Source organism: Xenopus tropicalis, chromosome 2, assembly GCF_000004195.4.
Source record: "Xenopus tropicalis strain Nigerian chromosome 2, UCB_Xtro_10.0, whole genome shotgun sequence".
NCBI classification, from domain to species: Eukaryota; Metazoa; Chordata; class Amphibia; order Anura; family Pipidae; genus Xenopus; species Xenopus tropicalis.
The window spans coordinates 21,752,272-21,896,450 of NC_030678.2; the positions used below are offsets into that span (position 1 = coordinate 21,752,272).

General features: G+C 40.3%; 6 protein-coding genes across 8 annotated transcripts; 2 read left to right on the top strand and 4 right to left on the bottom strand.

Moving 5' to 3' along the window:
• Window positions 1-2,533: 2,533 nt before the first annotated feature.
• Window positions 2,534-32,640, bottom strand: nsun3 (NOP2/Sun RNA methyltransferase family member 3). Its single transcript, XM_004912074.4, has 6 exons — window positions 32,543-32,640; window positions 27,023-27,196; window positions 24,577-24,914; window positions 19,750-19,904; window positions 18,256-18,377; window positions 2,534-5,759 (listed from the first exon to the last, which is right to left on the bottom strand). Exons 2-6 carry the CDS (start codon window positions 27,115-27,117, stop codon window positions 5,501-5,503), a joined length of 969 nt encoding a protein of 322 aa, XP_004912131.2. The 5' UTR covers window positions 27,118-27,196; window positions 32,543-32,640; the 3' UTR covers window positions 2,534-5,500.
• An 8,462-nt stretch (window positions 32,641-41,102) lies between these two features.
• arl13b (ADP ribosylation factor like GTPase 13B) lies at window positions 41,103-72,990 on the bottom strand. 2 transcript variants are annotated; one of them, NM_001197155.1, is given in 11 exon segments: window positions 41,103-42,956; window positions 44,146-44,214; window positions 45,487-45,603; window positions 48,520-48,760; window positions 50,317-50,428; window positions 52,318-52,520; window positions 52,953-53,058; window positions 68,144-68,393; window positions 68,995-69,065; window positions 70,135-70,323; window positions 72,869-72,986. In NM_001197155.1, coding segments are annotated over 10 exon segments (1,305 nt in total). In that variant the 5' UTR covers window positions 70,194-70,323; window positions 72,869-72,986; the 3' UTR covers window positions 41,103-42,879.
• stx19 (syntaxin 19) lies at window positions 57,967-64,360 on the top strand. The gene is made up of 2 exons (NM_001016670.2): window positions 57,967-58,148; window positions 62,833-64,360. Exon 2 carries the CDS (start codon window positions 62,874-62,876, stop codon window positions 63,750-63,752), a length of 879 nt encoding a protein of 292 aa, NP_001016670.1. The 5' UTR covers window positions 57,967-58,148; window positions 62,833-62,873; the 3' UTR covers window positions 63,753-64,360.
• Window positions 72,991-82,113: 9,123 nt separating the features above from the next.
• Window positions 82,114-116,405, top strand: pros1 (protein S). Its single transcript, NM_001126067.1, is given in 15 exon segments — window positions 82,114-82,270; window positions 85,382-85,539; window positions 88,189-88,213; window positions 90,244-90,333; window positions 91,493-91,615; window positions 91,906-92,037; window positions 94,091-94,216; window positions 97,099-97,220; window positions 106,283-106,401; window positions 107,694-107,883; window positions 108,775-108,939; window positions 110,515-110,683; window positions 111,461-111,606; window positions 112,498-112,729; window positions 113,955-116,405. Coding segments are annotated over 15 exon segments (2,022 nt in total). The 5' UTR covers window positions 82,114-82,191; the 3' UTR covers window positions 114,101-116,405.
• Window positions 116,406-133,918: 17,513 nt separating this feature from the next.
• On the bottom strand, window positions 133,919-137,917 carry LOC116408757 (protein spinster homolog 1-like). Of its 2 annotated transcripts, XR_004221211.1 has the most exons (6): window positions 137,501-137,917; window positions 136,765-136,954; window positions 136,588-136,653; window positions 135,268-135,366; window positions 134,660-135,096; window positions 133,919-134,538 (listed from the first exon to the last, which is right to left on the bottom strand). XR_004221211.1 is itself a non-coding variant. In XM_031896585.1 (5 exons), exons 1-5 carry the CDS (start codon window positions 137,716-137,718, stop codon window positions 134,911-134,913), a joined length of 759 nt encoding a protein of 252 aa, XP_031752445.1. In that variant the 5' UTR covers window positions 137,719-137,917; the 3' UTR covers window positions 133,919-134,910. The 2 variants fall into 2 exon arrangements, 1 of the variants encoding a protein (XP_031752445.1); XM_031896585.1 differs by having other exon boundaries at window positions 133,919-135,096.
• Window positions 137,918-138,160: 243 nt separating this feature from the next.
• Window positions 138,161-141,232, bottom strand: LOC116408758 (protein spinster homolog 1-like). The gene is made up of 6 exons (XM_031896586.1): window positions 140,509-141,232; window positions 140,210-140,275; window positions 139,585-139,721; window positions 139,279-139,436; window positions 139,041-139,110; window positions 138,161-138,645 (listed from the first exon to the last, which is right to left on the bottom strand). Exons 1-6 carry the CDS (start codon window positions 140,723-140,725, stop codon window positions 138,499-138,501), a joined length of 795 nt encoding a protein of 264 aa, XP_031752446.1. The 5' UTR covers window positions 140,726-141,232; the 3' UTR covers window positions 138,161-138,498.
• Window positions 141,233-144,179: the final 2,947 nt, after the last annotated feature.

Below are 144,179 nucleotides of genomic sequence, written 5' to 3' on the forward strand. Positions count from 1 at the left end.
TGAGCCACAACATATTGGGGAGACTGGAAATGGAGCTGTGCCTGTTTCACCACAAATGCATACCATGTAAAAAAGTTCTCCCCATCTTTTAATAGGATATTTAAACATTTTACAGTTACCTTGTTCCCTAAATCAGGGCACGCCCATATTTTGTGGCCAAAGAGAGCCCCCCTGAAGCCCACCAGCACTGTCCCGCTCCCACCTGAGCCACTCAGCCCTCCGCCTGTGCCACCCACCTCTCCGCCTCTGTTTAGCCGCAACTACCAAAATCGGGGAGGGGGAAATTCTGGTGGGACCATGCCCCTCCCCAGTTCCGACACCTATGCTCTAAACCAAGGGTCCCCAACCTCACTTACTCCTGAGCCACAGTCAAATGTAAAAAGACTTGGAGAGCAACACAAGCACCATAAAAGTTCATGGAGGTGCCAAATAAGGGCTGTGATTGGCTATAAGGCAGCCTCTATGCACCCTATCAGCTTACAGGGGCTTTATTTGGTAGGAAATCTTGTTTTTATTCAACCAAAACTTGCCCCCAAGTCAGGAATTCATAAATAACTCCCTGGTTTGGGGGCACTGAGAGCAACATCCAAGGGGTTGGGGGGCAACATGTTGCCCCTGAGCCACTGGTTGGGGATCACTGCTCTAACCCATATGAACTGATTTAAGACAAAAACAAGCACTTCTTATTTTTAATTAAATTGCTTGATTTTTTTTTTTAAATAGCTTATTGTTATTAAATAAATATTTTTAGATGTGGAATCATTTGGCTACATTGCTTGTCAGAACTGAGACACAGCCCATGCGTTGCCTTTTTTCTAAAAATACACAATTATTAGAGGCTGCAATTAGGGATTTCACTGCCGGAATATATTTTCATTATTGCCATTTTGTACATTGCCAATAACATGACACCTATGGTTTGAACAGGTGCTGTACATTTCCTGAGCCGCACCACCTGACAGTCAGCGCGGCGGGTTCAATCACCAATGCCAACTCGGTGCCATCTGTATAATTATTATCTCCGGGCTGCAGTTTATCCAACTGGAAACGAGAAACAATAACTTTGTTCCTGATCATTATAAATTCACTATGGAGACAAAATAATATCTACATGTGAGATGCAACATATTGCCCAGCATGGCGTCCCATTGATGGGATCTGAGCAGAATAGGGCTATGGAACATATAGGGAAAGTATGGGGACACCTAGCAGGAAGCAGTTATATATCTAGATATGAAATATAGCAATGTGCTGTTCAAATGAAGCTGTCGTGGGACAAATAAAATCAGTTGCTATAAAGCAACAATGTTATTCCCGTTATTAAGCTCCTTACAAGGAAAATCCCAGTGCCCCAGAGATATGGCCTGTCCTCACTTCTCACTGAATATAATGGGAAATGCTCTGCCTGACAACGGCAGTGATGGCTGGACAGTAAGTACAAATGCTTGCGCTGGCGTCTGTCACTATAAGTCTTTCCATTACGTTTCTATGGAAAGTAGTGACTGGACATTGAAGGGCATTTGGAACAGTTTGCCCTGAAAGCAGAGGATGCCGAAAACTCCATCCCCCATATGTAATAAAAAGCTTTAAATTTGCTCTGGTGCAGCTACCCATAGCAACCAATAAGATGTCTGTTTTTAAACAAGTGGCATTAAATGTTTTATGCTGATTGGTTGCCTCGGTTTACTGGCTGGGCAAACTTAATGGGGCTCATTTATCAACACTGGGCAAATTTGCCCTTGGGCAGTATCCTATAGCAACTAAGCAGTGATTGACTTTTAGCCAACTGCAGTTAGAACAATGAATGCGATTGGTTGCCATATATTACTGCCCATGGGCAAATTTGATTAATGTTGATTAATGACCCCTTGTTTTTCTTTTGTTACATCCCCCCATATGTGCAATAGCCCTTAAATGTATTGAATGTACATTATGCAACATGTTGATCACCAACCCCTTGAATGTTGCTCCCAGTGGTCTCAAAGTAGGTGCCCATTTTTGAATTTCTGGTTAGGAGGCAAGTTTTGGTTACATACAAAGCCAGTGTAAAGCCAAACCAAGTCTTGTATAGGCTATTAGTCCACATAGGGGCTACCAAATAGCCAATTATAGCTCTTATTTGCACCCCCATGAACTTTTTTCATGCTTGTGTTTCTCCCCAAGTCTTCTTCCATTTGAATGTGGCTCATGTGGTATAAAAGGTTGGGGATCCCTGGACTAGGGAAACAAAAGAGGTTCATGCCTAGCCCCTCTCCACTGTTGTGCACTAGGCCCATTCCTCTTCTGCCTACCCATAGTTCCGATCCTGATGTTTGCCTTTCCACATATAAATCCACTCCATGCAGATCACATAGTAAAGTACAAGGCATTATTTTTATCTGTCAAACGCAAATGAGAAAAATCGTTGTTTCAATGTTTCTGGCCCTTTAAGTAGTGCGACGCCCAAACATTCAATCATTTCAAATGTCAAAATTGTACTCCCGAACAACACGGCACATTCTGAGGGTAAGGTAAAATGGAGTTTACAAAGAAGTACAGAAACTGCGTGCAGAATTTATTTTTCTTTTAAGTTACAGAAACGGCAATAACTGCAACAAAGGGAGTCTCACAAAAGCGCTTGCCATGGTCGATGGGTTTTATATGCGAGTAACGAGGAAAGCAAAGCAATTATTGCTACTAATCATCTTTGGTAATTCAATTTAAATGCTGCTACCAAACTACTACAGCAAGCGCAGGAAACTTAAAGCTGCTTTCTGCCGACATAGTTTAACCTTTCAATTCCTATTTAGTTAATGTGGAAAAGATGAAAGGCAATGTCAATAGAGTCCCTGACCTTTGCAGTAAACACGAGTCTCTCGTTACCAGTAAACAACTTAGCAAATAAGGCTCTTTATGCTTTCCTATGCCAGATCCTGAATATAAATCATCTCTTCTAAAAAAAAAAAAAATCTTTATGCATTTAAAATGAATGGACGGTTAATGTCCGTGCTTGAGTTATGCGGAGGAGTTTGCATTTGAAGCATAGATAAAACTGACATCAATTTGAGAAGGAAAATCAAGGTTTTACAGAGTATGGGGTAGTTGGTTTGAAGAAAATATTTGAAAGTAGACATTTATGATTCCAGATCTTTTGGATGTGTGATGTTAAATGGGGGTTTAACTTAAATTGTCCTTTAAAGAAAAGGTGATGTCTCCGTACTGTAACATTATTGCTTTGAGAGTATAAAGAATAAATGAAATGGGTTCCAGTGGTTCTTAACCATAAACAAAGGCAATAAATCCAGCAATGTAGTAGTATAAACTACACACCCAGCCAGGTTGCAGAAGGATAGTATGGGAGTGTAATCTCATTAACAGGGTGGACAGCACAATGAAATGTGTCTCCTGTGTTCTAATAGATACCTCTCAGGTATAAATATAGCCGGATTCCCTATGTACCCTACGTTAAGGCAGTTGTCACAGGAGGAATACTAATCCAACAAGTTCTCCTTGATGGAGGTCAGGTCTGCTCTTGCTCACTACTATTTGCTAAGTCTCTTAAACTGGATCCCTCTTCAACTCTACTTTTTGTACAGAAGCCCTTCTTGACCTCAGTCTCTCAAGCTGAGTCACCCCCTGCTATGATGGAATCCAGGAAGACAGAAAGAGCCATATTCTCCCTTCCATTATGTAAACCAAGGCAAGAACTGGTCACAAGATCCCTAGGCCAGAAGGGCAATCACCTTTGCACAGGACATAGGTAACAGATCCAAGTTGGTCCAAGAGGTTCATGCCTAGCCCCCCTACACTGTTGTGCCCTAGGCACACAGAGGCCACAAAGACCCGGGGTGGCACAATGCTGCCCAGCCACACCTAACCTTTGCTCACATATGAAGCACTAGGAACAGGACATGCAGAAAACTTTAGAGCTTCCTATCCACACATTTATAGTCTATAGGCCCTCCCCTTATTTGTATACCATTAACTATTTTGTCTGTTTTAAAGGTTTCACTGGTTATTGTTTTCTAATTCTATAGTGTTCTATACTAATATTCTATACAATCATTCTACGTTCTACACACTATTAAACACTACCAAATTCAGGTTCAAATGTTACATGGCACCTAGGCACAAGCTCATAAGTCTATTAGGATAAAGTGGGAATATAGGATATTTCATAGATCATCTACAGGTATTGGTAAAACTAGCACTCTTTTCTCTAGGACCAAGGACTGACCCCTGCGGTACTCTATTAACAACACTGGCCCAAGTAGAAATTGTTCCGTTTACTACCTCTCTCAGTAATCTATCCTTCATCCAGTTCTCTATACAGGTACAAATATTATGTTCCAGGCCAATATAGTTCAATTTTATAATTTACTTTCTGTGTGATACTGTATAAAATGCTTTAGCAAAGTCCAAGCAAATGACATCCACTGCAATCCCAGAGTTGAGGTCCCTGCTCACCCCTATTTAAATTCACAGCCCATCATTTTCAGCACATGCAATAGACTCCAGCTCTCCTATTTCCCTGACTAGCTCCGTGCATTTGCTAGCATGCAGAGGAGGTTACTCATTTTCCGGACTGGCCCACCAGGCTACCAAGAGAACTCCCAGTGGGCCCAGGTGTCAGTGGGCTCTCCTGCTCACCCATTCATTTTCCTTGTATGCCTTTACCACAGTCATTCTACTTCTATATGGGAAAAAAGAAAATAAATAGAAAGAAGATAAATAATACAAGTGAAGAGAGAAGGAAAATTGCTTGGAGACTGGGCCCACAGTCTAAGGTTCTCTGGTAGGCCCCTGGCACCCCAGACACTGGCTTTTAGGAAAAATTGAGGAGGACATTAAATACCAATTTATATGAAAAAAAAAATGTAATTCTCACTTTGTATTTTTCTGTTCGAAATATCAAGAACCAATGCCTATGAAGGTACTTCAAGCTCAGGTTGCATTTTTGTTTTTGTTTTCATGCCATCTGACCATAACTATCTGACGATAAATCTCTTTTTAATGTGCCAGAAACATTATATTTTTTGAATTATGAACTAGCTAAACATAGCCAGGCAACACAAATATGGATGTTCCACTTAAATGACTTTCCATGCAAATGGCCCTATCGTCATAAGTAAAATCATCTGCACAATAATTTAATATTATGAATCTCAGTATCAAACTGATTGTCTGGTCATGAAGGCAGTGCATGTTGGTTGCCAAATGAGTAATGAGTTCCTCACCCCAACAGGATTTTTAAACCTGCCCTATTGCCATTTAGGCAATTTTCAGCCAGATATTGGGCAGGTGGATAAGGGGTTGAGCCCCATACACAGGCCAATAAGCTGCTGATGCTGTCTGTCAGCAGCGTTTATTGGGCCATGTAACCTAACACACTAACCAACGACATTCTTTGTATCATTGCCATTGGTGCTGGCTCGATTGTCATGAAAAAGAGTGGGGAAAGGTTGTACACAGCTATCAAAGAATTTATGATACTTTTTTTATCTGAAATTTACTGTTTAACCTACACTTTTAATAACTTAGCTACAAACATGGGGCCCCATGATTTTCCGTTGTCCGGTAGCACCAAGAGCCCATGAGGTATACCTGGGGCAAAAGTGAACTCATGGGATAAGGCACTAGCCATAGAACTCAGGTCCATAGGTACAACATTGCTGCAAGAATTTAAGATATTTGTAATGACATCAGTGTTCTCTGCCCTTGACAGGGTGCAGGTAGAATACACCAGCGATCCTCCGGGACGTAACGCTTCCACCGCAGACCTGTTGTTAAACAGAAACAAAATAAAATAAAGAAGAACAAAAGATGTATAAAAGAACCGGTGTGCATGCAAGGTTGTGGAATTTATGCAGACGTGAAATAGGTTCTTTAGCTAATTCCAATACATTAGTATTCTAAAATGGAAGCGTGCAATTCAGACCTTGACCTTGCCTTCGTTTCTAAGCCCCATCTACAGTAGACTAATCTTCGCTTTGAGCTTAATAGCTCCGAGTCATTAAGGCTTGACCTTGCTTTTGCTTCTAAGCCTGATCTACGGTCGAACACTCTTTTTAGATGTGAGTTGTGATTTCAAAGCCCGGCTGAATGTTATACACAATGAGCCACGGTCAATGCCTTATAAATGTCTTGCGGTTCCTGATTGGGCACACAGAAACAGACATCGGGATTTCATAGTGGGAATGACATTTGAATGCAGCCTTTCTGCATCATAGACCTGCCAAATGTTTTACTATATATATGAAACACTTTGCAGATCAATGTTTCTATTGAAAGGCATGAATGAGACACAAATTGGTAGTGGTTTTCTGTGCTTTTTGAATTTAGTTTTTTGCTCAGAAGCTCTCCAGTTTGGAATTTCAGCAGGATATCTGGTTGCTAGGGTTCAAATTACCCTAGAAACCAGGCAGTGGTTTAAATAAGAACCTAGGAGGAGAGGGGCTAAATAGAAAGTAATAAAAAGTAGCAATAACAATAAAATGTTAGCCTCGCTAAGCAATAGTTTTTGGCTGTTGGGGTCAGTGTATCTGCCACTACAATTGCCCCCCCCCCCCAACAATAGTCAAGGTTTTCTAATCTGAAATTAAATCAAAATTTTTGACAGCAGGACTCCATCTACTGAGTGTCAGTGGCAACTTAGGTTGAAATAAGACATGTCTATCAAGTTGAACCTTTTATGTGTATATGATACCTGCCTAACTGCTAGTTGATCCAGAGCAAGGCAAAAACCCAACTGAAGCTTCTATAATTTGCTTCAAAGGGGGAAAAAATTCCTTCATTACTCCAAGATGGCAATTGGACCAGTCCCGGCGCCTGAGGTGGGCAAGTGATGCCGCTCCCCTGCGCATAACTTTTTTTGTGTCAGAGGGGGTAGAGGGGGACCACATTGCTATTGCAGAAAGCGCTACAGTGCTCACTGTACTAGAAGAGCAAAAAATCCGCTGCCATCTGAGGCAAGTGTCCCAACTGGCCCCCTGGCTATCTCCCATAACCCTGTATTCCTTCACTTGCTAAAAAGCCATCCAACCCCTTCATGAAGCAGCACAGAGCATGTGCAGTAAATGAGAAGGAAAGGGCATATAAAGAGACACAGATATTTAAGCTAAACGCATGTTGTGGCTTTGGACTGCCCAAAAACATGGCACAACTAGCCTAAATTTTTGTTGAGGTTAAGTTCCCCTTTAAATATGAACAGCATTCTCTTCACTAAAATAGGTGAATAACTGCAAGAATAAAAACCCTGCCACCATTATACAGTAAATGACTGCCTCTATATTTTCATTCTTCTCATCACTATCATAATTACAGTGCTGTTTATTGCATTTAATTAACTTAATCTGTGTATAAACAATTACAAACCAATGACAAATAATTAACCATCAGGGTAACTGTTTTATTCTTTTTTTAAATACTAAATGCTCGCTTTCCATTTGAATTAATAATGCTGTAGAATCAGCCTGCCATCGCCTGTTAAATTACAGGGTGGAACAAATCACTTGCAGTTCTAAGCTGGTACATTACAGGGCCATAAATACAAAATGCAACCGTTAAATCTGTGCTAGGTGTGTCGGAACCCAGATCATGTGATGGGTGCTCTATATATATATATATATATTTATTCCAGAGGGGCTGCTGTAAGATGCCATAGAAGATCCCCACACAACACCGAACCCCCTAATATACCTGTGACTGTAATCTGTAATTTTATATGCTGAAATCTAGCTGCAAAATAGTTCTGCATCATTTCAAATGCTGGCAGGGGAGGAGGGACTAAAACACTGATGTTACAAATTGTAACAACTTCGCCACAGCTTACAGACAGCAGGCAGGAACTGCATAACCCACAATGCATTGCGCTGTGATGTTCCTTTCTTTACTAACGTCACATGTTCAGGGAATTGTGGGACTGGGAGGGTAGCGGCTGAAGGCAGACTGAGGACAGTCGACTACTGTTAAATTTTGAGTCTCAAAGTAGTCAGTCAGATCAGCAGGGGAACCGGGGGCGGGGCTTAGGGAACTGTTCCAAACCACATTATTACATTAAACATTGTAAAAAGGCTGCATATTTTTCAACTGGTGTATATTGCAAAGTTGCTTGAAATTATGTTTAAAAAGCTTCAGTTGTGTTTGGGTGGAGTTCCCCTTAAAGCTCTCTATGGGGCAAGATAATTAAAAGTTTCCAGCATTCAATGTGATACTAAGAATCTGAAAGGAAAAGTGTTATTTTGGATAGGGAAAGACCATTTAAGATTAAAATCAATGCATACCAGTGTATGTGTCATTTATCTCTATAATCCATTTACGGAGCATTAATATTTGATATATTCAGCTTTGACTTTCACCATCCAGTATCCAGTCAAGGTGATAATCTCAGTGTTTATAAATAGCTGCTAATATGGTTTCTATACAATTTAGTCCACATTATGCACACAATTGCTCTTTAGGTCTTTAAGACCCACAAAATACAATGGCTGGACAATATCTGATGTTTAGAATGAACCTGGAGCTTTTATTGTTAGTTTGGGTTTCACCAGGTATGAGGACATGGAGTTCGGTGACTAGCTGATTGTGATTCACATCCAAACCACCAATCGCTTTGAGGCTGGCTGTAACCCCCAACAATCCCTCTTCCCATGAAGTGAAAGTGAACAGGATTTAAAATGATAATCCTGTTGTTTTTCGCTTAATCAGTAGAACTTGTTGTCACTGCCACCAAAGATGTCCATGTAGATCTGCTTATGAGACATGGAGGAACTTTTACTTTTATCTCCCTCATATGTAACTATTACAGTGCCAGAGCATAACAATACACATAACTGGCCTATCCACTGCCTTAATAATAAGCAATGTGTAAGCAAAATTATCTTTTCACAATTTTTGGACAGCCAGGGGTCCTAAAGATTTCTGATGTCGGCCCCCGGAATTCCTATTTCACTACATTAATTACTGGATAAATTATTATTGATAAAAGCCCAAACTTAGCCCAGTAGCAGAGAAAGCAAAGCCATATAGACACAAGTGACTTTTATTATAGGGCAAATCTGAGAATACTTCTTTCTTCCTAATTCTACACAGGTAGGGTCCAATTATTGGTTGTTTTGACATGGGGTTGGGTTCTTCTTGGGGTGCAAAAACCTGACTGAAACTGGTTGTGGGGCAGGCCACCCCTGCATCCACCCTCAAGCCTTAAGGTGGCCATACACTGTAAGATCCGCTTGTTAGGGGAGGTCGTCACTTATATGCTAACCTAAAGTGGGCGACATCAGAGTTAACCCTCTAATCAAACCACTGAATTATAATGTTGAGGAAACGACCTGTTGGACCTGGCCCTGATCCGACGGGAAAAAAACAAACCTACCCAATAGATATCTGGCCAACTGTAGGCAAGATATCAATTGGGTAAGCCTGTCAGGGGTCCCCATACACAAGCAGATAAGCTGCTGAATTGGTCTAAAGCAGGGACCCTCAAACTACGGCCCGCGGGCTGTATCCATCCCCCCAGGTTAATTTACCCCCCCCCCCCCACTGTGTCCTCACCCCTGGTAGTGGAGAGAGAGGACTCAGCTGGGAGCAGGACAGGGGAGCTGAGAGGGAGGAAGGACGGCGCTGGCAGAGAGAGGACTCAGCATTGAGTGGGAGGGGGGGAGCTGGGAAGACAGACGGAGCAGGGGGGCTGGAAGACGGAGAACTCAGCGGGCAGCGAGATAGAGGAGGGACGGACAGAGTGCAGGAGCGAGAGCAACGGGAGTGGGGGGTGGAAGAGAAAGGACGCAGGAGTGGGTCATGATTTGACGGGGGGTGGTGGTGGTCCGGCCCCCCCAAGAGTCTGAGGGACCACGAACTGGCCCCTTACTTAAGAAGTTTGAGGACCCCTGGTCTAAAGGAGTTTAAATCTGGCCTTAGGGGCATACAGAACAGTAATCTGCACCACTAATTACCAATACTCTATGGGACATTCCCACAGGAATGCATTCCTTAACATTAGCAATTCTTTTCTTTTGTGTATTCACTGCCGAACACAGGTTCAGTGCAGTGGGCCATGTCACTATAGGATACAATGGAGTCTATTAAGTACTGTATATACTCGAGTATAAGCCGAGTTTTTCAGCACCAAAAATGTGCTGAAAAAGTAACCCTCGGCTTATACTCGAGTATATGATTCTCACAGATGCAATGCGCTTGTGTCGACGCGCGCGTTTCATTGAATGTGTGCCCCATTGTGGCGCGCCGAGGCATGATGCGTGGCCCATTGGTTCGATAAAAGCACTAACAGAGCGTGTACGTACCTACGGCCCTTCAGCATCATGTGCGCTAACAGAAGCTCTAACAGAGCTTATATGTCCCTGCGTCCCTTCGGCATCATGCGCGCAAACAGAAGCACTAACAGCGCGTACGTCCCTCAATGGTGCAGCGCGCGTCGCGCATCATGCCGTACACATGCGTGCTGCACCATTGAGGGACGTACGCGCTGTTAGTGCTTCTGTTTGCGCGCATGATGCCGAAGGGACGCAGGGACATATAAGCTCTGTTAGAGCTTCTTAAGCCATTAAGTTCAGTTCAACGGTATCACTTTTGACAAGGTATGACTCCGTGTATATGTGTGGCTTGCAGATTACAGCAGGTTTCAGTTTAGTTCTGTCCAGCTTTTGCATTTTTGCTACTGTATCTCTTTTGCTTAATGTTGATTTTACCTTTAAATACTAGGAGCAAATACTAATACCTGGAAACAGTTTTAGGTTACAGAGAATAAGAACTTCTACTATATTTTGTTTCCATATATGTGTGCAAAGCAAATAATTCAACCCCCAAGGTTTAAGTGTTTGCTGTGAGTCCTAGTAACCTCTTGCAATGCCACTGGGAGGCACCTTCCCCATGTGCCACCCTTAGAGCATTCATACCTTTTTGCTTTTTTGTTAGTTGCTAGTAGAATTTACAAACACATTATTAGTAGGTAAGAGAAATATTTACAATATATATCATAACATACTTTCAATAAGAATCTGCCCTTGCCCCCCACCTCAAAACACATTTGACAATTGTGCCCATTTATCCCAAGTGAGTTGGAAGAATATATATAACAGAGAGAGAAACAGAGAGAAAACAGCAGGATGGCAAGTACTTGATAATTAGTATGGCAGCTTCCTTAGCCTTCCCAAACTTGCTTTTGTCTGCTGCTGTAGCATTTTTCTTTCTCTAAAGTAATCTATTATTTATTTATCTGTTATTTGATTATTGAAACTTAGCAGTAGCGGCTGCATTTCCCACCCTAGGCTTATACTCGAGGCAATGAGTTTTTCCAGTTTTCTTAGGTAAAATTAGGTACCTCGGCTTATATTCGGATCGGCTTATACTCGAGTATATACGGTAATGTGTTTCTGTGCAGTGGAAAGCATAAGAAAGCCACTGAATGGGGATCAATAGAGACCCATCTAATCTAGAATTTAACCTGCAAAATACTTAGGACTTGGCACCTATTCAACAATAAGTGAAATACATGCTGCACAATGCAACGGTTTCCTTGCAGCCCTGCACTGTATATCTTAATTAAATGCTAATTAGAATTCCCCACACCGAATTGTTACTTGTTGAGGTATAAATGAGCAAATAGGCATATCTAGTGGTGTCTGAGACTTCCACAGTCTGCAAGCTGCATTCTGACCTCAACTTGCTTTTTGCAGGACATAGAAAAAAAATCAGTCGACCATTTATATGCAGGGAGGGCATAAATGATGAATAATTTTATTATATAGTGAAACAAGTAAATGTGATATAAATATGGAGGTGGGAGGGGGAGCTTGGGCTGTTTTAAAATCATATATTTTCCTTATGCCACATCTGGTAGTTTTAACTATACAGTATTTTTTTTTTAAAACGCTGGGAGAGATCTCTACTATTCTGAGAGGGGTCAGATTTAATGATACCGTAATTTAAACGTTTTCAATGTTAAAAGAAAGTTGAAACTAGTCGCTCTAACTTAATACGAAGTCGCGTTACTTGGTGGCAGTTCATGAAGCAACACTGCCCCCTTTTGGCTCCTGAAGCTCAGGTTCCGCAGTTAATCACAGAACAGACAATCTGACTTGCCAGCATTTACACATGCACTACTAACCCTATACCCGCAGCTACAGCACAACATGGCATTGTGTTATTTAACCAGTTTCACTTAGGGACAATTATTCGCTAGCTAATGATTACAATTCTGTAGTACTCATTATAACTGGTCTTCAGTGCAACAATGGCAGATCAATAGCAGATGTTGAAAACAAATGCAAGGATTATTTTTTTTTAAAAAAAAGAATGGAGGAAAAAATTAATGTTTTATTCTTAATAGTATTAGGCAGGAGAGCCAAACATGATTTAATATCAACTATAGGAGTAACTGCAGGAATAATGTCAATAAGGACATTAACACCTTATCTAAAGGGAAACTAAAGTGGGGCTTAAGTACCAGCCCAAGGCACCCACAGCCCTTTAGCAGGGAAGATCTGTGGCTCCAAAGATGCCCCCAGTAGCTCCCCATCTTGTTTTCTACTGGGTATCCTGAGTTGGTCCTCAAGCACAGGTTACAGTTCTGTAACATCAGCTTCTATAACCAGGGCCGTTTTACTAAATGGACAAAAGAGGCATTCGCCACAACAGGGGGCCACAATCAGACCTTTCATCTGCATAACCTTTAATTGAAGCATCCCCCTGAAATGGCAGCCTCTATAAAAGAAATTTTGGAAAAATTGTTTACCCAATCCCTTGGCTGTTAGTTCAAGGCGGTGCATGTGGAGCTCAATTCTGCTTTAGTAAACCATCTCTTTATTGCCCACCTTATCATATCCTAGTTCCTAGTTCGCCTGATTATCATAAGTGTACTGGGATGGCCATAGAGGGCCCACCAATGAGATCTTTTCCCTACACCCACTGGCACCTTAAATCAGACCTGTCTATCTGACATGTCCCCTAAGCCCAGAGCACACTGACCTAATAAGAACAATTATGTAAAGTTATCTGAACAACACTGAAGGCCTAGATCAGTGCTGTCCAACTGGCGGCCCGCGACCCCCCTCTGTGTGGCCCCCCACCTGTCTGGCTGCTTTGATGGCTTACTCTTGTGTAAGCTCTAAGTGGTATCAGTACTGTGATTAACTGCCCCCCCTGCATGGTTCTCACCTCAGATTCAGGCTGTAATCAGGCTGTATTGTTTAAATATGTAATCCCCTGTGTTGTTCACACCTTTTAATGTCTGCATTGTTCACCCCCTGCAGTGTTCACACCTCAGGCTCAGGTTGTAATCAACCCCATTGTTCCCCTGTTCACACCTCAGGAGCAGTAGAAACCCACAAATAATCCCTACATAAAGAACATATACTGAGGTGGTACTTCAATTAAAAAGTTTTTTAATATATAGTTATTGTGCAGACTGTAGGAGCAGTGCCAGCATTGTGTCACTGTAGGCTGCCTGTGTGTGCCATACACACACATCATAGGGCAAGCAGAGTATGGCACACACAGGCAGGGTAGGGAAGGCAGAGTATGGCACACACAGGCAGGGTAGGGAAGGCAGAGTATGGCACACACAGGCCAAGTATGGCACAAACCAGCCAAGAATGGCACACACAGTGAAAGTATGGCACACAGGCAGGGTAGGGAAGGCAGAGTATGGCACACACAGGCAGGGTAGGGAAGGCAGAGTATGGCACACACAGACAGGGTAGGGCAGGCAGAGTATGGCACACACAGGCAGGGTAGTGAAGGCAGAGTATGGCACACACAGACAGGGTAGGGCAGGCAGAGTATGGCACACACAGGCAGGGTAGGGCAGGCAGAGTATGGCACACACAGGCAGGGTAGGGCAGGCAGAGTATGGCACACACAGGCAGGGTAGGGCAGGCAGAGTATGGCACACACAGGCAGGGTAGGGCAGGCAGAGTATGGCAGGTTTTTGCTGTACTACAACCATTAATATGGGTATGGTTTCAAGTGGGTGCGGTTTCAAAAAGGGGAGTGGTCAAAACTGGCTTTCATTATCGGCCCTCCACCACGTACGTCGGAAAAATTCCGGCCCTCGGTACAACAGAAGTTGGACAGCACTGGCCTAGATCATTACTGATATAAAGTTGCTGAATCTCTGAGCTGGTCCAGTAAGTTCTATATATAGTATAAAAAAGACCAGCAACTCCGGGATTTCTTGTGAAAAATCAAAACATATATTCAAAGTAGCATAAACAGGCGGTTCTTTTAAATTTTTATGTACCTTGGGCAAAGTATATATAACTGGTACCACTGGATGCATATATATATATATATGGTTTTTAAACAATGAGTTTTCAATAAAAAATTTTTATATATATATATATATATATATATATATATCTCTTCTAACTGAGCCGCACTCCAAACTTGTAAAACATAGCTTTTATTCAAGCATTTTCTTAAAAAAACGAATACAATAATCGTTCAAGGTAGTATAACAGCTATACTTATCAGTCCATTATGCCACATCCGCGCGTCGTTTCGGGGGCATCTCACCCCCTTTCTCAAGCGCACCTCGTGGCTAAGCACAGTCATATATATATAGGTATAGGACCCATTATCCAGAATGCTTGGGACCAAGGGTATTCCGGATAAGGGGTCTTTCCGTAATGTGGATCTCCGTACCTTAAGTCTACTAACAAATTAATAAAACATTAATTAAACCCAATAGGATTGTTTTGCATCCAATAAGGATTATTTATATCTTAGTTGGGAGAACCATAGTACAGATAATTCTTGCACGTATTCTAGATGTGAATAAACTTGAAAACTCATCTTCACACGGGGTGCTGGGAACTGTAGTTTGGGAGCAGCCTAGGGGCCACAAGCCAAGACACTAACAAAACAGCAACCCATCTCATTCTCTATTACTTAATGACATGAGGTGACCATTCCCCAGCAATGTATAACCTGGCTATTTCAGTGCATGATTGTTACTCAGTGGTCTTTGTCCATGCTTTTAAATAATTAGGCCCTTAGTAGCTATCTCACCCCCTTAAAAAAGGACTGCATGCATTCTGTATGGTTGCATCGAGACCACTGCTGCAGTCTGCAGCATCCATATAAATGTAAACGTGCATATTACGATTGTATAACAAAACAAGTTATTATAAAACGAAACTAGCGTTTCATATTATATATACTGTATATATATATATATATATATATATATATACTGTATATATATATATATATATGTATATATATACACACACACACATTTCTATGGTATGATATGGTGCTTATAGGCCATAACCAAAGCGCTTGGAAAGTCACTGATGGGGAACCACTGTACAAGAAACAATAAACGAAGAGTGACATCCCATTATTGGCTCCCCATCAAGCTTGCAATCATTTCTACCTTAACCAATCACTACTACCTACCCACAACGGACTCAAACACACTTTCTGCTCAGCTACCAGGAATCGGTGAGGCTACAGTTTCTTAAAATGGGCAACAACTAATACAGAAAATAGTCAGTTGCATCATTACCACCACTAAAGAATTGTAAATTTCAAACTAAAGCTGAGGGGGGTGGGGTTATATTTTCAATATTTATATTAAATAAATACATAGGAAAGATAAGAAGTGAAGATATAGCAGCACTCTGGTACCAATATACGCACCGTATGGCTCCTTAGGATAACTTTATGCTGTACGAGCCGCAGTGACACTAGAACAGCACAACATGTTCTCCAGCAATCTCGGGGATGGAAAAGTAACAATGATGTATGCCTTTGTTTTCCCCTGAGCTTCAGAAATGTGATTTTTCACATGAAATACCAAATAAAAGCATTATAAAAGGGGCGGCCGAAATTGTGATTGATCGGTCCGTAAGAGGTGGGTGGCATGATGCATTGCTTCAATAAGATACTCTACTATTTCTGTGATAAATCAGAATGTTCTTTCTGAACAATATTTTTCTATTTTACGGCAATAAAAAGAAAAAAAGATAAAATGATTTTTTCGCGGTGCCAGGAGTTTCGATGTTGTCGCCCAAAGTGCTGCAAATCAAACACTGCCATACCCGGCATCGATTATGCAGAAAAAAACAAGAGGTTAATTGGTCAGCACCCATTAAGGGCTCGGGAATGCAATCATCTGCAAAACATTTTGTGGCTTATTCGGTTTAAATGGAAAAATAGATTTTTGTGCACTAAATAGCTGAAAATCAGCACGAAGGACATTTTCCCGTTAATTACATTTTATTTGTCTAAGCAGCATACTAAGTATTCTTGAAAGCAATTTTTTTTAACGATTGGCAAATCATAACTAGGAAATGAAGATGAAGGTAGAATAAGCAAATAAAATACCAACCTTCTCAGACTGGTGAGACATAGGAGCCCATTTACTAAAGGCTGCGTCTTTTTTCCCTACTATTTATTTTTTGTACAAAAATATGTTTTTTTGGCAGAAATAGCATGATTTTTGACATTTATTATGCATCAAAGCTGTGACAAAAATACACCATCTAAAAGCTGTTGAGGTCATTTAGAAGTCAATGGCAGCTGTCCTTTTGAAACTGGCTAATCTTTTTATTTGCTTCATGGTTTTAGTGGTTTTCAGGTTTTTTTTCACTCTTTCATATCTGCTACAAATGAACAATTTGCGTTTTTCGCACATTTTTTTCATTCTTGCTTTTTTTTATTTTTTGAAGCAGCGTAGGTGGTTTTTCCCAGTGAGAACAGTGAGGTTGGGGAATGCCCTTCCTAGTGATGCTGGGATGAGTTCTTGAACAAGCATAGTATCAAAGGGTATAGGGATACTAAAATGTACTATTATATATAGCTTATGTATGTGAGTGTATAGATAGGTTGGTATAAGTCTATACATGTGCACTGGGGTTCGCTTGGAAGGGTTTAACTTGATGAACTTTGGTCTTATTTGTGGTTTCAAAAATCTCTTAAACCACGGAAATGAAAATGTTGATAAATGGGCCTCTAAGTGTACCTAAAGTAAATCTAAAATGCTACAGAAATATATGTATAAAAAGTAGCTGCCATATTGCTTGCCTTTGAGGTACTCCAGGTAGGTCAGTGTACTATGAAGAATACCACAGTTTCTCTGGTGGCCCAGGTCACCAAAGCAGTAGATATTTCCCTGATTTGGCCACAAATGCAGATGATCAAATTGGGACAATCCAACAATTGAATCACCTACAGCATTGATGCTAATAAGCTGATGGGCCGTCATATTGGCTCTGCCGTTCTGAGCCATCTTTTATCAGTTGTCTGAACAAAGCTTCTAGTTGCCAATATTGGTCCCTTAGACCGACTCGGCAGCTTATCGGCCCGTGTATTGGCACTAACAATGGGCCCGCCCGACTGATATCTGGCCTGAAATCGGGCAGATATAGATCGGGCAGGTTTAAAAATGTAGTCAGATCAGGGACCGCATCGGCTCGTTGAGGAGGTCCCCGGACCGACTGCGCCTATATCCGTCGTTCTAATTCGATTGTTTGGCATAAGGGCCAAACAACCGAATTAGCCCGATATCGCAAGCAGTTTTATTTCCTGGTTTTACTGGATCTTCAAATCCCAAACTGGAGAGCCACAGATGATTTTAAAGAACATTGACCCTATTTCTATAATTAGAGAGAGTCTGTAAGAGAGCATCAGGCTATACAGGACCACAGTCCCTGTCTGTGCATAAAAAGGCCTTTAATAAAATATCCTTTTATAAGAAGGGACAACATAGCGATTTTTGGCATTTGTCAAATGGAAATATACAAAGGTTAATGGATAATTAGTTACAGTATTCCTGCTTTTTTTATCCAAAGCTTCTATGAACACATACTCTCAAACTGCAGTAATAGTCTTGAATTAGCTTCCATTGTTGGCAAGGGTGTTGGTGAGGGTGTTTTGAAAAAAAAATCCTCATACTTGTCATTGTCTCCCTATAACGTTATTGCCCTCTTGCTCGAAGCATAAAAAATGCATGAGCAGACATGGCGTGTTTGAAATGTGTTGTGTTGTAGTGGGATCCCTAACTTACTTTGTGGCCTATGTCTCATTGGCTGCCTGAGGGACATCCCTTTCTATGATACATATAAGAAGCAAGAGATACTTGAAGTGTGTTTGCTCTAAACAGGCATAAAAAGGCACAGTGGAAAATATTTATATGTTTTGTTTTTCCTATTTCATAGGTGCATTTATGTGCACTGAGGTAGCATACCAAAAAATGGAAGCCACCCGTTTGTATGTTCTGTGTATGTATGTTCTGTGTATATGTACAATCACCTGAGCAGCTCTGTTTGAAGCACTGGAAGGCTCTTCCTCTGGGATATTCGTGCTGCAGCCTGCTGAACATCTGATGAAAACAGCCAACTTCTGTCATTGGAACAAGGGGCATCCACTAGTACCTAGGGCCATAAACACGTGATAAAGGTCATTAATCAAAAACAACTACAATTTAGACCTATTCAGCAGGAACTACAGTAGCATTACACTCACTGACTATGGAGCACTGGAGTTTGTGCTGCTTATTACTTTCTAGAGATGATTACAGTTTTTATTGTATTTTGACCATTGCAGGGAATGGTTGTTCAGCACCCCCTGAAAACTTGCTGAGATTTGTAACTCAGCTGCTATTGAACAACAGGTTGGGCAACAGTGATATAAAGTGCTGCTCTAACCATCTTACCCTGCTATACTTGCAGATTTAGTCCTGTCACAGAGACTATTAACCCCACCACTAACATAGGCACCATCTCTACCTACTATACCTGCTATCCCACAGCCCCAGTCCCTTCCCAGAGGTTATTATCCCCCCACTGCTAATATAGGCACCATCTCTCCCTACTATACCTGCTATCCCACAGCCACAGTCCCTTCCCAGAGACTATTATCCCCCCACTGCTACTATAGGCACCATCTCTCCCTACTATACCTGCTATCCCACAGCCTCAGTCCCTTCCCAGAGGCTATTATCCCCCCACTGCTACTATAGGCACCATCTCTCCCTACTATACCTGCTATCCCACAGCCACAGTCCCTTCTCAGAGGCTATTATCCCACTGCTACTATAGGCACCATCTCTCCCTACTATACCTGCTATCCCACAGCCACAGTCCCTTCCCAGAGGCTATTATCCCCACTGTTACTATAGGCACCATCTCTCCCTACTATACCTGCTATCCCACAGCCCCAGTCCCTTCCCAGAGGCTATTATCCCACTGCTACTATAGGCACCATCTCTACCTACTATACCTGCTATCCCACAGCCACAGTCCCTTCCCAGAGGCTATTATACCCCCACTGCTACTATAGGCACCATCTCTCCCTACTATACCTGCTATCCCACAGCCCCAGTCCCTTCCCAGAGGCTATTATCCCACTGCTACTATAGGCACCAACTCTCCCTACTATACCTGCTATCCCACAGCCCCTGTCCCTTCCCAGAGGCTATTATACCCCCACTGCTAATATAGGCACCATCTCTCCCTACTATACCTGCTATCCCACAGCCCCAGTCCCTTCCCAGAGGCTATTATCCCACTGCTACTATAGGCACCATCTCTCCCTACTATACCTGTTATCCCACAGCCCCAGTCCCTTCCCAGAGGCTATTATCCCCCCACTGCTACTATAGGCACCATCTCTCCCTACTATACCTGCTATCCCACAGCTACAGAGGCTATTATTGTACTATTTTAATAGGCACCTTCTCACCCTACTATGAGGATATGCTACACACTGTTAGAATGTGATTACTGGAATGAGTGAGGTACAAACTTTGTCATAAAATCCCGAGTGGAACTTCCCCAGAAGCCTTCCATCAAGTTCTGAGAAAAAGATGTGGTTCCTATCTGTCTCTGGTACAAATGACTCCAGGGTCTGCTTCAGCCACCGTGATCGGGGAAGATCTGGTTCATTACAATGAAGGCGACCTGTTGGAAACAATTAAACAAATATGAACAGAAGCACAAACCTTTAAGCAATAAGCCATTATGTCTTAATGCTACATCCTAATATTTTGGTTATTAGTTTCAGTAGATAGCCTGTCTGCATTGTTCTATGTTAAATACCCCTCTGCACAGTCTGTACCTTGCAGAGGTTGGTAATTCTATCTAGGTCCTCTTTTAAGTGGATTATACACTACAGAAGGGAAAAACTGTGTGACAACTTTGACAGCGTAGGCAACACTGTAACTTTAAAGAAGCTAGAAAAAAACAAGATTCGGGACAAATTATCTCTTAATACAGGTATGGGATCCAGAATGGTCAGGCCTGGGGTTTTCTGGATAAGGGGTTTTTCAGTAATTTGAATCTCCATACAAGTCTAGTATGAAATAATTTAAATATTAATTGAACCTTCAATTCATTATATCATAGTTAGGATCAAGTACAAAGTACTTTTTTTATTATTTATCATTTTTAAATATTTGAATTACTTAATGGACTTTACGGGAGATGGCCCTACCGTATTTCAATGCTTTTTGGATAACGGGTTTCTGGATAACAGATCCCATACCTGAATTTCCATTAGAGAAATAAAAAAAGAGAAGGGTAAGCCCTTAAGGGCTCTGGCACACGGGGAGATTAGTCGCCTGCAAACAGGGAGATTTGTCGCGGACAACTAACCTCCCCGTGTGCCAGAGCCCTAAAACTAGGCTAACAATACTAGGGTAAGCGCATTAGAGGTTTTTATATAATAGTAGTCTATGAATAAAATTCTAGGAAAGCCAGAGATATCATTATATATAAAATGCTGTGTATGGCCAATAAGTTCTGAATGTAAAGCAATATAAAGCGTTTATTAGTTTTTTTTTTTTAACATTTCCAATCTTCCCTGATGCCCATGTTTCCTCGCTGACACTCTCAAAGGCTCTGTCAACAGCTGTAACTTGCTTGAAAGGAAACAAAGGACAGAACACGGGGTTAATCTGTACAACATGAGATCTGTCAGCTGCATGTGATAAATGAGCTGAAGTAAATAGATTAGTTAGAGAGCAAGAGGCCTTTCTGCTGGTGATATACACCATGCCAATCACCAGGCACCACAGTGAAATACTCAAGCAGCTATCTTGGTGAGTACTTCACAGGTTTGGTTGGTTGCCAAAAGTGTTATTTTACAGACAACTGCCCATAATTATGTATTTGTTTGCTATAGGCAATGGCATTTGCTAGTTTTGGGATGTTTCTGGATAGCTTAGGTAGACTGCTGGGAGTTCAGCACAGCAAGGGGAATGCTGGGAGGACATGACAACAAGGTCTACAGATAACAAATTGCATGCTTGAACATTTAGGGCAAAGACACACAGTGCTACTTGTAGACAGCTATTTGTCATGGCTACTAAACGCCAGAAAATACCCTGCCATAGACAATACTGAGAATTGCCTCTGCTAAAACACACATAGAGACAGTTATCAGTAAATGATCAGCATTGCCTAATTTAGTAGTGGTGACAAGTAGCTGCTACTAGTAGCTCTGTTTGTCTTCACCCTAAAGCTGGCCATACATGCACCGATAATATCGTACAAAACCTCGTTTTGTACGATATTCGGTGCATGTATGGCAAGTTGGCGAGTCGACCGATATCGCAGGAAGCTGCTGATATCGGTCGACTCGCCGATCGGGCCAGTTAAAAGATTTTGATCAGGTGCCATAGAAGGCACCTGACCAAAATCTGCCTTCAGCGCTGAATCGGCAGAAGGAGGTAGAAATCCTATTGTTTCTACCTCCTTATCTGCCTGTTTTAGCAGATCGCCACGTGTGTGGCCACCTTTAGGGCAGTGGCAGACAGGGAGATTAGTCGCCCAGCGACAAATCTTTGTCACCGTGGGTGACTTATCTCCCCTGAATGCCATTCCAACGGCAACAATGCCATCCCACGCTGGTGGGATGACATATGCGTCGCTAAGATTTACCAAAGTTGCCCGAAGTTACCTTGAGTGGAAACTTTGGGCGACTTTGGCAAATCGCTGCGCCGCATATACCATTCTGCCGGCGATTTACATTCTAGCCTGTGGGATGGCATATCGTTGCCTGTGACAAGGGAGATTTGTCGCGCAGCAACTAATCTCCCCGTCTGTCACAGCCTTCAGGGCAGTGGCAGACGGGGAGATTTGCCGCGACAAATCTCCCCGCAATGCCATCCCACCGGCAAGAATGTAAATTGCCGGTGGGATGACATGCACATTGCTATGATTTGCCGAAGTCGCCCAAACTTTCCACTCAAGGTAACTTCGGGCGACTTTGGTAAATCTTAGCGACGCATATGCCATCCCACCGGCGATTTACATACTTTCCGGTGGAAAGGCATTCCGGGGAGATAAAGATTTGTCGGGTGACTAAACTCCCCTTCTGCCACTGCCCTTACAGTTCCATATTGCATACCATGTTCACAAGTCAGAAAGCCTCGCTCCAATAGCTTTAAAATAAGCCTAAGGGTGAAGACACACAGAGCTACTAGTAGCAGCTACTGTCTCAGTACTGTCTATGGCAGGGTATTTACTGGCATTTAGCAGCCATGAAAAAGAAGCTGCTACTAGTAGCTCAGTGTGTCTTCACCCTAACACTATACTGTAAGTCAGGGATCCCCAACCTTTTATACCTGTGAGCCACATTCAGATGTAAAAAGGGTTGGGGAGCAACGCAAGCAGGCCCTGATTGGCTATTTGGTAGCCCCTATGTGGACTGGCAGCCTAAATGAGGCTCTGTTTGGCAGTACATTTGGTTTTATGCAACCAAAACTTGCCCAAAAGCCAAGAATTGAAAAATAAGCACCTGCTTTGAGGCCACTGGGAGCAACATCCAAGGGGTTAGTGAGCAACAAGTTGCTCCTGAGCCACTGGTTGGGGATTACCGCTATATGTGAATTGTAACAGAGGTGGAGGACTATGAGAGACTGCAGGTAGAAAAGAACCACATGCATAGCACCTACTGCAAAAGAAAGCAAAATATCAATCTCACATTCAATTTCACATTCACCTAAAAATAGTGTAAGTCCTTAAAAGGTTACCTGGGACTAATTCCACCTCCTAATACTAAACCCACTGCCTCCACCCATGTCTGGTTATGAGCCAGTGACACTGCTGCTCCCAGGAGTCTTAGAAATAATATCAGGGGGCAAGAATGGATAGGCTGGGGGCATGAACAATGCTTCAGTCTATCAGGTCTCTGCCCCAAGTCCAAAATCTCTGACAAACACAGGCAGGGAACAGAGGCCAGAGGTGAGGCAGGTGGGTTAGGTTAGGAATATAACTTGTTTGCAGGGTAGCTTTTTATTGCTATTCTATTTAAAAAGCTTTTTATTCCCATACGAAAAATATGTCATTATTGCTTAAATAATACCTCTGTTACCATTTACAGTATCACTACAGTGTCATCATACCTTTGTTTTCCCTTGGTAATAAAAAAGGATTATTAAAAGTATGGTATGAGTAATGGAGGTTAGTTTACACCTTTACATTTTTCAGGAGATGCTGTAAGTTGCAGTTTAGCAACCACGGGATATACACAGGCTGAAGAAGCTTGGTTTATAATGTGAAAGAGTGACTGCATGAAATACCAGATAAGAAAATTTACTGGCCCCCCACTTTATACCAAAGTCCCTTGATGAGTTGCCATAAAAATAAAGTGTTGATCCAGATGCTCCAGAGAGCTCCCGTGTCCCCTTCCATCTTGTTCTCCTGTAATAACTTGCTAAGCAGTTTCGCTCCGACACTCTGGCGCATTAATCACTGCTATAAAGATGCACTTCACATGCGGATAATAGAAGGCTGTTTGAGCGCAGAGAAATGGTTCTGACAAGTGCCTGGAGTTTGGCAGCCTGATAAGCACCACTGTTTGTGCTTGTGCTACCACTCGCTGAGAAATGTCATTTATAGGGCTGTGATATGTCTATGGAACCATAGGAAGTACAAATGCTGGAGAATATACTGCTCACTTCCTAAGAACACTATTGGGCTAGTTTCACCTTTTTTCATGAAAAATAATATTCTCACAGTTTTCAATCTGATTGTAAGCTCTTGGGCAGGGCCTTCTTTACCTCTTGTATTGGTTGTTTTGTATGAAATTTTGTATGACCAATGTATAAAGGTCCAACATATTCCACAGCGCTGTACAATAAGTGGGTTTATACCCACTTATTGTACAGCACTGTGGAATATGTTGGACCTTTATAAATACATTAATAATAATATCTGATTCAGTGGGGTCTGTTTCTACTGGCAGACCCTTGGAAAAAGGTAATTACATTCCAAAGTTCAGTGCCAAATCAGACTTTGGTAATGTTCTACTGTAACTGGTTACCTATCTGGTAAAAAAAGAGGTTCTGCAGCTCAATGGCTTAAGCTACATTATATGGACAAAAGTATCCAGACACACTGCCAAGTTCCAAACTGCTTTATCCCCATCATAAATGCCCAACCTCATTAAAGCTCAGTTCCACCAACAATGTTCCAACATCTGGTGTTAAAGCCTTCCCAGAAGAGCAGAGGGAGGAGCAACTTCACATAAATATCCTTAGTTGGGAATTAATGAAAGTATGAAAGCAGATACTTTGGTGATTTAATGTATTTAGTAATATATGCTACTACTAGCTTGCTATACCATTACCTGGGGTGGCACACTGCAGGAACGCTATGGATTTGCCCCCTGGAGCAGCACACATATCCAGCCATTTCTCTCCATCCCTCACGTCGAGGGCCAGGACTGGCAGAAGCGAAGAGGCATTTAGCACGTAATACTCTTTCAGTTTTCCAGTTCGATGCCGCTGAGAAGGAAATTTGCCGGGGTTTCCATTAATGAAACACTGTAGTGTTTGCGGACAGAAGATTTCTTGAAACAGCAGGCGATAGCCTTTCAAGTGCAGTTGCTTCTCCAGCGCCCAAGGGGATGTGAAATTATTCAGCAGGACGGCATATTGCCAGCATTCAGGGGACGTAAGCACTTCCCTATAGATAACATATAAAAGACTTATTGAGGGAAAATAAGTTATTTTTTCAGGTTCTCTGTCTATGTAACAACCTTTTTGGCCTTTAGGCACTTTAGGCAGCGTTGAGGAGAATTCTGTCCAGTTCAACAACAGAAACATAAAACATGCCTTGTTAAAAGAGCAATATTTATTCATTTAATGGACACCACTTTACATGTCAGCAAGGACAGATAGAAAATTTATTGTGTACATTTATTTCCCCTCTATTGTGCATTATGGGGGGAGGGGGGGTCTTACTGCACCTTTTTCAGAAAGTGATAAATCAGGGACTACATATTTATACACTATGGGGCATATTTATTATAGTGTGTAAGACAACATCACTGGTGATGTTTCCCATAGCAACCAATCAACAATTAGCTTTAAACAGTCACCTACTATCACTGGTGATATTAGCTTACACACTATAATAAATATGCCCCAAAATAGGCAAAAGAATAGCTATCCTGCTTCTAATTTTTGGAACTGGCTATTTGTGTCACTACATCATATAATGCAAATCTCATGCCTCCTACTTTGTGGCAAGAAAGGAGCACAATTATACAGATATGGGACCTAATGTATGGAATTTTCAGGACTTGGAGTTTTACAGATAAGGGAACTTTCAGTAATTTGGATCTCCATATGCTATAATCTACTTAAAGGAGAAGGAAAGTCATCCTGGCATTTTGCTGCCAATAGATTAGTCACATTAGTGCCACCTAGAACACTATATTTATTCTGTAGAAACCATTACCACACCTGAGAAAAGAATCCCTTTGTTCGTTGCTGCCATTTTAGTGTGGTTTCCGTAGCTTCCTGCTGCAGCTCTAGCTGTTGGTAGCTCAGATCACACATTATTTTGGGAGGGGGAGGGAGATCTTATGCATTCTTGTAGGAGGGGGAAGCAGGAGAGGGAAGAGAGAAGAGAGCTGCACAGACTCCGGCCCTGGGAATGAAGGATTTTTCTGAGAGAGGAAGTCTGATACCGATACAATATGGATAACAGAAATCGGGCGAACCCCTGAATCCATGTTAAGGGATTCGGTCGTATACTGAACTGAATTTGAATTCTAATTAGCATATGCTAATTAGGATTCAGTTCAGGCCAGGACCGTGGAGTCGGCCGAATCCGAACCCTGCCAAAAAAGGCTGAATCCTGGTCGAATACCTAACGGAATCCTGGATTCGGTGCATCCCTAATGGATAATGTTTTTTTGGATAAGGGATCCAATGCCCATACTTGTATATGTATTGAGTCCTCTGTTAGTATGGAAGGTGCACAGATAGGTGCCAGGCAGTGCAGCTGACTAGTGGCTCTTTCTCAGTTGGTGACCATGGAACTCACGGTAGACAGAAAGCAATGGACCAGAGATAGCTGGACCTATGTGTAGAGAGGAGTTCATGCAGCTACAAGTTAGGATGTATATGTCTACTCTGCATGGGTCAGTGCCCAGTAGCCCAGTGAAGTATTGCAAAAATGCCTAAAAAATATTTTTGCCGACCAATTGTGTTCTTCAAAAAACACAATTTTTTGTATCTTATTATTAAAAGACAAGAAAAAGGCTAAATCACTGGGGGTGCCAAATGTCCCCGCTTACACCCCATGGCCAGTGCTCCTGTTAGAAGAAAACTGCACTGGCCCGGGGTATATGTGAGCAAGCATTCCTCTACCTCCTGTCTTCTTTTCAGAATCCGGGGACTGTCACATGCGCAGTTGAGCAAAAAAAAGCCTTTCTTTAACATTTTTTTTGTTAAAGTCGACTTCTCACTCTACTGCGCATGTGCAAAAATCGAAGAGGGAACTCTTGCACACATACACATACGCCGGTTTCTCCTAACAGGAGCACCGGCAGGGGGTTTCAGGTTAAAGTCACTGGGGGGTGCCTAAAATTTTGGTACCCCCAGTGATGTTGCTTTTCCTTCTCCTTTAAATATTTGCCCATGTTGGTTATGAACTTTTTTAGAAATAGCCATCTGCTCACTCGGAAAGGGAAAATGCATGCTGGAGAAGGACATTTGTTGCTCAGGTCTGCCAAGGAAAGAGTACAGCAATTACAGATTTATTGCACCAAATGTGAAACTCACCTGACTGTGCTCCAGGCGTTCCCCAGTTCTTTAGTGTATGTTCTATCAAAGTAATCCAGCACAAACTGGCACACCTGCTTCTGGAATCTCCCCATCTAGGACACCATGCTGGCACTTTATTCTGCTTCTAATGGCACAGATGGGAATATTCCAGGTTTTATATTAAATATAGAACTGGAATGAAAAACAAACAATGTAAATGACAAGCTGTTGACACACAGATATAACAATCACATCACATTATGTACCATAAGGCTGGCTCCCTAACTAACCAAATTTGATACAGCATACTGTGGTGAGGAGTTAAGATCCGCTTGTTTGTCAATATTGCTGATTAAGCAGATTTTACCCTGATATGGCCACCTAAGGGGGGCAATATCAGGATGATCCAATCATTTGGCCCTAAGGGCCACACAATGACGTACCGTTAGGACGAGGACCGCATAAATGAGCCTATGCAGTCCTCAATTTCACAGGAAAATCAAACCTGCCCAGGTGAGATCTTTGCAGTTTTTCTAGGCCAGTGGTTCCCAAATCAGGGCCTGGCCCCCTGAAGAGGCCTGAAGCAGCAAAAGGTTAGCCTGAAGGTTTGTTTGGGTGAGATATGGGGAGAATGTCTATTTGTTTACTTAAGGACACCAGAAAACCAGCTTGGAGGTCAATAATGGGGATATTTGGGGGTGAAAATTTATCTGGTGTACAGGTATGAAACTCGTTATCCAGAGTGCTCAGGACCTGGGGTTTTCCAGATAAGGAAATAATTCGGATCTCCTACAATAAGTCTGCTAATTAAATGATTTAAATAGTAATTAAACCCAATAGGATTGCTTTGGCTCCAATAAGGATTAATTATATCTTAGTTGGGATCAAGTACAGGTACTGTTTTATTATTACAGAGAAAAGGGAATCATTTAACCATTAAATAAACCCAATAGGGCTGTTCTGCCCCCAATAAGGGGTAATTATATCTTAGTTGGGATCAAGTACAGGTACTGTTTTATTATTACAGAGAAAAGGGATTCATTTAACCATTAAATAAACCCAATAGGGCTGTTCTGCCCCCAATAAGGGGTAATTATATCTTAGTTGGGATCAAGTACAGGTACTGTTTTATTATTACAGAGAAAAGGGAATCATTTAACCATTAAATAAACCCAATAGGGCTGTTTTGCCCCAATAAGGGGTAATTATATCTTAGTTGGGATCAAGTACAGGTACGGCTTTATTATTACAGAGAAAAGGGAATAATTTAACCATTAAATAAACCCAATAGGACTGTTCTGCCACCAATAAGGGGTAATTATATCTTAGTTGGGATCAAGTACAGGTACTGTTTTATTATTACAGAGAAAAGGGAATCATTTAACCATTAAATAAACCCAATAGGGCTGTTTTGCCCCAATAAGGGTAATTATATCTTAGTTGGGATCAAGTACAGGTACGGCTTTATTATTACAGAGAAAAGGGAATAATTTAACCATTAAATAAACCCAATAGGACTGTTCTGCCACCAATAAGGGGTAATTATATCTTAGTTGGGATCAAGTACAGGTACTGTTTTATTATTACAGAGAAAAGGGAATCATTTAACCATTAAATAAACCCAATAGGGCTGTTCTGCCCCAATAAGGGGTAATTATATCTTAGTTGGGATCAAGTACAGGTACTGTTTTATTATTACAGAGAAAAGGGAATCACTTAACCATTAAATAAACCCAATAGGGCTGTTCTGCCCCAATAAGGGGTAATTATATCTTAGTTGGGATCAAGTACAGGTACGGCTTTATTATTACAGAGAAAAGGGAATAATTTAACCATTAAATAAACCCAATAGGACTGTTCTGCCACCAATAAGGGGTAATTATATCTTAGTTGGGATCAAGTACAGGTACTGTTTTATTATTACAGAGAAAAGGGAATAATTTAACCATTAAATAAACCCAATAGGGCTGTTTTGCCCCAATAAGGGGTAATTATATCTTAGTTGGGATCAAGTACAGGTACGGCTTTATTATTACAGAGAAAAGGGAATAATTTAACCATTAAATAAACCCAATAGGACTGTTCTGCCACCAATAACGGGTAATTATATCTTAGTTGGGATCAAGTACAGGTACTGTTTTATTATTACAGAGAAAAAGGAAATAATTTTTAAAAATGTGAATTGATTAAAATGGAGACTATGGAAGATGGCCTTTCTGTAATTCGGAATTTTCTGGATAATGGGTTTCCGGATAAGGGGTCCGATACCTGTACTAGATATTATTGAGGATTGACCAGTACAATATATACAATACAATACTATTTTTTTTGGTATGTAAACCGTGCTGCTATGACTTTAGGCTCAGGGGGTTCATTGCACCCCCGCCTAATGGTTTACAATTTAGTGGTTGAGCACAACTTTCCCTTTTTCTTGTGTTATTGTTTATACAGGAGCAGTGGCCAGCTCCATGTTGTAGCCCCCACTATTCCCAGCTACAGTCAGGTCATCCCAATGGAGCCAATAAAAGGGCAACCATATGGGAGTTTTAACCTTATAAGCAAGCATGTTGCAGGTAAAACTTAGTCCCTTTGCTCAGTACTAATCTTAAATTACTTATATAGGTCAGTCAGTGTAGGACTGGCCAGAAGGGATGACTTTGACGAGGTTGGCCAGCTTGAAGTATATTGCAATGTACGGACAAACAATCCCTCTTTTTGGGGTGGGGAGGGAAGGCATTTCTTAGTAGCTGAATGCACAGAAATGTCCTAACGTCCTATTTCTACGTATTGATAATGGGTGAGTCCAGAGGGTTTTTTGCGGTTGTTTATATGTATTTTGTGGTCACAGCCTCATTGCACCCCCGCCTAATGGTTTACAATTTAGTGGTTGAGCACAACTTTCCCTTTTTCAGGGGGTTCCAGACCAAAGATTAAAAGGAGAAGGAAAGGTAGAAACTAAGTAAGCTTTATCAGAAAGGTCTATGTAAATACAGCCATAAGCACTCACAGAAACGCTGCACTGAATTCTCTGTCAAAAGCAACAGGATTTCTTGTTTCTTTGTTTTCCTGTGCCTGAGACACACAGCTCTCTCCTCTCTCCTGCTTCCCCCCCTTAGGAATGTGGATTTGAGCCAATCAGCAGGAAGCTTCCTCATAGTCTTACAAACTGGGCATGTACACCCGTCTTGGTGCAGGAGCGAGGCATTATGGGAACTTTCTTTACACAGCTCAGCATTTTTATATTCCTATGAGGCTTCTGATCATCTGAACAGGTGAAATATGGGGAGGACTTAAGGGCACAATTGAGACAACTGAAAGTATGCCTGCAGCTTGAGATTAACTCTTTATTAGCCTTTCCTTCTCATTTAAACATGCAAATGGGCTTTGCATGAAAAAGTCCAACAGCAACTTATCTAGGCTGACCTTTACAGAATGTGTCTGCAATGGCAAGCATTGAGTACAATGTTTGTACCCAGCACCCTGAGGCAGATCCAGGCCACTGCGTGGGGTGGGTGCCTCTTTTTAATCAAAATAATAAAAAAAAAAAAAGTAGTAGTAGTAATAAAACAGTACTTTGCTCCTGATGGTAATTAAAGAAGCATAAATTAATATTGGTGGAAAACTCCTGTTGTTTTTTTACCATTAAGCTGTAGTTATTAAAATTATGTAATCACCCCTTAATTTTGAATTCTAGGTCCCAAGCAGTCCTTATAATACTCCCCATACCTGTATTAGTAAAGCATGGCATTTAAAAGGATTATTGAAGGCAGATTCAGCATACAGTAAAATACCCACAGGTTACAATAGATGTGTTTGTGCGATTGGCAATAGGGTGCTTGGAATAGAGAATACACAGGCAGCAGGAGTGCAAGGGTGCAGCTGAAAGTACATAACAATCTGTGTTATTAAGCTGTATGCAAATAGTCTGCAGCTCAGGAAATCAGTTCTGGGGAATAAGGCCATTCCAGAACAATAAAGCAGATTTGATTCCTTTTATTAGGCTGCTTTAGATAACGCATACGGAAATAGTGACATTATTTAGTGATACAGAAAGAACACTGAATATTTAAAGGAGAAGGTACAAACACTGGGGGGTGGGGGGGTTGATTCCCAAGACAGGTGCTCCTGTTCTCTAAAAACCGTACAGTTATGGGACCTGTTATCCAAAATGCTTAGGACCTGGGGTTTTCCAGGTAAGGGGTCTTGCCGTAATTCGGACCCCCACCTTAAGTCTGTTAATAAAATTATTTAAACAGTAATTAAACCCAATAGGATTCTTTTGCCCCCAATAAGGGGTAATTATATCTTAGTTGGGATCAAGTACAGGTACTGTTTTATTATTACAGAGAAAAGGGAATCATTTAACCATTAAATAAACCCAATAGGGCTGTTCTGCCCCCAATAAGGGGTAATTATATCTTAGTTGGGATCAATTACAGGTACTGTTTTATTATTACAGAGAAAAGGGAATCATTTAACCATTAAATAAACCCAATAGGGCTGTTCTGCCCCCAATAAGGGGTAATTATATCTTAGTTGGGATCAAGTACAGGTACTGTTTTATTATTACAGAGAAAAGGGAATCATTTAACCATTAAATAAACCCAATAGGGCTGTTCTGCCCCCAATAAGGGGTAATTATATCTTAGTTGGGATCAATTACAAGATACAGTTTTATTATTACAGAGAAAAAGGAAATCATTTTTAAAAATGTGAATTATTTGATTAAAATGGAGTCTATGGCAGATGGCTTTTCCGTAATTCGGAACTTGTCCCCATACTGTTTCTGGGCAGGAACATACGCAGTGCTAGTCACGGCATGGGGAAAAATGGAAGAACTGAATTGCTGCAAATAAGTTTTTACAGAAACACCCTGGGCTGGGGCAGTTTATAGCAAATAGTATATCCCAAATAATAAGGATGACCAGATCACTTGAAAATTCAGGGATATGTCTAATAAATGCATGGTGCAGGGCTGCACTGATTTACATTCAATTGCAATCTGTGCAGCCCTTCTAGCTGGATACACATATCCCTGAATTTTTAAGCGATCTGGTCCCTACCGAATATTTTTTTTTTTAAAAAAGACTGGTGTCACATTTTTATCAACTTTAAAAATTCTATTTCTGGTATATTTGTAATACCGGCCCCAGCAGGTGATTTACAGAGCCCTAGCCAATAGATAAGCCCAGGGTATAATAAACACCTCCTTATTGTAAAATCTACCACAGACTGTAGCAGGGAAAAGGGAGACGATTGTTTAGACAGAGTTATGTAACGTTAGTATAAGTAAAGACCACACAATCACAAGTTAGTGCTTTAAAATACAAGAAAAAAATTGAAATATTTTTTTTTAAATTTAAATAACAGGCAAAAGACATTTTTAACCCCATGTCCTCCCGGTGAGTAGAAAGTATATAGGTATATATTGCTCTAGTTTGCGTCCCACTACACTACAACTCCCAGCAACCTCTACTGCAGCTAAATCGGTAACATTCACAGCCCACATGGGGCAGACAAACCATGACAACTACTTACAAATGGCGCCGTCTCATGACGCCAGCCAATCACTGCCACACTCTCTCTCCAGGCATTCCCCGGTAACCACGCCCACGCCGCTGCCGATGACACCAGCCAATCAGCGCCACACTCTCTCTCCTGGCATTCCCCAGTAACCACGCCCACGCCGCTGCGATGCCAGGAAACATCTTGCGAGATCTCAATTAATGAAGCAGATCACGCGAGATTAGAAAATGTAGGCGGTGCCGGGAGATGGAATCTAGGGATAGGAAGGGACGCTAGCCAATATAAAATTCGGATACTGATACCGCTATATAAGATATCTTTGCAGCTTGTACCTGTACTGGGGGAGTCAGTTTAATATCCAAAGTAATTACAAGTGGATTTAGAACTGCGATCCTGTCAGAGGGGTGTAGTTTTTAATATTGCCCATAGCAACCAATCAGACATTAGATTCAAACGGCTACCTACGTACAAGTTATAAAATAAAAGCAATGATTAGATTGGTTGCTATGGGCAACATCAATGGTGATATTTGTCTCCAATGCTGATAAATAAGTTCATTTAAAATGCAGGGTAACATTTTCCTGGTAGTAACCTTTGCAACCAGGGAAATTATACCTTTTATTATTTACCTGCCTGCAGGTGGCTGGTTGCTATGGGTTACACCCAGGCAAAAGTTTGCCAAGTGTTCAATGAGCTGCAGTATACACACTTGTGGGGTGCAATTATCATGGCTGGCTTAAAATAACTATAAAACCTTGAGTATATAAAGTTTGGAACAAAATAAAAAGTTGGTGAAAGAAGGTAAATTCTAAATGTGTATTTATTGGAATTGATCTGGTAACTGTAGAGCTTATAGTTTAGTGAATGGTTATCTAAATTTGCAAACTCACGGGAAGAAAGCATGAGGTGCAAACCAGTCAGTTTCACTGGGGATTGATTGCATACCTTGCATACATTTTGAAAACGGAAAGAGGGACAAAAATAAATGTCGCACGCAGCGTGGTGAAATTTTTGACCGTTCCTGTTTTTGCAACCACGCCCCCTAAATACCACTCTAATTTGACTAAATTTGGCAGGTTATTTAATGTTTGAACACATTTCTGGGGGTTTTGGGTTTTATGTGTTATTACAGTTTTGCTGAAAAAAGGTGAAATTGGCCTTTAAGCTGTGAGTTTCAGTTCCCCCAAGAGACCTGTTTAGCTTATTAGTTACAATTGTATCTCAGTGCAGGGGGGGGCTTTTTACCTTTCTGGGCTCTCTGCCAAAACCCACTTATTTAATTAAATGTGAGAAACAATGTATCTATGTGCGACTGACGCTCGTTAAGGCTGATGCCACACGTGGCGTTTTTACGTTTCGTATTTTCTAATTCTCTCAGCGGCTGAAAAACGCCCGATATCATCATCCATAGAAATAACTTGAAAAGACTGGAAGCAAACCACACAATGTGGAAATACGCTAGAAAACGCCTTACCACGGATTTTTCAAGCGTTGGCTGAAATACGCCAGTATTTGCACAGCAAGCTATTCCTATGTATACACAAAGGCAGCTGCCAGACCTAGCTGAAATACGCAGCGTTTTTTACTATTTTGCACTATTAGTACCATGGAAACGGGATTTGCTACATCACCAGTACTAGGCTGAAAAACGCCATAGTCAGGGGCTGTGTGGCTTGTGCGGCGTTTTGAGGCTGAGAAAAACCGTCGCGTAAAAACGCCACGTGTGGCATCAGCCTTAAGCTGTGAGTTTCAGTTCCCCCAAGAGACCTGTTTAGCTTATTAGTTACAATTGTATCTCAGTGCAAGGGGGGGCTTTTTTTTTTTTTTTTAAGATTTCTGGACTCTCTGCCAAAAGCTATTTTTAATTAAATTTATCTTTTTTTAGTTTCAGTGCAGGAGATCAAAGGGAAATGAGGGACTTTTCAGTAAGAATCCGGGACTGCGGAAAAAGAGGGACTGTCCCACGAAAATTGGGACAGTTGGGAGGCATGTGATTATCATCCATTTCTATGAGTTTAAACAAATAGTTACCATGCAGCAAAACATGGCATAATGCATGGTATATCGTAGTACAATCAATTACTGCCCAGATATCTATCAGCTAGGAGTTTGTATATTTCCCCCTATATCTCGTAGGTTTCCTCCAGGTGCTCCAAAAGCCTATGGGCTCTGTGTAATGAATTTGCCCATGGTGAATCTGATAGGGATCTTATTAGCGTTTTATCCAAGTTCAAAATGGTGTTTTTCTTTTTTTTTTTTTCTTGATTTGTAGAAAAATGCACCGCTTTGGTCACAGTAATCTTTTGCACATGGCTAGCTTAAATCCATGTTGCAAAACTGATATTTTATTATTAAGTGCCTCTTTAAATGCGCAGGGGTAATGTGGATACTCAGGCTGAAAGTTTCCTGCCTTGGCTGGGCATTAATATTTAATATAATGCAGCATTTCTGGCTTATGCAAATGCTATATTAGCATCTAATGAAATGCAAAGCTCAAGGGCTCACTAGTCCTGAATGTAAAGGAATGCCAGCCATACCTGTAACCACTGCATTTTAAAAGCGTAGGCTGCCATGACAAGGAATATGAAATACACTTTATTATCTACAAATTAGTAACAGGTTCTGCATTCTCAGCACTGCTAGGCACAGGCTATGTAAGGGAGATTTTATAATCATAGCATAAAAACAGAAGGATATCCCTCAGTTAATACATTTTGTGATTTGTTTTAAGAAATAGGGAATTTTGAAGGTATTAAATTGATACAGGCAGGTCCATGCTTCAGAGCCAGGCCAAGCAGTACCCCCACCAGTCTAGCTTGCACTCTTAAAAAACCTGCACTTTCTTTTAAAAATCCTTGTTTGTTGTCTACCTACCATACCTGCACCAGTGTAATTACAGGTATCGGGCCCCTTATCCAAGAAACCCATTATCCAGAAAGTTCTGCATTACAGAAGGGTCATCACCCATAGACTCCATTTTAATCAAATAATTCACATTTTTAAAAATGTTTTTCTTTTGCTCTGTAATAATAGCGCAGTACCTTGTACTTGATGCCAACTAAGATATAAAACAATCCTATTGGGTTTAATTACGGTTTAAATAATGTTAAGGTGGGAGATTTGAATTACAGAAAGACCCCTTATCCAGAAAACCCCAGGTCCCGAGCATTCTGCATAATGGGTCCCATACCTGTACCAGGATCAATCAGATCCTAATAACCAGTTATTAAATGCAAGGCAAGGTCCGACTGGTTACTACTAGGAAATACACTTAAGCTTATTTACCAAAATATGTGCTAAACTTCTTAAGTAAGTCATACGTAAGTAGTATATGCCCATAATGGAAATAAGAAAGGGACCGATTTTTTTTTTTTTCTTTCCAGGCTATTTCTCTGGCTATTTTAACCCTCACCGGGGGTTGCAAGAATTGTTAGGCTGGAGCATGTTGTACTTAGTCTCTCCATCAAACTGGGTTTTTTCCTAGAGCCTGCAACCATATGTATGTCAAGACCAAATGCATGGTTAAGACCTTGAGCATGCTGTGTTTAAAGATTTAAAGATGAAATCACTACAATACAAGGTGGTGGTTTCCCTTGTGTGATGGTGATAGATATGTGCCAGGTAAGTGAGATGCACTGCTCCATAGCAGGCACCTTGAGCAAAGTGATATGGCATGGGCAGTTAAATCCATGAGCAAAAAAAAAAAATACTCTTCAATTGCTAGAACTACACAAGGGGATGCACTGAAGACCCAAATGCATTACATTTATCAAGCATGATAAAATGTGCATTCTAAAGGCAAATTGCGGTATCTGGCAGCTCAGTAGGTGCTTTTCAAACAGAATCTTTTATATAAATCACATGCGCGGGGTGGTATTTTTAATTAAATGCAACCATAATAACATAAAAAGCACGTGACAATGCAAATAGTGAATGCATTTATTGAAGGTACCACTTCATATAATGTTAAAAATAGAGAACTGCCAGGTCAGTTCTACCAGCTTCTGACATCCCTAATGTCTGTATCTATATAGGTCAGTGTGGGTCTGTATGTGAGTGGATAGATAGGTCAGTGTGGGTCTGTATGTGAGTGGATAGATAGGTCAGTGTGGGTCTGTATGTGAGTGGATAGATAGGTCAGGGTGGGTCTGTATGTGAGTGGATAGATAGGTCAGGGTGGGTCTGTATGTGAGTGTATAAATAGGTCAGGGTGGGTCTGTATGTGAGTGGATAAATAGGTCAGTGTGGGTCTGTATGTGAGTGGATAGATAGGTCAGTGTGGGTCTGTATGTGAGTAGATAGATAGGTCAGTATGGGTCTGTATGTGAGTGTATAGATAGGTCAGTGTGGGTCTGTATGTGAGTGGATAAATAGGTCAGTATGGGTCTGTATGTGAGTGGATAGATAGGTCAGTGTGGGTCTGTATGTGAGTAGATAGATAGGTCAGTATGGGTCTGTATGTGAGTGTATAGATAGGTCAGTGTGGGTCTGTATGTGAGTGGATAAATAGGTCAGTGTGGGTCTGTTTGTGAGTGGATAGATAGGTCAGTGTGGGTCTGTTTGTGAGTGGATAGATAGGTCAGTGTGGGTCTGTTTGTGAGTGGATAGATAGGTCAGTATGGGTCTGTTTGTGAGTATATAGATAGGTCAGTATGGGTCTGTATGTGAGTGGATAGATAGGTCAGTATGGGTCTGTTTGTGAGTATATAGATAGGTCAGTATGGGTCTGTTTGTGAGTGGATAGATAGGTCAGTGTGGGTCTGTTGTGAGTGGATAGATAGGTCAGTGTGGGTCTGTTTGTGAGTGGATAGATAGGTCAGTATGGGTCTGTTTGTGAGTATATAGATAGGTCAGTATGGGTCTGTTTGTGAGTATATAGATAGGTCAGTATGGGTCTGTATGTGAGTGGATAGATAGGTCAGTATGGGTCTGTTTGTGAGTATATAGATAGGTCAGTATGGGTCTGTTTGTGAGTGGATAGATAGGTCAGTATAGGTTTGTGTGTGCTGGGTTTACTTGGAAGAGTTGAACTTGATTGACTTGACTCTAGTCATTTTTCAACTCTACCTATGAGACCCTGCCCTGATTAACAGCTTGCATCCCACTGTAAATATTGCACAAAGCATACAAGACTTTTGTTTTTTTATTTAAACTTTACAAGAAAATATTAACATAACTCAGATCAACGTGGATCTATATGGGTGAAATATAGTTCTAGAATGCATCCATCTCTATACAGTTTAGTTTGTACAAAACAATTTGTATGTGCGCACTGAGTGCTTATGGGTACCTGGACTGCTGTGTGGCACTAAAAGAAGATCATTTAGTCAGGCAGAGCTGGTGTGGGATAGTAAACAAATACCAAAATTTTTACATTAACCTTTCCCAGATTTCTCTGATCAAGCTGGAATGAGACGCTGAATCAATGTCAAACTAAAATATTGATATAAACAGAATAAGATGGTCAAGCACACCATAAAAGTCACGTCTGTACAGTGTTTAATGCTTTACAGATGGGCTTTATAAAATGACTAATAAAACTGTACAAATACTGATTTCCTGTCAAACCATCTGTAAGCAAAAATCTAATAGAAATAGTCAAAGGGGAAATATACACCTACAGTATATAGGTAGCAATTAATATTACTTCACACAGTTTACAAATGAATATATATCTCGAAATGGAAATTTTCTTTACAATAGCAGTTGCATCGCAAACCTGATTATCCACTTCAATGAATACTGTTTAAACGAGAACTAAAGCTTAACTAAAGAATTAGGCTATAAATGTTGTACAATATGTTTTGGGCTTATGTAACAGCCCAAGGCAACCACAGCCCTTTAGCAGGGAAGATCTGTGCCCCCAAAGATGCCCCAGTAGCCCCCCATCTTCTTTTCTGCCGATTCCCTGGACATGCTCTGTGCTGCTGTCACTTACCTGAGCTTAGGGACCCACTCACAAAATACTGTGTGTGTGTGTGTGTGTGTGTGTGTATATATATATATGTGTATATATATACAGTGGTGTGAAAAACTATTTGCCCCCTTCCTGATTTCTTATTCTTTTGCATGTTTGTCACACTTAAATGTTTCTGCTCATCAAAAACCGTTAACTATTAGTCAAAGATAACATAATTGAACACAAAATGCAGTTTTTAAATGAAGGTTTACGTTATTAAGGGAGAAAAAAAACTCCAAATCTACATGGCCCTGTGTGAAAAAGTGATTGCCCCCCTTGTTAAAAAATAACTTAACTGTGGTTTATCAATTTAAATTTTCAATTTCAATATCAATTTCTGTAGTCACCCCCAGGCCTGATTACTGCCACACCTGTTTCAATCAAGAAATCACTTAAATAGGAGCTACCTGACACAGAGAAGTAGACCAAAAGCACCTCAAAAGCTAGACATCATGCCAAGATCCAAAGAAATTCAGGAACAAATGAGAACAAAAGTAATTGAGATCTATCAGTCTGGTAAAGGTTATAAAGCCATTTCTAAAGCTTTGGGACTCCAGCGAACCACAGTGAGAGCCATTATCCACAAATGGCAAAAACATGGAACAGTGGTGAACCTTCCCAGGAGTGGCCAGCCGACCAAAATTACCCCAAGAGCGCAGAGACAACTCATCCGAGAGGCCACAAAAGACCCCAGGACAACATCTAAAGAACTGCAGGCCTCACTTGCCTCAATTAAGGTTAGTGTTCACGACTCCACCATAAGAAAGAGACTGGGCAAAAACGGCCTGCATGGCAGATTTCCAAGGCGCAAACCACTTTTAAGCAAAAAGAACATTATGGCTCGTCTCAATTTTGCTAAAAACATCTCAATGATTGCCAAGACTTTTGGGAAAATACCTTGTGGACCGACGAGACAAAAGTTGAACTTTTTGGAAGGTGCGTGTCCCGTTACATCTGGCGTAAAAGTAACACAGCATTTCAGAAAAAGAACATCATACCAACAGTAAAATATGGTGGTGGTAGTGTGATGGTCTGGGGTTGTTTTGCTGCTTCAGGACCTGGAAGGCTTGCTGTGATAGATGGAACCATGAATTCTACTGTCTACCAAAAAATCCTGAAGGAGAATGTCCGGCCATCTGTTCGTCAACTCAAGCTGAAGCGATCTTGGGTGCTGCAGCAGGACAATGACCCAAAACACACCAGCAAATCCACCTCTGAATGGCTGAAGAAAAACAAAATGAAGACTTTGGAGTGGCCTAGTCAAAGTCCTGACCTGAATCCTATTGAGATGTTGTGGCATGACCTTAAAAAGGCGGTTCATGCTAGAAAACCCTCAAATAAAGCTGAATTACAACAATTCTGCAAAGATGAGTGGGCCAAAATTCCTCCAGAGCGCTGTAAAAGACTCGTTGCAAGTTATCGCAAACGCTTGATTGCAGTTATTGCTGCTAAGGGTGGCCCAACCAGTTATTAGGTTCAGGGGGCAATTACTTTTTCACACAGGGCCATGTAGGTTTGGATTTTTTTTCTCCCTAAATAATAAAAACCCTCATTTAAAAACTGCATTTTGTGTTTACTTGTGTTATCTTTGACTAATAGTTAAATGTGTTTGATGATCAGAAACATTTTGTGTGACAAACATGCAAAAGAATAAGAAATCAGGAAGGGGGCAAATAGTTTTTCACACTACTGTATATGTGTATATATATATATATATATATATATATATATATATATATATCTTCTTAACAGCTGCTCAGAGCACACTGAGCATGTGCAGTGTCACTGACACTTAACAGAGCCCCCCCCCCCCCCCTTTCCCAGACAACTTTGAAGTACTGGATCATTACTACTATAGAGATGCTGAACCTTTAGGCTGGTTTTATAAGTTCAGTATATAAAAAATTGAATTTCTAGCCATATTCATTATTAGGGTTTAGTTCTCCTTTAAGTCAAAACCAAAACTGGAAGTGCTTGAAGTACAACAAAATCTTCTGCAGCTAAATCCAAGAAGCAGAAAAAAAAAATCCAGCACAAACCACTGGGCTTGCAGGTGCAAAGAAACTCTGTACTTAAAGGGATTCTGTCATGATTTCTATGGTGTCGTTTTTATTACTAAATTACATTGTTTACATAGCAAATAATTCACTCTGCCATTTAGAGTTTTATTCTTGAACCAATAAATGGTTTTTAAGCTGTAATATTGGTGTGTAGGCACCATCTTAGTGCATTATACAACAGATCAGCTCCATAGGCTACAAACAAATAAGAAAAAAACAACCATCTGTGTATTAAAAACAAATTCTTGAGTGTTTTACTATTGAGTGCTATTCTCATACCTACAACTAGGTGGGGCATGGGAGCATTTTTACCAATGGAGGTGTCAGGGAGTTGTCTGGTTACCTTCTCATTGTTCTTTTAATTGGCTGCTGGGAGGAGGTGATATCACTCCAACTTGCAGCACAGCCATAAAGAGACGCTGAAATGTATCAAAACAGTCACATGGCTGGGGGCACCTGGAAGACTAAGAATATGTCTAGCCCATGTCAAATTTAAAAATAAATATTAACAAAGATCTGTTGGTTTTTTTTTTTTTTTTTAAAGAAAACTAATTTCAAAGCAGGACTCTACTGTTAATTGATGCATTTTGGAAAAAAAACAAACAAAACATCTTTTCCCATGACAGAATTCCTGGTCACAGTGCAAATTGCAATAAACAAGACACTTTTCCCCCTACTGAGTAAATATTAAAGATATGTATATAAGAGAGGCAGAGAAATTTATTCACAATATGCCGAGAGCCGCTAACTGCATTCTTGGTGCACTCACCAGTTCAATTCATGTGAATGTCGAGTGATGTCCTACTGCCGAGTGCTATACTCCCTTCTGTAAATCTGCAGAAAAATCTCTGTCTCTTAAAGGGGTGGTTTTAAAGTTAACTTTTAGTATGTTATAGAATGGACAATTCTTAGAAACTTTTGAATTAGTCCTCATTTTTATAGTTTTTGAACTATTAGCTTTCCTCTTCCAACTTTTTTCCAGCTTTCTCATGGGGGTCACTGACCCTGGCAGCCAAAAACAATTAGTGTTTACCTTCTCCTTTAAAGAGCAAGTAAACTTTATCAGAAAGGTCTATGTAAATACAGCCATAAGCACTCACAGAAACGCTGCACTGAGTCCTCTATCAAAAGAAACACAGGATTTCTTGTCTTCTTTTATGTAAATATTTTCTTCAGTATCAGACTTCCACTCCTTCAGGTTTGGGGCAAGTCTGTGCAGCTCTCTCCTCTTCCCCTTCCATAAGAATGTGTGATCTGAGCTACCAATGGCTAGAGCTGCAGCAGGAAGCTATGGAGACCAAGCTAAAATGGCAGCTGCTATCTTAAAACAAACGGAGGGAGCTTCTGGGGCTGATCTCAGTCAGGTATGGTAAAGGTTTCTGCAGAATAAATATAGTGTTCTAAATTGCACTAATGTGGCAAATATATTGGCAGTAAAATGCCTTTCCTTCTCCTTTAAGACAATTTTATAGTTACTTTTTATTACTTGGCTTTCTATTCAGGTCCTCTATTCATATTCTAGTTTCTCATTTAAACCACTGCCTAGTTGCTAGGGTAATTTGGACCCCAACAACCAGAGCTGCCAAAATTTAAACTGGAAAGCTGCTAAACATAAAAGCTAAATAATTTAAAAACCATATGTAAAAAATGAAGACCAATTGCAATTTGCCTCAGAATAGCACTTTTTACAAAATACTAAAAGTTAATTTAAGAAGTGGCAGTAATTTCTCCAGTGAATGGAAGAAAGTACAGCACTGTGCAGTCGATTCCTCAATAAACTGTAAATGCTAAGGATGGGGGCTCACTGTAAAAAAAAAAAAAAAAAAAAAGTGTACATGCCATGCGTAATTAGCCACACTATATAAAATATATTATATATGCATAGAAATGTATGTGTATAAACATTTTCAAACACACTATGTATATTTTAAAACAGTATGAAGTAATACATTTGTTTCAACTTAGTGTTCCGATCAGATACCCCCTAGGTGCATACGTGCCTACAGTACCTGTCCCAATCAGGAATACCAGAACATAGAACTTTGATACAAAACTGAACATTGGTTTGTCTTCAAGGCTGTCACTGGTCAGCCTGTACCAGAACCATTTTCAGTCCGTCCTCTTCTTTTAAATTCTGACCTATAGCAATGTGCTTCATCCAACAGCTGAGGTGTCAACCATGAAACGTTTAAGGCAGAAGATCCAGCCACAGAGGCTGGGACACTTGGAATAGAAAACGGTTCCACAGTTGAGTGTTTCCTTTATATGGAAGGAATAAAATACTGCTGTGTAACCCCCATCAGTGTATTGCAGTCCTCAAGGTTACCGCTTTAAGAAATGACGTCATGGGCGTCGCTGTTGGGTCTTTGCCGTAATGTTAGTGGAGGTAGTGGCTTTCCGTAAAAATCTAGTTCAGGAATAAACAGCAAGAAGATGGTTGCATTAGCAGTAACTTGGTCTATATGGAGGTACAATAGCGATATGTGGATGAGATTTAATAATGATTCATTATAACGGATCCTTTTGCTATTGGTGTACAATAGTGAGTAGTAGTCTTGGATGCCATCACCCTAGTTAGACATTACGTGTAGAATGCAGAATGATAGTCACTGCGTACATAAGGCTGCGGATGGGAAATCAGAATGACAGAGTAAAAGCTAAAAGTGTAAGCATGGCAGAATGGAAGTACTGATTAGTGGATGTTCAGCGACACAAGTAAGTAAAAGTTCAGGCCTGGACTGGCAATGTCTGGATTCTGGCAAATACCAGAGGGGCTGCTGTAAGATGCTATGGATAGTCACTATTAAGTGGGCTGGTGGGGGCCATTTGGGCCTCTGTGTACTTGGACTGCCAGGGCCTATTTTGACTCCAAGTCCAGACCTGTAAAGGATAGAACACAATTGTAAATGGTAAGAGCAGGATGCTAAATGAAAGAACACAGGCAATAGCCAAGGCCACAAACCACTTACCGGTACATTACAGTCCTTCACGTCACGCATAAAAGCTGCTAAATGTTCTGACTTCCACCAACCTATTATAGCCAAGGTGAGTTCTCTACTTGACAGAAAAAGTTCTAAGGGCAGCACCACTGGCACACAGCCTGTCTCAGGGAAGCGGCATATACTAGGCCTTTATGGCTGCATACCCCCACAAAACAGTCACAGGGATTTTTACGCGATTAAACCTTTAACACAAAACACTTGCCTGGCCATGTCAGTATACAAACCTGGAACATACCAGTATCACTTCATGGACTGAACTGACATTCTTGGATGGCTCAATGTACCTGTACAGTACTGCAGTGCAGTTTATTGCTTGTGTAGCCCTATGCACTCCTTTGGTCACAGGCTCTCTATGCCATTTAAATACTCAGGATGAAGGGTTATTAAGAAAGGAAGCTACACAATAGACAAGATGGTCATTATGAAATGATACTGTAGAAAAACAAATGTAATGGCAGGGCATTAAGGCAATCACCCAGAGTGTCAGTGAAAAGCTTTAAAGTGCTGATGGTTAATGAGGATCAGTTAATAGCATGCAGAGTAGAAAGTGAGAGGCATGCGAAGAAACAGACAATAAAGGTATTTTAGAGTTACCATTATGATGTGTTTCTCCAAGTGGTTCAAGTTTTGGAAGTCTAGTAACTTTTGGGGTTCCCCAGCCAACTATAAAAGGGGAGAGAAATCAAAAGTTTGTTAAAAAAAAAAAAAAAATACAGTTCACACTATAAATCAGTGCAGTCATTGTGTAACCGCAATCTGAAACAATGTCAAATAAATGTAATAATAAAACAACCACATTTTCTCTATTGCATTGTTCAGATCAGTGCTTACTGTTTGTGACCACATGAGCAGTCGATATGTACAATCAAAAAGGCCCTGCATGGACCTTCTGATCTCCACCCCCCAACCCCGACTCGACTAAGAGTATAGTGCCCCCCTCCATAATGACATTCAGTTGTACAACATGCACACTGGAAACCATCAGCATATATGGCACTGCTTTGAGTTGCCAACACCAGGAGAGCAGAAAAATTATGTAAAACTTTAATAGATCATATTAAAATGTTAAATGTAAAGGAAACAGGGTAAATTGGGGAGATAAAAACACATTTCCATTAGAATTAGAGATACACTGAATTTAGTATTTCAACATGTACAGATGGGGGAGACATAGCCAGTTACCTTAGGTTTGATCAAGCTGGTTAGTTTAACTAGAGGTAAAATAAAGTAATCACAGCTCTTGGGCCCTCTGCCAACATACAATCATATTCTAATGTACCATATAGATTTTTGTCAAAACAGAATTTTAAAGAGAATGATTTGCCCCAGGCCTAAAAGTAGGAAAATGTGCCTATGTTTGCCAATATAGCAGCCCGTAAGAGTAATTACTGTAAGCGTAAAACTGCAGATATAGAATTAACTATGTTTTGTCAAAACTCAGTTTTACTGAAGTATTCAAACTCCTCCTCACTGACGAACCAAATCCTGGATTTTGGTGTCTGTCTAATTTTGTGTGCAATAAAGCAAAGCAGTGACATACTTATATAAAAATACTTACATTTAATACAAATACAAGAGACTGTTTAATTTTAGATTCAATACCACAGCTTATAGTACTGCCCATTTTAAAAAAATCACTAGAGTCTTTTATTAAAGGTACATGAAAAAGTCTGAAACATGACAAGAGCAGCAGTTACTGATAACTCAAGCTTATCATTTATCCACACTTTTGTCAAGTTCTGCATCACAAAATCTCTTGCATAACTAAAAAGAAAAGTAAAGAGTTCCATACAACCCAGAGATATGGTGATAGAAAGAATTAGATGGCCCAGCTTGTAGTGAAATGAAGAGTCTGTGCGGTTAAGGTGCAATATGGCAGCTCCCGTGCAAAATTCCTCTCCCAGACAGTGTGGGCTCTAGATTTCCATTACTCACCAGGTAACTGAGGGGGTGGTGGAGATGGGGTCTTTGGGTTGGATTCCTCAATACTAACAGGTTCAACTTTGTGATTTCTTTTTAATTTCAGCTTTTTGGTCTTCTTCTTGCTTTGTGCTAAAAAACAAAACATTGTGAATTCAAAGTGGTTCCCATTTGGATTAAATCATATCTCATATCAAAATGCAGTCAGTAAGAAAAAGGATTGTGTGCCATCAGTTTAAAAGCAGCAATTGTAGCCAAATAGGGGTCCGGACAGAAAGATACGCAGTGATAAAGAAGCCTCAAACTGAGAGATTGTCTTTATGGGGTCATTAAACGATGCTCAATACATGTCATGTTTAATATTCAGGTCCTCTACTATTCATATACCAGTCTCTCATTGAAACCACTCCCTGCTTGCATAGGTAATTTGTACCCTAGCAACCAGATAACTGAAACTCCAAACTGGAGAACTGGTAAGTGAAATAATTGAAAAAAAAAAAAAAGAAAATAATAAACAATGAAGACCAATTGCAAATTGTCTCAGAATACTGCGCTCTACATTACAATAAAACTAAACTCAAAGCATAATATATAACACTAAAGGATAACCCAGAGAATCATTTAATCAAAACAAAAAAGAATAGCAACTGGACCCCACAACCAGGACAAAACCAGAAACTGGACCAATACATTGTTTCAGAAAAAGAGTTATATTAGTATCCAGGAGAAAAATGCTATACAGACAGGGGTTGCTGTGGTAATAAAGGACACCACCAATTACATAAAAGGGCCAATAGACAACTGTCTAACACCACATGTTACAAAAGGCTGGAAGAGGATCCAACTCATACATATACAAAGGAACTTAAACAAGTCATTAGTGGCCTCTCCCGCTTGCAGACTCACTTAATGGATATGCCAGTGAACCCCAGAATTGGTACCTTTTGCATGTTACTCAAAATACAGAAGGAAGAGAACCCAGGACGACCCAACATCTCTGGTACTGGAACATTAACCGAGGGCATATCTGACTGGGTATACAAACATTCCAAAGCCAATTGTCAGAAAAACACCCAGCTTCATACAGGACACTACTGACCACTTAAACAAACTGCCACCATAGTTCCACCAGAGGGCACCATCCTAGCTACCATGGATCTCTTTATACCAACATCCCACATGAAGATGGTATTGCAACCTGCTAATATTTCCTTGAAAATGTCATTTGCCCACAGTGCCAACTCTACAACTAATCAGATTTACACTAACACACAACTGCTTCACATTGGGAGATACCATAAACCTCCAACTGGTGGAAAGTGCTATGGGAAGCAAAATAGCACCTCAGTATGCTAATTGGTTAATGGCCCAGTTAGAGGACAATGTCCTGGCTTCCTGCAACACCAAGCTTTTGACCTATTTACAGTACATAGATGCCATACTTATATACTCATATGGACAGAATCAGAAAATAAACTATTGACATTCCACCAGAGATTTAACAAATTTCATCCCACAATCAACCTTACCCATAACCATTCCTATTCACACATTCATTTCCTGGATACCACCATCTACATCAAAAATGGAATAATACAAACATCCCTATACCAAAAATTAACAGGCCATCCTGCATATCTTAGGTGGGACAGTTTCCATCCACATCACATGAAAAAATCAATTGTTTTTAGCCAGGCTAACCAGATTTGTTTAAACCTTAATGACAGAAATAAACATCTCCATTCCTTACGGAAAACTTTTGTAAATCAGGGCTACTATCCACAGGTTATTGATGACAAATCCACAGAGCAACTCAATGGCCAGAGACACAAACAAGAGACAGAAATCAACAGGGTACCTATTGTAGTCACCTACAACCCACGGCTGAACATTATTAGAAAAATAGAGACAAAGACCTGCAACCCATGCTCCATACAGATAGCAAACCAAAGTAAAAGGAACTATATCTAGGACAACCTCCTAGTCTGAGGAAAATGATTGTTAGAAGTGCTCTTCCCCAAACAACTAAAGCAGGTACATTTCCCTGTACCAGCAACAGATGTGAAACTTGCAAATACATCCTGCGGGAAGATCAAATTGCAATACTAAATAAACAGTCTACACCATATGGCAGAGGCGAGCCAAGTCGGACGGACGCCCTAGGCAATCCGACTGGCCACCTTGCAGTAAAATTGGCAAACTGGAATATAATTGTGATAGGCTGTGTGCTCCCTCAGAGATCAGCCGACAGGAAATAATGTAGCTCTAACTGTAACAGGAAGTAGTATGGGAGCAAAAGGCAGAACTCCGTCCATTCATTGGCTGATGGGGCCTAGCATGTATGTGTGCCTTGGCTTGTTTGTGTGCACTGTGAATCTTTTGATCCCAGGGGGCGGCCCTTAATTCTTAAAATAGCAATTTTCTATTTAGCAATACCCAATAGCATATACTACCAAAAAAGTATATTTTTTATGAAAATAGTTTATTTAGATGAAGCAGGGTTTTTCATATAAGCTGGTTTTTGCAATATATTTTTATAGAGACCTACATTGTTTGGGGGTATAGTTTACACTACGTAACCTGACTGAATCCAGACCCCTGGACTATTTACAACCCAACCTAATAAACATTAATTACTTTTATTATCGTCACACGTTATCTCTATCTGTAACTATCTGTAAATTTATTGGAAGTATTTAACGCTTCTCTCTCATCTAACAGTATATATGTTGTTTCCTGAATACAATGAAACTATATAATCCCTTTACAAGATTTCCTGGTTTCCCTCTGGCAGATAAAGCAGATCCTGCATGCAGAGGGTTATAGAGATAAGAAAGGTGTGTGACTCAGGAGCAGATCATACAGAAGGGTTATTACATCTAATAAAGGAAATGAGCCCGACAGAGACAATACAACGGCTGTATCATGTTAGATACGCAAGGGTAGCCCTTACTACTTGGATTCCAAGTTGCAGCTGCCACAGAATACGCACAGCTGTACACTCAACTAAAAGGCAATGCATGAAGTTGAAGATAAATGACAGAGTACCAGAATCCCCTCTTTCAGTATCCAAGCTTTTCTCCTCTTCATCTAGTTTTTGGACCAAAGCATCTTTGTATGATTCCAGCAAGTCATTGTCCCTCGGAGTCCTGCTGTTTTGGCTGCTTTCACTTCCAGTCTCCATTTTGTCTTCCTCCTCTTTAGACTCCAGAGCAATACCGACTCCATTTTGTTTAGTCTGCATTTTTTGTCTCTTTTTTTCCTTTTCTTTCCTTATTTTTTCTTCATTCTAGGATTAAAATAGACTTTTAGTTTTCAGTGTATTTATGATTTCACACGCCCAGTCTACTACAGGCACAAACACTAATGCTGTCCATTTTTTCATGATTGTTCCCCTTTAAAGAAGGAAAGGCTAATAAAGAGTTAATCTCAAGCTGCAGGCATACCTTCAGTTGTCTCAATAGTGCCCTTAAGTCTCCCCATACTTCACCTGTTCAGAAGATCAGAAGCCAAACAGGAAAAAAAAAAACGCTTAGATTCCCATAATGCAACGCTCCTCCCCAGACTTGGTGACTTGGGACTGTAGGCGGCGCATGCGCACACAGCAGCGTCGGAGAACTCGGACATGCAGACCCGGCGGGGGGGGGGGGGGGGCAGGTGCGGGGAGCGGCGGAGGGTTTGTGGCAGGAGCTGGGGGGGGGGGTTGTGGCAGGAGCAGGGGGGTTTGTGGCAGGAGCAGGGGGGTTTGTGGCAGGAGCGGGGATCGGAGGGGGGCTGGCTTGTGCTTTTCAGGAATAGCCCATACAGACATGCTGGACAAGATGGCGGCGCCGTTCACTGAAACAAGTATGTAGGTTCTAGTATGTGTATCTCTGTAAATCTTTCATTAGGCAAGCCAGAAATATTGCGTTTTTACACAGCATTAGTAGTACTATTTAATAGTGTGCTTAATAGATTTTGACTTTCCTTGTCCTTTAAAGGCTGGGAGTCTCGATGTATAAGAATTATGTTAGTCTTAAAAGGCTGATCTGTTATCTGTAAAATTATGCTTTCCATTAATGCCTCAGCACCAGGGAGAACAGATTTAAGCAGAAGTTTAGGAAAGAAAACAAGGTCACCTGAATATATGAAAATCTCACACAGCAAAAGAACAGCAGCGCTATTTAAAGAGAAATCCACCCAAATTTATTTGAAAAAGAAATTCTGCAGATTGAAAGTTAATCTAATTTTAAGCAACTTTTCAAATAACTTTGACATCAATCATAACTTCAGTTCATGTAATCTGTAACTGTTATTGCTTTTGAAAGCAGTTTGTGCCTGGCTGGTTCTATTCTCTGCATGGCTTGTCCTGGTTGTTCAAACAAGAGTCAGGAGACGCAGAGTCGGAAGTAGAAAACGAGAGACATATGTTCCATATAATTCATGCCAATGAATCCTGAGAGATATGAAATGCGTGAGGCATCTATGAATTTAATGGATGTAATAAAGATTGCTTGATTTTATTCCTCCTGAGTCTATCTGCTACTTGTGCTTCAGAGTTGTGCCATTCAGTGAACTCTTTATGTTCTGCTGGCAATTACATTCAGAAATAACATTCTTAATAATGTAAATTGGGAAGTTGCTTTAAATTAAAAAAAATACATTATATATATATATATATATATATATATATATATGCACACACATATTTTTCTTTACAATAGTTGGGTGGAGTTTCACTTATGCAATAACTATATACCTTAAAATAGGCAAGTTATATTAAAACATTGCAACTTTATTCTGAATACATAACATGGATAATTCAGCTGCAGCTAGAACCCTCAATGTAAATCCCACATACCATACCTCAATAATAACAGCAGATATAGGCTGGAAGGGATTGACCATTGGAATAGATGTGTCCTCGTCAATTTCCTGTTTCCCTTCTCTTCCTGCTTCTTCCTTTTCTTTTTCTTCTCTGTAAATTTTGGGAATAAAGAGTCCCAGAAGACAATAAGTAATTAGCCACAATGCCTGACTGATCTTTACTGGGAAAAATATATAAAACCATATAAATAAAAAAAAGGGAAGAGTATAATATATATACATAGGACTTTTTTCAAAACAGGAAAAAACTCATGTGTTGTGCCAAACTTCTGTTTTTCTTTTTTTGCACTTAAACAAAACAGGTAGGGCCATGTGGACACACATACAAAAACAAGAGAGTCTTTATTTAGAGAGGGCTGCAACTAACCGGCCACTTGCCACCTAACCCTATTTGTAGTGGAAAATATAATTAAAATATGTTGAAAGAAATAAGAGAATAAATAAGTAAATTGTGTCTGTGCTTTGCCACAGAAAGTAACAATGTTAAAAGTGAAAAACTGTTGTTAGTGACAAGTTGGAAGTCATTTTGCGAAAACAATTATTTCTTTTAAGGAGAACTAAACCCTACAAACAAATATGACTAGAATGCCATATTTTACATACTAAGCTTAAAGGGATTCTGTCATGATTTTTATGGTGTACATCTAAAATTACACTGTTTATATAGCAAATAATTCACTCTACCATTCTTGAACCAACAAATGTATTTTTTTTAGCTATAATATTGGTGTGTAGGCGACATCTCATTCTGCATTGTGCCTGAATCTGAGCTTTCAGAAGGAGCCAGCGCTACACATTAGAACTGCTTTCAGGTAACCTATTGTTTCTCCTACTCCCATGTAACTGGAGGAGTCCCAAGCTGGACTTGGATTTCTTACTATTGCTATTCTGGGAGCTGCTATCTTGCTCCCTTCCCATTATTCTGCTGATCGGCTGCTGGGAGGGGGGAGGGGGGATATCACTGCAACTTGCAGCGCAGCAGTAAAGTGGGACTGAAGTTTACCACAGCGCTGGTCACATGGCTGTGGCACCCTGGGAGATAAACAATATGGCTAGTCCCATGTGAAATTTCAAAATGGATTTTAATGCAAGATTCTGCTGGAAAACTATTTTTTGAAAAAAGCATGTTGTTTTCCCATGACCGTATTCCTTTGATGCACCAAGTAAGCTGCTGTGTAGCCATGGGGGCAGCCATTCAAAGGAGAAAAGGCACAGGTTACTTAGCAGATAACAGATAAACCCCCATTATATGGGGCTTATCTACTAGTTATCTGCTATGTAACCTGTGCATTTTTTCCTTTTTTCCAGCTTGAATGGCTGCCCCCATGGCTACACAGCAGCTTATTTATATAGTAGCTTTTCTGTAGCAAAAACACCAGTTTTTTTGCAGAGCAACAGCACATTATATTTTAATTAATTTAACACACTTTAATTTCACAGCTGTGCACAGGAGCTCTCCGTTTTGGATTTTGTTAGGAGTGTCAGTGACACTGCACATGCTCAGTTTGCTTTAGGGGTCATCGCATATTATCAAACAGAAAATGAAGCTCACTTGTCATAGAAGCTGATGCTACAGGGATAATGAGTACATTCTGATGATAACTGTGCTAGTTGCAGAGCTGCCATTTAAAAAGAATCTAAATTAATTTCTAATCAGCCTTGTATTGTGACATTTATATTCTTTATACACAGTACACTGTAAGTGTCCCTAAACTCAGGTAAGTGACAGCAGCCAAGAGTATGTGCACTGAATCAGCAGAAAAGAAGAGGCTTTTGAAGCAGAGATCTTCACTGTAAAAAAAACTGTGGTTGCGCTTGTTTGGTAAAGAACCCCAATACATAATGTGCAGCATTTCTACCGTACTTCTTTGTTAAGCTTAACTTCTCCTTTAAAGACCTTTGTCTTAAAGATGGTTCTTCAGTGATTGTTGTTTGTTACTTGATAGGAAATGATGGGAAGGCAATACACAGAGATCATACCTCTCCTCCCGCAGTCTTTTCACCCTCTCCGCTCTTTCCCTCTTGTCCTGCTCCTCTTGCGCTCGTTGCTCTGCTGTTTCTTTCTGAACGCGTTCGTGTAACGCTTCAAAGTCTTTCGCTATGACACGTAACAACCAATTTAAGCCATTCTTTATGGACTTATCAATTTTCTTCCCATGGCCGATGGCTGCTGAGCACGGCTCCTGAAATACAGATGTATTAAGGATATCACATCACCACCCCACATACATTTGTTAATATGAACTGAAAATTACATTTAAAAATATTTTTAGGGCATATAAAACCCCTCAAAAAGTACCTAATAAAAACAGATATGTACTGGAAAGAATTAAAAGCCATTTGTAAACGTTGCTCACAAGTCAATTGCAGAAGACAGAAATAGATTTTTTGGAAGTGGAGGAAAAGAGCTTGTATATAAATATTTATAGAAAAAAAAAATATATCTCAAAATGCACAGAAGGATAGAAAAGAAACCACAGCTTCCTGTCTCTGGAGTCTAGCGCATCTTAGGAAAAAAATGGTCAGTAGCACATAACATGTATGCATTGCATTTTGCACCAAGCTAATAATAAGACATGTTTATATGATGACATAAAGAGGCAAATAATACTCACTATCTGGCATAAGCATTTGTATTCATTTACAAGCTTTTCCAGTGAGAGAAACTCTATTATGTCCGCTTCTGACAAAGCGCCTTCCCGGTCCTGTTTATTAGCCAGCCTGCAGAGTAAATACACAAAGGTGAAAAGGATTGGTACTTTACATAAACTTAACTTTGCATTAGGGCATATACATTATCTTTGCCATAGTTTAAAAGCGTAACAATGAAGCAGGCTAGAAATGCTACACTTTAGGGCTCATTTATAACAACAGTACATGGGAGCAGTGAACTTTTATACTATAAAACAACCCCAGGAATTATAAACCTTAATGCAAGTATGTATTAGCTTTATATTCTAGCTTACTACTGAAATAAGGGGAAATGAAACCTATTTTTACTGCTTGAATCTACAGCTGAACAGTAGGGAAGAAAGAAATTATATGGAAACATAATCAAGTATTAACATTATATTTCTGCAGAAAATAATACTTATCCTTGTTAAGGATTGGAGGAACCAGAAGACATTTTATTGCATTAAGCAAGCCAACACACAGTGCCTTAGCCCTTGTATGCACTCTAGGACGACTGTCAGACAGCATAGGAAATTGGCCTGTGTATGGAAGTCTTTAGACAAGCCAATCAACATCCTTGCAGCCAGCAGCAATGCTTAGGTCTGTGTTGCCAAGCATTGTATGCCTGGCAGTAATTGTACATAGGGGGCTGTTAATTTACATTGGAGACAAACATCACTGGCGATGTTGCCTATAGCAACCAATCAGCTTTAAGATTTGAACAGTCACCTACAAGTTAGAAAACAAAAGCAAAAATCTGATTGGTTGCTATGGGCAACATCACAGGTAAAGTTTGTCTCCAATGTTAATAAATATGCCCCAGGGTGTACATATTATTGGTGCATTTTGAACAAACATTTTGCTTCCAATTACATATAAATTGAACATGGGTGAACTGTGGTGCATTCTGGTGACACTGAAGTCAGGTACAGCTCAATCCTTTGTAAATATAAATAAGTAGGGAAAAGCTCTCAACAAGGAGAGTCAAAGTAAAATAAAACACTATACAGGTATGGGATCCCTTATTTGGAAACCCATTATCCAGAAAGCTCTGAATTACGGCAAGGCCATGTCCCATGTTAAAAAATGATTTCCTTTTTCTCTGTAATAATAAAACAGTAACATGTACTTGATCCCAACTAAGGTATAATTACCCCTTATTGGGGGCAGAACAGCCCTATTGGGTTTATTTAATGGTTAAATGATTCCCTTTTCTCTGTAATAATAAAACAGTACCTGTACTTGATCCCAACTAAGATATAATTACCCCTTATTGGGGCAGAACAGCCCTATTGGGTTTATTAATGGTTAAATGATTCCCTTTTCTCTGTAATAATAAAACAGTACCTGTACTTGATCCCAACTAAGATATAATTACCCCTTATTGGGGCAGAACAGCCCTATTGGGTTTATTTAATGGTTAAATGATTCCCTTTTCTCTGTAATAATAAAACAGTACCTGTACTTGATCCCAACTAAGATATAATTCATCCTTATTGGAGGCAAAACAATCCTATTGGTTTTCAATATTTAAATGATTTTTAGCAGACTTAAGTTATGGAGATCCAAATTACGGAAAGATCCGGAAAAACCTCAGGTCCCAAGCATTCTGGATAACAGGTCCCATACCTGTACAGCATAATGTAGCTCTGCTTAAAAAAGAAAAAAAAAAAAAGAAAGAAAAAGGATTGAATGATGTAATTACCCTTTAATTGGGTGATGATAAACAAGTAAACGTTTAATAATGCAGCTCAGTGTTTTCTCTTTCGGTGGGTACACTAATCTAATCTGGTAAATGTGAAAAGGGAAGGCTGCCATGACTATAAAGCACTCAGAGAGAGGCAGTTTTGCACTATTTGTACTGTTCTTGTGCAAATGAAGCACATTCACTTGTACATCGGCTGCTATAAAATAGGGTGGGGCGAGATAACAAAAATAGTATTGCTAATTACGTCTCCTAATAAAGCAGGGCAACTATTTCCAGCTCAGCAAACACCCTACCCTCGGCCACACCTTCCCACCCCATGATAAAAATGACACAGGATGAGTTCATTCTGCATAACTTGATTTCACCACACAAGCCGTAAGGGATGCCTCTTTCTAATTAATATGAAAAAATATGCAAATGACAAACAGAATGAAAATGACACAGAGAGATGTAGGTAGAAGCTTTTATCCAATACACGGAAGGAATTCCACCCGACTTGAAGTTCTGTTTGTTTTTTCCAACACTAACTGATAAGTCGGCTGCTAATCATAGAAAGCCTTTTTGTGAAGCGTTGGGTTTGTACAGAATTCTACTCTATAGACGCTCCTGCTGTATGAAACACAAAATGACTTGTCGGTTTTATCACAAATTGTTAAAGCATGAGAACACAGCCGACTGTATTAGCATGACGCAGCACAGCAAGTGTAGCAAATGGTAAAGGCCTATTTCATAGCACTCAGCAGAACATTGTAGTCTATGACCACTGGGGGTGCCGCTGTATACATCTTTGTACAGTTGTTGCCAGTCTCTTTCACCCCCTTTAGATTGTGTCGGCAGCTTATCTGCCAGTGTATGGGACCCTCCGATGAGCATACCCAATCGATATCTGGCAGAAAATCAGATTGGATTAAGGACTGCACTGGCTTGTTGAAGCAGTCCTCACTCTGATGGCCTGTATCCCCGTCATTGTGGTCAGCCCGACATCACCCACCTTAGGTGGGCACATCAGGGAAAGATCTGCTCGTTTGCCGACCTTGCCAAATGATTCTTAAAATGTATGGCCAGCTTTTTACACCTGCCCAGCATACAGCTGCTCATAGCCAGGCCAGGACTGGGATTTCAAGTGCACACTGTCAATGGCAGTGATCCCCAACCAGTGGCTCAGGGGCAACCCCTTGGATGTTGCTCACAGTGCCCCGAAAGGAGGTAATTATTTTTGAATTCCTGACTTGGAGGCAAGTTTTGGTTAAATAAAAACAAGATTTCCTACCAAATAAAGCCCCCTGTAAGCTGATAGGGTGCATAGAGGCTGCCCAATAGCCAATCTTAGCCCTTATTTGGCACCTCCATGAACTTTTATGGTACTTGTGTTGCTCTCCAAGTCTTTTTACATTTGACAGTGGCTCACAAGTAAGAAAGGTTGGGGATCTCTGGTCTATGGCATCTTACAGCTGCCCCTCTGGCATTTGCCAGAACCCACAGATTGCCATACCCACTGCTTACAGACAGACATTTAATCATAAGGCTTAAAGAACATGAAAGCTACAGGGCAGTTAAAAGCTACCTGTATGCAAAACTGTCCCCATATTCATATACAAATAACCCTGCAACTACAAAGTGTGAAACACAAACGAAAAGGGGAGGCAACAATCAGACTCTCTTTTAACCAGGTATCTGATCACATACTCAGTGACCCCAATTCCCAGTCATTATTGGCTCGTAATGTTATGGAAAGGTGCCCAGATCACAGGGTAAACAAAGACAAAACAATCATTTATTTCGACTGTGTCGTATGCATATAATTGAATGTGCACACAGATGAATGTTGTAGTATACACACACATATACAGGCTCTCATGTATTATTCCAACAGAGTGGGAAAGCAGTTTTACACAGTTTAACACTCTTCCTTTCAAGTGTAAAATATTACTGTGGGTTTCGGCAAGGGAGATAGGAAACAATATTTTTAGGTCTACAAAAATGCAGTTAATTTTCTCTCTTGGAGTGACACATAGGCTCAGTGATCCCATAATATTTATACCAAAGCACAACATCCCATGTGTATGCATTGTATGCATCACTGCATGTATCACTGGTAAGCGCAATCAAGCAGAAGGGCACTCGGCAGATCATGAGGAGACATTAATTCACCAATGTTTGTACCAATTATATGCAGTATGAGCTAAAAAAAGGAAGATATAACTGACCAGGGCCGCTGGTGGTCACTTACCTCACGTTCTTGGCCATTACAAGATGCACCCAGGTGGGACAGATGCAGGTATATTTACCATTAAAGGAGCAATTCAGTGTAAAAATGAAACTACGTACAATAGACTGCGCAAAATAATCCATTCTTAAAGAAACAGTTCAGTGTAAAAATGAAACTGGTTAAAATAGACAGACTGTGCAAAATAAAAAACATTATTAATATAGTTAATTAGGCAAAAATGTAATCTATAAAGGCTGGAGTGGCCAGATGTCTAACATAATAGCCAGAACACTACTTCCTCCTTTACAGCTCCCTAAGTTGTTAGCATATAGGGGACACATAGCCCATATGGGACACAACCGTTCAGTTAGTTTGCCTTTAAATCTGATCTGGGTGCTCACAAAGTAACTGAAATGTTTGGTCCCATGCGGCCCCCCCTTAGTCACTGATTAAGTGGTTAGAGAGCTGTAAAGGAGGAAGTAGTGTTCTGGCTATTATGTTAGATATCCGCTCACTCCATGGATGTCTATCCATTTTACCCAGTTTCATTTTTACACTGAACTTTTCCTTTAAGTTAATCATGTGTCTGACCTCTCTCCTCGTTATAACAACAGGAACTCTATACAGTAGAACCTTGATTTTACATTTTCCAGGGGACGGTGTCAAAATGGCATATTCATTAGTACTGTCCCTTTAAACAGTTTCACAAGTTTTCTGCATCAGGAAACTGCTCCCCCCCACCCAAAAAAAATAAAATGATACATATATACATATATACATATATACATATACATATAATGTGGCTGGTTAGATTACAGGCTAATGCTGCCTGGGATATATAGCTTGTAACTAACCTTGGGAAATATCCCATAACAATTAACTTGAAACAAGGACTATTTGCATTGTGTGTTACTGTAGCTTTAAGACTTCGGTGCATTCTTTGATAGTCAATTTACATACTGTAGATCCGCCTCTAAGCAAAAGGCATTGCCTTATAACAGGCAGAACCAGATTCCTTCCAGTTTACACAAGAGTGCAACGCGTGCTCTCTCTGAGCATTTTGCCTTCTGTTGGATCTGAATACAGAGCAATGAAGGGAGGACTGCAGAGGGGACTGCTGAACCACAATGGCCATATGATAAATCCCAGCCTGTACCAACAGCCCTGTATGGACCGACACTACCCCATTGGTCCAAAAAGAACAAGACTGACACTGGCAAGGTAAGTTGTGCGGAGTCTATGCCTCCAACATTCATTAGTTCATTAGTCTGTAGAGCATTTACCCAACCTGTTGGTTAAACTGACCAATATAAACTCAACATTGCTATAGTTACCTCTCAGTTGCTGGTGCAAGCCAATTAAAATGGTGTTAGTTAGGTTTACTAGGCACAGCTAGGTAGACAGGACAGGTTGTGTTTTATTATAAGCAATTTCTGTGTGAACTGTATGAGTAGCACAACTCTAAGTAATGCCTTGTTTCCTACAACAATATTGCTCCATGGCAAATAAACAGAATGCACATAGATTAAACTACAAATCCCAGCAACCTCCCCACAATAAGCGAATGGAGTTTAACATCGGAGTGTTTATAGTCAAATTAACACACCTTTTCTCTAGGAATAACAATGAGTATGTGGGTAACACTCCTCCCTTGAGGAGCTGGGGGTGCCGAGTTTTCATGTTCTCTGCGTGCATTTTTACACTCTATACATACAGGCTGGTTAAATGCTTCCTGATAAAACTGACCATGATATACTGTAATATGTGTGAGCCCTTGAGCTCAACTGAAGCCCCCTGACCCCTTCTGGAACATCCAGTCTGGTTCCCAGCAGCCTTTGTCTAACTAAAACAGCCACCATATTACCAGCACCCAAAGGCTTTTATTAATGCTGGTTACAGTTTTATCACAACAAAAGGCAGACGTGTAGAACCCACCTTTCTGGACAATACTTGTATGGCACCCCTTGGCTCATAACAAGGTTAGGTAATTAAGAACATTTCAGCCACCCTGCTGCAGCCTTTAAATATAGCGCAGAACTGGCACTGAGTAAAGGAGCCCAGAGGCTGGATTATCTACAGAACCCCTTGGGCAAAAGCTTTCACTAAAGTGCCCTTTTACCCTAAAGTTACCCTTTCTTGTATTACAGTTTCATTGCTGACTATATAGGATTGAGTGTATAAACCTTCTACACTAATTTATGGGTCACTTAAACCAAGTTCAGATAAAAGTGGCTCAGTTTTTCACACTGCAAGCTGCTTTGGTTAGATCCATAATGTTATTTCCGTGATCTATATATATATCTATATATGATCTATAGATATACAGGTATGGGATCCCTTATCCGGAAACCCATTATCCAGAAAGCTCCAAATTACAGAATGCCCGTCTCCCATAGACTCCATTTTAATCAAATAAATCAGAATTTTAAAACTGATTTCCTTTTTCTCTGTAATAATAAAACAGTACCTTGTAACTGATCCAACTAAAATATAAATAATCCTTATTGGGGGCAGAACAGTCCCATAGGGTTTAATTAATGTTTTATTAATTCTTTAGTAGACTTAAGGTATGGCGATCCAAATTACGGAAAGACCCCTTATCCGGAAAACCCTTGGTCCCGAGCATTCTGGATAACGGGTCCTATACCTGTATTAATCTATATATCCGAATCAAACCTACTATCCCAGAATCCCAAACTTGAAAGCTGTTCCCTTGCACTGCAGGTGTCCCATCTCTATTAAAAGGGGAACTAAACCCTAAAAACCAATATAAGTAGAAATGCTGTGTTTTATACATAGTGTTAATTTATCCTAGCAACCAGGTAGTGAGAAAGCGGAAGATGAATAGACAAGTACCAGAACAGAAACATAAGTAATTAGAAGTAACAATAACAACGTTGCCTCACAGAGTAATACATTTTTGGCTGCTGAGGTCAGTGACCCCGTTTGGAATTTGGAAAAAAAGTTAAAGACAAAGGCATATAATTAAGAAACTATAACAAATAAAAATTGAAGACTAATTGAAAGGTTATTCTATAGTATACTAAAAGTTAACTTAAAGATGAACATCCCCTTTAAATACTGATGCTAATTGTACTGGTTTCTAGGTTGCCCTGTAATGAGATTCTGAATTACTATAGATTACTTGTACTGTGTATTGTTTTATATTCTGTTTTATAATGTATATTGTCAATGGCCCAGAGCATGTGTTGTGAATCAGTAAAAAAAAAAGGGAATGGGGAGCTACAGGGACCATCTTATAGGCACCCAAGGGCCTTCCCCTCAGTAGCTCCCACCCTAGGCACAGCCCTCGGTTACCTATATGGAAAATATGGCCCTGCTTTTCCGGGGCTTGGCACAAACAGCATTTTCTCAGTAATGGCTATCCTATGTAAAAGATAGATGCAAGGTCACAAAACTACATTTTTTTTTTTTTTTTTTTAAAAGGCCATCTTCTAGCTCTGACCCTTATGCGTCAGCTCAGGAATTAGTCCCAACCCTGAAAAACACATGCCAAAGAAGATAAGGAGAGGAGCACCGTTATCCACAATTGCTCTCCCTATGCACAGTTACACCATGGGGACTGCTAGAAAATAATTTTACTTCACTGTAGTGGGAACATGGTTTTTTTTTGGCCTTTAATACTCCAATAAAACATCCAAAAACCCCTGTGCAGCAGTATGAGTGTAATCACATGCCCTTCAAATGCACTTTGGTGCATTTTCCAAGAAACTCTGATAACAAGTGACTGCTCTCTTTAACCAGTTGGGAAACTGCTGCTAGCTCATAGCAAAAAAGCAAAAGAAGTCTACTTCCCAAGCAAAACATTTTGCATGTTAATTACATGTAATGAAAACCCTAACACATTTATGAATAACTTGCCTATAGGTTTGGGCAATGGTGACCACACTTCACCAATCTGGGTTTTACTTTTATTTTTTTATGAATTCTGTAAACGCATATTGCTAAGTTTAATACCACCTATTTTTTCAGTAAAGGTCATACACGTAGCAATAACGATCTTTCCTGTGACCATCAATCGTTTCCCCCCACTGATGTTCAGGGCTGAATCGTCAGATATGGAGGTAGAAACAATAGGAATTCTACCTTCACCTGTCGATCCAGTCCTGAATGTAGATTTGCTCAGGCGCCTGCAACGGCGACTTTTAACCCTCCTGATTGACGAGATGACCGATATCCACAGCCTTTTGCGGTAATACACACACCGAATATTGCACAAAACAAGGTTTCGTACGATAAAATCGGTGTGTGTATGGCCAGCTTATACCAGGAGAGTGACCTAACTGAATAGTCTATAGACAATGCTATGCTTGAGATCTAATCAACAACTGAAAACCTGGTTGATCACAATCTCCCTTTTGCACACCCCCGGGCTAGGGTGTGTCCTTCCTGAGCATTCCAACATGAAGACAATAAAGTGTAAGAGTATAGCTTATTGTGTGCACAACACATTCATTATCTAGAAAGCTGCTTTAGCATGTTAATGGGAGATATCTGCAAGTACTGTGAGCTTGCAAAGTTACAATGGATAAGTACAGCGCTACCTCTACTAACCACTTCTAGCTTGAGCTAAAGGTTGCCTTACACAGGCAGACGCCTGCAGCCGATCAGCCCATGGGCCGAACAGACTGATACCATACGAGGGGCCAACTGTGTATGGTTATGTTTGTTTGGGGCTACCATCCAAAGCACCAGAACAATTGAAAGTGAAAAGCAGTGACAAAGTTATGGCTCCTTTTAATTTCCTTTTAGCCAACCAAAATAAATTTTCCTTCAGGTCCAATGACTCAGATCCACCAGTATCAGTCTAAATAGCGCCCCAAAATATTGTAAAGACTTATTCCTTTAGAATAAAATGCACATAAGCAGTGTAGACTTCAGTATATCTAGATATTATACTATGTATTTCAGGGCAGAAATATGGGTAGAATGTGGTTAATGACCTCTAAAAGGTTTTTGTATTAATTCATTAATAGCAAGGCAACTGCTGAGATAGAACACCAGTGCCTTGCATGGAATGGAACCACTTCCCAATGACAATGTTTTTTGGCAACGTACGGCACTTGATTGATGGAAAAAGTAGCCAGTGTTTCTCAAATTACACATATACTAACTTGCTTTTTACTGTTTTTTCCCCACTCATGTTCACAACAGCAGAGGACCCCTAGGTCTGCAATGCCCTCTTTTATGTAATTGTTTATTAGATGTACAGATTTGGGACCCGTTATCCAGAATGCTCAGGACCTGTGTTTTTCCAGATCTTTCCATAATTTGGATCCCCATACCTTAAAGAGATACTGACACCAGAAAGTAAATCTTTTTTTACATCTATCATAACATTGTCTTTGCAAAAACTTTATAATTTAGCCATAAAAATATTTGCCTGATGCGTTTACATTACCTGTCTGATGCCCTGTGTTCCTCTATGAGGAGGCGGACATATTTGTCTGTTAGCATTAGAAGCTATAACTGACAGGTTGGGAAGGGACAGTCAGGTTGGCAAAACAGTCAGGCTTAGGAACTTCAAGTAAACATTACTTACAAAACCAAACCTTTCAGTGAAAAACCATCAACACAACCTATAGGTAGCTTTTTATGTATATTCATATTTTGAAAAATAGTTCTTTCGTGTCAGTATCACTTTAAGTCTACTAAATATCATATATATAAGATATATAATCATATCTTAGTTGGGATCAAGTACAAGGAACTGTTTATTATAGAGAAAAAGGATATCAATTTTAAAATTGTGAATTATTTGATTAAAATTGAGTCTATAGGAAATGGCCTTCCCATAATTTGGAGCTTTCTGCATAATGGATCCCATACCTGTATAACATACAACATGTGCACCTTGTTAATTTGTCTTTCATTCCTTCTCTAGGTATTTGTAGAAAATATTCTCCTGCCTTATAAAGTGCCAACATGAAGGATCGCCTTGAGGAGTTTTTGCAGAAAGCCAAAGAACTGCAGATGAGCAAGGAGACGGAATCCCCTTCAGAGGGTCAAAAGGAACCAGATGAGCTACAGCAACAAGCTGTCATTTTTGAAAGAGAGCCAGTCCTTGACAGTTATTTACATGAAATTCAAAAACTGAAAAATGACATTGCTGAACTTTCCGACTCTGTGACCAAGTTTGGGCAGGAGCAAAAGGTCCTAGTATCGAACATGCGAAGATTTAGTGTTATGAAGAGGGAGGACAATATTACTAAGGTTATCAGAGTCCAAGCAGAGAACATTAAAAAACGTCTGGATTCTTTATCCCAGGTTGCTAAAAAAGTGGAAGCAGAGCAAGGCCCAACATCAGGAGTCGTCAGGATAATCAAGGGTCAGCACTCGGCTCTGTTCAGAAAGTTCCAGAACATCATGCTACAGTACAATGACACCATTGCCGCTAAACAGTCCAAATGTAAAACCTTCATCATAAGACAGTTAGAGGTTGCTGGGAAAGAGGTCTCTGAGGAGGAAGTAAACAAAATGATGGAGCAAGGAAAATGGGACGTATTCAATGAGAACTTGCTCACAGAAGTCAAAATCACCAGGTCGCAGTTGACCGAAATCGAGCAGAGGCACAAAGAGCTTGTAAGCTTAGAAAATCAGATGAAGGATTTAAAAGACATTTTCCTCCAGATTTCTCTTTTAGTGGAAGAACAAGGGGAGATGATAAATAATATTGAAGTTTCCACGCAAAACACAGAAAACTACGTTCAGCAGACAACAGAAAAGTTCAAACTGGCAGTGAAATACAAAAGGAAAAACCCTTGCAGGGCACTTTGTTGCTGTTGCTTCCCTTGCTGTAAATAGGTTATAAAGGGAATTATATAAGGGAATTTATGAAAGGGAAGCCACCTGGAGCAATTCAGCAGACATACTGGCTACTGGGAGTCTATTTGGTTTTCGTAGAGTGTCTGGGAATTATCATGAATGGATGGACATTTGCTTGCCAAGTTCTCCCATTAACTGTGAAAGCAACTTATGGCACAAAGGAATTTGTGACTGCAATGAAAAATTCTCGTATGCAATTCATCTGGATAAACTGTTTACACTTTTCATTCCTAAAAAAACAGGCCAGAACATGCTATAACAGGAATGGCATTGTCTAGGGTTGAGGGGGTATAAGTAGAAATGATTGCGAACAAGATCTAATGCAAAAGGCAGCTCTTCCGGTAGTATAGAGGCCAAATTAATTTCAGTTCTTTATTGTTTTGGCTTCCAAGCCTGCAGCATGCCCCTGTCAAAAGATTACTGAAATAGAGCTGTATTCTCCAGATCTCTAGGATGGTTTTAAAATGGACTTCCTGTAAACTAAATTACTAAAAATACCAAGAGGAATGTTTTGCAAAGGAACAGCTAAGAGGCTCCGGATGCACCATGTTTATGGGTCTTCAGTTCCCATAAGAAAAAAAAAAAAATCTACTTGCACCCTTGGGCGCAATTTACATTTCCTTTTGACTGTAAAGTTTGGACAAACAGCCTAAACCCTTCTGTGCATTGTTTGCACTTAAAAAGCTAATTAAGAGTGGGAGTTGTCTTACTGCTTATCCCAAATATGTTATTCTCTTTTGACAATAAAAGGTTTATACAAGACATCCCTTAAATCTCAAAGCCTTATACATGGTGAATATTTGGCCTAGACCAGTTCCCACTTAGTGACCAATAATTAGCTTTGATTAATTGACATATTGTTTGATCTGTGCGCAAAGAACCCTTCCTGTGCAAGTTGGTCTGAGTCTGCACTAAAGGTGGCCATACACCTGGCGAGATCGACTACTGTGTAAAGCCACCCTAACTCACCAGACAGTGGGAAAGAGTGGTTGCCCATGGGGTGCTTGGTTGCCCACAGGTAATCGTTCTCCCGTGGATGAAAAAGTGCCTCAAAATACTTTGCATTGCTGCAAACAGGAATCATTGTGTATAAAAACACTTCAATTGCAAGAAAATGGCTACTAAGATTTAAGGATTTGTTCACTCTGGTTGCTACGGTCTTGTTTACCTTAGCAATCAGGCAGTGGTTTGAATGAGACACTGGAATATGAACAGGAAGGGCTCTGAAGAGAAACTAAGGAATAAAAAGTCCCAATGTAAGCTCATAAAGCAATAGTTTTTTTAGCTTCCAATGACCCCCATTTGAAAGCTGGAAAGATGTAAAAGAGAAAGGCAAATAATTAAAAATCTTAAAAAAATAAATAATGAAGACCAATTGCAAAGTTCCTAAGATGAGGCCATTCTGTAACATATTAAAAACTTTAAATCAACAGCATATTTTAAAATAGGTCAAACCTTTGTTGTAGAAACTGTAAAGGGTTAAGTCTGGACATTTCTGTACTCGGTTTTCCTGCTACCCTGCGGGGCACTAATAGATCATACTGTGATGCATGCAAGAAGGCACTGTTGTATTTATGTTATACTGTTATGCTATATTTATTATGTTTAATACACAATGAATGTGTGTGAATAACTGGGTTTCTCTATGGGTTTCTATTACTGGTGAATAACAAAGCACAGCTAATAGGATGTAATACACTAGTCCTATTGAAACCCCAGTTGTCCCCCTTTACCTAAGCCTGGCCCCTGTTCTCCTGCTGATCTGGCTACTAATTTGAGATGTAACAGTCAATTGTCCTTGTCTGCCTTCAGCCTGCATCCTCCAAATCCCACAATGCCCTGCATACATGATATCAATAAGGAAAGGAACATCACAGTGCAATGCATTGTGGGTTATGTAGTTCCTGCATGCTGTCTGCAAGCTGTGGAGTAGTTGTTACAACATCAATGTTTTAATCGCCTGCCAGGATTTCAAATGATGCAGGAAGAAGAGACCTGTTTTGCAGCTGGATTTCAGCATATAAAAATGATATTTATTCATAATTTTTGAAGGAACAGATTACTGTGATTATGGTATATTCATGGTTGTGTGTGTTGTGTGGGGATTTTTAACAAATCTCTTCAGAAGCCAGAGTTCCCCTTTAATATAAATAAAGTCTTTTCATAAAAAAATATATTTGTCTAACTGTGCCATTCAATAATTCCATATTGAAACACTGCCATTTTAAAAAACAGCAAAAGTATGTTATAACCCAAGGGTCCCTCCCGAACCGCACCACAGGGAACATGCATAACTTCATTGATCTCAGGTTCAGAAAATGCACAGTAGCACAGAGGGATTTGAGGGCACCATCTCACACTTTTTAGGTCCTTTTCTTTGAGATCACATGTAAGGGCCGTGACAGACGGGGAGATTAGTTGCTGCGCTACAAAACTCCCTTGTCGCGGGCGACTAATCTCCTGAAAATGCCATCCCACCGGCTAAAATGTAAAATTGCTGGTGGGATGGCATACACAGCGCTGCGATTTGCCAAAGTCACGGAAGTTGCCTTGAGAGGAAATTTCGGTGATTTCGGTGCCACTTATGCCATCCCACTGGCGATTTACATTCTAGTTAGTGGGATGGCATTTCGGGGAGATTTGTCGCACGATGACTAATCTCCCCATCTGTCACAGCCCTTAAAAGGGGCCTGCCAACCTTGCTGCACTGCTCTGCATTTTTTTTTCATCAAGTACAGCAATTAGTGAAGATATGGGAGTCCCCTACACAGCAATATTACAACTAAAAAAATACATTTGTTGGTTCAAGAATAACATTTTAAATGTTACAGTGAATTATTTGCTATGTAAACCATGTAATTTAGAAATAAAAAGTACACCATAAAAATCATGGAGAGGAGAGGGTTTTTCAGGAGATGCCTCACCTCCTTCACCCCATACATAGGCTTGACTTCCAAGGGATCCCTTTTCTAAATTTATTCCGGCGGTTTAAAAAAAAAAAAAAAAAAATGCAACAACCTTTAGAAACACAATGTGACTAGTGTTTGTGCAGAATAAGTTCCCTTTGGTTTAATTACGGAGCGGATAGATACCAAACTTTCTCCTAAAACTGTGGGAGATGCTTATGGTGACACAGTTTTGGAGCAATGGCACGATACATAGTATGATACACTATGCTAGTGCACCATAGTAACTACCAACAAAGTGTTTTAGCACAAGGCATGCGTATTTGTAGGATTCTGTTCAAGCTGCCAAAATGCCTGAAGAATCCCATTATATAGCTGGTTCAGGCCTTCATGCTGGCTTCTCTGATATTGTAATTCTACGGGGACACCATGGGAATGAACAGCCCATTTAATACAATAGCTAAGATAAAAATGAAAACTAAAAGCTGACCTAGAAACCTTTATAGAAGCAAGGTGAAAACAATACAATTCCAGCAGCACAAGAAAACAAATATTCTGATACTAATAACTTACTAATAGCAAGAAGGAATAAAGTGCAATTTTTCTGTTATCATCTACTTTTATATCAGTGATACCCAACCAGTGGCTCGTGAGCGACATGTTGCTCTCCACCCCCGTGGAAGTTGCGCTTCTGTGGGCTTACCGTAGGTACCCATTTTTACATTTCTGGCTTGGGGCAAGTTCTGGAGGCATAAAGACCATGTGCACTGCCAAATAGAGCCTCTACATGGGGCAGTCACATGAGGCTACCAAATAGCCAATGCCAGTTTTTATTCAGCACCCCCAAAGGACTTGTTTCACGCTTGTGTGGCTCACAATACTTTTTACATCTGAATGTGGCTCACAAGTAAAAAATGTTGGGAATCTCTGTTCTATTACTATTATGTGTGATCTGTTCCCTCTACAGACAAAGACAAACAGAGTACAACTTTGATCCAAATAACTAGAATACAACCTACTAGTTCCCAACTGACAGTTACCTGACACTGCTGAAAAGCTTGTGCAAGTCAATGGTCTTGTGTAAATGAGCCTTTAGGGTGGGGGCACAAGGGCTCATTCAGAATGAATTGATTTACAGATGGGAGACAAATCGCTCCAAATTGCATTTCTATTAACTTTTATGATGATCACCTGGAATTTCCACACAATAATGGTCTGACTCTGCAAATTTGTATGCTGTGAAGTGAGTGTCTAATACCAATCTGCTAAAGATTCCACATGTGGCTTCTTACTACTTTGGAAGTCAGTGTAAATGTGAGAAAAGGTTATTCTGTTCCCAAGCAAGCCAGCTATTCATATTTATCCCTCTCTATGTAAGGGGAAAGTAGGAACCATGCTTATAAACATAGTTATTCCCTTGAATGCATTAAAAGCAATTACATTAGGAACCAGTCTTTTACTTACACCAGTACAGGTTTCCCTGATATCCTGGGATGCCTCAAAACCTCTGCTATGGTTTCCTTTGTTTCCTCCATCCGTTCCACATCGCTGGAATCAATAACAAACACAACCCCATAGGATTCTGCATAATAGTTTTTCCAGATGCCTCGAATTCTCTTTCCACCACCGAGATCAAACATTGTGATGTCAAATCTCCCCTGTTTAATGTCGGCCTTTGAAAATCCAACAGTTGGAGCCACATCTTCTGGAGATTCTGTTGAACAAACAACAAATTATGACATTTTTTTTTTTTTTGAGTACAATGACCAAAAAATCCTTTGAATTGAAAATATACAAATTATGCATTCAATCTTTCAAAATTTAAACCCAGTGCTATTCATATTCCAGTTTCTCATTGGAACCACTACTGGTTGCTAGGGCAATGACCCTAGCAACCATATAGCTGCTAAAATTCTTAACTGGAGAGTTGATGAACATATACATGTTAAATAATTCAAAGACCACAAATAATAGAAAACTAAAACCAATTGCAAATTGTTTCAGAATAGCACACTTCCCAACATACCAAAAGTTAATTTAAAGGTGAACACCACCTTTTAATAGTAGATTAAAAGTACATTTATTAGTGAGAGCTGCCATGCTTCTTGCTTTGCCAGAGGCATTCTCCAGACTGCAAAGGAAGAGCACTATATTTATGACCACAAGATGGTAGTGTTAAGTCTATGGAGAAAGCACAGAAGTAATACTGTGGATATCTCATATATGCACAAGAAAAAGGTTTGTATTTGGAAGTAAACATAAATACATCCTGTGTGTATAAGGTAGTATTTCCATGCTATTAAGGTAAAGATTACCTCCTTGGATTCCCTTCACAGTTGCTGTTTTTCCAGCGTTATCAAGTCCTACCATAACCAACGTCACTTTTCTGTAAAAGTAAAAGAAGCTTATTTATTAAATCCATTTATATGGCATAAACACTAGATTCATTTTTTCCCCCTATGAAATATGTCCACTCTCATCTCCATCTATCCCTGACTGATACACAGAGGGTAAGGCCCTTCAGGTGTTAACTAAATGTAAATATACATACTATGGCCCTAAGACTCACAACATCTTTCCCCACTGTGACCTCTAACATATCTCTAATAGCTAATAGGCGGATTATACAGATTAACAGGAGGTTTATAACAAGCTGACAGTTCCTTTAATGCTGGAAACCCAACACTACTGTAGTACTACTGTATATAAGGCAGATCTATCATTTTAGCAGTTACCCCTGTATCCAGATAAAGCTTTCAGTTGCAGACCAGAATGAGGTAGAACAGGAAGGCTAATAATGCAAAACACAAAAAAAAAAAATAGACCAGTTGAAAACAGGTCTAGAACAGGTCCATCTACAACATATTAAAAAAGGTTTGCTTCCTATTAAAAATACTTTCATGACTAAGTAATAACCAAGCTTTCCCACTACTTTTGTAGTTATGCTCTCAGTACCCCAGGAATGCCAGACTTTAGATATGGCACCTCATGTGGTATTAGTTATGGCACTCCCCCCCGTGCTTTTAGTTATGGCACCCCCCCCCCCCCGTGCTGTTAGTTATGGCACCCCCCCCCGTGCTGTTAGTTATGGCACCCCCCCCCCCCGTGCTGTTAGTTATGGAACCCCCCCCCCGTGCTGTTAGTTATGGAACCCCCCCCCCCCGTGCTGTTAGTTATGGCACCCCCCCATGCTGTTAGTTATGGCACCCCCCCCCCCCCCCGTGCTGTTAGTTATGGCACCCCCCCTGCTGTTAGTTATGGCAAGTAAGTAAGTGAGTGAGTGTAAGGTTTATCAGTGAATCAACCCTAGTATACCATTAACCATTAATGGCTACATTCATTAATAAATATACAATGGCTAAATACAGGTAAGAGGAGGCCCCTCTAGTTCTGAAGCCCCTGGGCAAAATCCCTTCACACGTGAACCACTCATCAGTGCCAGCGGTGGAACTTACCTAACTGGTTGCCGCCAGCGCTTTAGCCAGTTGCAGCAATTCGCCATCAGACTGAACATTCCTGGAGCATGAGCAATGGAAAAGAAGGGCACGAGCAGGATATGGGACCGATCAGTGATCTCTCACGTCATGAAGAATCCTCCAGCGTAACTTCCACAAATTTTTACCATCACTAGAAAATGAATGTGTCTGTGAGGAGAAATGAAGTGTAAATAAGGGGCCCATCCAGCACAAATACAGGGTGGAATTTTAGTGAAATGTTAGGTCTACTAACAGTGTTGCCATAGGAAGCTTAGGTGATACTGACACACCCCCGGGAATCGGTTATGTTCCCAACCATATTCTTGTGCTGTATTTCTATTCAAATATAGCCGCCGTCCCTTCCCTGCTGGTTTTGCGTGCCACAGACTTCTCTGGTAGAACTGCAGCCATATGGCTAGTGGGTCCATCTGGTTAGACCCATTCAAGTCTCTAACACTTTTTGAATTTTGTTCAAACTGATAACTGTATCAAAATAATTGTCTTTTTTACTGGTTATTCTGATGGGACAAGGTGGAAAATCTCACTGGCCAAAACCTCCAATAACACATGAATGAAAGTCGCCCCATGTGATCCAACCACAATAATATGGATCAGTCCAGACAGAACATACATTAAACCTCTTGCATGATATAGCAACTAATGTTAGTTTGCAAAATTGTCTTTTTTTTTTTAATTTGGGTTCATTTTTATTGATTTATTTTTGTAACTATTTCCCATTTGGTTCTTGTCTCTAGACTGAAATTTAAAATAGATTTAAACTAAAGAGCTGCAGAACAAGAGTTAAATGTTCTTTTTTTTTGTAACTTGAAATTTTTATTGAAAAGGCATTTCAATGGTTTACATACATTATTAAAAGGTAAGTAATAAAAATATAAGGAAAGGGGGTAAGTAGGAGATCAGTTCAACATTTGTATTATTTTGAGATTTCTGTTTCTATAATGTTGCTGGTTTGATAACACCAATGATCCTGTTGAGAGTTACATGTTCTAAAACCCAGTCGCTAACTGTCTATGGGTACCGTAGCCAATGAGCTCTTACATACGGGCGTTTTTACATGTGATACCAGGCAGCGGCTCCCATGCGGTGGAACACATGAAAAATAAATTATATATATATCCTACCAAACTTCTTTAAACATAAAATGCCCCATTATGGCACAGGCACACAGGGTAAAAGCAAACATTTTGCTGCCCCTAAAATTTCAACCGCTGCTGACAAATCGCTCAAAATTTAAAGCCCTTATTGGTAATTGACTGGTCCCAGTCTGTGCACTCGCCTGCAAAGCAACAATCACATGATCAAGTGCCATGTTGCTTTCCTCAAAAAACGTCTAGGGGCAGCAAGCTGAATAGAATCTCCCATGCACAAGAATGCAGAGACTAAAGGTTGCATGGACAGGTATGGGATCCATTATCCGGCAACCTGTTATCCAGAAAGTTCCAAATTACGGAAAGGCCATCTCCCATAGACTCCATTATAAGCAAATAATTCTAATTTTTTAAATGTATTTGCTTTTTTCTCTGTAATAATAAAACAGTACTGTGTACTTGATCCCAACTAAGATATAATTACCCCTTATTGGGGGCAGAACAGCCCTACTGGGTTTATTTAATGGTTAAATTATTCCCTTTTCTCTGTAATAATAAAACAGTACCTGTACTTGATCCCAACTAAGATATAATTACCCCTTATTGGGGGCAGAACAAGCCTATTGGGTTTATTTAATGGTTAAATGATTCCCTTTTCTCTGTAATAATAAAACAGTACCTGTACTTGATCCCAACTAAGATATAATTACCCCTTATTGGGGGCAGAACATGCCTATTGGGTTTATTTAATGGTTAAATGATTCCCTTTTCTCTGTAATAATAAAACAGTACCTGTACTTGATCCCAACTAAGATATAATTACCCCTTATTGGGGGCAGAACAAGCCTATTGGGTTTATTTAATGGTTAAATGATTCCCTTTTCTCTGTAATAATAAAACAGTACCTGTACTTGATCCCAACTAAGATATAATTACCCCTTATTGGGGGCAGAACAGCCCTATTGGGTTTATTTAATGGTTAAATGATTCCCTTTTCTCTGTAATAATAAAAGAGTACCTGTACTTGATCCCAACTAAGATATAATTACCCCTTATTGGGGGCAAAACAGCCCTATTGGGTTTATTTAATATTTAAATGATTTTTAGCAGACTTAAGCTATGGAGATCCAAATTACAGAAAGATCCCTTATCTGGAAAACCCCAGGGGCCAGTGCTAGAACTCAAAGGACCCCCATGCATTTCAGTAAACGTGGGACCCCCAATCTAAGAGAATGAATGGAACTCAGGAATATGCAGCCTTCTAGAACATAAAGGACCATAGCTGAGCATATTACAGAGATGCCAGGGGCCCAGTAAAATGTTCTTGCCTATAGATGTTTTGCCTATAGAAAGAGACAACAGCAGCAAAACTAATAATGTTTTACTATGAGCCAAGCCTGGCAAATCATTTCTGCACTCAATCAAATACAGTAGGATAATACGCATCCTTTTACAGCAAACAGTAACCTTTTATTGACTCAGCTGTTGCTAAACTACAACTCCCATAAGCCCCAGAAGCGCTTTCTGATAGTTGTAGTCCGGCAACAGCGCAATCGACAATTGTCTTACAATGAGTTTTTCTACCCTCTCACCGTCAAACTCACCTTCCGACAGCCCTGTTTCCACGGCCCACCGCCACACTACTCATCCGCTAGCCGAGCTCCTACCAAAACAGCGCGCCGCCATTGTATTGCCACAGGCAACAGCTGAGGTATCCAGCGCAGCCATGTGACCAACTCACCGCGCCTCCTGATTGGCCAGAGAATTAAAGCGAGGAATGGGGAAGGCGGGGCGAACACAGTAAAAAGAAATGGTTACGGCCGCAGGGGTTGTTAATGACGCGGTTGCTACGAGGGTCACTATGGCTACAGAGCGGCAGCCATGTTTGGGGTCTAGAGAATGATCACATGTTTGAGATTTCCCTCATCACTGCGGGCGTACTAATGGGCATGTCAAGTCTCATCTGGCGAGGCTGGCATCTCACGACTATGCTTGTGCCAGGGAATGTGCCACCGTCAGCTCCTTGCTACATTTACACATAGCAGTACTATACCCCTAATTTACTGTAAAAATTACATTGGAAGCCAAAGGAAAAAAGCACTTGGGCAGTTGCCAACTTTTTTAGCAACAATTACCAGATGTCTTACATTTTTTCTTTTACTACCTATGTCAAGCATCATTTTCACTGGTCAGGGAGGTAAAATGGCCAGATGGTGACCCTAAGGACTTTCCACTTTAGTTCCTCCCAAAAAATGTATTAATTCCTTAGGCACATATTATTGTACCTAGAAAGCAAGAATAAAGGTGGCCATACACGTTCAGATCCGCTCGCTTGGCGAGGTTGCCAAGCGAGTGGATCTTCTCCGGATATCCCCTCCTACGGGTGGGCGATATTGGGCGAGTGTAGGCTAATTTTGTCGTTTCGCCCTGGGGCCAAAGATCAAATTACAACGACAGTAATGGGCGCAGTCGGTTTCGGGACCGCATCAACGAGCCAATGTGGTCCCCGATCCAACAACATTTTTTAACCTGGCAGGCCTGTCGTTGGCGGGGGACATGATTACTCTGTACAAGTACATTAGAGGGGATTATAGGCAGTTGGGGGATGTTCTTTTTTCCCATAAAAACAATCAGCGCACCAGAGGTCACCCCTATAGATTAGGGGAACGGAGCTTCCATTTGAAGCAGCGTAGGGGGTTCCTCACGGTGAGGGCAGTGAGGTTGTGGAATGCCCTTCCTAGTGATGGGGTAATGGCAGATTCTGTTAATGCCTATAAGAGGGGCCTGGATGAGTTTTTGGACAAGCAGAATATCCAAGGCTATTGTGATACTAATATCTACAGTTAGTATTACTGGTTGTATATATATAGTTTATGTATGTGAGTGTATAGATTGGTTAGTATAGGTTGTGTGCTGGGTTTACTCGGATGGGTTGAACTTGATGGACAATGGTCTTTTTTCAACCCTATGTAACTATGTATGGTGCCCCTACACGGGCCGATAAGCTGCCGAATCAGTCTAAGGGACCGATATCGGCAGCTAGAATCGGCACCTGTATGGCCACCTTAATATAGCAGTAACAGATAAACTAACCCTCCATTTGCTGAATGCAGCCAATGCCCTCATCCCCAGGGCCTGTAAAAATATTAAACCCCCAACATATATAGAGTGGATATATTTAGTTGAAGAAACAAGAAAGTTAGAAGAAATAACCCACTTAATACACAAAAAGGTATCATTATATCGGACAACGTGGACATCATTGATAGAATTAAATACTTAACTGATATGATGAACATTGAATTTATGTGCAGTGACTTGTTATATACCCTGTAAGATATGAAAGTTTATCACATTGTATTTGCAATGTCTCCCCCCCCCCCTTTTCTTTCTTATGTACCCCCTCCCATTTTGAATGTGAAATTAATAAAGAAAGATTATTTAAAAAAAAAAATCCTTAGGCACATGCTTCCAGAACTAGCTACTGCAATAACAACCCTCCAGTAGGTATTATATTATAAAGCTCCCAACATGCTCTGCTAGCTTTCACTGTATGCTAGGGGCTGTGGTTCAACAAAAGCTGGAGGGCCACCAGTTAAACATCCCTCAACTGATGAATAACCACATTAGAAATCCTTATATTTATATATGGTATATATAGGCCATAAAGTAGATTGGTGGTCCCCAACCATTAGCTCATGGGCAACATGTTGCTCCCCAACCCCTTGGATGTTGTTCCCAGTGGCTTCAAAGCAGGTGCTTATTTTTGAGTTCCTGGCTTGAAGGCAAGTTTATAGGGAATACCAAAGAACCAATAATGGCCCTTATGTGGCACCCCCAGGAACTTTTATGTTTGTGTTGCTCTCCAACTCTTATATTTGAGTATAGCTTACAGGTATAAAAAGGTTGTGGATCCATGATGTAGAGTCTGTTTTTTATGTAATACAGGAATGAGGGGGAAAAAGCACAGAGGGATCTGATTGTGGGGCCAAAACACTGATGTATAAAGCTGAGGCTTAAAATTGGTTTTCTTAGGAGAAATTCCTGGAGGATGGTCATAGACAGGGATTGTGGGTGCTCATAAAACAATAAACGATAGAGAAGGAGGCCATCTAATACTTATATTTCACCACTAAGGTCCTGAATATGCATACATATACAGGTATGAGACCTGTTATCCAGAATGCTCGGGACCTGGGGTTTTCCGGATAAGGGATCTTTCTGTAATTCGGATCTCCAACCATAAGTCTGCTAAAAAAATATTTAAACTGTAATTAAACCCAGTAGGATTGTTTTGCCCCCAATAAGGAGATATTATATCTTAGTTAGGATCGAATACAAAGTACTGTTTTATTATTACAGAGAAAAAGGGAATCATTTTTAAAAATTGTAATTATTTGCTTATACTGGAGTCTATGGGAGATGGCCTTTCCGTAATTCAGAACTTTCTGGATAATGGGTTTCCGGATAAGGGGTCCGATACCTGTACTACACAACAAGTTAGCATTGAAATATGCAAAACATTTAATGGTTTCATGGTTAATTAATGACAAATTCTGTGGGTGCTCAGAATCCACGTGAGCTATATTATCCAACACCGATAAAGATTTATAATGGAAATAGGTAAAAGGAGCAGTGTATGACAGATTTATTTGCACATTTGTTATCTTGGGCACACATTGTTTTGAATGAGAATGTATGTTATGTACCATGGCTCCGGATACTTAGTTGAGCAAACACCAACAAATAAGCAATTGTTTGCAACCCTGGTGACCTGTTAACAAGGTGATGATAGGGATGATAGTGCTAGGAGCTGTGGCACTCCCTTTGCTACTGTATACATCGCTTCTCAGTTTGCTGCTGCATGTGCAGTTATATTACTATAGCACACAACAAACTTTTGTATTTGCACTTAAAAATACCTTCTACCCTCTCTTAATAATGACAATTCACAGTGGGGCTGATATAGGAATGAAGGTGCTAAATTCCTAATCTACTACAAGATAGAAAATGAAAACAAATACTTTAATGGTTACTATTATCAATTGCAGTGTAGTAAATTTAGAATTGATATCACTCATTTTTCTGTATAATGGGGTAATGGTTATGGTTTCATTTTTACTTTGCCTGCTTTCCGTACTTTGGAAGTACCTTTGAAGGTAAGGGAAGTACCCTTAAAGGGGTTGTTCGCCTTTAAATTGACTTTTAGTATGATGTAGAGAGTGCTATTCTGAAACAGTTTTTAATTGGTCTTCATTTTTTTGTTATTTGCAGTTTGGAATTTCAGCAGCGATCTGGTTGTTAGGGTCCAATTTAACCATGAAAAAGAAGCTGCTACTAGTAGCTTCATGTGTCTTCACCCTTAAACTATCATCTATCTTTCTTTTAATTACATCTCTTTGTGCTCATATAAAATAGGAGAATGATCATGATATAGGCATACCAGGCCATATGTTTAGGTTAAGCAAGGAAACTTCGTAAAACTGCCATCCTACTGGCGATTTTCTTGCCAGTTGGATGGCATTTTGGGATTAGACACCAGCAATAGTGAAGATTTATCACGGCCACTAATCTCCTCCCTTAGTATTTGCTATTGTCTGATTATTGTATCATTGACTGGGGTGGGGTGGGGGTGGCTGGTGAAAGATTGCAGAGCAAATATTCAAAGAAATGGGGGGGGGCAGATTCCAACAAACTTTGTTTTAAAAGCATCAGTATTTATAACTTCACGTAACATAAATTTAACACTAATTGGATGGATATGTTTTATTTAATGTTTAATGCAACTCAGTATCAAGTTTAAGGGGGAAAACGGACACCAAACATAAGTTCTTTGAAGAAAGGGGAAATGCGTACACAACCTTCCTGCAGGGATATTCAAAGGATATATCATTTTAAGGACTTATATTATATTACAGCTCTTCAGTGCCAGATAATTAGGTCCAACTGGTTCATTGCTGTCATTTATGTGTCTGTGCCACTGATACAATTCCTTTTTATGTAATTCCTTATTATAGAGTAAGTGGTTTAGCAAGGAATGCCTTTGCTATTTAATCCCAGCTACAGCTATACTGTAAGCAGATTTTTACCTCATTGTTGAATGTTATAAACCTCAAAGCCCAGTAGTATTTGAATTGCACAGTATAAACAAATTTAGGGGCAGATTTATCAACATGTGAGTCTAGAACAGGGGTCGGGAACCTTTTTGGCTGAGAGAGCCATAAACACCACATATTTTAAAATGTAATTCCATGAGAGCCATACAATATGTTTGGCCACGGATGCTGCGGGGCAAGGTAGGGTGGGTCCCAAGGATGCCAGATGCGGATGCAGAGGAGGGCGTGGCCTGTGCTCGGCGGATAGAAGACGTCTTCTATCCGCCGAGCACAGGCCACGCCCTCCTCTGCATCCGCATCTGCATCCGGCTTAGAACACGTCTTCTATCTGCCGAGCGCACGGGCAAGGTAGGGTGGGTCCCAAGGATGCCGGATGCGGCAGAGGGTGTGGCCTGCGCTCGGCTGATAGAAGACATGTTCTAAGGCTTAGAACACGTCTTCTATCCGCCGAGCGCAGGCCACGCCCCCCGTTTTTTTTTTTATTAAAGATTTGGCAGAGCCAGATGCAGCCATCAAAAGAGCCACATCTGGCTCCCGAGCCATAGGTTCCCTACCCCTGGTCTAGAACTTAATACATAAAAACTAACCCACGTTCTATTCATTCCTATGGGATATTAAGAAGTGTATTTATCAATGCGTAAAAGTTAGAGTTCACCAATTGATAAGTACACTTCTTAAAATCCAGTAGAAATGAATAGAACGTGGGTTAGTTTTTTTGTATGAAGTTCTAAACACACATTTTGCTAAATATGTCCCATAAAGTCTATTATTTGCAAGAGGTACTTATAGATTATTATATATATTATTTTTACACTTTCATAGAAAACATCTTGCATATACAGCAAACATAACGTCCAATGAATATATATATATTCATATATACTGTTATGCTTATATATATAAAATTCGGAGTACCCACGATAATTTCAGATGTTTGAAAATGTCACGAAAATTCTTTTATTGGTCGTACGAAAATATTGTGGTTGCGTTCCGAAAGTCACAAAATTTTGGGTCAGAATGTTCGTAAACAGCACGAAAGCCTTTCTGGCTTCAAAAACTTGTATAATTTTGGAAGCCTTCCATAGGACTCAATGGCACTCTACAGATCCAACCTGGCCAAAAGATAGTCACGATACCAAAGCTTGAATGAATTTCCAAATGGTCGTAGTCTTTGCGAAAAATTCGACTTTTTCGTGGAAGTTAACGAAAACCACAAAAAAGTTGTGGAATTTTAACAAAATGATCGTGGACATTAAGAAAAGTTCTATAACAGGGGTGGCCAAACCTTCGATCGTGGTTCACCAGTTGATCCCCTGTGGACTTCTGGTGGACCACATCTAAAGGTCCCCATACACTATAAGATCCGCTCGCTTGGCGATGTCTCCAATCGAGATCTGACCAATTTCGGCCAGGCCGCTCGGTTCTGCCCATACACGGGCCGATTAGCTTCCGAATCGGTCCAAGGGACCGATATCGGCAGCTACTATCGGCCCGTGTATGGGGACCTTAAGTCTTGAAAGTGGGGTGCTTTTATGGGATATGCGTACATACGCTGCATCGCGTACATACACGGGGAGGGCGCCCCTGTTCTATAAGTTAGAAGAAATACAAATTTTTCTCAAAAAAACATAATCGTGGTTTAATAATGGGCCCCTCGTTATAAGAAAATACTAGGGATGCACTGAATCCACTATTTTGGGATTCAGCTGAACCACAAATCTTTTGTGAATGTTTCGGCTGGAAAGAATCCCAATTTGCGTATGCATGGCTATGGAAGGGTCAAAAAGAATTACATAGTAACATAGTAAGTTAGGTTGAAAAAATATGTACGTCCATCACGTACAACCATAATGCCTATCTATAACCTGCCTAACTGCTAGTTGATCCAGAGGAAGGCAAAAAACCCCATCTGAAGCCTCTCTAATTTGCCGCAGAGGGGAAAAAATTCCTTTCTGACTTCAAGATGGCAATCGGACCAGTCCCTGGATCAACTGCATGCTCATCGCATGGTTAAACATTTTGAACTTCTGTGTGATGAAAAGTCATGTGATTTTAAGGATTCGGTTCAGGCAGGCATATTTATTTTAAATCCGAATCCTGCTGAAAAGGCCAAATCTTGGCTGAATCCTGAATTAACTGCATCCCTAGAAAATTATTAACATTTTTTAAAATGATTTCCTTTTTCTCTGTAATAAACCAGTGCCTTGTACTTGATCCCAAAAAAAAAAAAACTAAAGGTGGCCACACACGTGGCGATTTGCGATCTCATGCGACCATCGGCCACTAGCGTTCAGGGCTGAAACGGCAGATAAGGAGGTAGAAACAATAGGATTTCTACTTCCTTCTGCCGATTCAGCCCTGAAGGCAGATTTTTTTTTTAACCCCCCCGATCGGCGAGTTGACCGATAGCAGCAGCCTCATGCGATATCGGTCGACTCGCCGACTTGCCATACACGCACCGAATATTGTACAAAACGAGGTTTCGTACGATATTATCGGTGCGTGTATGGCCAGCTTAAGGGTAAGAACCCACGGAGTGGTTCAGTCGCCTGCGATAGATCTCTGCTATCGGGGGCGACAAACCGATCCGAAAAGGCTTTCCACCGGCATCATTAGGAGTCGCTGTGAACCTGCCTGCAGAAGGAAACTTTGTGCAACTTCAGATTACCAAAGCGATGCAAAAGCCTTTTTGGATCGGTTTGTCACCCATGATAGCAGAGATCTATCGCAGGCGACTGAACCACTACATGGGTTCTTACCCTTAAGGTATGGAGATTTAAATTACGTTAAGAACCCTTATCTGGAAAACCTTAGGTCCCGAGCATTCTGGATAACAGATCCCATACACCAGCATGTAGTTTGCACTCCATTTGCATAAGCTAATTGCTTGGGTGCCAGAATTTAAATCCTATATAACATCAAATAATACAGAACTTACAGGTATTGCAAACCGAGAAATACATATAGCGGAGCACCACTGGATAAAAATCAAAAAATCTTTATTCCATCTTAGTAAAAACTCGAATACATCTCCAAAAAGACCTAGCGCTTAACGCGTTTCGTAGCCTCCCGCTACTTCCTCAGAAGCCCCTAGAGTCCATATTGGGGAGGGATTATATACCCACAGATGGTCACACCCAGTTATACATAGGAACAAAGTAACCCTTTCCCTCCCCATAGCATAGCAAAACATACCAAAATTATTAACCCATTATCATCCCATCAAATAGCAGAGCATAACCAAAAAACAGTTACATAAAATCAGAAATTTAGTAATATAAAGCTCTCACAGCTTATAAATTTAATACCCAGGAACCAGAAATATATATTTATATATATATGCATTTCAATAGAAACAGGACAGTTCCCATTCCCTATTCACAGGGCCGCCATCAGGGGGGTACAGGGGGTACAGCCGTCCCGGGCCCGGACGATTTTAAAATAGGGTCCTGCAAAAGAACCCCCAGTATTTATTTTGCAAACCGAGAAAAGTGGTAATTTATTGAACCAATGTGTTAGTTCAAACAATTCTGCCGAGACTAAAACGCTAGTCCAATAAAGGTATAGAGATGCAAATAACATAAAGATCCTTTACCCATAATATACTGTACAAACATCCCATCTGCCTGTAGAGACTGCTCTGGAATAAAGTCATTTGCAGCTGCATCTAATCCTCCTACTTCTCATGCAACTGTCATTAGAAAATTTAGCTTTGTTATAATATAAGGACCCTGTTGTGTATATAATATATAAAGAAATGATGGCACCAATGGGAAGGTAGCTTCAGATTCTGTGAAAAAGTTATGTTGGACTAATGTCCCCTTCCTGGCTGCCTTTGAAATAACACTGTAAAGGTGGCCATACACAGGCCGATTGTAGCTGCTGATATCGGCAGCTTATCGTCCCGTGTAGGGGCACAAACGACGGGCCAGATATCAATTGGGCAGGTAAAAAATTTAGTAGGATCGGGGTCCGCATTGGCTCGTTGATGCGGTCCCTGAACAGTCTGCGCCTGTTACCGGCGTTCTAATTCGACTGAATTAGCCTGAATGCACCCGATATTGACCACCTGTAGGTAAGGGAAATCAGGAGAAGACCCGCTTGATTGGCGACCTTGCCAGGCGAGCAGATCTTAACGTGTATGGTCACTTTAACTCTGAAACTAAACAGAAAACAAATGTTATTGTGAGAAGTCCACCTGGACAGCTGGCCAACCCCCATTAAGCCCACCCTTGGCCGGCCTTTTGTTTCCTCTGGCAGCCCCACAGTTTTGCTTGTGTTGCCTGAGGAGGAGGGAGGGGGGGTCACAGTTACAGTGTTGTCCCTGGGTGAGGGGGAGCCCACAGTGTAAGGGAGCAGGGGGGGAGCCCACAGTGTAAGGGAACAGGGGGGGAGCCCACAGTGTAAAAGAGGGGGGGGGGGCACTGTCCCACAGCATGTCAGCCCCCCCATGTTCAGGCTTCAGTGAAACTAATCTCAGCAGGAAAACAATGTCTCTCTGGCATGGTGTTTACACTACAAGCTCCAGTTGTGCAACGTCCCGATAAAGCACAGTATTCCCCCCGGATACCTGATCCCATGCCCCCCTGTTTGTGTACTGGCCAGTTTGCAGGGGAGGGATGTTTCCTGGAATTGCCCTGGGATCATTGGGCCTGTGTCCAGCCGAGCTCTGCTCCCCCCCAGAAGAGTGGATGAGGCTGAAGGCGAGGCTGCGCTGAGACGCCCTCCATCCCACCGTACAGTACGCAGGCCGGGCTGCTGGAGCCGGGGAGCTAGCCATCAACTTGCAGCTTGGTGCGTCCCGGCGGAGGATGGGGTTACCAGGCACAGTGGGCCTTGTGCTGCTCGCTTCCACCCTGCTGGCAGCCAGCCTAGCGGAGGGACGCACATGTAAGTACTGGGCATCTCTCTGCATCGCATAATAGGCAACTTACTATAAAGTCTAATGTTTCATATCTATATACCTACATACTCCATTCACTCAAGTACATGGCTAACATCCATAGCAACCCCTGGCTTGTCTGTCCTGCCCTGATGCTGCAATTCTGAGCCTAAATATTGTTAATTGGGGTAAATTGATAATTAATAGAAGCTGTGGTCCTAGGGGGGCCAGTAGTAAAAAGGGGGATACCCCCCATACAGTTTTAATATTTGTGTGCAACAGAGAAAAAAACCCTCACCTAATAAATAAATGTTGCTTATAGGTGCATTGTTTGCGCATTAGTTTGCCTATGAAACAAAGGGAGCAGAATTAATGTCGGGGTGCTGGTGGGGGGATTGTAGAGATCTGATCTTAGTGTCAGCGTCATCATTATTGTCATTTATTTAGAAATACAGTTGAATTAGAGGGCCCTGCTCGTTATGGGACACTACCAGAGCAGGGGAACAGGCTTGGGTGGTCAAACACTCAGGGTTATCCAGTGGCCCCTAGACAAACAGCTGGATATTGCACAATTTGGTCATCCGTGTGAAAGGCCACATAACACGGTTGTGTTCTTATGTATGTATGTATGTATATCTTTATAAAGCGCTGCTTATGCACGCAGCGCTGTACAGTAGAATACATTAATACAAATAGGGGGTTATTAAGATAATAATAGATAAATACAAAGTAGAACAATAAATACAAATAAATAAATAAATACAAGATAAGTTAAGAGTCGAGGACACAAGAGGATGGAGGTCCCTGCCCCGTAGAGCTTACAATCTATATGGGAGGGTAACTTACAGACACAAATAGGCAAATATATGTGCTGTAGGTCACAGTGGGTGACAATATAATATAAGCGCCCAAACAGACTAATGCCTGCTGTTAAGTGGGGAGGATGGGAGGGCCTGCCACACCTTCTACTTTTGGATCTACCTGTGCCCCTTCTACCCACCAAGAAGCTGACAGTCTGTCAAAACTGCCACTTGAGGTATAAGCTCAGCTGCCGAAGCAATATCAACCAAACCATGAGGCTAAATACATTCACTTTGTGGGAGCATCTCTAGGTAGGGTCGCGTGCCCACTCTATACCAATTGCCACATACGGATTTATGTATGTTTATAGTTACTTATGTATGTATATTGTTATTGATATGGTACTTCTATATGCAAGGTAAATGTAATAAAGTTTCAAAGTTTGCTGCTGGCATAATGCCCCTATCACAACCATTCAGCAGGAAGCATTTGCTGGTCACTTTCTTGTATAAAGCAAACACCTTTTTGGTTGCTGTGGGTTATTGCACCTGAGCACTTTTTACTACATATGGAGAAGCCATAGAATAGCTATAGAGAACCACACAGCAGTGATAGAGAGTTTGGGATATAACTAATTCATTAGGTGCTAGGCCACTGGGGCTGGGGATTTGGCCAGGGAAAAGCACCTTTATGCACCAGGCTGTTAGCAGAAAGTGCAGCTTATGGGAAGATGGGGCAGTGATAGAACAGTAAATAAAGACATGAACCATAGAGTTTAGATATAGCAGCATTATTGGCAGTTCAGTTCTTATCTGTCGTACAGTTGGACTGTGTATCCGGCACTGATCCAGCACGTGTGTGGGCTCCTACAGCTCAGGGCCACAGCTTGTTTACATTCTCTCGGCACATCCTGTTGTGTCCCTACTCTTGCCAAGGTTTATGCTAAGAAGGTCACATTCGCTTTTACAACCATTATATCCGTTAATATCATATTCAGCGACACTGAATCTTAGTTCTTGTTCTCTGAATAACTCTAAATTGCAGAAATACACAGCATAGATAACAAGCAGGAGAGCTGTAACTGATGCTTACAGGGGTATGGAATATTAGTGCTTATTTACTCTGGGCAGGGGCACAAGTGCTGGAGGGCTAACACTCGCTATAGTTAGCCCATATGCCCATAGTTAGTGCTCCTATGCTTTGCAATGCTTACATGTGCAAAGGGTGGCCCCCCGAGCATTAATTATAGCGCTCCCTTGCACCTTGCTCATTCCTACATCACAAGGTAAGTACATGCCAGAGGCCATCCACGTACTGCACCCTCTGGGATGCAGAACTGCCCAGGGGCACCAGACACAACGCAAGGGTGTCAAGGTTCATTATGGTGTAGCCATGGCATTTTTGCACTTTTCATGCCCACTGTGAGTAGTCACAGATCACTTACCAATCTATGAAAATGGGAAGAGTAATATGAGAGCCTGATACTGTTGCCACATGGAAACTAGGGATGCATTGATCCCAGAGCTGTGGAGTCAAAATCTTGGAGTCGGAAGCAATTTTGAGTACCTGGAGTCAGAGTCAGAGGTACCATAAACTGAGCTGGCGTAGAAGGATTCATGTACTGACTCCACAGACCTGGCTGATCCTGGATTCAGTTAGGGATTTGGCCGAAACCTAGCCTTGTTTGGCAGGATATTGCCTGCCCAAACTGAATGCAAACCCTTAAAATAATGGGACTTTGGATTACACAGTTATGTAAATTGACAATTTTTGCACACACTTGACGTTTAAGGTCCCCATACACGGGCCAATAATAGCTGCCGATATCGGTCCCTTGGACCGATTCGGCAGCTTATTGGCCCTTGTAGGGGCAGAACCGAGGGGCCTGGCCAACCGATATCTGGCCTGAAATTGGCCAGATATCGATCGGCCAGGTTAGAAAATCCAGTCGGATCGGGGACTGCATCGGCTCGTTGATGCGGTCCCCGAACCGACTGCCCCATTGCCGCGTGTAGAATTCGATCGTTTGGCCCATTCGCCTTCATGCCTCCCCGATGGGTAATTTTTCTCCAACTAGGCCACTTGTATTATGGTTCAGAACTAAACCATACTGTGAATTTTATTGTACTTGAAGGGAGAAGGAAATCAAAATGTAGTTTATTTCTCCCTCAAAAATATGAAAAGAGGTAAACAACATTTTTTTTTAAATTAAATTGACCAGATAAAAAGCTTCTGTCTCCCTATGGTTTATAAAAAGCTTGATTTGGTTGTTTAATTATTAATTGTACAAAGGCTCACTTGCTTTTCTGTTTATAAAGTTTTGTCCCCTCAGTATGCCTCTGAGTTCCTGAACCGTAGGCGCCGGGCAAATTCATTTCTGGAAGAAAGCAAAGGAGGGAACTTAGAAAGAGAATGCATAGAGGAGCTGTGTAATAAAGAAGAAGCCAGAGAGATTTTTGAAAATGTACCTGAAACGGTAAGCAAAATTCAGTTAATGGACAAGGAAAGGCAAATTCATCCTGAACCAGTTCTCATTTTAGGAAGAAAATGCAGTGCATTGCTACAGCGCTATCTTACTAATCTTTCCATGGTGTACCCTGGCAGACTGATTCTCACACATGCTCACTCCCAGAGGTTACTATGCCCACTGCTACTATAGGCACCACATCTCTCCCTACTATACCTGCTATCCCACAGCCCCAGTCCCTTCCCAGAGGCTATTATCCCCCCACTGCTACTATAGGCACCATCTCTCCCTACTATACCTGCTATCCCACAGCCCCAGTCCCTTCCCAGAGGCTATTATCCCACTGCTACTAAAGGCACCATCTCTCCCTACTATACCTGCTATCCCACAGCCCCTGTCCCTTCCCAGAGGCTATTATCCCACTGCTACTATAGGCACCATCTCTCCCTACTATACCTGCTATCCCACAGCCACAGTCCCTTCCCAGAGGCTATTATCCCCCCACTGCTACTATAGGCACCATCTCTCCCTACTATACCTGCTACCCCACAGCCCCAGTCCCTTCCCAGAGGCTATTATCCCCCCACTGCTACTATAGGCACCATCTCTCCCTACTATACCTGCTATCCCACAGCCCCAGTCCCTTCCCAGAGGCTATTATCCCACTGCTACTACAGGCACCATCTCTCCCTACTATACCTGCTATCCCACAGCCACAGTCCCTTCCCTGAGGCTATTATCCCACTGATACTATAGGCACCATCTTTCTCTACTATATCTGCTATCCCACAGCTCCAGTCTCTTCCCAGAGGCTATTATCCCCCCACTGCTACTATAGGCACAATCTACTGTACTTTATCACTTTCGCTGGCTCATCTGCTATCTCCATTCTATAACTGGCATCTCTGTGAGTTTTATACTGATAACTAATGATCAGCAGGTTGGTGCGAATGTATTTAGCAGTAATGTACAATTTGCATGAAAAATACAAACCATTACTCACGAATAGCACCAGCTGGTTTCTGCTTGTCTGTAGGCTCAAGCTATTGAGGATGCAGTGCAGGTGAGAGGGTGAAGGACATGAACTAATCTGGACTTTACATTTACTGGGTGGTTATATATATATATATGGCTTTTAATATCTTATAACCTTAAGTGACACAACTACAGTTGGATGGATTTATATAGGTCAGAATAGGCAATCATCACATGGGGCATACACTTTGTTCAAATAAGTGGTGATTTGCAATGCTTTTGTTGAATCTAGTGAATCTGGGCCTTTATGTGCATTGGTACAGAACAATACACAGAAATCGGCATGTATCAGTATATACGCTCTATTCCTAATTTGCAAGACCCCTAACTGGAACAGTACTCGGTATTTTATCCATCGCGTTTGATTGCTTCCATTCAGCATGTGACTATGCTACTTGCAATTAGTCGTGTTTGTGATGTAATTGCTTGTGGAGCATTTAATAATCGTTCTACTTCTTTACCTTCCTGTTTTTAACATGCGCTCTCTTCAGAGGTATCAGTGATTTAGGGTAATTATTTATCTGAAAAAAGAATTTATGATTATTTTATTTTGTTTTGTGCTTCTTTGTGAGCCTAGAAAAAAGAAAGAGCATGACACATGGACACAGCTGTAAAACAGGAGAATATTAAAGGAAAACTATACCTCCGAACCATGTAGGTCTCTGTAAAAATATATTGCATGAAACAGCTCATATGTTAAACCCTTCATTTATATAATAGAAAATTACGATTTTAAGAATTAAGGGCCACCCCCTGGGATTATAGGATTCACAGTGCACACAAACAATCCAAGGCACCCAGACATGTTAGGTCATATCAGCCAATGAATGGGCAGAGTTCTGCCTTTTGCTCCCACACTACTTCCTGTTACAGTTAGAGCTGCATTATTTCCTGTCAGGTGATCTCTGAGGGAGCACACAGCCCATCACTAAATGGTGGCTCAAAGTAAAAGACACAAAAGGGCAATAAATACTGATATATATATTCCTGTTTTGTAAGATTCTTTAATAGGCCACTTAATGATATAAACTATTTGTTGGTTAAGTATTTATTCTGGGGGTATAGTTTTCCTTTACAAGTCATCAAGGAGTTCCGTGACCACATAAAGGATAGAGGACAGGGCAGAGAGAACATCTAGGAAATTGTATTCTATAGCAGTGGTACATTATTTCTTATTTAAGAAGATATTTATGTCCTCTGAACATTATTGTGTAATTTTTAACACTTGTTAGAACTATAAGTGGGAAGTACTGTATTAAATACCCTTTAAGGGCAATTGCACATATATGATTCCCAGTGAGTTTTCCCATCCCACATGATTTCCTATAACTTGCATAGTAAACATTTAGACCCTGCTCTCGCTTAGGGCAGGAAGTCAGAATAGGATTCCATTTCAGCTTGTGGCGTCTACTGCTCCCTAACTTGCACATCTGAATTAATGCTAAAAAAATGTCAGATTTCACTCACTTTTTGCAGCCAATTATTGATATTTGTATGTTCTGATTTGATTTACTAGACTGCATCACTCCTAGAAATGTTAGCCCCTCGTCCATTTATGCCCTTACTCAGCAGCAGCTTCTATGTATATGAGATGCTAATGGCTACTTTTTTATTGTTTTGTAGGAATTTTTTTACCCAAAATATTTAGGTAAGTTACCACTTATATATATGTGTGTGTGCAACTCTCATATATTGTAACATTCAATGGAATGGATTTTTTTTACTCTAATGGTAATGGTTCAGGTGGCCGTATTTTTAAGTAGCCCGAAAAAACACAAAGTTGGAGCTCCCAAAATAGCCCCCATAGGCTAACACTAATCTTTTGGGCAACTATTACCTGACAAGAACTGGTATGTGCACTTGACAAGCAGCTGCAGTGATAATCTGTAGGATAATTCTGTAGAAGAAGAATGCAAATATTTCAAAACTATAAAAAATAAGGTGAACCACCCTTTTAAAGTGACCAAAGCAGCCTCATGTGCTATTCCAGTTCCCTAACATTGTGTTTTTTAATAATAGTTATTTCCTCTTGAAAGTACAGGTATGGGATCCCTTATCTGTAAACCCGTTATCCAGAAAGTTCCAAATTACGGAAAGGCCATCTCCCATAGACTCCATTATAAGCAAATCATTCTAATTTTTAAAAATGATTCCCTTTTCTCTGTAATAATAAAACAGTACCTGTACTTGATCCCAACTAAGATATAATTACCCCTTATTGGGGGCAGAACAGCCCTATTGGGTTTATTTAATGGTTAAATGATTCCCTTTTCTCTGTAATAATAAAACAGTACCTGTACTTGATCCCAACTAAGATATAATTACCCCTTATTGGGGGCAGAACAGCCCTATTGGGTTTATTTAATGGTTAAATGATTCCCTTCTCTCTGTAATAATAAAACAGTACCTGTACTTAATCCCAACTAAGATATAATTACCCCTTATTGGGGGCAGAACAGCCCTATTGGGTTTATTTAATGGTTAAATGATTCCCTTTTCTCTGTAATAATAAAACAGTACCTTGTACTTGATCCCAACTAAGATATAATTACTTTTTAGCAGACTTAAGTTATAGAGATCCAAATTACAGAAAGGTCCCTTATCCGGAAAACCGAAGCATTCCGGGCAAACCGAGCATTCTGGATAACAGGTCCCATACCTGTACAAGTTTTACCACAGATACTGTGGTCTGTATCACCTCCAAACAGCATACTGCCCCAAATAAGCATAGTTACCACAGCTGCCACAAACATTAGTTGAATAATGGCAGAAGGTTAATGCTCTGGACGAGCCATGAAATCTATATTACTAACAAGTAAAAACCACAAGTATAGGAATAGGAATTAATTGACTGTGCTTAGGCTGATGCCACACCAGGCGTAGGGCTGATTTTTTCGGCAAGCGGAAAAACGCTTGCCGAAAAATCAGCCCTACGCCTGCTACTTGTGCCTGCACCCGAATGAATGGAATACGCTCGGGTGCAGGCACATGTAGCCGATATACGCACGAAAACGCGCGAGAATGCAAAGTCTCGCGTTTTCTTGCGTATATCGGCTACATGTGCCTGCACCCGAGCGTATTCCATTCATTCGGGTGCAGGCACAAGTAGCAGGCGTAGGGCTGAATTTTCGGCAAGCGTTTTTCCGCTTGCCGAAAAAATCAGCCCTACGCCTGGTGTGGCATGAGCCTTAGATTGCAGAGGAAATAAGAATGTTGTAGTTTAAGAACAGCTGGTCGGCCAGCCATTGTCAGCAGGGCTGTGGAGTCAGTACATAAATCCTTCAACTCCGACTCTTCAGTTTATGGTACCTACAACTCCTCTGGTTTTAATATCAGCTGAGAAGAACTGAGCATGCTCAGGAGCCAACAGCCAAAGTAAATTCCTGAGGGAGGGGGCCGAGACAGTTATCATAAATGATCAGCATTTTAGTAGCCATGACAAGTAGCTGCTACTAGTAGCTCAGTGTGTCTTCCCCCTTATTAGGAGTCAGAGCCAGTACATTTTTGCTGAATGCGGCTCCAGGTACCCACAATTGCTTCCAACACCACAACTTGGACTCCACAGCTCTGCTTGTCAGCCATGGTGTAATTTCTTTTGACAAGAAAGTTATTCGAGAATGTAAAGCTATGACATTGTCTGTTATCGAAACGCTTGTAATCTGACTTTGTGTTTTGCAGCCTGCCTCGGTGCCCACAAGAGTGGCATGCCTAGCAAGCTGAGTTATTTGAATTATGATGGCCCAGTAGATCTGAGATCATGCGTCAATGGTTTGTATTAAGTGCAGTTATTTCATGCAAATGGGTAAAAAATAGACGGTGTGGGTGTGGTCACTAGTGGTCGATGGGGTGGCACATATGTGTCACATTCTGTAGCTGAAAAATACACGGGTAAAGCAATTTTATGTATGTGACTTCTCATTTTTTTTCATAAAGCATAATCATGGGAGTCACAATCACATTTTATTTTATTGGGGGGGAGTGGGTCGCTGTGCCATTTATTAGTGGTAGTCACTGGAATCATTCATAAACATTGAGCATACTTGTACCTGGGCGGTAACCCATAGTAGTCTATCAGTGATTAGCTTTTTTGAACCAGCTGCAACAATGAAGTAAACATCTGATTGGTTTCCATGGGTTACTGCCCAGGTGCAAATTTGCACAGGGTTTATAAATTAGTGTCATTTAATATTGTTGGCCACTGTGTCATATGATGGTGGTAGTCACTGAGAGTCACAGTACCCTTCATGCTATGTGTTACTGTGCATGATGGAAGATACTGGGAGTCACTGTGCCATTTTTAATGCTGGTAGCTGCTGTACCTTTTAGACTGGGAATCACTGAACCATTTAATACTGGGGTCACTTTACCAATTTATGCTGCAAGTCAATAGGTCATTTTATTAAGGAAGTCACTATATCCTTTTATGATTCAGAAAATATTTTATGTAGTGAGTATGATTTCAAAGTGGGCGTGGTTGTCAAAAAGAGGGGGAGGGTCTATGCAAATAGAACTGACAATGTACTTGGCATAGAACCTGATGGAAAATTAATTGAAATTGACTTTAAATTAGGAGAGTGGGTACCATGAGGCACTGGGATGTACCTTTCCATTGTTTGGTATAGTATGTTCTGCTTTTTGATTTGTTTGTTTAAATTTTGAGCCAATAAATGGTTGTTTATTTCACTGAATAATGTGTTGACTATATTGTATACTGTTTCAGTGTGATATAACTTGGGCTCTCTTTCTCAATCTATTTTCTCATTGATTGCATATTGACTTTAAAGTTTCCAATATGAAAAAAGCCAATATGCCAATATAAAAACTTGTGTACAAATTCATTACACATTACTGTCTAATGCAGTGGCAAATTATTTATTGGGACCTTACATTTTTATTAAGCAATCATTTTTATTTTTTTAATTTGCAGCCCTTCCAGATCAGTGCACTCCCTTACCGTGTAATAGGGAAGGATACAAAGAATGCATAGATGGGAAAGGAAACTTTACTTGTATCTGTAAGCCGGGATGGCAAGGGCCACTTTGTGATAAAGGTAAGTGGCCACGCATTTTTTTTTTTCTGTGCTGATAAATTTTTCAAATTCCTTTATTTGTATATCAGGGAATGGCATAATTGTAGATGGGTTGGCAAGTTCTGATGATTTTATTTGTCATTTTACCAAAAATAATTTCCCTTTGGAAATGATTAAAAGAGAGAGAAAACTTGTACACAAAAATTGAATATATTTTTCCAGTTACAATTTTTCAATTTCAACATTTTAGAAATATTGAGCAATGTTTTTTCTTTCGATATTTCTATTTTTATTACCTGGTTTATTTCCAGATATCAATGAATGTGAGGACCTAGTGAATAGAAATGCAGGATGTAACCAAAAATGCCTCAACTTGCCTGGAAGTTACCGCTGTGGCTGTGAAGATGGTTATTACATGCTTGCCAACAAACACACATGCAATGGTAAATGCTATATGTTCAATGCTAACATACTGTATATTCATTATGCTGTGCCTGGATCATAATTAATGACATTTTTCCATTTGTTCTGAAATGACAAAACTGCCCCAGATTTGTACACTTGAAGGAAACATATAGGATAAATGAAAAAAAAAAAACTCAAATCTTTTATTATGAATAATATATGGTGCTGGTTTCACTTTGGTCAAAAAATTGAATACAATCTGTAATTATTTATTGGAGCTTCCTATAGATTCTCTCAGGTCCCTGACCATGTTTCATATGTAGGGTGGGCGTGTCCTAACAGTCTCTGCCAGAAGCACAGGAGGAGGGAAGTAGCCAATCACAGCCCGGCAGTCACACAAGCAAAGAGGCTTCAGTTCCCTGTCAGGTCACACTAGCTGCTGATTGGTTCCTATCCTACAGTGCAGTGTGCTTAGTGCCGCCACCCCCCTGCACAGCCTGGGAAAGGAGGCAGCAGGAAGTGGAAAAGATGGGCGGGACTATTAAGGTTTTTGGAGAAATTTTCAATAAATCAGTCTGAAACTCTACTTTTTAAAGCACATTCCTTCTATATTTAGATGAGTACAGTTCATTGGCAAAATGTCCCCTTTAGCAGTCTAGGTTACCTTTGTGAATAGTGTTCTAATGGATGCACTTTGCTCTACCTCTCATGTAAATCAACCCTAGGGGCAGATATGAGTTTGAATCCCGAAATGGGTAAAATTCGGATTAGATACAATAATTTCCGATGATCGGAAATGTCACGAATATGCTTAAGAAAAAATCGTAATAGTCACCATAATATTGTGTTGGTGATCTGAAAGTCACAAAATTTTCGTATCGTAAACGGCGGGAAAACCTTTCTGACTTTGATCCTTCAGTGCATGATTTTGGAAGCCTCCCAAGGGACTCAATGGCACTCTGCAGCTCCAACCTGGCCCAAGGAAAGTCTCCAATAGGGCTCAATGGCACTCTGCAGCTCCAACCCGGCCCAAGGAAAGTCTCCCATAGGGCTCAATGGCACTCTGCAGCTCCAACCCGGCCCAAGGAAAGTCTCCCATAGGGCTCAATGGCACTCTGCAGCTTCAACCCGGCCCAAGGAAATTCTCCCATAGGGCTCAATGGCACTCTGCAGCTCCAACCTGGCCCAAGGAAAGTCTCCCATAGGGCTCAATGGCACTTTGCAGCTCCAACCTGGCCCAAGGAAAGTCTCCCATAGGGCTCAATGGCACTCTGCAGCTCCAACCCGGCCCAAGGAAAGTCTCCCATAGGGCTCAATGGCACTCTGCGGCTCCAACCTGGCCCAAGGAGAGTCTCCCATAGGGCTCAATGGCACTCTGCAGCTCCAACCCGGCCCAAGGAAAGTCTCCCATAGGACTCAATGGCACTCTGCAGCTCCAACCCGGCCCAAGGAAAGTCTCCCATAGGGCTCAATGGCACTCTGCAGCTCCAACCTGGCCCAAGGAAAGTCTCCCATAGGGCTCAATGGCACTCGGCAGCTCCAACCCGGCCCAAGGAAAGTCTCCCATAGGGCTCAATGGCACTCTGCAGCTCCAACCTGGCCCAAGGAAAGTCTCCGATAGGGCTCAATGGCACTCTGCAGCTCCAACCTGGCCCAAGGAAAGTCTCCCATAGGGCTCAATGGCACTCTGCAGCTCCAACCTGGCCCAAGGAAAGTCACGATAACAAAGCTTTAATGAATTTGAAATGTTCGTACTCAGCGCAACAATTACAATTTTGTCGCACAAATTGTCGCAAAGTATGAAAAATTTGTGCAAATTAACAAAAAATACGCACAGTACGAATACTTAGAAAAGATACAATTTTTTTGTATTCGGAAACAGTCATACTTTAATAAATGTGCCCCTTAGTGTTCCTCTTACTTTTCTTCAGATTTGTGTAAATGTTTTTTTTACTGACATATTTATAGTGCATATTATATATTATAAAGCATATTTTTCTTGGGTACAGATGGCGTAATGCAGTTTACTTTTCTGTCACATCCCAGTGGTAGAACTGGTTCACCTGTTAATGATTTCTTTGTCTTTAATAGACAGAAATGAGTGTGAAATGTTCCCAACTATCTGTGGGAGTGCCGTCTGCAAAAACACCCCGGGAAAGTATGAGTGTGAGTGTGACAATGGCTATAGCTACAACACGTCCCTTAAAGCTTGTGAAGGTAAGTAGGTTGTCATTGTACAATGTTGTAGCATGAATAATAACCAAGCAAACACTAATTACAGTGCAGTTGTAGAAGAAAAGGTTCCTGTTGACTCACAGCAAGCTTCAGACACTCTCCATTCTCTAGTCTGTGCCCCACAGGAATATTGTTTTAAAGATGTCCGAGGACCTCCTTTCCATTCAGTTCCCTTGAGCACTTCATCTTGGGTTAACGTTAAATAAATGCAGTTTGTCTTGTTAAACTGACAACAGAGCTGAGTATTTTGGCTTATAATGCCATATTTAATATACTGAACTTATTGGTTCAGCATCTTTATAGTACTAATGATTCAGGCCTTCAAAGTTGTCATAGGAACCATCTTTGATTTTGTTAGGAGTATCAGTGGCACTGCACATGCTCAGTGGGCTCTGGGGAACTGTTGAGAAGCTAAACTTAGGGGTCGTAGCAAATTATCAAAGGTTTGTTTGCCATATAAGCTGATGGTACAGGACTGATCATTAAATTCTGAGGCTAATTACACAGGTTTCTGAGATAACATGTACTAATAATCTGTATTACTTACTAATTAGCCATGTATTGTGAGATTTATATTCTGTATATAAAGTATATTGGGTCCCTAAACAGCAGCACAGAGCATGTGCGGGGAATCAGCAGAATAGAACATGGGGGCTACTGGGGCATTTTTGGGGGCCCAGATCTTCCCTGCTAAAGGGCTGTGCGTGACTTGGGCTGATACAGAAACCCACAACATAATGTACAACATTTCTGCCCTACTTCCTTAGTTAAGCTTTAGTTCTCCTTTAATCTTATGACAGAGGCTCAGCTGTATTGAGGTTACTGGTTCCTCCTGGCTATCGAAGCTCCCCCACACATAAACTCATTGTAGGAGAAAGAGACTTACCTATGCTACCAGCAACAGTGTCCACAAAAACTTAAAAAACAAATCTCTCTGCCTATATATAACATATATATATATATATATATATATATAATATAATGCAATGTAATGTAATTTGGATCTCCATAACTTAAATCTGCTAAGAATCATTTAAATATTGAATAAACCCAATAGGATTGTTTTGCCTCCAATAAGGATTAATTATATCTTAGTTGCGATCAAGTACAAGGTACTGTTTTATTATTACAGAGAAAAAGGAAATAATTTTTAAATTTTAAATTATTTGCTTATAATGGAGTCTATGGAATATGGCCATTCCGTAATTCGGAACTTAATGGATAACGGATTTCCGGATAACGAATCCCATACCTGTACTTGTTTTGTCATCCTTGTTGTTTTTGAAGAGATGCTTTTCATTAATAAAATCATCTCTGCTATCTTGTGCATGGGAATTTGGTTAAGCATGAAGAGAGGCAATCAGCTTCCTAGGTCTGAATGACACCGTGGCTGTCATATTTTCAAGGCTCAACTTTATGCCCTTTGAAATTGTAATGATAGTGAAGCATTAGGAGTTTAGCGCTCCTCAGCTTATAATTGAAGCAGTGACCTGGAAATGATTGCACTGTATCTATCTAGACAAAGGCAAGTGGAATGTCAAGTAGAAACTGAACTAAAAGTGACCAGGATTTATGTACTGTACTGTAAGGCTTCAGTTGTCCTCCATCCAAACTGATCATTATCTAGCACTATGCTGTAGGGGCGCCAGCTACAATTCCCTGATAAAGGCATTAGTTTAAGAACAAAGAATGTAGATATTTGGCATTTTACATTATATAGGAAAAAAATATGCTGGATTTGTTTAGGAAGTGGATATGTTGTTTGTAACAAAAGCTAAGCTGCCACCCAACATATTCCACAGCACTGTACAGTAAGTGGGTTTATACATTGGACATACAGAATTACATACAAAGCAGCCAATAACCAATACAAGAGGTGAAGAGGGCACTGGCCAAAAGAGCTTACGATCTATAATGAGTGTATAGTATATATGAGTATATATAAGCTATCTGTGTTGGTTTTTAAAGGTGGAGTATGAAGGATTATAGCTAGAAATGGTACATTTACACCCTAAATGTTCCATACTCAAGAGGTACAGCATCCCTGTCACCGTAACAACCCAAGTCTTTAAAGTCACCTGCAGCAGCTCCCCATCTTCTAATCTTGTAAGACCAGTTTTTGAGTGCCAGTGACACTGCACTTGCTCAATGCGTGTCCTGCTGATGAGAAGCTAAGCTTAGGGATCATCAGCAGACATTGAGGTTGCATCTGTGGTAGAAGCTGATGCTACAGGGTTTGTTAGTAACTCTGATGCAGAATGCCTTGGTTTGTATTGGGTCTTTTAATGTGAATCTGAATTCATGGCTAACTAGCCCTGTATGGAAAATATTTCATACACTCTCTCTGGGATCAGGTAACTGACAGCAAATGTACTATAAATCAGCAGAATAGAAGGGGCATATTTGGAGGCACAGATATTCATTGCTAAAAGTAGAGAACCCCAAAACACAATAGGGGTCATTTATGAACACACCTGCAACTGCTCTAAAACATTTTGCAATGGGGTACACATACTGATTAGCTAGAGATTCCATACTTGTAATGGGAAATGCTCCAATTATGGCAGAAGCTGCTTTTGACCACTGGACACCACTTATGAGTGCTCATCAGGGCCTGTATGTTAGTGCCCATCATAGCCACTACATTTACTATTGTTTTCAGTGGGAAATTAAGACTGGTGATCATGGACTTTTGATTGTACAATTCTCCATGGCATCACCAAGCCAATCAAAATTGTTATTGTTATTATTGATAACAACTCTGTCCTGTACTTTATCTTGCCCATATAAGCCTTTTTGCTTCAGCCTTGCTCCAGGGTGGCATCCACAAGTCCCATCTGATGATACTTATTTTTTTCTTACAGACATTGATGAATGTGCTGACAAGTCGTGCAGTCAAGTCTGTGTTAATAGCCCTGGAAGTTACATGTGTTATTGTGATGGCAGAAGAAAATATAAGCTGGCCCAGGACCAGACCTCTTGTGAGGTAAGTATTCATGCATTAATTAGCTGTTTGGATATGTAATAATATTCCCTCTATTGTATCATCACATTTTAGATGTAATCAATTCTGTTTGACTTTTGATATTTTTGAGGTCTGGTTTATTATAAGGTTACAATGTCATACACAGGCGTCTGTGTTGCCATTGGAAAATTTGGGGCTATTACCATCTCTTTGAGGGCCACATCTGGCCTGCCACTCTCCAGTTGGACAGCCTTAGGCTATACATACTGCATTACCCAGTGGTCTCATTAAGTAACTCAAACATATAGTTGAAATAAATCAGTTTAAACCCCTAACTATTGTTGGTCCAGCATTATATGTGACCATCTTTATAGAAAGGACTGAAGATCTGTTTTGTATTGCATAAGTTTACAGTCAGGGTTATGGTTACCAAGTACTGCAAGTACCTTAAATAAATAGCAGCAATAAACACATAAATTGCTCCCATTTTATTGTGACCCTTACATGGGGATTCATTCATAAATGACCCCTTATGAGTAGAATTGTTAGGGCCTTCGGTGCTGGGCACTATAAAGGCTGGGCAGATTGGGCGTTTTCCCTTTATGTTTTAAAGGGGGTACTGACATCAATATCATCAGGTCCAACTTACTAAGTGCTGGAAGCCAGACTGCTGCCTGCATTCCCTGACACAAGAGTACAGCAGTCTCAATCCTGAGTTTCTGAAATGAGTTGGGAAGAGAACTTTGGGTGGCAGAACTTTATAAGATAAAATCATTTGTAACAGAAAAGCACCAAAACCCATTATTCGAATAAACCTTTGGATGTTAAAGGGGCAATTCACCCTTGAGTTAACGTTTAGTATGTTATAGAATGGCCGATTCCTAGCAATTTTTCAATTGATCTTCATTTTTTATATCTTATTGTTTTTAAATGATTTGCCTTTTCTTCTGACTCTTTCTAGCTTCCATGTTCATATTTTGGTTTCTCATTTAAACCACTGCCTGGTTTCTAGGGTAATTTGAACCCAAGCAACCAGATGCCTGCTGAAATTTCCAAACTGGAGAACTGCTGAACAAAAAGCAAAATCATTTAAAACCACAGAAAATAAAAAAGTGAAAAACTAATGCAAATCGTGTAAGAATGCCAAGTGAACAACCCTTTAATGAGAGAGGTTTTAGTGATGTCCCTGAGCGACATAAGGATCAGTAGGACACACAAATCTCCTGTATATCCCTGTGCCTACAAATGTTCCTTGGTTCAGTGTTCTCTGCCTTTTTTCTTTCTTTCTGTAAATCTCTCCCAAATGATGTGTCTGTGACAGCTGCGTCCCCTCTAGGCTCGCAAGTAATTTCTGTCAAGCAGCATCAGTTTACTTTCTCCTCTGGTCGGAAGTAATCTTACAGGCACAACCAGCCATTATACCGGCCATTAATTTTATGCTTTAAGATCACGGCCTAAGTAGAAAATTACCAACATAACTTTTAAAGTAATGACACGGAGTTAGCGAAGTCCTTGACCGCGCTGTAATGAAACACTGAGCCGCCGCGCGCTGGGCTTAAGGCTACAGCCAGTTATTGCGCTCTAGCCGGGGCGCTTGTGCCATTCATCTCAATAGACGGAGAGGTTTATGGGTGTTATTTTCCAGTAGAAATACTGCGGCAGGTCACCGGTGGGACGGCTGATGTGCTTTTGTGTTGTTTATTGAGTGATTTGTGGAACCTCTGTTGCCTGGAGCTCTGGGCATCTCCTGTGCTTTATTGCAAGCAGCCAGCACATTCATTGAGCTGCGTCAGGCTTCCTGCCTCTCCTTATGGATTATTACAATACTTGATTGCTTTCTCTCCAGATTTTATTTCCTCAACTGCAGTCGCTGTCATAGTGCAACAATTTTGTGTGTTTTCTTTTTGTAAACAGTTAATTCTGTATTTCTCACCTATTATAGATGATGGGAGTCCCTTGACAAAATAGAAAAGACAGGGGCACCTACCATATATACTCGAGTATAAGCCGATCCGAATATAAGCCGAGGTACCTAATTTTACCTAAGAAAACTGGAAAAACTTATTGACTCGAGTATAAGCCTAGGGTGGGAAATGCAGCAGCTACTGCTAAGTTTTAACAATCAAAATAAATACCAATAAAATGACATTAATTGAGGCATCAGTGGGGTACATGTTTTTCAATATTTATTTCAAAGAAAAACAGTAAACTAGCTCTGTAAGCGGAGAAGAGGGTCAACAAAAAAAATATGAGTACTACCCCACGCTCATTGCACATTGGCAAACTGGCAGCAGACCCAGTCCCAGAGGGATGTAAGGGGAAATAAGTATTGCTAGTGGGAGCCTAGGCCAAGGCACTGGAGGGTCTGGTTGCAGGTGGCCTAATTTGCACACAAAGGAGAGAGGGTGGTAATCTAGAGGGACCCATGGCACCCGACTCGAGTATAAGCCGAGGGTGACTTTTTCAGCACATTTTGGATGCTGAAAAACTAGGCTTATACTCGAGTTTATACAGTACTTAGAGGAGGCAAGGAAATAACCCTTACTTATTTGTTTTGTCAAAAGAATGAAAAAATGCCAATATTGTACCCTATATTCACTTAGGGGCACATTTACAAAAGCACGAACGCACGAGCGTTCATGCGAACGCTCCGAGCGTATTTTCGCCGATTTTTTCGGGCGTCCGCACAACTTTTTCGTACGCCGCACAACTTTTTCGGACGTTTGCACGAAAAAATCGGAAAGGTTTTACCGCTGTTTACAATTGTTCGGTACGAAAATTTCGAGACTTTCGGATCGCCAATACGATATTATTGTGACTAATACGATTTTTTCGTAAGCATTTTCGTGATATTTGCGATCTTACGAAATTTTCGTTTCCAATACGATTTTTTCCCATTCGTGATTCGGATTCGTGGATTAGTAAATGTGCCCCTTAGTATAGAAATTTGTAATGCTGGCTGTGCTGGCATTATACAATACTATGCTAAGACTGGTGAACATGCTCAGTTAGTAAGACTATGAAGAAGCTTCCTGCTGATTGGCTCAGATCCACATTCCTAATGGGGGGAGTGAGTTCTTAGCATTCTTGAGGGAGGGGGGAGCAGGAGAGAGGAGAGAGCTGCGTGTCTCTGGCACAGGAAACCAAAGAGACAACAAATCTTTTGATAGAGGACTCAGAATACAGTGCAGTGTTTCTGTGAGTGCTTATGGCTGTATTTACATAGACCTTTCTGATAAAGCTTACCTTTCCTTCTCCTTTAATATCTGGGGGGGGGAAAGTCGCCAGGATGGGACATTATCACACTGAACAATAATCTCTGGTGTAAAATGCAACCTGTGAGCCATAGGCCTTAAAATGGTTGTTCACATTTAGGTTAACTTTAATTATGTTATAGATTAGACAATTCTAAGCAACTTTCTATTGGTCTTCATTTTTCCTTTTTTTTCTCCAGTATTTTAATTATTTGCCGCCTTCTTCTGCCTCTTTCCAGCTTTTAGATGAGGGTCACATGGTTCCCTGTGTGGCTACAATTTTATTGTTACTGTAATTTTTTTTTTTTTTTTAGTTTTTAAAATTTTTATTGGGTTTTATTACAGTCCAACATTTGTATTAGTATTATAGCAAAACTGGAAATGCAGCTGGAAAGACCCAGCAACAAGGCCCTCTTGTATTAATATTCCAGTCTCTTATTCAAATCAATGACTGGTTGCTAGGGTAATCTGGACCTTAGCAACCAGATAGCTGCTGAAATTTCAGACTGCAGAGCTGCTACTTTTAAATCTAAATATTTAAAGCTAGATATTTCAAAAACTACAAATAATAAAAAATGAAGACCAATTGCAAATTGTCTTAGAATATTGCGCGCTACATTAAACTAAAAGTTAATTTAAAGGCGAACCACCCCTTTAAAGTGAAAGCTAAAAACTTGTGGGTTCTATTTCAAATGGAACCTCAGGTACCCTCCCAAACTGCATAGTTGAAAAGTCAGAAAGGCTTACTCTCCCCTGTTTGGGAGGAAGAAATGTAGAGCTGCACTGAGGTGTTGGCAGCCTCCATCTTTGACTGCATCACTTCCAGTTCTTTGCTTGCATGGTCCTGATTGGTGACCAGAAGCCTAGATTTCCTGTCTTCTCAGTCTTCTTATCTCGTTGTCTCCTCTTGTAAGACAGCTGGCAGCAGCATTATAGGTAATGTTAATGAGCTATTTGGGTAATGGCTAATTGATCCTGCTTTGTCTTGTGGAAGAATATATGCCCTATATATCCATACCATAGAGCGAAACTACAAATGCAAGAGGGGCTGCTATAAAATGCCATAGAGAGTCACTATTTAGTGGTTCTGTGGGGGGTTGTAGGGCTCCCGTGTACATGTAATGCAGGGCCTTTTTTGAATCCCAGTCCAAACCTGGACCTGCCATAGAGCATGAAGCACTTTAGAGAGTTGGGGGCCTACATGCCCTCCCTTGCCCACCCCTCATGATTACGGGGTCTCTATTCTCTGTGTCAGTTCACGGAAGTGCAGGGAAAATGTGAAAAACCTGTCAGTTACCCCTGCCCTGCACTCTGTAAATGACCCCATATACCGCTTTGCTTAGTCTAGAGTGGCATACATTCTTGCTAATTGTCATAGTGTTTTATAAATGGGCAAAAATATTCTTTTATTTGTCAAAATTCCTTTTCCTGTGTTAATAAATAGGCTCCTATGAATGACACATCAGACATGGGAATACATGCTTTTTACTTCAATGACAGATGCGCAAATGCCCTCCCTGCCCTACTCTATAATCACTTTAGCTTCCAGCCCCTTGCAAGAAACCTGCTTGTGATGTTGGCACATTCTGACAGGGACTCGGAGAACAATGCTGCCCTGCAGCTCGCTGTATTGTGTAATTCTGCCTAAGCTGTGGCACACATATTGGAACGTGCCAGTAATTCTGATTCTCTTTAAGCCCCAAAAAGCTCCCGGGGTATTGCCAGCCTATCAGGCATTACAGAGCCAAGCTTACATGTCTATGAATGCCAGTTTTGTGCGGCACAGCGGGAACATTGTTTCCTACACTGAAGGGCCCTTATCTAATAACATCTCCGGCTGGAAAGATTTCTTCAATTTACATAAAAGAGAATAAAAATAAACATTTTTATACATCTGTGGCATTCATTTAGTTACAATTGTTTTTATATAGCATTGCCCATGGATATATAAGCAGAGTGGTTATATTCAGAAAGGCTCACTGTCTTACTCACAGCTGTAAGAGATATAAAAGTGACTGAATGTAATATAGTAGTAGGTGACAAAAAGGCAGGTTTTATATAGATGTGAAGGACATGTGTCTAACTGCTAGTTAATCCAGAGGAAGGTAAAAAAAAAACCATTCTGAAGCCTCTCCAATTTGCCTCCATCGTGAAATCACAGGGCCCCTCACAACAAAATTTTCATCCAGGTCCCCTGCGGCTTCCTCCAGCTCCCCCACCCCCAGCGACTTCCTCCAGCGCATGCCCCCCCAGCAACTTCCTCCAGCTCCCTCCCCAGCGACTTCCTCCGACTCCCCTGTGGTTTCCCCCAGACACTTCCTACAGCCCCCACCCAACGACTTCCTCCAGCTCCCCCCCCAGGAACTTCCTCCGGTTCCCCTCAGCTTCCCCCCCCCCAGCGACTTCCTCTGGCTCCCCTGCGGCTTCCTTGGGCATCCTCCAGCTCCCCCCCCAGCAACTTCCTCCGGCTCCCCTTAGCTCCCCCACCCCCCCCAGCGACTTCCTCCGGCTCCACTTCGGCTTCCTCCAGCTTCCCCCCAGGAACTTCCTCCGGCTCCCCTCAGCTCCCCCCCCCCCCCCAGAGACTTCCTACGGCTTCCTCTGGCATCCTCTAGGTCTGTGCCCGGCTCCCTGCACCATCTGCACATTTTATATGGTTATATAATCAAATTTCCCGCTGGCCACCAATGACAGGGCCCGTAGTTTAAAGCAAAGATATCGTCCAAGCCCGGGACAACTGTCCCCCCTGTGCCCGTACAGAGAGGCCCAAGTAGTCCCCCACCAGCCAACTAAATAGTAACTGTCTATGGTGAGCCACATTCAAATGAAAAAGAGTTGGGGAGCAACACAAGCATGGAAAATGTACCCTGGGGGTACCAAATAGGGGCTGTGATTGGCTATTTGGTAGCCCTTAGTGGTGCACAGTTTTCAAGCTGTTAGGGACATATTTGACCTGAAAGGTACTGAAATAAAAGCACTTTCTTCTATTTTACATTATTTCACATGGTTTAGTGCATTTTAAAAATTAATGGTATAGGTCCCCTTTAAAAAATATGCAGCGTTTTCAGCCTCCAAATCCCATAATTCCCAGCCGACATGATGTCAATAAGGAAAGGAACATCACAGTGCAATGCTTTCTGGGATATGTAGTTCCTGCATGCTGTCTGTAAGTTGTTGAGTGTTATTACAATTTGAAACATCAGTGTTTCAGTCCCTCCTCCCCTGTCAGGATTTCAAATGATGCAGAAAGAGAAGAACTGTTTTGAAGCTGGATTTCAGCAGATAAAAATGGTATTTATTAATACTTTTTGAAGGAACAGATTACAAAGATAGGTATACTAAGAGTTTCTGTGTTGTGTGGGATTCTTTAAGAAATTTTGGTTCTGAAGCCAGAGTTTCCCTATAAGGCCCTCTTCTCCAAAGTAAACAACCACAACTTGGTCTTTCTTCATAACTGAGACTTTCCATACCCTTTACCAGCTTAGCTACTCTTCTCTGGACCCTCTCTGACTCAATAATGTCCCGTTTGAGCACTGGAGACCAAAACTGAACAGCATATTCTAGATGGGGCCTTACCAGCGCTCTGTAAAGGGGAAGAATAACCCCCTCCTCCCGTGAATCTATACCCCTTTTAATACAGCTCAAAACCTTGTTTGCCCTTGCAGCTGCTGCCTGGCATTGCTTGCTACAGCCAAGTTTATTATCTACAAGGACTCCAAGGTCCTTCTCCATTATGGATTTGCCTAGTGCAGTCCCATTAAGGGTATAAGCGGCTGCATATTTTTACACAATAGGTGCATGACCTTACATTTATCCACATTAAATCTCATCCGCCCAGACTGCCAGTTTGTCAGGATCCTGCTGCAAGGTGCCACATCCCGGATAGAACTAATTGGGCTGCAGAGTTTTGTGTCATCTGCAAACACTGATACATTACTTACCATACCTTCCCCTAAGTCACTAATGAACAAGTTAAATAAAACGTGATGCCATTATGAACACAAGATACATGGTTTTTATACAACTGTAGCCTGAAAAAGCCCAAGGTAATGGCACATAACTTTTTATAAGTATTTCAACCAGCAGAGAATTGCTCCACTGACATGAATGGAAATTCAAAAATGTGCAAAATCTGCATTTTCCAGCTAAAAAATTGCTGTTTCAAGCACTGACAGTCATGTGACTTTATGAGGATTATATCATATCATTTTCTACTTAATAAATGATTACAGGGTGAATAACAGAAAGGTTCCAAGCTCGAAATATTAATTTTGCTGTGCAGAACGCAGTATAGCGCTGATCATTTCACAGCAGGGGGCGCCAAATGATTTGTGCGCTCAGTAATCACAGCTAGTGGTGTGAAGGGGGAATTGTAGGCAAGGGGTTGTGTTTTACAAAGAAAATAATAGTACTGATTTTTAAATAAATATAAATTGGAAATAGTTATGGAGAACCCGGGACCAGGCTTTTTTGTCTTTTACTTAATAACTTATTAATATCAGTGTAAATAAATGTATTATGATGCCTGTCATCTCACTGCCATAATATGTTTATAAACATGATCAATGGATCAAATTTTATTATGTGGTTTCAAGTGTCCTTTTGTCTGCAAGGTGCTGTCTGTAGTAGCGCAATGCTGCCATCATTTGGTGCTGTAAAGATCATGTCCCAGTTTTGGTACATAGTCCCTGCAATTGGAAATAAATGGCTGTATAACAGCTAGTAATGGCGATCAGCTCGTTTTTGAACACTGAATAACTAGATTTTAAAATTCATTCAGTGTAAAATTGACATATTTATGAGTATCACTCATTTATTATAAGAGTCACTGAGGGATTCTGTGCCCATATAAAGGCACAAGGCTGCAGGCTGATTTATACAGGGAACTCTGAGTATCACTCATGTATTACAGGTATGGGACCTGTTATCCAGAATGCTAGGGACCTCGGATTTTCCGGAAACCCGTTATCCAGAAAGCTCCGAATTATGGAATGCCCAACTCCCATAGACTCCATTTTAATCAAATAATTCAGGATTTTAAAACTGATTTCCTTTTTCTATGTAGAAATAAAACAGAACCTTGTAATTGATTCCAACTAAGATATAAATAATCCTTATTGGATGCAAAACAATCCTATTGGGTTTAATTAATGTTTTATTGATTTTTTAGTAGACTTAAAGTATTGAGATCCAAATTACGGAAAGACCCCTTATCTGGAATACCCTTGGTCCCGAGCATTTTGGATAATTGGTCCTATACCTGTAATGGAGTCTATGGGAGATGGCCTTTCCGTAATTCGGAACTTACTAGATAACGGGTTTCCAGATAACAAATGCCATACCTGTATAAGGGATAATGTACCCACTACACTTAATTATAAGTATATTAGTAGGCACTGAGGGGTTCTGTGCCCATATAAAGGCACAAGGCTGCAGGCTGAGTTATACAGGGAACTCTGAGTATCACTCATGTATTATAAGGGGTAATGTAACCCCCTACTGTAAATTATAAGGATATTAGAAATCATGAGAAGTTTTGTGATTATATAAAGGCACAAGGCTTAAGGCCATGTACTATTGGTATAGGATTGTACCAAATCATACACAAAAGATTTGTCCTAATACTGAGCCAAATTTAACATTTTATCTACATTCTTGTCTTAAAGTTTGGCTTAACATCTATGCTCATCACGGTGTTAACTGATAAAACACGTGCACTGATATTTTTATGTGTTTATTCCCAATCAGAGCTGGAATATGAGGACAAATTGTTATCAGACCTTTGTAATTCCACTTTCCCTTACCTCTTCATTATTGGCTCTTTTCCAGAGTATTCCTGTTTGTGTGCCACTTAATCTCGAGACAAATTACGAGCTGCTGTACCTGGCTGAGCAGTTTACAGGGATACCAGTAGTTTATTTGAGATTCAAACTGCCTGATGTTAGTCGGTAAGTATTTATATGTGCTTTTTTATTAAAAAGAAAAATATGTTTTATAAAATTTTCATCTATCTATGTATGGAGGGGAGCACAAAGAGCTGTGCGGTGCTGTATGCATTCAGCAATGCTGCATAAAGGAAGGGTGCAAGGTGGGTGCTCATGATTCCAATTGGGGGACACTAGGCACTGGGGAGGGAGCTTTGTACTTGCTGCCTGCTCATGGCAGGTGTTTCTCCGTGCCTTTTCCTTTAAAGGAACAGTAACACTAAAAAGTAAAAGTGTTTAAAAGTAATTACAATATAATATACTATTGCCCTGCACTGGTACAACTGCTGCTGGTAAGCTGCTGTGTAGCCATGGGGGCAGCCATTCAAAGGAGAAAAGGCACAGGTTACTTAGCAGATAACAGATAAACCCCCATTATATGGGGCTTATCTACTAGTTATCTGCTATGTAACCTGTGCCTTTTTTCCAGCTTGAATGGCTGCCCCCATGGCTACACAGCAGCTTATTTATATAAACTATAGTAGTCTTTCTGAGGCAAACACACCAGTTGTAGCAATGTAGGGCAACAGTACATTATATTGTAATTACTTTTATACACTTTTATATTCTGGTCATATTTGGAACATCTGGGCAGCACCCTGCAACATAAACCCTCCATTATCTCCACATGCCCAGAAGTGCTGCATTCACCCACACCAAGGGCAGAAGCACCACACAGCAAGCACAATGGTAGCACTCTACTATCCAGATCACAACATGAAATAGCAGCCAATCTTACAGATATCCAGTCTCTTGACATCCTGTTATAGCTCCCAGCATTCCTAACTGCCTTTGCCAAAGGCGGAACAAACTCTATATAAATTTACACTGGTTCCTTTCCAGTAACATAGCTGGAGGCAACTGATTTAGCATTCGACAGTAGGTAAGATATACCGGCCACTGCAGCTCTGTGCTCCTCAAGGGACACAATATATTAAGCAGGACGGTACCTTGCTAGAATTTCTATTGCTACTTATGTACATGTTTTTGCCTCGCATAAATGTGACCTAAATTATTGTGGCTGCCTTAATATACAATCAGTTTTATGGCATGCTACAGCACTGTTTTCCATTAGTTTTCTTGAAATTCATGTCTTCTTCATCTGTTGCTATAGAAATGCTGCAGTGGAAGTCACTCTTTAGCTGAATGCATCATAAGCCTATAGCAGTTTTGTGCTCTCAATTTAACTGAATCAGATCCATTTTTATAGGTAGCACGGAAGGCTAACAGATGTTTCACTATTACTTTCCTAACAGCTTTTCAGCCGAATTTGACTTCCGAACATATGACGGGGAGGGGGTCATTTTATACGCAGAGTCGGCTGATAGCACATCATGGTTTTTGCTTGCTCTCCGTGATGGAAAGATTGAAATTCAGTTCAAGAATGAATTGTGGACAAAAGTAACAACTGGTGGCAAGGCAATCAATAATGGGGAGTGGCATATTGTAAGTTCACACCTTCCTTTCCTTCTCTACATAATCTCCAAAACCTAAGGGCAGTGGCACATGTGGAGATTAGTCACTGGCGATAAATCTTCGCGATTGCGGCTGATTAATCTTCTTTAAATGCCGTCCCACCGGCAAGAGTGTAAATCTCCAGTGGGATGGCATACGCGTTGCTTTGGTTTCCCAAAGTCGCCTGAAGTTTCCTTGCTAGGTATCTTTGGGCAACTTCGGGAAAACGAATCGGCACGTATGCCATCCTACTGGCGATTTACATTCTTGCCGGTGGGATGGCATTACAGGGAGATTAGTTGTCCGCATTAACAAAGATCAACTAATCTCCCCATGTGCCACTGCCCTAAAGTGTAAAGAAGGCTTATGCACATTTGCAAAACCAAGTCTTCTACATGGTCCGGCACTTGTTCCTTCTGATTTATATATCTATGATCTATGTCAGTTTCTCCTTCTAAGTTCAGAATCTGTACTTCTTATCTATTGATCTAAGATCTGTGTCTATCTCCTAAGTTCAGATCCCATCTTTTTGATCTATATATCTGTGATCTATATATCCTAAGTTCAGATTCTATGTTTCTAAACTAAATGTCTATGACCTTTATCTCCTTTTAAAGGGGTGGTTCACCTTTAGGGCAGGGGTACATGGGGAGTTTAGTCGCGCCGCGACAAATCTCCCTTGTCGGGGGCTACTAATCTCCCCGCAATGCCATCCCACCGTCTAGAATGTAAATCGCCGGTGGAGGAAACTTCAGGCGACTTAAGCAATTCGTGGCACCGCTTTTGCCATCCCACCGGCGATTTACATTCTTGACATTCAATTATACTCAATGATAGCCGTATAATCATCATGGTACAAACAGATTGGCTCTTGTCTTGTAGATAACCGTGGAAGAGCTGGAAAACATCATCAGTGTGAAAATAGCAAAAGAAGCTGTAATGAACATCAATAACCCAAGAAGCCTATTCAAACCCGCAAATGGTATTTTGGAAACAAAAGTCTATATTGCAGGATTACCCAGGAAAATTGAAAATATTATTAAACCGGTAAGTGTATATTGTGATTCCTGTTTTATTTGATGTAAATGGCATCAGTTAGTACTGCAGTGGCAGCAGTCAGAGGGTTCTTGTTCCAGGGATTCTTACATTATGCTCAGAAGATGGCATGGATTACAGTTGTAAAATGGTATAAAAATCACTGTTACCAAAAGGTGGCCATACACATTAAGATCCGCTTGCTTGGCGAGATCTCCAAGCGAGCGGATCTTCTCCCGATATCCCCACCTACTGGGTCAAACAATCGAATTCTAACAGTGGCAATGGCACAGTCGGTCCAGCGACCTCATCAACGAGCCGATGCGGTCCCTGATCCGACTAAACTCTTTTAACCTGCCCGATTGATATCTGGCCAATTTCAGGCCAGATGTTGGTCGGGCATGGCCGTCATTACTGCCCCTACATGGGCCAATAAGCTGCCAAATCGGTCCAAGGGACCAATATCGGCAGCTACAATTGACCCGTGTATCGGCACTTTTACACTTACAGAATGAGGTGTAACCAGAACAAAAGGAATTCCATATTTAGGCACTTTAGAATCTAATATAGGGTGGGCCAAGCATTCCTCTTACATTTCAGTAGATTTGCAAGTGAGCCTCAGATGTCTTTAATGACCTTGATTTTGTATAAAATTCAAATTTGATGTATTAGATCGTGGTTCATATTGTCCATCTTCAATTTATAAAACTCATTTTCTCTGCAAAATTCATTATTCTTTATGAAACTCAAAATCTGGATACTTAATAAAGTTGTGAGAGTAATGGCTTTCAGATCCATCTTTATATTTTCTGTGAAATTTGAATTCTGACATGAGGGGTTGCTTTACAATGTTCGAATCAGAATTTTTGCCACAATTCAAATTTTTTTTATGCTACAACACAAATTTGAATTATAGTTTAAAAGCTCGAGGGTAAAACTTTGTTATCGAAAAGCTTCCGAGTTCAGGTAGAAGTCAGTGGGAGTTTCCTGGAGATTTTTTATAATTTTATTTTTTGATAAATAAGCAAACAGTGAGTGTTGTAAAGTTTCCAATTTAAATTAGAAAATAATAGAAAATGAGCCAAATTCGAATTTTGCTAAACTGACTCTTTTGATGCTTTGTAGGTAGACATTTCCTAAACTGACTGTGAATGTTTTTTGACCACATGACAACTGCGTCCCCCCCAACATGGTCCCATTTCAGATAAACAGGGCTGGTTAGGTACTATCTGCATCTGCAGCAGGTGGCTGAGATGCCTTTGCTGGAAGACTCTTAAGGGGCTAATTGTATTTACACCTATCACAATGCTGTTATATTTCCCTGTGTGTGATACACATCATACCTGATCATCTTATTCTATTCATTGCATTCTAGCATGATGGTAATGATGATGAGTATTATCATTGTGATCATTTATTTAATTAGCACTGGACATTTCTATTCTATTTGCAAACCAATCTAAGGATGAGACAAGGGTGAAAAAAAATGAAATAAAATATATTATCTCCTGACTTCAGTTGTGACAAAGCTTTATGTGTTCAAAAATATCCAGCTTAATCCTTCACAGTCTTCTCCACTGCTTTCAGATTAACCCTCGCTTAGATGGTTGCATACGTGGATGGAACTTGATGAACCAGGGAGCTTTGGGAGTAAAGGAGGTTATTCAAGGAAAGCAAAGCAAACATTGTTTAGTGTCTGTGGAAAGAGGTTCCTACTACCCCGGAGGTGGAGTGGCCCGTTTTTTTATGAACTATAGTAAGTAAACATATTTACATTTTCCCTGTGCCAAGCAGTTTTTGAGGAGTGTTAAGTGTGTCTCCATCCTATCTGACATAGAAGATCTGTGGCTAGATGGGATCATTTGCTGTAGACCCAAGGCTCACAAACTATGGGATTAACCCCTCCTTCCCAGGTAAGCTCAAAGCAATGAACAGGGAAGCCAGACCTAAACTACATTTAGGATATAATACAGATTCTTACAGCAACCTTGTCAGTAGCTATGATGACTAAATCTTGGACATCAAACTTGAACCTAGAAAGTCCAAAAAACGCACTCTCTAGAATAACTATTATATAATTCAGGAGAAACTGACAGACTAGAACAGGTAATTCTGTCCTCTCTCCAAAGCTTGTATCACATCTTTATAAAACAAAAAACTATTTACTGATGTGTTCTTGCCATTTTTCTTATTACTGGACCTAGAATTAGGGTGAGGTTAGCAGAAGTTCCTTTTTTATTTTGTGGTCGGGTTAACATCCCCAGCTGAAATCAGTAAAAACTACTAATCTGCTAATCTCTTTGGGTGGTGGCTTTAGGTTTATGTCACAAATTAACATTAAATCAAAAAGTTGAAAGAGTTAGAAGTTACAGTGATACCCCATTTCTTCTTCTGGAGCAGAGCGTTCATCCATGAGTTGGTCAGATGGAGTTATACCACAGATATTTTTGTATATTTACAGTTTAGACCATTCAGAAACCAGACATTTATATTAAAATACATCATATGCATTTATTTTACCTGTTTCCATTAGACGATTCAACAAATGGAGAGTGGTTTGCAAATATCACCTTGAATATCAGATCATCAACTGGAATTGGGGTCATGTTTTCTCTGGTGAATGGTGAGACTGTGCCTCTCGCCATAGCTATTGAAGATCTAGCATCTGACTTCCTACAGGTATCAGTTTTTCCTTTTCCCACCTCCAGCATGAGAGAGATTTGGTTTTAGATTTAGTCACATTTATAAATCAGGTCAAGTCTAAAACATGTAATGAGCAGCTTTGTACTTTGCACCTCTGATTCAATATCTGCACATTATAGGGTTCCACAGAAAAGAAAAGTGTGAGCAATATTGGCAGAACTGATGTGAGGAAGTTGATAACAAAAGACAAAACTCCATTTTGTTCCACCTTATGTTGGCCCTTTTAAATAACTTAGCAATTTAATGTCTCTTTGGAATGGTATTGGGAATAATGTCTTTTATAGGGAGTGAAAAAGGGGAAAGTTGTGCTCAACCACTAAATTTTAAACCATATATATATTGATAAAGGGTGAGTGCAGAGGATCTCTTGTTGTTGTCTTATAGGGAGTGATCACTAAAGTACATATGTTCATGTAGGCCCGGGCTGTCCAACTGGAGGGCCATGGCCCAGATGTGGCCCTCCAGGGTATTTTTATGGCCCCTAGTATGCTCAAAGACTTCACTGTATGACATCATCATTTTTAGTTCTGTCCTCAAACTTGCTAGTGGAGAAATAATCAGCCCACTACATGTAATAAGTTGGACAGCACTAATCAAGGCTATAAGTCTATCCAGTAATCTCCTCCCTACAGTAGAAACATTCATATGTTGCATATACAGCCTTTCATTAGTGTATTATTCTATTACAGTATATTATTTAACATTTTGTATGAAATTGAGAGAAGGAGCCCACCAGGTTCTGTAATGGGTCTTAGGTGGTCCAGTCTGATGCTGCTGAGAGTTGTAATGGAAGCATGAGTTGAGCATGGATGTTTCCTCAAATTGCGCTATTTCCATCATTTGATTCCATCTTTCTTCTGTCCCTAGGGCATTGTGGTTAGCATACATAGTGTCACTGTTGCACGACTGACAACTAAGAGAATATGTACAGACAAAAATCTTCTAATAAGTGTGAGCGTCACGAAAAGCTCCCTTGTGCTAACAGCAAATTCCTACACTGACATTACTTATGCAAGCCAAGCGGAACTGGAGAAGCAACTCTCTGTCCTGGACCAAGCAATGCGAGAGAATCCTGATACTTATTTAGGAGGGATTCCAGGTAATTCATTTGCTCTTGTAGATAGATGTATAGATTGATCGATAGACAGACAGATTGATAGATAGCTTGATTCCAGGTAATTCATTTGCTCTTGTAGATAGATATATAGATTGATCAATAGACAGACAGATAGATTGATTGATTCCAGGTAATTCATTTGCTCTTGTAGATAGATATATAGATTGATCGATAGACAAACAGATAGATAGATTGATTGATTCCAGGTAATTCATTTGCTCTTGTAGACATATAGATTGATCGATAGACAGACAGATTTATTCAGATTCAGCAAAAACTAGAGGTTTCAGAACTAGAATTTGTTAATTCCGAACTAGAATTTGTTAAAAGTCAGCACACAACACTGCACTAGAATTTGTTAAGAGTCCCCACACAACACTGAAACCCCTAATGTACCTATCACTGTAATCTGTTCCTTTAAAAAGTATGAATAAATGCCATTTTTATATGCTGAAATCCAGCTGCAAAACATCTCTTTCTGCATCAATTGAAATTCTGGCAGGGGAGGAGGGACTAAAACATGGATATTATAAATTGTAACAACTTCTCCAAAGCTTACATACAGCATGCTGGAACTACATAACCCACAATGCATTGCACTGTGATGTCCCTTTCCTTATTGACATCACGTGTGCAGGGAATTGTGGGATTGGGAGGATGCAGGTTGAAGGCAGGCTGAGGACAGTTGATTACTGTTATATTTTATTTGAGTCCCAAAGTAGTCAGCCAGATCAGCAGGGGAACAGGGGGCGGGGCTTAGGGAACTGTTCCAAACCATATTATTACATTAAAAGTTATGAAAAGGCTGCATACCACCAGAGACCTTTTGAGATGAGTGTCTGTCATTTCCAGTATATTGTGCTTGATGCACCTTTAGCTAAGAATATTGCTTTCGATAAAAACATCCAGCGAAACAGAAAGAAAGATCCCAAAGATGTCTTATTCAAGATGATGGAACGATTATTGAAAAACAAAAAAATAAAATAAATGGGTTTTAAGAAGGCACTTGACTATGTGAGGTTGTATTTAATGATTGCTAGTGGTTTAATCTCAGCTTTCTTTTTGTTATCTTGACTAGAGTATGATTAAAGACAGAACTCTTCATTGAAAGATTACAGCAATTTAATCATGGTTTTTATCTCTTGAGTTGAGTATGATTACTGACTGCACAATTCAAGGCACTAATGAGGCATAATGGTTTTCCCAGCAGATATCCCTGTGGCGGCTACCCCAGTCTCGGCTTACTACGTGGGCTGCATGGATGTGACTATCAATAACCAACTGATGGATCTGGACGGGGCCATTTCTAAGCAGAACGATATCCGATCACATTCCTGTCCTCTGGTTTTATAGTTCCCTGCCTCGTATTTTATACATTTAGTAAGCACTACTGGGCAACCAAACTACATTATTAATATTATTATTATTGTGTTGTGACTGATGAGATGTGCCTGTGCATACAATCTATTTTTAATATGACGTGAATTAGTGCCTAGACAAAGCATATGTCTATATTTTAGGCATTAGGAAAATTATTCATAAGCTGGTATAATATTCTAGGAAAAGACCATGTTTCGCCTTCAATGCTATTTTTTAATTTTGTCCTTAAAACCCTTTTTAAAGAAAGCAACTCATGTAAGCTCATGATTCCGAACCAGTATTTGTTTAAGAGCCCCCACACAACAGAAATCCCTAATACACCATTTTTATATGCTGAAATCCATCTGCAAAACAGTTCTTCTTTTTCTGCATTATTTGAAATCCTAGCAGGGGAGGAGGAGCTAAAACATTGATGTTACAAATTGTAACAATTTCTCCACAGCTTACAGATAGCATGCAGGAACTACATATCCCACAATGCATCAATGCACATTTGAGATTACTCGTGCAGGGAATTGTGGGACTTGGAGGATGCAAGCTGAGGACAGTGAACTACTGTTACATTTTATTTGAGTCTCAATGTAGTCAGCCAGATCAGCAGGGGAACACGGGGCTATATTAAGGGAACTGTTCCAAACTATATTATTACATTAAAAATCATGAAAAGGCTGCATATTTTTTTAAATGATTATATTGCAAAGTTGAGTTGTGTTTGGGTTTGAATAACTACTTGAACTATAACAGAATATGTCCACAACTGCTCACAAATGGGGGAATTTATTTGAGTAAAGGTGGCCATACACAGGCCAATTCTAGCTGCCGATATCAGTTTTTTAGACCAATTTGGCAGCTTATCTGCCAGTCTATGGGCACCAACGACGGGCCTGCCCAGCTGACATCGGGGAGGTTTGATGTTTCCATTGGATTGGTAACTGCATCAGCTCGTTGATGTGGTCCCCGAACCGAGGGCACCTATACCCGCCATCCTAATTTGATTTGATCGAATTAGACATTTTTTCACACACTTGTAGGTGGGAATATCGGGAGAACATCCGCTCGCTTGGTGATCTCGCCATGCTTGTGGATCTTACCGTGAATGGCCACCTTAAGACTGGACTCCACCAGGGATGCCATTTTCTTTCCACAAAACAAATATTGGGGGTAATGCAATAAATGGCTTGCTACTTGCATAGCAACCATTCATAAAAAGCATTTACTGGTCAGCTGTTAAAACATTTTATTGGTTACTATGGGCTACCGTGTGAATGTTTATTTGATCTATAAATTCAAAGGGGTAATGTAATTGCAGGTTCAGCATTCATAATTGGTCTAATAACCCATAGCGATAGCAGCCTATAAGCAGATAGCATTTATTGATTGGTTACTTGTTTAAAAGAATAGTGTTCAATACAATCTGAGCAAAGCTCTCCTTTTAGTACTGAGGATGTCTTGGCATTGTGTAAAATAACTTGGTTGTATAAGAAACGCTGCATTGGGCAGTTGGCTTTTTGCTCTGAATGGCTACAGAGTGGGTCTAACGCCACCCGTGGTACAGTTGGTTACACACAAACCGACAATATAGGGGAATATATATATATACAGGTATGGCATCCGTTATCTGGAAACCCGTTATCCAGAAAGCTCCAAATTACAGAAAGCCTTTGTCCCATAGAGTCCATTTTAATCGAATTATTCAGATTTTTTTTAATTGATTTCCTTTTTCTCTGTAATATAAGATATAATTAATCCTTATTGGAGGCAAAACAAACCTATTGGGTTTAATTAATTATTGGTTTTGTAGTATCAATAAGGTATGGGGATCCAAATTACAGAAAGACCCCTTATCCAGAATACCCTTGGTCCCGAGCATTCGGGAATATATGTAAAGCCTCTCAAACCTGATACATATGGGGATAGGGAATGGACCCTACATATCCTACATTCCAGTAGTTTTATAATTATTTATGACTGGTTCAAACTACTCTTCAGCTTGGAGTCTCTATGATACTAGTATAAATATGGTGATCTTTAAGATTTTATCACCTCATTTTCTTGCATTTCAAATGGCCTTCAGCGCTCTGTAGAAGCTTGGAGTCAGTTTCATATGTAGCATGGAATTAAAAAAATAAAATAACATTTTTTATTTAAAAAAATGTATTAACATTATGAATGAGGTGGTATAGAAAGACAGTTAATTCTGTGCTATATCAGGTATGGAGGTTCCCTACATGAAATTCAAACCTGTTTGTAACAGAAAAAAATAAACTTTTTTGTTTAAGTGTTTGTTGTTTTGGACAAATTGCATTTCTGAGTTACTAAGCCCATAGGGGCAGATTTATCAACACTTTGATTTTCGTGGTTTTAGAGTTTTTTGAAACCACAAATAAACTCATTTCCACTAAAACCACAAATGTCTAGCCAATTATTAAATGATCCGAATTGAAAAAGCAGAAATGAATTAAATTGCAGAATGAAACTGAAAAGAACACAAAAACTACACATCTACTTGGATTTACAAACAAAAGAAAACCCAAAAAACTTTGTAAATGGCCCCCATACTTTACAAATGCCACATGTTTTTTCAAATGAAACCATTGGTGTCAGGTAGAAACCTGTATATTCTTTTCAATGAAATCTCCCGTTAGTTCAATATCAAATATCAACCAATCGCAGTTTGGCTTCCTTTATTCTAACTGTAATAGACTAGTTCTAGTTAAATGCTGGTTTCAGAGAGTCACGGCACCAGTAGGAAATCTGACATTTATAACCCTATCCAGCATATTCCTTTAAAGGGGAACTCCGGCTTTGGAAACAAAATTTGTTAAAAAGCCCCACATAATACAGAAACCCCTAATATACCTTTCACAGTAATCTGTCCCTTCAAAAAGTATGTATAAATACCATTTTTATATGCTCAAATCCAGCTGCAAAAAAGTTCTCTTTCTGCATCATTTGAAATCCTGGCAGAGGAGGAGGGACTAAAACATTGATGTTTCCATCTCCACAACTTACAGACAGCATGCAGGAACTACATAACCCACAATGCACTCTGATGTTCCTTTCCTTATTGACATCACGTGTGCAGGGAATGGTGGGATTGGGAGGATGCAGGCTGAAGGCAGGCTGAGGACAGGCGACTACTGTTACATTTTATATGAGTCTCAAAGTAGTCAGCTATTATTATTAACAATTATTCATAAAGCGCCAACATATTCCGCAGCGCTGTACAATGAGTGGGTTACATACATTGGACATACAGAGTAAAATATAAAGCAATCAATAACCGATACAAGAGGTGAAGAGAGCCCTGCCCAAAAGAGCTTACAATCTAGATCAACAGGGGGCAGAGCTTAGGGAACTGTTCCAAACCATATTATCACATTAAAAACTATGAAAACGCTGCACATTTTTTAATTGATGTACTGTATATCGCAAAGTTTCTTGAAATCATGTTCATTTTTAGAAAAGCGTAAGTTGCGTTTGGCTGAAGTTCCCCTTTAAGAACACCTGATGCTATTGCCTACAAAAATGCAAAACCTCTTCCAATGCAAAATCACCTTACTATCCCCAATATTCTGTGAGGGACATCACAAGAAGGATTACACTGGGAATGTAGGCAAAACCCTTTGCAGGTTGTCATTTTTTTCAAAACAAAGGTAAATGAGGCCAAATTATGAATCATTATCCAGGGAAACATAATTGAACAATGGCAGACGATTTTAAAAAGATCCCAAAACAACATCTGTTGATTGTGTGTAATTGCCGAGGTTGTTGGGGCGGTTTGTATGTATCCCTCATCTGCGATTTGGTTTCTCTTTAAAATTAGCAGAAAATTGTTTCCAGTTACGGCGGGGCTTGATCGCTGCGACTCTAAGGGCGAGGGCGTTATCAGTGAATAGACTTAATGAAATCTTACTCCTCGCTCGGGAGTTTCTGTGAATGCAATCACCCGCTTTTCAAGGTTTAGTTCATTGATTTACTTGTTTTTTTTTTTTTTTGCATTAATTAGCGCACAAAGGGCAAACCGCCTAATATTTGTCATTGCTTATAATTCCATTGCAAACGGCTAGAGAGCGAATGTGCTTGATAGCTGTTACAGTCTTTTAAATAGCCGTCATCAGGGATACTAACAAAAAAATCAGATGTACTGAGGATCTTCTCTTGGACCTATTGATACTAATTCTGCACCCAGGATGTTAAAGGGGAACTCCAGCTTCCTAGCCAAAATTTGTTGTAGAGCCCCACACAACACAGAAACCCCTAATATTCACTATGAATAAATGCCATTTTTATATGCTGGAATCCAGCTGCATAACAGTTCTTCTCTTTCTGCAGGGGAGAAGGGACTAAAACAGATGTTACAAATTGTAACAACTTCACAGCTTACGTACACACTATGCAAGGAACTACATAACCCACAATGCATCGCACTGTGATGTTCCTTTTTTTATTGACATCACATGTGCAGGGAATTGTGGGATTTGGAGGTGGCAGACTGAAGGCAGGCTGAGGAGAGCTGACTGCTGTTACGTTTCATTTGAGTCTCAAAGTAGTCAGCCAGATCAGCAGGGGACGGGGCTTAAGGTCCCCATACACGGGCCGATTCTTTCTGCCGATATCGGTCCCTTAGACCGATTCGGCAGCTAATCGCCCCTTGTATGGGCACTACCAACGGCCTGCCCGACTGATATCTGGCCTGAAATTGTGTTTAAAAATGTAGTCAGAGCGGGGACCGCATCGGCTCGTTGATGCGGTCCCTGAACCAACTTTGCCTATACCCGACGTTATAATTCGATCGTTTGGCCCCAGGGCCAAATGATTGAATTAGCTTGGATTCTCCCGATATTGCCTATCCATAGTTGGGGGATATCAGGAGAAGATCCGCTCTCTTGGCGCCAAGCGAGCAGATCTTAAGGTATGGGGACTTTTAGGGAACTGTTCCAAACCATATTATTACATTAAAAATCATGAAAAAGGCTGCATATCTTTAATTTATGGATACTGCAAAGTTGCTTGAAATTACTTTTTAGTCAACTTAAGCTGTGTTTAGCTGAAGTTCCCCTTTAAGTACACTATATGGGCAAAAGTATATGGACACCTGCCTCTCCAGCATCTCATTCCGAAAGCAAGGGCGTTAATAGGAAGTTGGACATCTGCTGTTAAATCTGGTGTTACCCCCCCCCCCCCCCCCCCCCCCTATGCTTCTTGAAAGGTTTCAACTAGGTGTCAGAACATTTTTGGAGAATTTGCTTCCAATCAGGCGTAAGAGGTTGGGCAGAGATCAGTGGGTTATCAGTTCTGGCTCACGTTGTTGTCCCAGTTCATCCCACAAGTTGGGTTGAGGTCTAGGATCTTTGCAGGCCTTGATCTTTGCAAGCTTGGCTGCTTTGCCTGTACAGTCTTCTCCAACCCATTTTGTCTGAACCTTCCTTAGTGCCTGGGGTTATTATTATCCTCAAACAGGAAACACACTCACTCTCCAAACTGATGCCACAAAGTAGGAAGCAAGGAATTGTCATTAATGTCATTAGATGTGTCAGAAATGATGGCTATAGCTTAAATAGACAATTCCAGTAATCAGAGGGGGTGTCCGACATATGTGTATATACTAGATTTTCTAGATCAGTGATCCTGACCAATTGCTTGTGGGAAACATGGTGCTCGCTGCCCCTTTTGGGTGAAGACACACAGAGCTACTAGTAGCAGCTACTTGTCATGGCTACTAAAATAGACAATGCTGATTATTTACTGATAACTGTCTTTATGTGTGTTTTAGCAGAAGCAATTCTCAGTATTGTCTATGGCAGGGTATTTTCTGGTGTTTAGTAGCCTTGACAAGTTGCTGCTACTAAGTAGCTCTATGTGTCTTCACCCTACGTGTTGCTCCCAGTTGCCTCAGAATAGGTTCCCTAAATTTCTACAATGAATCCATGGCCCAAATCCACATCTTGTGCTTCTTGCCTCCCTTCTCCATACTGATTACTAGCTGTAATAGGCAGGTCCCTCCGTGCCACCTCTATCAGTCTGTATTTGTATGTAACCTGTATCTGTACCCTTCTCCTATTATAAAGTGCCATGGAATATACTGACTCTTAATAAAGCATAATAATAATCCCTATTTTTCCAAAAGGATTGGTGGTTATAGGAAGTATCTTGCTGTAAAGATTTGTGCGGGCTGGGAAGTGAAATTATTCATTCCATTATCCACTAGGTGGTGGTAGTGGATTTTACATTGAATCAATGGTCTTCAGAACTTTAATACAGTCTTTATAGGGCTTGTGTATGTCTGCAAGTGCAGTTGCTGTCACCACCTCCGGACCAGGCAGTATCTCCAGTTCAGTTGCAGTTTAATCCAACTTACCCTGTCAATATACGAATTTGAATTATTAATCAGGTACACAAGAAGAATGGGATATTCCAGAGAAGTCCGGAATGGCTCTGTATGCAGATTTAGCAAGATCTAAAAGAGGAGATCAGCAGGCGCCCCCTTCATTTGTTCCGTTACTGTTGCACCACAATTCTTCCCCCCCCGTGTCACTCTGTATGTGTGGGAACAGCTGCTTCCTCCCATATTCTAGCACTGCTTTCATCCACTAACATGACAACTCACATATAGGAGCCACTTTACTTTGGCCCCTGTTACCTGCACTCATTGCCCAATCTCCTTCTTTTCATAATTAGCTCCCATATTACTGTTAACCCCCACTCCTTATCAGGAGAGGCAACTTTTAACTGCTCTTGCCCCCCAACTGCTCCCCACCCAGCTGAGGTGCCCTCTTCCCGCCCAGTAGTCCTAAAGTAGGAGAGCGCCTGCAATAGTGTTGCCACCTGTCCGGTTTTGACAAAACGTCCAGTATTACAAATTTATTGCCAATGTAGTTGTTGGTAAATTAGTAATAGCTAGCCAAATCAGCCCCAGCCTGCCTCTGGAGCACCAAGTCCCTCCTGATTGAAGTAGGGGTTAACAGTAATCCCTGGGTAATCCCTTTGTTAAATGTATATTAAAGCAGTAGAATTGTTAATGAATCAGATGAGATTGAGTGTAGGATTGGCCAAACCTGGGGTGACATTGACTAAATTGGCCAGCTTGAATATATTTCAATATATGGATAAACAATCCCTGTTTTGCTTAAAGGGGAGGGTTGCTTTATGCACAGAATGTCTTAATGTCCTTTATATATTGGTAATGGGTGAGTGCAGAGGACCTCTTGTTGTTGTCTGTATGCATTTTATGGTCAGCCTCATTGCACTGGTGCCTAATAGTTTAACATTTAGTGGTTGAGCACAACTTCGCCTTCTTTGCTATAATTATAAGGGTAATTTACAACGCAAACGCAGTTTGCAAAGTGCAATTGAGGACACACACATCGCTATATTTTTTTTTATCCAATATGCAGCCATTTCCCAATTCCCATAACCGGGTGCAAGCCCTGTCTAGCATTTTCTGTCTGGGGTCTGTATCATTTCTGGAGCCTGGGTTCAAAATGGCATCTGCGTTCATTTCAATAGGCGCAAGTCTGGGGCGGCTATAGACACAACTCAGTGTGGGAATCAACCCAGGGTAGTGGTAGCTCCAGCAATAGCAATTTTAATTGTGGACCCACTGGTCTGGGAAGTGACTACACAGAAGTGACTGAAGTGAATACACAGAAAGAATGTGTAGTCATTTCAGTACATGTGTACTTAGCAGAATAAATGAATTTGCTATGTGATCAATTACATTTTGTATCCTATGTAATTTATACTGTAATGTTGTCCTATGAAAGGCCAAGAGGGGGCAGTGTTTGTTCTAAAATCCGGGCAGTAATGCCAGTACCTGAGCTACATCATATCCTACCCCATATACCCAGCAGTTCCAGATCTGTGTCTCCCATTAACTGCCCTCAATGAATCTGCCTCTATAGAGACACATGTGGAAAGGATACATTTAAGCGGAATTTTATTTCAAATACAAGAAATGAGATGAGTAAGGATTACATTCTTTTTTTCCCATTTAATTTAAGATATAATATAAACTGTAATACAAATACGTACCACGTGCACTCCCCGCTGTGCCACGCAGCCCGTGTTTTAGAGAAATGGAATGTTTCATGAAATTGTAGCTGGAATACGTACATTTGGTTATATTCACAGTTTTACACATTCTGGCCTCCTGGCTCTGACTGGCAGTGCATATACGGATGTGTAGTGAGGCTCCGCCTATCGCGCCAGGTGTTAGCTATCACTGCTTTGAGCTGTTCTTATGCTACGTGTGACTTGGGGTGCGGTGAATTGATTATGTGTGTACAGTGCATACGGCAGCCCTATGGAGGGAGGTGGAAGCAGCTGCCAGAAACATGTGTTTGTGATGGCTGCGCACCTGATTCCCTCCATCCTCTTCTTCCACTCTGCAATAAATTGATTGGACGCACTGCACACCCTTCAGTTAGATTACTACATACCATAAAGCGAGGGGATGCACTGTGCACAATAACATGGGAATGTAACAGAATGGCAAACTATACTTTCATAATGAACACCTAACACATTAAGTGGCCTATTAAAGAATCTCGCCAAACTGGAATGTATATACAGGTATGGGATCTGTTATGCAAAAAGCTGTTATACAGAAAGCCCATCTCCCATAGACTCCATTTTAATCAAATGATTCAGAATTTTAAAACCGATTTTCTTTTTCTCTGTAATAATAAAACAGTACCATGTAATTGATCCCAACTAAGATATAATTACCCCTTATTGGGGGCAGAACAGCCCTATTGGGTTTATTTAATGGTTAAATGATTCCCTTTTCTCTGTAATAATAAAACAGTTCCTGTACTTGATCCCAACTAAGATATAATTACCCCTTATTGGGGGCAGAACAGCCCTATTGGGTTTATTTAATGGTTAAATGATTCCCTTTTCTCTGTAATAATAAAACAGTACCTGTACTTGATCCCAACTAAGATATAATTAATGCTTATTGGATGCAAAACAATTCTATTGGGTTTAATTAATGTTTATTAATTTGTTTTATTGATTTTTTAGTAGATTTAAGGTACGAAGATCCAAATTACAGAAAGACCCCTTATCCGGAATACCCTTGGTCTCAAGCATTCTGGATAATGGGTCCTATACCTGTATATCAGTAAATATTGCCCTTTTACATATTTTCCCTTGTGTCACCATTTAGTGATGGGCTGTGTGCTCCCTCAGAGATCACATGACCAGAAATAATGCAGCTCTAACTGTAACAGGAAGTAGTGTGGGAGCAAAAGGCAGAAGTCTGTCCATTAATTGCCGGTTGAGGACTAGCAGTATGTGTGGCTTGGCTTGTTTGTGTGCAATGTGAATCCTATGATCCCAGGGGGCGGCCCATAGTACCTAAAATGGCAGCTCTAACATTAACAGGAAGTAGTGTGGGAGCAAAAGACAGAACTCTGTCCATTAGGTGGAGGATCATTTAACATTTGTATATGTAGTTAGTGATATGCAATGTATATATACACATTGTGGCAAAGTGATGTAGGTATATCTCACCCACAGCTTTATCTCACCACAGAAGGAAAGGAGAATAACAGGTGTGTTGTTCACTCAGGCTGAAAAGCCAAGAGAGGTGCTGACATTAATGAGTCATCACCTGTGGTAAAGGGGTAAAGCTAAGACAGGAAGTAGAAAGTGGGGGGACACATTTGTGCACTTTTGGGAGAGCAGAGAACACCACCAATGTACTGAGAATATAGATATATATAATTGTATTGAGTAAGAAGCATTAATTGTGGCTGAGACTCTGTAAAAATGCAGGTATTAAGGCTGCCAGTGGATCAGTCTGTTCTGGTGTCAAATGAAAGCTCATATTGGTTTGTGGCATATGCTGGGTACAATTGAAATGTGCCTTGTTTAAGGAAAGCCTGCTGTGAATAAAACACAATTGCTTCCTGCTTGAAAACTACATCAGGCACTATTGTCTCTTCCTGTGGAAAATATATTCTGCCATTTCAGTAAATTCAGACAACATATACATATATACAGCTAACTGTGTAGCCTTTATCTTTCTGTGGGGTGCTGGTACAGGTATGGAATCTGTTAGCCAGAATGCTTTGGACCAGGGGTTTTCCGGATAAAGGATCTTTCCCTAATTTGGATCTCCATACCTTAAGTCTACCAAAAATTAATTGACATTATTTAACCCCAGTAGGCTTGTTTTGCCCTCAATAAGGATTAACTATATTTTAGTTGGGATGAAGTACAAGGTACTGTTTTATTATTACAGAGAAAAGGGAATCATTTAACCATTAAATAAACCCAATAGGGCTGTTCTGCCCCCAATAAGGGGTAATTATATCTTAGTTTGGATGAAGTACAAGGTACTGTTTTATTATTACAGAGAAAAAGGAAATCATTTTCTAAAATTAGAATTATTTGCTTATAATGGAGTCTATGGGAGATGGCCTTTCCGTAATTCGGAGCTTTCTAAATGTATTGCAATCTGTAGTTGTAGTTCAACCGCATTTGCAATGTTGCCCTTGTGCAGCTGCAGTTTTATTTCGGTTTTAGATTCCCAGCCCCACTCACATCGTGAAACAGTTGAGAGAAGATGAATGCGTGATGCTTATATTCAGATTTTTAATCTAATTTCTGAAAGGGTTATGGATGTACGACCTTTGCTCCCTCTTCCTTCCAAGGCTCTGGCAATCTCACCATCATTTATCTCTCCCTGACAAGAGGTAATAGCCACTGCTAAGAATCCCACTCATTCCAAATGCCTGCTGCGGAATCCTCCCAAGACCATAAAGTCCCAGAGATTACAGGATGTTCCTCAGTATTAAACCAGACATTATTTCTCCTGACTTTACAAGGTAACTATAGTATAATTTATAGCAACCAATATAAAAAAATGTAACGTGGAAATGCAGAATTTTGTGTAGGTCAAAGTAATAATATCTGAAAAAATAATTAGCCTTCTAAATCATTTTATTATGAATAAAGTACATCAGTCTGGTGATGTGATAAATCCTTACAGTATTTCTCCATGAATATAGCATGATAGCGTAATGCTCTTAAAGGGAGAGTGGGCCTTATTTACAGTTAGCTTTTGCAGCTTTAGGCACAATCACTCATAAACTGGAATTGAATGTTAAAATTCACATTATACTGTGTCACAGTAACGCTAGAGAAAGGGTACATCTCCCAGAATGCTTTATGAGACAGAGAAATTATGGAGAAAACCTAGTACAGGTGCTGTGAGAAAGGGATTAGGTCTGAGCTTTGACCAAGTGGGAACAATCTGAGGGAGCTTGGGTAGGAATGCTATTTCTACATGAATATAGCATAATAACATAGGGTTGTTAAAGGGAGAGTGGGCCTCATTCACAGTTAGCTTATGCAACTGTAGGCACAATCACTCACAAACAGGAATTGAATGTTAAAACTCACAATATACTGTGTCACAGTAACCCTAGAGAAAGGGTATATCTCCCAAAATGTTTGTGAGACGGGGAAGTTATGGAGAATAACAAGGGCTGTGTTCACTGAGGCTGAAAACCTAGTACAGGTGCTGTGTGAAAGGGATTAGGTCTTAGCTTTGACCAAGAGGGAACAATCTGAGGGAGCTTGGCTAGGAATGCTATTTCTTACATGAATATAGCATAATAACATGGGGTTGTTAAAGGGAGAGTGGGCCTCATTTACAGTTTGCTTATGCAGCTCTAGGCACAATCACTCACAAACAGGAATTGAATGTTAAAACTCACAATATACTGTGTCACAGTAACCCTAGAGAAAGGGCACATCTCTCCCAGAATGCTCTGTGAGACAGAGAAAAGTTATGGAGAATAACAAGGGCTGTGCTCACTGAGGCTAAAAATCTAATACAGGTGCTGTGAGAAAGGGCTTGGGGCTGAGCTTTGACCAAGAGGGAGCCTGGGTAGGTATGCTATTTCTATATGAATATAGCATAATAACATAAGGTTGTTAAAGGGAGAGTGGGCCTTATTTACAGTTACAGTCTCAGATAAACATAAATTTACAAGGTTTACTGAGCAAAGTGCAATTTCAAGAACAATCTGCATTTCCTAAGTCTGCCTGGCGTCATTTCTGATGTTCCGTGAGCGAGTGACCTGTGCCCAGGTGTGTGCCCTATTCATTTAGCTGCAGGGTTTCCCTGTGCCAATAGGCACAACAGCATATGATTCAGAACAGAAGGCAGGAAAGACTAAGAGGCTCCAAGTGCAACTATAGGGAGTAGCAAGGAGCACTTTTACCTTTAATGAAAATGGTTTCAAATGCAACTGGCTACGGGGAAAAGAGCAGGGTGCCCACTGCGCTTGCGGATGTAAATAAGCCTTTATGGGGGTCATTTATAAATACTAGGAAAATTTGCACCTGGGCAGTTACCCATTATTAACATTTATTTATAAAGTGCCAACATATTCCACAGCACTGTACAATAAGTGGGTTTCATACATTGGACAGAGTAACATATAGAGCAATCAATAACTGATACAAGATTGGCAACCAATCAGATGTTTGATTTTATTATTCTACCTGCAGCTGGCTAAAAAACAGCTAATCACTGAGTGGTTGCTATGGGTTACTGCCCAGGTGCAAATTTGCCCAGTGTTTATAAATGAGCCCCACTGTGTCACAGTGACTATTGAAGAAGGGCACATCTCTTCTAGAATACTCAATGAGACAGAGAAGATATGGAGAATAATAAGGACTGTGTTCACTCAGGCTGAAAACCCTGTAATAAGTACTGTGTTTACTCAGGCTAAAACCCTGTAATAAGGATTGTATTTACTCAGGCTAAAACCCTGTAATAAGGATTGTATTTACTCAGGCTAAAACCCTGTAATAAGGATTGTATTTACTCAGGCTAAAACCCTGTAATAAGGATTGTATTTACTCAGGCTAAAAACCCTGTACAGGTGCTGTGATGCAGGGATAGGGCTAGGAGCTCTGACCAGGTGGGAACAAGCTGAGGGAGCTTGGTAGGGCAAGAAGAATTGCTTGCTGGGGTGGTCTATGCATTTACAAAACAACAGTAGATAATTAGACTGCCAGTGGACCAGTCTGAAGACTAAGCTTTATTTGTTTGCATGTGCTGTGTGAAATCGGAAAGAGCCCTGACTAAAAAAACCCTGCTGTGAGTAAAAACAGGTGCAGTCCTGCTTGAAGTTACCTAGGGTATGGCCTTTTCCTCTTCCTTTGACTAAGCTACTGTCACTTCTGCAAATTCCCACAATACATTAATTATACATTTCAGCAATTTTAAAGTAACTTGTAAACGTTATTGCTATTCAAAGTTGTTTTTGTTTGTCTCTTAAGGTGACAAACACGGGCCAACCTGTACATTATGCTGCCCTATTGGCGCATGTATGGCCATCTATCTATTTTTCCGTTCTGTATACATTTATATTCCGCAATCACCTTGCTGCTTAATCACTGCACTTGTCCTAGTATTTGCTTATCGGTTGCTGGTGTGTCCCTGTCTAGGCGATGGCACCTCCTGCCATTGATTTTAGCAGGATTGCTATTCACCTGCTTTGTATTCTTTCATTCCGTTCATTAGATGCATGGTAACAGTGGTCAATAATTGCAGTTTATTTTGCTGAAGCGCCCAGGAATTCAATGTCCCCTTTTGCTGGTTATCGGGTAGAAACACGACTGTCTCCCTTGACAGTATCGTTATATCCTAACAAAAGCTTGGCCCGCATTTATTAATGGAGGTGACAAGATTATTTGACAGGCACCGAACATTAAACTGCAGTAACTATCCGGGTGTCACCGACTCATCTGACCACAATTCATTCATCTTCCCTGTCAATATACTTTATTGTGGGTCACTTAGTCACATTATCTCGTCACAGAAGAGACGCCGTGATTACATTATGGCCAAAGGACATCCATCAAGCCTGTTTTCCAGGCATCCACCTTCGTATTGTTTCCACAAACAAATGCAACAAATGCAATTTGTATGGAACGGGGCTGTAGTGACATCATGGCAGCGTTACCCATGATTAATAGCCGAGAGGAGTTGGGTTCAGGAGTCGTACGCAGGCAAGGAGGCATTTTGTTTAGCCGAGAGGAATGCCACTAACAGAGACACGCTTGAAGGATCTTGCGGTGTAATTGATCACTTTAGCATGCTGTAAACAGGATTCGGTTATTTGGAAGGTTGATGTGTTTTTAAGAGTATTTACTGTGCCTGTGGGGGAGCTCGGAGAAATCTATATCACATCCCGCGTCCATCAACGGCAGGAACAAACTGCGGCCCTGGTGCAATCAGCAAAAATTCCAGAAAATAAGGCAAATTTGTCATTGAAAATAACTTTTTCAAATTCACAAAATTGCAAATATTCCATTATATTCATATAATTTAAAAGGTAAAACGATTACAGCTACTGGCCTCATTATCCAGTAACCTGTTATCCAGAAATTACGGAAAGGCCATTCCCCATAGAATCAATTTTAGTCAAATAATTCACATTTTTAAAAATAATTTCTTTTCTCTGTAATAATAAAACAGTACCTGTACTTTATCCCAACTAAGATATAATTACCCCTTATTGGGGGCAGAACAGCCCTATTGGGTTTTTTTAATGGTTAAATGATTCCCTTTTCTCTGTAATAATAAAACAGTACCTGTACTTTATCCCAACTAAGATATAATTACCCCTTATTGGGGCAGAACAGTCCTATTGGGTTTATTTAATGGTTACATGATTCCCTTTTCTCTGTAATAATAAAACAGTACCTGTACTTGATCCCAACTAAGATATAATTACCCCTTATTGGGGGCAGAACAGCCCTATAGGGTTTATTTAATGGTTAAATGATTCCCTTTTCTCTGTAATAATAAAACAGTACCTGTACTTGATCCCAACTAAGATATAATTACCCCTTATTGGGGGCAGAACAGCCCTATTGGGTTTATTTAATGGTTAAATGATTCCCTTTTCTCTGTAATAATAAAACAGTACCTGTACTTGATCCCAACTAAGATATAATTAATCCTTATTGGAGCCAAAACAATCAGGTTTAATTATGGTTTAAATCATTTTTTAGTTGACTTAAGGTATGGAAATCCAAATTATGGAAAGACCCATTATCCGTAAAACCCCAGATCCCAAGCATTCTGGATAACAGATCCCATACCTGTATTGGGAGTAGTGAGAAAAAAAATAACATATATACAATGGAAATCCAATGATGCCAATTGATAGATCTATTTTACTTAACATTAGGGCTCATAGGAAGTAGGTAAAAAGGGTAAGATGCAATCTGTGGAGGCAAATTAACCCACAATGTAGCTGTTCTCCGCAGAATTCCAGTTACATTGCATACAATAGAATGCATATGCATCAAATTCATGATCCAAACTGATGGGTCAAAGTGCGATGATCAAAGAGTAGATGTGCATCACTTCCAGGATGCCATGGTTCTAGGTATGGATGGCAGTCCTGTTCTCGTGGCAGTAGTGTGTTGGGTTCATGGTCCCTGGAATTACCACCATGTCTAGGCTAGTGGTAGTTAAATCATTGCCATTGGCTCACGAGCAACATGTTGCTCCCCAACCCCTTGGATGTTGCTCCCCGTGGCCTCAAAGCAGGTGCCCATTTTTGAATTTCTGGTAAGGAGGCAAGTTTTGGTTGAATAAAAATCAGGTGTACTGACAAACAAAGCCTGTAGGCTGCCAGTCCACATAGGGGCTATTCAGTAGCCAATTATAGCTCTTATTGGCACCCCCAGGAACCTTTTTCATGCTTGTGTTGCTCTCCAACACTTTTTCCATTGGAATAAAAGGTTGGGGATCCCTGGTCTAGATGATTACCATTCAAGCCAATGAAGATTCAATTCTGCTGCCTGCCCACTGTGCATGGCAAAACATGGGAATCCCCACATATGACATTGCCCTAATGCAGTGGTTGTGGGGCTAAGCCTAAAATTGAAGAGGATGAACTTGATGGGTCTTTTTTAAACTTAACAACGTAACTATGTCCAATTTGGGAGAGAATTGGGGAGAATGACTACATGCTCTCCTAGATACCCCTAAAATCACAACCTGAATGTCAGATTAGGGTGAGATGTGGGGCGAATGTTTTTGCTGTTCTCTGTGACTGAATGACTGATATACCAATATTTTCCTATAGCTATGCCCATTTCATGAGCTAAGAGTGGCCCTGGCCAAAGGTTGAACCTTAAAAGTAGGCTTTGTCTAAAGACTGGACCTTCGAGAGGGTTTAAATTGATAGAATCTGACAACCACGGCCCCAATGTTTGCCAGTTATAAAACAACATCTTTTAGCAATTTTAAGTAAATTTATTCTGCATGAATCCATTTATTCTTAAGCATGCCGCACTGCTTATATATTAGATTATGTTGGGAAAAATCGGGTTTTATTAGCAATATAGGAAACACTGCTGTCATAGAATCCTAATATTAAATGTTTATGTCTTTGTGCTTGGATTTAACTGAAAGCTGAGAGTTTCCTCGCCATTCGCTGTATTTCTGTTTATTTATCAATAGGAGATTGTTTGCACATTTCCCACGCAACGCCAAATGCCTCCTCATTTCTGTACTGTACACACGGCGTCGGGAATTATTAGCAGATTTATAGATCATGATCATGTTGAGTGTTTATTATTACTTTCCTTATACATCCAATATATACACATTGTCTGGGGATTGCAGTTCTAACTATTTATCTTTAATCCATCATTAGAAGAGCAGACATAGTACTCTTTGGGGGTGGTGAGAAGGCCAACCCCTAATCCTTTGGTTTATCTGTGGACCAAGCAGTTTAGCTTCTAAGTAAGCACTACCTGTGTGCCAACCTGTGTGGATAAGTGTGAGATATGGGTATAGGCCGGATGTAGGGTTGCTACTTTTTGCCGGTGGCAGTACCGGCCTGGATGGAGAAGGGGCTGTGCAACAATGCAAGGGTTGGGCATTACCTGTGTGGGTTATGGGTATAGACTGCAGGTAGGGTTGCCTATTTTTGCTGGAGGCTATACTAGAAGTCTGCACCGAGAAAGGGCTGGACAAGAGTTCAAGGGGCTGGGGAGGGGCTGAGATGTACACGGTGTGGATCGTGGCAACCCTAATTGCATAAGAAGAGATGTGAAAGACTGTGAAGACATAAAGCCTGTGAAGACTTAAGGTCCCCATACACGGGCCGACTATAGCTGCCGATATCGGTCCCTTGGACCGATTCGGCAGCTAATCGGCCCGTGTATGGGGAGAGCAGAGCGGCCTGGCCGACCGAGATCTGGCCTGAAATTGGCCAGATCTCGATCGGCCAGGTTAGAAAATCTGGTCGGATCGGGGACCGCATCGGCTCGTTGATGCGGTCCCCGATCCGACTGCCCCATTGCCGCCGACATAATCCGATCGTTTGGCCCCAGGGCCAAACGATCGGATTATTTTTTTTTTAACCTAAATGCTCCCCGATATCGCCCACCCGTAGGTGGGGATATCGGGGGAAGATCCGCTCGCTTGGCGATATCGCCAAGCGAGCGGATCTGCTCGTGTATGGCCACCTTTAGCTGATATCCTTTATGCACCTCCTAGGCCCCTCCTTCTGTGATCTCTTTGGGTGGAAGTCAGAAACATGGCTGCACAACTTGGTTCAGTCCAGGTGCAACACAGATGTGTTAGAGATGGGTTCATGTAACAGGGAGATGGGTTCATGTAACAGGGAGATGGGTGAATACTGAAAAGGTAGGAACTTGCCTTAAGTTAGATGTAAAGCCTAAAGGGCTTGAGAAATGATTTATCTAACTATTTCTTAAAGCAGTGATCCCCAACCAGTGGCTTATGAGCAACATGTTCCCCACCACCCCCTTTGTTGTTGCTCCCAGTGGCCTCAAATAGGTGCCTATTTTTTACATTTTTGCCTTGGAGACTAACAGTGAGGTCAGGGGGTCTCTTTATATTAGAGGGTGGTCCTTAGGAAATCCACTAGGGGACAGTGTTACCTTCCAAGACCTTGAGTGCTCTGGTTTGGGGATTATGGATTGGTTTAATGGTTATAATAGTAAAGAAAGTGATTAAACCACAAAATGGGAAACATTTTAAATACGGGCATGGTATCATTAAAGTTTTTATTTTGGAGGAAAATATTGTGTATATAAAAAGCTTATTCAAATAAGGTTTAATTGGTAGAAAGGTATTTCACTCACAGTCTGTTTGTTTTATATGCAATGTAATGGCCGCCCAATAATATGAGCCAAGTTTGTATTTGTAGTTCATTTAAACCTGTCCCTTATATACTAAGAAATATTTAAGTATAAATTGCGTAGACTTGTTGCTAAAAGACAAACTTTACCACGTACTGTATAAATTAGGTTTGTCTGAGATTTATTTTTAACAGTACACTATAGGATTATAGCTGATTATTTGTACAAACATTCCTTAACTCACTGACTGGCCGCATTCATACATATGAGCAGCTTCAGCTCAGGCTTTCTCTATAGGCCAAAAGGGAACCCGGGGATCTGTAACTGCTACTGTTGAACTATATGCAATACACAAGCAAATGTAAGCACCATGGCGGCTCCCACTCACAAGGATACAACTATTATAGAAACACTATCCTGGGCCCATTTACTTTACTGTCTAAGGGGATAATAGATGTTGTGTGTTTCTTACCAATAAAGTATATTTTCTGCAGAATGGAAGGTATAATGCATTTGATAGATGCTGATTGTGGGGTTGCACTTAATGTTCCTATGGACGTAACTGATTTCCTTAGGGGCAGTGTTGTAGTCTCTGCTGTTTCTAGTAAGAGGGCCTAATAATAGCTCCCCTTCTACTTCTATAGAAATAGCAATGCTATGAGTGTTTCCACTGGTCCAACAAAGTTCTCCAGATACTTGGGATTTGTATGTAAGAGATATGGAATAATAACAGGTGCAAAGGTTGTGCCAGGTCTAGTAACCAATATGTAAGGAGCAGTTACAGATCTGGTTGCTATAAGTTCCTAGACCTTGATCAAATTTTATTCTATTCATTTAATTCTAGCTTTGCACCAATTCTCCCCTTGACTTTTAAAGGAGCCATGTCACCTACTAAGCACCCCTTTACACTATCACTCAACTGCTCAATACTACTCTTTCTGTACCCTGTTCTCTGCTACCCCCATTTCCGACAATCCCGACCATGTCTGCCTATTAAACAGGATCGTCCTACACTATGGATAATGGTAATGTTAACATGAGCTAATCTAAATCAGTTAAAAAAAAAGCTTTAAAGGCATCTAGAACCATTAAAAGCTTCTGCCTATATGCCTCAATTTATATGTATTAGTGTTTCCATACTCAAATTGGAAAAGAAAATTCTGTGTCAGGATATATTTGTATAAAATGTATTATAAAAGATATACAAAATAACAAAAAAACAGTAAATCATTTCACCGGGATACACCCTTGTGAAGCAATACTGCTTGCATAAAGTCCCTGGCTGGTTCCTCTTCTGTGAACTAATGCGTCGTCCCTTGGTGTATAAATTTAAGGTACGCTGGATACAGTAGGGTAAATTTAACATCACAGTCATATAAGGTTTCCCACACTTGGAAGAATTACTTTCATATCAAGCGACCACTGCAGAGAAGAGCAGAACTTTAAGTTCTATAAGTATGTTTTATGTTAAATTTGTTGGTCAAATGTTAAAGTTAATAGATCTGTTAAAAGTTCTACGGCAAAAGCAGTAGCAGTCCAATCTTGCATCAATAGCCTAAATTATTATTATTATCATTTATGAAAATATTCTCACAATAGACTAAATTATTATTATTATAATTATTATTATTATTATTATTATTATCATTTATTAAATAATTCTCAAAAGCACATGTTCAGGCTTCAAATTTCATGGCAATAGATAGCAACTTCTTCAGAGTTCACCAAGGGTATTTTAGTCTTCTGTAGGGTTGGTTTTGTTGTAACTTGCTTGTGCTTTCGGGATAGAATCTGACTTTGGCGGAGAAGGTGTACACATCTTTGGTCCACATTGACTTTTGGTTTTGGCAGGTTTAGTCCTTACGCTGAGTTACAGATTTCTCACCCAAACTTTGGATAATACGTAGTAACATAGTAAGCTGGGTTGAAAAAAGACATACGTCCATCACGTTCAACCGTAATGCCTATATATTACCTGCCTAACTACTAGTTGATCCAGAGGAAGGCAAAAAACCCCATCTGAAGCCTCTCTAATTTGCCGCTGAGGGGAAAAAATTCCTTCCTGACTCCAAGATGGCAATCGGACTAGTCCCTGGATCAACTGGACCATACCCCAAAAAAGTTTTTTCCTTTTCTTTCAGTATAGAATACACTATTGTGTGTAATGTTTTTCATTACATTTTTTAAGCGTGTCGTAAAATATCACCCCCACACTACTGCCAGCTATATCCGTAACCATCACTCTGTTCCTTCTTCTTCTAAGGTAGCACAGGATCTGGTGTATCCATAAATTGCTTTACTTTCTTCTCATCCTCTTCAATATATTTACTTGTAAGTAAAAATAATCCAGCTCCGACGAAAGCCATGTACCTTCTTCTTCTAAGGTAGCACAGGATCTGGTGTATCCATAAATTGCTTTACTTTCTTCTCATCCTCTTCAATATATTTACTTGTAAGTAAAAATAATCCAGCTCCGACGAAAGCCATGTACCTTCTTCTTCTAAGGTAGCACAGGATCTGGTGTATTCATAAATTGCTTTACTTTCTTCTCATCCTCTTCAATATATTTACTTGTAAGTAAAAATAATCCAGCTCCGACGAAAGCCATGTACCTTCTTCTTCTAAGGTAGCACAGGATCTGGTGTATTCATAAATTGCTTTACTTTCTTCTCATCCTCTTCAATATATTTACTTGTAAGTAAAAATAATCCAGCTCCGACGAAAGCCATGAATGGGATAATCAAGAGAATGACCTCTGTACTGTTCTGGGACAGGTATGGTGCGGCTCTATTTAGTCTTTCAAAAATCTGTTGGACAAATTAAAACAATAGAAATGAAACACTGCCTTTTTATCAAAAGGTTAATGCTGTGGCGCATTACAACAAATGGTAAATGGCAAATACATTTCAACCACAAGAAAAAAAGGTTATTATCCTTGCTTATTGCATTGTTTTTAAAGGTTAAAAGATACTACTTACCCAATGCAAGAGTTTTGTAACCCCTTTATCTGCCATTATTGATTCTACAACTGACTTTTCAGAAAATGCCCAACCGAAGCGGGTTGGAAGCACTGTTGTCTGGAAAAAGAGAACAAAATTTTGGCATGTGAGAATTTGGGCAACTATATGTAAATTATACTTACAATTAGGGGACAACACCTAAATTATTGCTATGTGCTCTTTTCTTAGGGCTGCTCTATCTTATATATTTAGCTATATGTATATGGAACCATTAAGGTCTACATCATGTACAGTAGCCCTGTGGCAAAATGTTGCTTCAAGCATTAGCTTGCTATTAAGTCCCTTCAACAGGGTACTGGCACAAGGGGAGATTCTTAGCCCACAGCATAAATGTGCTAACACGAGCAACAAATCTACCCTAAGGCAAGTGCCTCACAGGACTGATTCTCGGCCTGCTAAAAAATGCAAAGAATCAGCCCCTACCAGCTCCAGCCGCCTACCTTGCCTACAATACGGCAGATAGCAGCAAAAATAGCATGAGTTTGCATTTCACAGCCGATATCCGCCACATCTGCCTGCACTTAGGGGGAGCCAATGCTTTGGGGTGTGGGCAAGGTAGAAGCCTGGTTCCAGCGTAGGGACTAAATCACAGAATCAGCCCCATGGGGCACTAGCCTAAGTTCAAAGAATAGAACCTGTACTTTTTATCTAATGTTTTAATCACAAATAGTATATGGCATTTGCTATTTCATAATCTTACACAGGGCAAACTCTGTTGGGCTACGCCATGTTTGATTATTGCATTAGATTAGATCTGTGCACTTACACAAATAATCCCTCTATATAATGGACTCCTACTTATAAAACAGTGTCAGAAATGGGTTAATAACTAGCTACCTTACAAAACCCTAACACTGAATAGCTCCAATTTCCCTATTGGTCTGTTTAGCTTAAGCAGCGGCAGGCCGGCACCCTAGTGATTCCCCTGTTCACCCACGTGCAATACTGTTCGGTGGGAGTCATTGCCCCCGCCGTGTAATGACAAGCAGCAGGGGTAATAACAAGGAAGTGTGTACTAGGGGAAGGCAGGAGAGGTACCTGCCTGGTGCCCCCATCATTGCGCCCTAGACAGGTGCCCCTTCTTCCTACCCCTAGTTCCTGCCCTGAGCTTAAGAACCAACAAAAACCGTAGACTAAATATAGTATGTAGAGCACAAGCTGATTGAACTCAAGTGAAAAAGAGGGTACAAGACATAAAACAAATACAGTAGCACTGGTACTGGTGCAAGTATCTGTATGAGACATTACAGTAACAGAAAAGGAAACTGAATACGTTACCAGAATAATTTCGTTTACTGGGACCTGGTTCAGAGACAGGCAAATCCAACTTAAAAAGAGGAAAACCTGTAGAGAAAAAGAAGATGGGAGAACAGTTGAGTTGGATGATGTTTTATGGAGATGAACTATTACATATGTGCTAATATTTAAGTATTAACCCAATTGCATAATACTCACTTGAGCTGTGAAGAAACTCATCCTCATTAGGAAAATACTCAAGCACATAAGTGGAATAGCCAGGAGAAGTCCTATGGCGCACAGTATCGGATCTGCTCGTCGATTCGCTTTTCGGCGAATGGAACTGATCACTGTGCCCAATACAATGCCAAGCACAACGGACACGCATTTCCCTAATTCATATAGTGTGCTATAAACAATAATAGAGATTAAATGGACACTGATTAAATAAACATATAAAGTGCAAACGTATATATATTGTTGTTTTAAACATGTAACAGTCATAATCAGTTTTATGTGCTCTTTGTTTAAGGTTATGAGGAAAAGTCGAGCTCTAACATATACCTACCAACTAGAAATATCATAGACATATACTAATATTGGACTTATTTTTATATAATTACAATTATTGTAATTTACATCTGAGTATATCTTCTAAAATTGTCATTAAATGGTTTTAGGGTTTGTAAAGCTGTGATTTAAAGAAAGCTTCAGCCAATAAGAAATAGTTACTTGTACACACAGGGATAATCAGCAAGTTTTTGTATCAGTCTGAAAAGAGTAATCATTTACTAATAACTGTCTCTATGTGTGATTTAGTAGAGGCAATTCTCAGTATTGCCTATGGCAGTGGATTTTCTGGTGTTTAGTAGCCATGACAAGTAGCTGCTACTAAATAACCCTGTGTGTCTTTGCCCTAACAATTAGCCAAGTAGAGAATGAAATAGGGACCTACCTGTACTCAATATTCCTTCCAAGTATGTAATATCGCTCCTGCTCATTGTAGACTCTCTTCATTAGGATTTGAATCCAGACAAATGCCCCTTTAGTAGCAAAAGAAGCAGCTCCAAATCCGACAACCGAGCAAATCAAGCTGCGACTGAAATGAAATAGATCATAAATAATTTGTGTGACCAAACAACACATTTCTCTCTCTTGATTTTCATTCCTCATTAGAGGACCAGTAACCCTCCCAAAGATAAAAATGGCTCTTTTGAGTCGACACAAGTTATTTCAGTCTAGAAAGTGTAATAATGTTTTCTCTGAATGTCATTGGTTTGCTTATATGCACCCTACTTAGAGAAACCTTTAATATCTTGTAAAATTCACTTTATAGCAATGTAATTAATATACAGGTATAGGATCTGTTATTCAAAAAGCTTGGGACCTTGTGTTTTCCAGATAAGGGATCTTTTTGTAATTTAGGTCTTAATACTTTAAATCTACTAAAAAATGAACTAAACATTGTTGAAACCCAATAGGATAACTTTGCCTCCAATAAGGATTAATTATAGATCAAGTACAAGGTACTGTTTTATTATAACAAAGAAAAAGGAAATCATTTTTAAAAATTAAAAATTATTTGATTAAAATTGAGTATCTAGGAGATGGCAATTCTGTAATTTGGAGCTTTCTAGATAACTGGTTTACAGATAATGGATCCTATACCTGTAATTGATTGGATTACTGAGTTCATGCCCATGGCCTGGGCCAGAACTGATTAAAACGTAAAGGTAAAATTAGATGAATTTAAATAAGGATCTCTATCATTGAATAGAAATGATGCCTAATGTTTGGCAATATAGTCTAAATAACAGCTATGGATAAATGCATATGTAGCATTGCCATCTTGGGTGTGTTACTAGCCTCTTTTATCTAATTTTAAAGTTGCCTATTTGTGCTTCTACATTAAACTGAAAATATGTCCAGCAGTCTACTATACTTGGTAGCTACTCACTTTACAACCATGTCCAAAATATCCAATTTAAGGCTTCTTTTCTTCTTTTCAATTGTAGGATTAATTACCAAGCCACCTACACCTGGTTTGGTTATCAGTAAAATAAATACCAGAATCGCAACCAGGTCAAACCAGATGTCCACCTGTTTCCAAAAGAAAGATAGCTGTCAGTTATGTGGCTTAGTTATCTCCATAAATATGAAGCACCCATTGATCTACACTAAACACAGAGATTCAAATAGCTAAATTGCAAGAATGTTCTTAGCAATGAGCAGTAATATTCCCCTTGAACCCCTAGCACAACAAGGTGCGGTTGTATATGATTGCTCTGCTCATACTCTACCCTTGAGTACTTATACTCTTGCCCCTTCTCGGGCAACAAAACATCCCTATTTTCCTTACGACTGGGAGGAATGTAAATGACCAGTGTAAAGACATATGTCTGAAGTTTCCTCTCAAAGAAACCTCGAGCTACTTCAGAAAGCGATGCTTATGCCTTCCCACTGGTCTTTGTTATATCCAAATATGTTTCACTTACCTGTAGTGCAATGCGCCACTTGGAACCCAAAAGGGCAGTCACAACTGGTCCATAAATGGACCCCACGGCACTGTAATAGAAAAGACAGAGTGAATGAGTGCAATACACATTGGTGTGGGAATATGTGCTTCAAATGAATTAATATTACAGTCTGGAAATTCCAAGTTGCCATGTTGGAATGCAGACACACACACAGAATAAACCATATCACACTAACATAAAGGAATGGGGAACTTACCATGCAATAGAAAAAAAGATGTAAAAGATGCACTGTATTAAAGTTCGAGTTCTGTTTTCAAATAGATCGGCGATTATCAGAGGAGCAGCAGTTATATAACTGCCTCTGACTGAGGTTAATGAACTTTGAAGGCAGAGTAAGGCCCAAAATCCAAAACTCTAAAGGATAAAAGAGATACCAAATATTTAATGCATCAATAGGATTCAGATTAAACAATCATTGTAGCGCAGGGTACTGGCATTATAAGATTAGTGAAATGGCACTAATGGCATTTGCTCAAAGAACAAAAAGGAAATAAAAGTTTACCTCTGTTGGAATGTATAAACAGGCAGTGGAGAATATCATCCGCGCAGCAATAACTCCACATATTATTCTTACACTACTGTATGCACCCCATAAATATGCAAACAGTGATGCAGTTGATATGCCAATGCCGATACACACTGTGGAGATAGGAAAAAAGAAGGTTGTGAGGCAAATTGTTAATAACTAACAAAGCATTCAACAACAGAAAGTACCTCATTAGGCAGCAATTTATAATAGTGATTTAATCAACAGTGGGCAACTCAGAAAATAAGGGCAAGGGCACAGTGGGCGGATTGTCAGCCTTTGGATAAGCGCAAGCTGGCAATCCCACCCTATACTTCTGCTTGTGCCGGAACCCAGAAGCACTGAATCCGCCGGGGTGCAGACACACACAGCTGATATGCGCCGACCAACGGCAAGTCTCGCCTTTGTTAGTAGGTATCGGCTGCATGGGCCTCTACCCGGGCAGATTCAGTCCTTCTGGGTGCAGGCACAACTGGAAGGGGCAGATCTGCCTAAAGGCATTTTTACAATTGCTACTTAAATGCCGGATACATTAAGAAATGAAAGCATTACAGATTATGATACACAAAGCACACAAACAATGCAAAGAAATGATAATTACTGTTCTGGAATATCCATGCTTTTTGTTTGCTGATATCAGAATGATTCCTGATGTCAGGTAGGGAACCTATGGGAAAATAATAAAATAGGACACAATGAAAGGGAGTTCGTTAAGCTGCTCTATTATCTTCCAGAATTAAAACTGTGAATATTTTTTATATATATTGCAGAGGTAATAGACATTTTTGAAAGATTTAATACACTGACATTTCTAAAACTTTCTAGAAAAAAAGGTTTATGTTTAAGCTACAATATCCAGTCTTGGATGCAAAAGTCGTTTTTAATGAAGTTCAACCTTACCGCTAAAAATGACATCATTGGTCGTATTAATTATCATAAGGAAACCAATAATTATGATAACTAACGTAGAGCGCCATTTGGAAGTAGGAGGGGTATTTTCTTCCCTCTTTTCTTCTTGTCTTTCTTCCGTGTTTTTCTCAATATCTATGTCATCATTAATGCGCTTTGGCTTTACTAAGCGGTTGATTTTATCTCTTACAACATTGTAAGGATACATGATAAAGTAGAATAAAATTTTAAGAAAACTGTAAAAATAAGAGAATTGATATTAGAAATAAATCATTTTCACTAAGAAAGGTAACCCCTACTGATATATAACCCCTACACCCCCAGAATGAAATGTATTCTTCTATTAAAGTCAAAGGATTAAAAAATCCCTCTATACATGCCTATATATGTACAGAGTATAGATGGATATGATTAGGGGGTACTATGGCGCTCACTTACCGTAAAATCGCTTTGCACTCCTTTCCCATCGAGATTGAAATGCAAAATGATTTGTGTTTAACCGGACAAAGCAATGCCTATCTTAATCTTTCTTGTCTCCATTATGACATCACAATGTCTCCCAGTGGTTGCCATAGCAACACCATTTCCTACTTAAACCAGTACCTGCCCTTTGTCTACTTTATGACATCACACTGCTCTTCCAGTGGTTGCAATAGAAATTCCATACCCTGCTTTATTCTGTTTATTATTGACCAAAATCTGACCCACTTATTTAAAAACATTTGTATGAGCTTACCCCCTATTCCCCTCTTTCCCTCCCCCTATAGTTCTTCCCCCCCTAATCCTTATACACTAATGGATAAGTGGAAAGATTCCACGGAATGAGCACAAACAATAAAAGAAATGAAAACATACAGCAAATGTAAAATTGCAATATATTGATACTAATGTTGTATAAGTGGATATATACGTAACTACCCCTTTCTTTCTGTATATGTCTATAAAATGAAAACTTTCAATAAAAAACTATTGAAATATAAAAAGCAAGACATTAAATATTCTGTAAGCTGAAAAAAAACCAAAAAAAAACATTTGTATGTATATTTATGATATTACTAATATATTATTTTGGTCACTGGGTGACTACGTATTCAAGGTTAGAAAAAGTAGGCTGAGCCACCAACAGCCAAATCAGATTTCTTTCATTGATTTTAGTGGGGAAATTTGAACTGCAGCCATTTTCACACATTTAATTCCAGTATCCCTAAACTTTTCACAGTTGGTTACTGGGGGACTAAGGTTAAAGATTAGGAAAAGTGGGCGGAACCACCAACAACCAATCCATTTGCACCCATTAAATTGAATTGGTTTATATTGATAAAAAAGACAAATACAAGAGTTTTGTATAAATGATACCTATTTGGCTATTTGCAATGTACTTTTATTGTTAGCCAAATAGGTATCATTTATACAATATTCTTGTATTTGTGTTTTTTTTTTATCATTTTTGACACTGGCTAACACGGTACTACAGTTTTTGTGTGGTTTATATTTAAACTGATGCCATTTTTTTTAAACTTTGCAAAGTTAGTCACTGAGTATTTGCAGTTCAAAGTTATATATATATATATATGCCTATATATGTACAGAGTATAGATAGATATGATTAGGGGGTACTGTGGTGCTCACTTACCGAAAAATCGCTTTGCACTCCTTTCCCATCGAGATTGAAATGCAAAATGATTTGTGTTTAACCGGACAAAGCAATGCCTATCTTAATCTTTCTTGTCTACATTATGACATCACAATGTTCTCCAGTGGTTGCCATAGCAACACCATTTCCTACTTAAACCAGTACCTGCCCTTTGTCTACATTATGACATCACACTGCTCTTCCAGTGGTTGCAATAAAAATTCCATACCCTGCTTTATTCTGTTTATTATTGACCAAAATCTGACCCACTTATTTAAAAACATTTGTATGTATATTTACGATATTACTAATATATTATTTTGGTCACTGGGTGACTACGTATTCAAGGTTAGAAAAAGGAGGCTGAGCCACCAACAGCCAAATCATATTTCTTTCATTGATTTTAGTGGGGAAATTTGAACTGCAGCCATTTTCACACATTTAATTCCAGTATCCCTAAACTTTTCACAGTTGGTTACTGGGGGACTAAGGTTAAAGATTAGAAAAAATGGGCGGAACCACCAACAACCAATCCATTTGCACCCATTAAATTTCATTGGTTTCTATTGATAAAAAAACACAAATACAAGAGTTTTGTATAAATGATACCTATTTGGCTCTAAGGCCCCCTTCCTCAGGTATTTTGCCGAAAGCTTGCAATGTACTTTTATTGTTAGCCAAATAGGTATCATTTATACAATATTCTTGTATTTGTGCTTTTTTATCATTTTTGACACTGGCTAACACGGTATTACAGTTTTTGTTTTGTGATTGGTTTATATTTAAACTGATGCCATTTTTTTCAAACTTTGCAAAGTTAGTCACTGAGTATTTGCAGTTCAAAGTTATATATATATATATGCCTATATATGTACAGAGTATAGATAGATATGATTAGGGGGTACTTACCGAAAAATCGCTTTGCACTCCATTCCCATCGAGATTGAAATGCAAAATGATTTGTGTTTAACTGGACAAAGCAATGCCCTTAAATATAAAATGACATCACAATGGTTGCCATAGAGACACTATCTTAATCTTTCTTGTCTACATTATGACATCACAGAGTTCTCCCAGTGGTTGCCATAGAAACACCATTTCCGGCTTAAACCAGTACCTCCAACAGTTGCCATAGAAATTCCATACCCTGCTTTATTATGTTGGGTTGAAAACCCCAAAATACTGTTCTTCAACTTCAGTTTATTCTTCCACTTCTTATTCTTATTGCCCCCCACTTTATAAACTCTATTTCTCCTACAGTTTTAGGGGTACAACACCCAAATTCTCCACACTTCTTCGCCCTATAGCAGAGCAGGTTGCTTGTGCTTTTCTAAGCGATCCCGCCCCCCGTCTTTTTGTGGCGCCGCTCCGAACACCCCGAATTTTCCCATTGACTTTGACAGGGAAGATTTTCAAACTGCTGCCGCACTTACAGCTTTGAAGCTACACCCCCCAAACTTGAATAACATAATCATGGGGTCACTTCGAATGAAACAGCAACATTTGTTGGATGACCCCAAAGTGGGAGGGGCCAACAACAGCCAATCAAATTTTACCCATTGACTTTTATGGGGAAATTTAAACTGCTGCCAATCTTACAGCTTTGAGGCGACACTCCCCAAACTTGAATCACACAGTCATGGGCTCAGCCTGAATGAAAATATGATGATTGTTGGATGCCCAAAAGTGGGTGGAGCTGTGAACAGCCAATCAGATTTTACCTATTGACTTGGTGGAAATCCAACCTGCTGCCATTCTCACAGTAATAACACGGGGCCCCAAACTTTGCAGAGTTAGGCACCAGATAAGAAAAAGTGGGCAGAACCCCCAGCAGCCAATCAGAGTTTACCTATTGACTTTCAATGGGGAAATTCAACCTGCTGCCATTCTCACAGAATTAACCCCAGGGTCCCAGAACTTTTCACAGTTGGTCACTAGGGGACTGCAGTTTTGCTTTTGAAAAGTAGGCAGAGCCACCAACAACCAATCAGATTTCACCTGTTGATTTTTATTGGTTTGTTGCCAGGGT

What these genes read in the sequence shown, in the direction of transcription:
- LOC116408758 (XM_031896586.1), bottom strand. Translation starts at nt 140,725, where the DNA reads ATGTATCCTTACAATGTTGTAAGAGATAAAATCAACCGCTTAGTAAAG. An exon ending in AGCATGGATATTCCAGAACA is followed by an intron (nt 139,722 to 140,209) that starts GTAATTATCATT and finishes CTATCTCCACAG; the next exon opens with TGTGTATCGGCATTGGCATA. An exon ending in AGTGGCGCATTGCACTACAG is followed by an intron (nt 138,646 to 139,040) that starts GTAAGTGAAACA and finishes TTTTGGAAACAG; the next exon opens with GTGGACATCTGGTTTGACCT.
- arl13b (XM_012956292.3), bottom strand. Translation starts at nt 70,193, where the DNA reads ATGTTCAGTCTGATGGCGAATTGCTGCAACTGGCTAAAGCGCTGGCGG. An exon ending in TATCTGCTGTTATTATTGAG is followed by an intron (nt 48,761 to 50,316) that starts GTATGGTATGTG and finishes TTTTAATCCTAG; the next exon opens with AATGAAGAAAAAATAAGGAA. An exon ending in TACTGAAAGAGGGGATTCTG is followed by an intron (nt 45,604 to 48,519) that starts GTACTCTGTCAT and finishes TTTGTTTTTTAG; the next exon opens with CACAAAGCAAGAAGAAGACC.
- nsun3 (XM_004912074.4), bottom strand. Translation starts at nt 27,117, where the DNA reads ATGGGGAGATTCCAGAAGCAGGTGTGCCAGTTTGTGCTGGATTACTTT. An exon ending in CCTGCAGTGTGCCACCCCAG is followed by an intron (nt 19,905 to 24,576) that starts GTAATGGTATAG and finishes TGTTTCCAACAG; the next exon opens with GTCGCCTTCATTGTAATGAA. An exon ending in CTTCAAACAGAGCTGCTCAG is followed by an intron (nt 5,760 to 18,255) that starts GTGATTGTACAT and finishes GTTTAACAACAG; the next exon opens with GTCTGCGGTGGAAGCGTTAC.
- LOC116408757 (XM_031896585.1), bottom strand. Translation starts at nt 137,718, where the DNA reads ATGAGGAATGAAAATCAAGAGAGAGAAATGTGTTGTTTGGTCACACAA. An exon ending in GGAAGGAATATTGAGTACAG is followed by an intron (nt 136,955 to 137,500) that starts GTAGGTCCCTAT and finishes TATTGTTTATAG; the next exon opens with CACACTATATGAATTAGGGA. An exon ending in TTACAAAACTCTTGCATTGG is followed by an intron (nt 135,097 to 135,267) that starts GTAAGTAGTATC and finishes TTTGTCCAACAG; the next exon opens with ATTTTTGAAAGACTAAATAG.
- stx19 (NM_001016670.2), top strand. Translation starts at nt 62,874, where the DNA reads ATGAAGGATCGCCTTGAGGAGTTTTTGCAGAAAGCCAAAGAACTGCAG.